Here is a 120,027-nt window from a genome sequence, read left to right on the forward strand (position 1 = left end):
GTCCGCACGAACTTGCACACAATACATGTGAATGACAAATGTGGAGCTACCGGAGCTCTATAGGCCGCAGTTGCAAGTAATACTACGTAATTTCTCAGGGAAGAAGGTTGCGAAAGTACATGAGTTATATGCGAAAGCACAGCGTAGTTGCGAAAGTACAGCGCACTGAAGTTGGCGGAGGCCTTCTGTAACGTATGACTGTTTATCCATTACAACTATCGCGCCTTCTTTACCTGCCCTCTTAATTACGATATCCTTGTCGTTCTCTAATGCCGACAAGCTTTCTTGCTCCTGCTTAGTGAGGTTATACCTGAGTTTGCGTTTGGCGCTGTCGTGATACGCACGGAAGATATCCTTCTGAACTGCTTTAATATACAAATCAAGGGTTTCATCTCGGTTAGGTTCTGGAGTGAACTCTGATTTTATACGAAACGGATTACTGTTCGACTCTGTCTTTTCATGAAAATATTCTGCAAGCCGTAGCCTCTGGGCAAAGTTATCAAGATCTAAATGTAACTGGTATTCATCCACTCCTGCATCATTAGGGCAGAACGATAATCCTTTACCAAGTAGGGAACGATCGGAGTTCGTAAGTTCACGGGAAGAAAGGTTGATAACGTTACGATCTTTTGGTCCCAAGCAGCACAATGTACTGAAAGTCGAGTGCAATAGGGGTGGACGGGTAGGTGGAAGGCCTTGAGCAGGCTCGTCCAACTAAATGACATTGATAAGACATATACCGTCCACTCCTATTGCACTCGACTTTCAGTACACTGTGCTGCTTGGGGTAGTCGGTCGGCATCACGCATTGGAGGGGAATTATTATTTAGATGCGTTTCAGGGGCGTGCAGCAGATTAGGGTTTGAGGCTGTGTTATCGGCGGTACGATGTTGTATGTTATCCCGAGTGAGCTTTTTTTCTTTCTCTAGTTTTAGGCTCACTCGTTTCTTTTGAAAGAACTCGTCTAGTTCTGCTCTATAGGACTCAGATTAGGTGGTTGCGTTTGAGAATGTGTTTCCTCCTCTGACAGGGAATTTATTGTATCTTCACATTGGCATAAGTAGTATTTTGGTTAGGGCTGTGGACGTATTGTGCAGGGGTGATAGCCACTCTTTTTCAAGGTTTTGGTTAAGAGGAAACGTAGATATCTTACGAATTTGCAGTCCTCGCGGGAATTTTCCACTCCTTTCATAAGTAACCATAGTATTAAGGTGAGAGGAGTAGCGCGCAATTTTGTCCGCTATTTTTCTGAGTTGGAAAAACGCCTGAGTGTCACTGCTAGTAGTTTCGCCGGGATAAATTGGTTCAGACTCACCAGTTAGTCAATCCTGCTTCTTAGACGTCTCCTGAACGTGAATTTATTGACCACTTCTGCCGTAGCCTCAAACCCTAGTCTGCTGCACGCCCCTGAAACGCATCTAAATAATAATTCCCTTCCAATGCGTGATGCCGACCAACTACCAAAAGATCGTAACGTTATCAACCTTTCTTCCTGTGAACTTACGAACTCCGATCGTTCCCTACTTGGTAAAGGATTATTGTTCTGCCCTAATGATGCAAGAGTGGATGAATACCAGTTACATTTAGATCTTGATAACATTGCCCAGAGGCTACGGCTTGCAGAATATTTTCATGAAAAGACAGTGTCGAACAGTAATCCGTTTCGTATAAAATCAGAGTTCACTCCAGAACCTAACCGAGATAAAACCCTTGATTTGCATATTAAAGCAGTTCAGAAGTATATCTTCCGTACGTATCAGTACAGCACCAAACGCAAACTCAGGTATAACCTCACTAAGCAGGAGCAAGAAATCTTGTCGGCATTAGAGAACGACAAGTATAACGTAATTAAGAGGGCACATAAAGGAGGCGCGACAGTTGTAATAGATAAACAGTCATACGTTACAGAAGGCCTCCGCCAACTTCAGTGCGCGGAATTTTACAGACCTCTGGAAACTGACCCCACCCCCAAAATTAGTGCCAATGTAACCAAAGTCCTAACAAGGTTAAAAAACGCTAAAAAGATTGACGAGAGCTTGAATACCAGTATTTACTCCCAAAGGACCCTAGGCCTGGTAGATTTTACATGCTCCCCAAGATACATAAGCCGGGTAACCCCGGAAGCGCGATTGTTTCCTGTAATGGTACAGCCACTGAGAATCTTTCATCATTCGTGGATCATCTCCTCAAGCCCATCCCGTCTAAATTCGACTTATACGTTAAGGACACCAACCATTCCGTTCAAGATATACGTAAAATATACCTTCCCCCTAACTGTCTGTTGGCAACCCTAGGTGTCACTTCCCTATATATACTAACATTCCCCACTCAGATGGAATAGCAACAGCAGAGTGTGCACTTAAGAATCCACCCGATCAGGGTTATGATTCATCCGTACTCACTGAACTCCTGAATCTGACTCTAAGATGCAATAACTTCGAATTCGACGACAAACACTACATACAAGTCAATGGTACAGCAATGGGAACAAAAATGGCCTCGAACTATGCAAATATCTTCCTGGCATCCTTGGAAGAACCGTACCTCAGAAATTGTGCACTGAAGCCACTCCTATATAAGCGATTCCTAGATTATATATTCATTATTTGGCCCCACACCGAATGCGACCTTCAGTTGTTTGTTAACGATTTTAACCAAGTGCATCCCCAGTATTAAATTTACATTCAATTACTCCTCCGCAGTTATTAATTTTCTGGATGTGGAAGTTAAACTAGATAATGGAATCATAACCCCCAGTCTGTATCGAAAGCCTACCGACTCCCAACAGTATCTATCGTTCCAGAGTTGCCACCCCAGACACACTAAGCTAGCTATCTCTTATAGTCAAGTGCTGCGTTACCGGATAATATGTTCTAACGATGATGAACTAGACAATCATCTTGAGAGCCTTGAAGGAACATTCGCAAATAGAAAATATCCTAATCAGGTCGTAAGAGCTCAACCGATCGAGAGAACCTACTCCAAAGACAGCCCCGAGCCGATAAGAATTCTTCAGTAAACCTCAATATTAGCTTCAACGGTTATGCCCCGGACGTAAACCACATACTAAAACGGCACTATGCGATCCTCACTCAATCTGATCGTATGAGTCAGGTGTTTCCGGAACCACCCCGCGTTACTTATCGCCGAACATCCAAGATAGACTTGTGAACGCCAAGTTAAACAAGCCGTCGGAACATAACAGTTGTCAACCATGCAACGGACGCAGATGCCAGATCTATAAATTAATGCAAACTGCTACGAGAGTAGAAAGCACAAATTCTAACTATCACACAAAAATTAACGGTCTATTTAACTGTAACTCTTCTAACGTCCTTTATCTCCTTCAATGTAATGAGTGCAAGGCCCAATATATCGGTCAAACAGCTACATCCTTCAGAATCCGATTCAACAACCACAGGTCCGACGTATCAAAGAAACGTAATCTGCCAAGGTCTCGACATTTTAGTAAACCCGGCCACTCAATTAAGGACATAGCCATTTTCGTTCTGCAATCGGGTTTTCCATCCCAACGCCTTAGAGAAGAAAGAGAATCGTTCCTGATTTACAAATTTAAAAGCCACATTAACGGGGACCCCGGCGTCCTCTCAACTGTTCGCAACCTAAATTCATAATTCTCTCAGAATACATACACTCTTTTGTATCTCTTTCAGACTCCTCGGTTGGTCACCCCAGGAAATCATTGCCCTCCTGCGAAGAACATGACTGCCTGTGATTTATTGTACCCATTTACCTTTGTTTGACAAAGCAGGTGTGCTGCCCTCTCCCCTTGTACATATTCCCCTCTCATTCTTTGGAATTGTCTCATGTCACCATAATATCCCATTCCTGTTGAAGACAGCGCTGCTGTCGAAACGTAGAATACCCCCTCTAAGTTTTTAATAAAGTTCCCCTTTTATTCCATGCCCCCTAGAAGCACTGTCTCCACTTCTGATCCTTATTGAATATCTTTATTTTTCGTGGTCAACCGCATTCGTTTATTTCACATATATTTTTTTATGTGCCATGTCATTGACCATTCTTTCACGCGCCGTACGTTGACAGAGGTTTCAATATCGTTCAGCATTTCCCGAAACATCCTGGAGCAGCCAAGACCTGAAGAGATAGTACTATTCTACCACCGTTATATCTCCTCCGCCGAGCCATTGAGCGGAGACGTCGGCTCCGTGCCCATTTCAACACGGGCTCGCCCGCGCGTCCTTGTTTGTTCACCATGACACCAGCCAGCGCTGTCTGTTTGTTTGTTTGTTTGTTTAGGAGGAGGAGAGAGGTTTGCCATGCTGAGCAGGCCTGCTACTGTAGCGCGGTTTTGTTGGGTTCGCTTCTGCTGTAGCGGACGTTTCTCGTCGCCGCATGTAATTCGCACAATTTCGAGCGTTCCACTAAGTCTGTAGCGTATTAGAGGCTTTGTACTGTTGTTCCCACTTGATCTTGTCGTTCTAACAACCCGTCTGACATTGTAACTGTCCGTAAGTGAAAGCGTTTCTTATAACCGCCAGTAGACCAGTCAGTCCCGTTTGAAATGTCAGAGTGAAGACGCGGGCCTGAATCCAGCAACAACAACTTCATTTTGGTTTTGGAGAGTGGGGAGGTTCATCGCCACAGGCGATACTCTACCTCATTGCTGGTGGGAATGTGGTGAATAAAATAACAAGCTCCTTCAAAATAACGATCGAAGTCCGATGGTGGACAGAAATGTCAGAAGAGCTTTGAGCGCAGAGCGTTGCTGGGCTGGATTAGGCCAGGGACCAAGCAATTTCGATAGGGAGAAGGGGCGAGAGTCCAGCTGAGTCCAGTCGCTCTTCGCCTTCAGGATTTTTGCCGTTTCAGGTGTATAATGAATATAACTCAAGCAATATGTTCGATTGCGGTACGCATTCTCATTGTCTGTTTTACTCTATTTGCAGGCGACCTGCACAACGACAGGGAGATAGAACGACAGATGAAACCGTTAGCAACTGTATGATTTGTCCAAACGGTATGTCATATGTCTCTACAATATTCTACATGGGTATCCTGCCATCGTGTTTTCTGGAACGATATTTCGTGCAGGTTGAGCGTATATGAAGCAGCGGCCTCCCGCAAGAGATACACAAGCATCGCGTTCAATGTGGTGGAGGCTCCTGCTTGTCATGACAAGGTTTACATATGCTTTTGCGGAAGAAAGACAAGCTGGACCTGAAACCAGGACATAAATGTGCTCTTTTTTGTTGTTCTTCACCGTTCGATCATTACCAATTTTTGTGCCCGCATGAATTCAACGCTGAGGTGTGTTGATGATAAATGGGTATGCTTTGAAAGGTACGTACTCGTGAGTGGTGAATAAAGTGATTTGATGCTGCTATTTACTTTTTTAGTATGGGTTCTTGGGGGTACTCGTCTACCGCAGACATGATAGGCTTCCTTTCCCTGTATATAGTTTATATAGAATTTATACGTACAGTATGTTTGCATTTTACTGTATGCAGCCAGTTCAGAAGTTTGGGCTAACAGGTATACAGTTTCTAAACAATATGCTTTTGAGTTTGTATTCATTCTGGCTAACGAATCTGTAACCACACCCGCGCCCATTTCTTAGAAGCACCGTATAAAAACTAGATAGGGGATGTAAATATGACTTATCTACCTTTTATCTACCCAACCAAGGATTTTGTATACAGTGCGTATACAATCTGGAAAACTTTTTTCATAAGGGAATGTGTCGTGTGAAATTACTGTATCTGTGGAATGTGCGGAGATGTGCACTGATGCAAGAAGTAACTTGGCTCCTGAAACCAGCGTGCAGATCCAGGTGTAATAATGGTGTAGGTGACGTATGCAAGCAATTCATCATCTTCATATTTTTTTAGTGGACGATTAGTGTGTTGTCGCATGACTGCACTCGACTAGTGAACCAGCCGTAATAAAGTGGGAGGATATCCCCTGTAATTACACTTGCACGGTGTACTTATACTGTGCAATGTACTCTCTATAATTTATTTTTTCCTCCTTTCTTTCTTTTTGTGCTACTCTTAATGTCTCATAAGCCACATGTGCCCTCATGTAAGTATCTTGCTTGCTCTCTCGACAATGTAAAATTGCAGCAAATACGTTCATCACGAATCTGCACTAAAGTTGTAATTCACGCGTAATTCCTACTTACGCACCTAAGGTGTGTATACGATAACATGGCGTTATCAAACACAACTCGTTCACCCGATTATAATGCCTCTAACGGCAATCTCTGTCTCGATACTGCAGATATGATGCCACCAGGTATCCAGATATTCAGGTATTCAGGCGCCAGGAAGTGTGATATTCTCCTTATAACGGCAGACGCCAGGAATTCGAGAGAGAGAAAGGTGTGCGTAAGTGCATGCCTTCGCAAGCAGCAACTGGTGCAGCAGTAACGATAACAGCCGTAACGATAAGAGAGTAAAGTCTTGAATTAAGCAATGAATTGACTTACTTTATCAAAGACACCTACATTGAAAATAAAAATATCTTTCGCATGTAGGCGTAGCGCAGTTCGGTTCGGACAATACGACGTTTTCTGGGTTCTTCGCAAGTTTGCCGCAGGCCGCCAATGCGAAAGTCTAATTGCAAGAATCCCAACTGCACAGGTAGTACGAACAACGTGTTTTGGTATTGGCAGATCATCCCACAAATAAAAAGAAAGCGATGCAATCAAGAAGCCTACGTCAATCGAGAAACGCTCCCTGCCACCATCGCCTATCTATCATTCCCGTATGCTCCAAGAACAGAGAGGGATGTCTTGAAGCACACTGATATCACTTACGTCAGCGGTATGTACCGCCTGAACAGCTGTCATCATAAAAATTGCGGCTCCCATGTCTGTTTCGAAATGGTTAACTTACGACTCTTTAAAATACGATGCTGTATTGTGGAAATGAAGTGTGCTTCAGACATTGTTCGATATGGGCTTCCAGGCTATGGTTACAGTTTCAAGAAGTCAATGTATCCCCGGAGCTGACCTTTAAGGCCAAACTCCATGATGCGTCTCTCCAGTGTTTTATCCAGCGTCCTGCCGCGCCGTTTGGCAGCCAGACCGGCGTCAAACAATAGAAAAGCGACGCTCCCTTCGAAGTCCGAGGCGAATAGATATTAGGCGTTGGTCGATTCTTTCACTTGTGATAAAACTCTTTATCAAGTTACGTGGAGTTTCTTTCCTTAGGAGAGTACAGAAACGCGCACATGGGACGCCGTCCATCCGTCGTTGTAGAAACGCTGCATGCGGTTAAGGCTGGTTTAAGGTATGACGTAGTCTGGGACTACGACGTACCTGTCGCCGGGCGCGTTCGGCGCCGTAAGCCAGCGTCGTTACGCTACGCTTCCTCATCCTACCGGGATCATAATCTGACGCTATTCGACGCAGCGCAAGGAAAACGGTGCCGCAGGTTTTCACATTTCGTTGTGGAAAAGCAATCATACCTGGCAACTGTACCTGCGCACTGGTATTCGACTAAAGACAATCCGTATTCCCACCGTCGGCACTGTTGTGTTTATGCTACTGTAGTATGACTGATACTGCTAAACATGAACACTAATTTAAAGAAGAAAGTCTCGCATCTTCCCAGCAGTTCTCCTTCTTTTGCTTGTCTCAGTAGACCATCCGTTGTGTTTTATATAGGCACGGATGTTCCTTAACAGCTTCTATCAAAAGCTCAATGGGCGACATCATGTTGGGAAATGCGACATCCACCGGAGCCCATGCCAGGCACAGCTCGCTGGCCACCGCCACATGTAGAGCACCCCTGTACAACACCGACTGCGGCTGACGTAGCGGCGCGTTGCCGCCGTGCCGCTCTTCGCCGACTGTCGTCGAACTATGAACTCATCGGCGGCTCGCGATACGCTCCGCTTCGTGTCTCTACGCCCCGCTCCGTCGGCCCTGGCCTTTAGCTTTGGCCGTTTTTGGCCAGCGTCACTTGCCGCTGAGAAAAGCTTGGCGCTCCGCCGCTCAAAATACGCATCATGCAGTTGGGCCTGCGACAGATTACGCTGTATATCATAGGGCGTGGAACGCATTCCTGCAGCCTATGTTCAATGTGACTCTGATGTTATGCGATAAGCCGAGAAACATTGCAGGTTTTGTATTACTCGAACCCCGCTGCTATAAATAAGTCCCATACGACTCTCATCGTAACTACAAAAATGGCCGCAAATTGGGCTCAGAACAAGTTACGGCCAAAGCGACCTGGTCTTCGAGCACAATTACGAATGGCCACGTTGGTAAACAGTCAGTATCTCGAGATCATAGAAGAAGAAGCCTTGTCACCAGCGCGCAACGACAAGGGCAGGCGAGAGAAATTACGGGCCCCTGGGATGAGTGCCGCTAGGGATCCCCTCCTCACGTCTCATGGTGGCTGAAGCCGTTGGGCCCTGGGTCACGCGAGCGCCTGAAGAGCCCGAAGCTCCATCCCCGGCTGCCCTCCCTCTCCCGCCGGCCGTGTACGTGCAAGGGATGATTTACTGTATTTTTTACGAGTCCTGCTGATGTAACTAGCCCGAAACTACCGAAACCATCCGGTACCGCGCGTCTGTTGCCAAAACTGCCGAAACCACCATTGTTTTCGTGCTCTCGTGTCAACTGCTTATGCTATTTCTTGTGCAAGTTGGAACTCCAAGCAATGACAAAAACACAGTGCGCAAATAGAAGAGTCAAGATACAATTTCAGCGCTCAAGGTGAGCCATAATTCGTTGCAATGAACTCAGTTTTTCTTTTTTTTTTTCAGAACCCTCATTTTGGAACGCAAGATTACTTATGTCTCTTGGCGTAGTGGGGCTTTGTAATCATAAATTCCATGCACATCGTCCGGCTTGTCGGTAAATACTCTGTTCGTGTTTTTCGTGCATTTATATGTTTATTTTATAGTATTTAGGATGTCTTGCGCTAATACGGCCATTTTCTTCTTCTTTGTGGCCATCTGTGATGTGTAGGCTAAGATCAATGCCACCCGCATCCCTAATTGAGTTTGAGACACCTGCTGTAGAGGAGTCCACTTGTGGATGAGGAAGGAAATACGGGATTAAGGGGGTCGCGCATTCACACTGCAGCACGCTGGGTGCGTACTCTGTGCGTTCAAGGGTCTACATGCATATGAAAAACACCACTGCCCATGCACTTACCAAGAATTCTTCGGCACCGGGAAACGAGGCAGTTAGTAGCGGTTGCCTCACGTGAGCTAAGTTATAAACTGGCGCGAGGAACGCCGCCGCCTTGACCTGCAGAGTGGTTATGCAAAAGTAGGAAGAAAGAAAGAAATCTATCGTTAGTATATCGCATACAGCATAACTGTGTTCAGAAAAAGCACCACACAACCAACGCAAAAGAGAGAAGAAATGCTTAAAACATAGTACAATAGGAAGTATTTAGAATGTATCACGAGTAACTTTTAGGTGTGTCTTTATCCGCCTTTCCTGTGAAGCGGACTGTGAAGTGAAATATAACCGCCATGTTTTAATGTACCACCATCTAGAGCTCGGCTGTGTGACGACACACACGATTCTTCACCTGTCAGTTCTTTATACTTTTCGTACAAAGTGATTTTGAACACTCCTACAAACTGGGCGGTGTGACCTTTTACCTTCGCCGAGGAAAACAGTGCAAGGCCACCCCGGATTGACGGTTAGGTTTTGACGCATTTGAAACAGGTTAGTATTCACCATTAGACATGTTTCGAAGAATAACAGCAACACCTCCGAAGTTAAAGTTTAAAACTGCTGTAACCTGTGAGAAATGTCTGCGCGATTGTTGACCTTTCTCCCCGAGTCTCCTGTTCTTCGTGTTGCCTGCTGGTCCCATCGTAGAGTAGAGTGAGCAAAAGATGGAAGCTGTGAAGGTATCACCTGCTGTGTGCAGAACCTTGCATCCAGGCGATTTCTACTGATGGCTAGCTTGCGTTCTAGTGTTCCGGGGGGCACCAACCGTGCACCATCGACGACGAATACTTGATTGTAGCTGGCCACGAACTGCCAAATGCCAAGCAATGCCAAGGCAGCGACGAAGGCTGCTGGCAAACAGTGTCCAAATGATATTTAATGACGCTGTGGTAATCCTGTGCAAGATTGGAGGGCTGTAAAGCACAGTCGCCCTCAGCAAAGCCGCGCCGCGTTCATGGCGCAGCTGAGTGCAACACTGTCATCCCGTTACCACCATCCGTCTGCCGCATACACATCTGCCGGCGCTTTTCCTTCGACACACGCCTTTTCATGGAAAACGCTGTCGCAGCCAACACGTTCCTCCACCGCATTGACCCGAAGATGGCCTTCACTGTGTCGCCACGGCTGTCTCGAGAGGAAGGGTCAGCTCCCCATCGTATTCGCCTGAATGTTGCCCGTATTCCATCGTTCCTGTTCACGATCAAGCAGCGTCCCTCTTCGGTGTGCCCCTCCTGCTCCATCGACGCCGACACCCATCATTTACTCTTGACCTGTCCAAGATATGCCGCTCCTCAGACTGCACTCACGCACCGCCTATCTGCCCTGTGACACAGAGACCTGTCTTTGGCCACCCTACTGGGCCCTGTAGGGTAGAAGCAATGGGCTGTTACCAGAGCGCTAATATGCTTCCCAGGTGACTCTGGGCTCCTGGACTGCTCTGAGCGATCGTGCACTCATGCCCCCCTGCTGCCCATGTGCCGCTTGCGTCTTTCTCCTTTTCTGATTCTGCTCTTTTTTCTTTTTTTTTACAAGGAATAGCATGTCGGCTTCTGCCTGGCTGACATTTCCTTTTTGCTGCCTCTTTTTTTCGTAATAAACATATCCCCCCCACCCCCCGCATGAACGGTTAGAAGCGCGCGCTGATCACGGTCCCGTCCTACGTCAGAAAGATGTTGAATGGCGGGAAGGCATCGGTGCACTTTAGTTTCAAGGTGCTTAATGTGGCGAGCCCAGCGCAGGTCCTAGTCCATGACCACACCAAGCAAGCGATGGGAACGTACAGGCACGAGCTTTGTTGGGCCAAACCAAAGAGGGAAAGTTCTCATAGCCTTGCCGGTGAAAGAAAGCTCGACGCACTTTTCGGGCGAACCCGTTTTTCCGTTAACTGCTGCCGCTGTAAAACGCATAAACCGAAACTCAACCGGGCTGAATGAGAAACAGCACAGCGCGGTGCATGCAAGCTACCAATGCAATGATCGCGGATGTGGAGATATGTTCGATATCCGCGGTTGTGCGGATGCGGATACACCTATGCCACATAGCGCCGTTGCGGATGCGGATACTATTTTTATTATTATATTTCATTTTACTTTTAACTTTTCTTTGGGAAAGTCGGAAGCAGGTGCATATGGGGGAAATCTCTGACAAATATACCTGGCCCGGTACAGCAGTCGTAAGGCAGTACTTCCAGATTAGTATGACGGACTACAAATTACAAACAGCATTCTAGGAGCAAGATACCCATACTATGCAAGAAAGAATGATCCAATCTAGTCAACACCTGGTAGCATATTATGAGCAAGTATTGCCTCAATTAGCTTTGCTTTATATCTCACACCTTAGAGATATCACAAAGAAGCAGTGTTGTACGTATCGCCGTAACAGTAATCGATACTTTTTCAGTATCGAAATGCGTATAGCGATACTTTTTTAATTCGGTATCGGAAAAGTATTTCTGTTACAAACTTAGGGTAACGCGATATCTGTATCGTAACCGATACCGATACTTTTTAGTACCCAACCCTTTCTTCACCGACCATATTTCTCACTTTTATTCATTGCCAATGGTCCGCCTAGCCCTCGACAAGAAGCCTGGGGACACACCTACGTGCTCCGTAACCGGAATTATGGAATTATACCAAACGCATGTTCACTGTTTTTCTTTGAAACTGGAGGAAATAACCACGCTGTGTTCAACAAAAGTGTTGAGGTCAACGGACAGAGGTCAAGTCTTTGACAGTGCGCTCTGGATTTCACTGCTAAGCTGCGGTGTCGCACTGAGTCACGCTCTCACTGTGGCATTGTTAACCTCGGATATGATTCCTTGGTCATTGGACTCCACAGTATGTGTGGGCCTGACAATAACGTAATTGTCACACTGGCCTCTCTCAGCTGCCGGAGAGACCACGGCCTGCAAAGACGGCGGAAGACGACTTCGAGAACCAGCTATTGATAAACGTAAAGCACAACGTGCCGGAGCTACATATGAAATATGCTGTCTTTTTACTGCAAAACTTTTCACGTAAGCGATATTTTTATGTTGCATCATCTTCGTATTTCAAAGAAGAGTATCGCGAAAAGCATCGCGTTACTTTTTTTAGTAACGGTAGCGGTACTCCGTTACTTTAAAAAAGAAGTATAGATATTTGTATTTCGATACTTTTTACTCAAGTAACAAGTATCGGTATCGCGATACCATATTTCGGTAACGGGTACGACATTGCAAAGGAGTGAGTAAAGGTATTGGAAAATTGTGGTAGATCGGATAACTTGTGTCTTTTGCGCCATAATTTTTGCAGTGGAATAGATAAAGAAAAAGAAAGATTGTATCTCTAATCATATATGAGGTATTGTATGACTTGAACTGGGTTGGTCCTGAATGGGATCGCTTATAAACAAACAGATCAAGCCTTAAAGTATGTAGTTTGTCCTAGTCGTAGAATGTTTAATTCCTGGAATGTTTGTTGTGGGACTTCCGAATTGTTAATGGTAATACTCGCCTCTGCAGTGCTTTGAACCTGTTGTAATTAGTCGCAGTTTATTTATTTATGCAAATACCTCAAATTACCCCGATGGGGTGTTACATGAGGGAGGGAGTTACAGAGCAAAAGGAAAAGGAACGAGATAAACAACAAACAAGAAAAACCCGCACATATTTGTAGCTAGATACACTCATGAACAACAAGCAAGATAAAACGCGTATATATCACACTGCTAGGCACACTGTTGTGAATCCCCAGGAATCAGTAGTTTAGTGCAGGGGTGTGGGATACAGCACTCTTTGTCAACAAAAATTATTAAATGTTTAAAAGCCGTGTAATGCACCAATTTTCCTTGCAGGTTCAAATTAAATTCCAATAACATGGATATTCCAGAGAAAGGTTTCCTCAAACCAGACACACAGAAATTAAACTCGTCGTACTTGTTTGATTCTGTCTGTTCCTACACGCAGATTTAGAACATTCTGGTTCGCCGCTTTGTTCTTGGAAACAGATATAAGATACTTTTTGACATTTAATGTCGAACTCTTTACCTTGAGCCACATGGAAAGGTCTTTAAAGGTACTGTAAAGCAGTAGACAAGCATGATATGCAGGTGATGTGACTAGAGACTTTGTTGCTTCTAAATACCATATGCGGAACCTTACGACCGACAACGCGGTATAAATATTTTTAATTTGTCATGAAAGATGCGGCGTAGTGGAGCGGTGCGACGCCTGGTGTCAAACAACCCCCTGTACAGCGGGCAACACTGAAAATTGGTATTACATACTATGACATTGGAACTTCGTTATTTTAGTAACTATATTATTAGTTTTCCTGTTTACCTATGTATTCTGAAACCCCTGTTAACAGTTTAACCTGTTAACCCCTGTTTTTGCGAAGTAACCCAGTGCTGGACGCTGTTCGATGGGGGCTTTCCCTACTTCTCTGCTGCGCCTGCGCGCTCCTTTTGTTCACGGCCTCTTTCGAACAAACAAACTCTCTCTGTGAACAAACAAGTCCCGACGCTGTCTGGCTTCTTGAACGTCTGACACATTTTTTTCAACGGCTCAGCATTTCATTTCAGTTCGGTTATCCGTTTATCCTCTGATGTGGGTCGTTGTGTGTGTTGCAGGGGCGGATTTTTTGGTGGATTGTGGTGGATTGTTGTGTTGGGCCCAGTGTTATACGCATGCAATGTGGTTGCCGCCGTATGTGTCAGAAGTACGGATTCATTTCGAATACATAGTACAGCGTTGCCCGTAATCTTTAATTGTAATTTTCTAATTAACTGCACCGTCGATTGGAATGAAGCTTGCACAGTTTTGGTCCTGGTGGCTTGGACTATCGAATAAATGCACTAAATGACATTTGATTGGTGCTGCTTTACAGTACCTTTAAGGGAATTGTTGATTGTGTTATTTAACTGTTGATGATCAATCACAAAAAAAAAACGCCTGTGTAAGCAAGGATAAGCATGAGCATGTTGGTCGTATACATCGTCGAATGCGCCACTGCTGTCAATTGTCAATGTTGTCCACGCTCACTTCTAGGCATTATAACGTGTGTGTTAATTTCATAGAGCTGAAAACATGTACATTGGTGGTGAAAAATGCAAGAGAGACGGCCGTGTGTGCGTCGACCCTGTCTCCCCCAGAAGATAGATTTCTTACCCACATTCTCCATCCTATTTTCCCTGCGGCAAACTAAATCAACGGCGTTTTCTTTCTTCCACCTCATTCTTCTATTTAATCTGTAAAACTGAGCCTAAAGAATGGAAGCTAGGGCAATGTAAGCTTAATCTTAAAGCGACTATAAAATGATTTTTTTCTCGTTTCATCGGAAAGAAACAAAATTTCTGAGTCTAGAACCAAAATTTTACCTTCGTCATGCGAGAAGTATTCTCGGGAGCGAATTTAAACGAAGCGGCGAAGGGAGTAGAGCTGGCGCAGCGCCGTGGCGAGCGGCCACACGGAGACACATCGAACAGCTCCGGTTACACCGATAAGAAGTCTGTTGCCGATTTCCTGGACTGCGTTACCGCCTATCAGACGGGTATGGGAATCTCGGACGAAGTACTAATCCAACACCTGCATCTGCAACATCCTGCAGCCTTTGATCGGAGACGCCGCCCGCTGGCTTCGGTTGCAATTGGAGTTACGTCCCTTCACGACTTCCATCGTCGGTTCAAAAACGAATTTCTTCCCCCGGATTACGGATATCGTGTCCTGGAGGAATTACGTAAGCGAACTCAACATCCTGAAGAAAGGCCATCTGAATTCGTTCGGGCGTGTCACTCCACTTCATCGTCCAGTCCCCCAATCCCGCTCTGCACAGAACACTGTTCGGATCACTGGCTCGGCCACCGTCCGGCAGCACACCGTGACCACCTGGACTGTGGTGTCCGAGGGCCAGCCAGTGTCCTAGGCCTCCCGATCACCAGGACTGCTCAGCCGCAACCTCTCCACGGGGACGACCTCAGCCGCACCCCAACCCTCTTCCGAGGACTAACCCTCTCCAAGAGGCACCCGGCAGGCCCCCTACAGACCCTGACAGCAGAAGAACGTCACCTTCCCGGCCGGTGTACCAGCTCCCGGAGGTGCATCGCACCACCCATCGCCTGGGACCCGTGCATCCGGCCCGTATTGAAGCTGCCCGCCCGGCTACAGAAACCGACACTGCGCTGGTCACACTGAGGCTCATCCTGCCTGAATCTAGCGGAGACCGACCACCTTCAGACACCTCGGGTACCGCAGGCACCACGACCACCCCCAACGCGGATGACATCCTCCTCGATCTTCCTGAAGGCTTAATGTCTGTATAATCTTCTGGGGCAGGAGAGTATGGGATATGTAAGCAGCCGTTAGAGTGCACGCACTGTAGCGGCGACAGCAAGGGGGCGTGGCTGATTACCCGTCTATAAAAGCGGCAGGAGGGGAGGTCTCGATAAACAGGCTCTTGAGAATTGTCTCGACTTCCTGCAAGGGCAGAATAAACCTTGTGTGTTGCTCGTTTGAATTGCTGTTGTGCTGCTTGTTACTTCGGGCGCGGAATGGACGGTCTGATGCCCCGGGTTGTGGGAACTTAGGTTTCCACAAAACAAACAGTTATCAGAAATACATATGATGTGCAGAATACTGATTACTCTTACTCATCCCCATATCATGGTCATCATGTATCTCTCTCTCTCTCTTACAGAATATGCTGGAGTTCAATTTCTGTAGTCATGGTTGTTGTTAATGTTAACTGTTTACGACTTGCTCAACACTGAATACCTCATAAAATACAAAATCTTCCGTGGAACATATTCTTAAGCAAACAATAAGTCCCTTCACGGAAGGAAATACGGCCAGCCTGGCGTCTGTAGACCACGAAAGGCAGAGTAAATCAGAATCGCTTGAAAGCGCGAAGCTGCTTTGAATAATAATAATAACGGCAATGAAGAACGCGAGTTGAAACAAGATAAAACAAAACATTAGACCATCCAGTATTTTACATTGATAATTCGTACAATAAAATCGAGCAACAAAGTGGGACAGCTTCCAAATATCACAGTCGCACTTCAGAACGCACTTGCTTTGTTGTCAGATGCCAACACATCAATATAATTGCAATGCCAGGGGTCTAGCAGATATTTTTCATTGCTGACGGCGATACAACCAATACAACTTCGCGGTGAATCCCTAGAGGCACACATATCTCGTCAGCAAAATCTTCATTGTCACGGAGATGGATGCTTGGGTTCCCTGTTTTGAACGGCCGCCGAGAAGAAGACGATTATATTCGACGAAAAAGTACATCTCATATGTCATACCTGGCAGCGCATGTGTACCAAACGATTCACACAAAAAAAGCTGTTCATTATAGCGTGTTAGGCGAACACCTGCAACGAAGAGAAACGTAATGCTTCAGACCTCAGACGCGACCAGAGACCTTGTGACCTTGTAGGTGCGACTCGCGGGCCCTACTGCGTTCACAGCCGCATAGCTGGAGGCTGGGAGGACCATTGCTTGTCATTGCGCAACCCCGGTGACGTAAAGGGAGCCAGCAGCACAACGTGCATAATTGCTCGATCCACAAGAGAATGCGCACGGGAGAGGAGGAATGCGAAGAGAAACATCAAGCGCGCGCTTCTCACAGAGTTTTTTTCGATTTCGCTCAGAAAAATTTATGTGATTTAGTTTCTCGGCGGGAAGAACCGTTTCGAGAAGAAAAAAAAACATGGGTTCCGGAAATTTCATAGTCCCTTAGATAAACATAGATAAATTATGACTTCTCCTATGACATCTGCTCTTGGGATAAGATGAGAGTGTGTAAGGTTAGATGGCACGAGCACCACCTTGTGATTGCGGGCTGGATCACGTGCAATGGGGCCAGAAAATTACTCTTGCGGCAAATTAAACAATATTATTTAGAAGATTATAATTACAAATTTATTCTTGTAGCGAGTGCGGCCCAACGTTCGCGAGGAGACGCTCTGTCCAGGACACAGTTGAGAAACCAAGTCACCTGCATATTCTGTGACGAACACTTTCGGTTATACAAGCAACAGCTACAAGAAGCTGAAGCTTGTGGCTAGATAGCTCAGGTGGATGCGCGGTTGTTTCCATCCTAACATCCCAGAACGGATCGGGTTCGAGTCCTGGGTCGACTATGTTAGCTAGATTCTAGCCAATGCTGGGCTGTCATGTGCGGGGTAGCTGTAGTGGTGGTGGGGGCCATCACCGACTATGGTAGCGTGGGTAATTGGTGGTTAAATGGCAATAGTACAATGCGACTTCTCGCTCTTACTTTGTCGTTGTACTTTGGGCGTTCTGACAGCATCACCATGAATGTAGCCGGTCCAAGAGAAAGTCCAATGAAGAGGAGCTTCTCGCAGCAAGTCTGCTGGAGGACATAGTCGATCTCTGCCGTCAGGTCATAAATGCCCTGTTCGTGGAATCTGCAAGGAAGATACCTCAATCATTACGGAATTTTTCTTGTCGAGATATTAACTTGAGAGAGGTGATTCAAGATGACACTGGTAAATCTTATTGGCATTTATTGAGAAGGTGTCAACATCAGTACTATATATATACTTAGTGTTCGAAACGATTAGTAAATTACAGGCCATAGTGTAAATTTAATGGTTATTAGTGGTCTGTTATTATTAAAAATAGTATTTAGTTATTATGTTTGCGGATGTATCTGTAAACAAATAATGCGTTAGCTTCAGAAGGCTCATATCAAAGGAAAAACGGCGGTGTCCATCTGCGGACACAAGAAAGAAATCAGATGGAAGGAAGGAGCAGCTTCAACGAAAACAACGAAGACAGCGGGAAACGACACACAAGTTTCAATGCGTTAGCATTAGAAATGCCACAAAGCGACGACGAAGCCACAAGATGCCACAAAACGAAGATGAAGTATATAACAGGTTGCAAACGAAGTACGAGTGCTGGGTCATAGGCGACAAAAGAAAACAGAAAGCGATCGACGGTGCCGGGCTGCCGAGACTGAACATCAACGTAAGCAACGCCTGCCTGCAGACGCCACGTTTCAAGCCCGAAAGCGAGCAAACGAGATCGAGGATCGGCCGTGTCGATCTACGGACAGACGTGAAGACATGGAGGAAGGAAACACAAGTAACGGCTCTTCCTTCCAGACTTGCGTAGCCACCCTATAGGTAGCGGCCGCTCGAATCAAATCGCATCGCTATTACGTCCTGTCCACCATGTGATCCTCTCTAAAGTTTCGGTTTTGCACCGCTTTGTTTCTCGGGCTGCTCGCCGTGTGATTTTGCTTTTCGGAAGTCATTTATCGTAAAAATGTTAGCGACATCATAGAAAGGGCGTATAGTAATGTGTTCTTGCGGCTGGGGCTCCTCGCTCTCCCTGCTGTATCCGGCTGCGGCGCTCGTTGAACGGAAAACAGCTCTGGTCACGGGAACACGTTTTATTCCGCAGTACACGATCAGTTGTTCAGTCGCCTGTGTGTGTTCGAGTCACCTTGAATTGTTCGTTTCGGACATTACACTGTGCTGCAGATTCATTTCGTATCCTGTTGTTGTACGAATCTGATAAATGTTGTTCTGGGCACAGCATTCTACCGCTATTGTTTTTAATCTGTATTAATGATTTAGTTAATACTGTTGATTCACGTATTCGCTTATTTGCAGACAACTGCATAATTTACAGAGCTATATCAACTGACGACGATTGCAGGGTACTTTAGAGCAGACTTGTGCGTAACGCGTTACTAGTAATTGCGTTACTTGTAATCAATTAATTTTTTGAGTAATTTTTCGAGTAATCAGTTACTTTAAAGTCAAAGTAATTTTTCGAGTAATCAGTTACTTTAAAGTCAAAGTAATTTTTCGAGTAATCAATTACTTTTCTGAGTAATCGATTACTCAGTAATTGATTACTTTCCCGGCAGAGACTAACTCATCTTTTAGATGTTCTACCCCAAGTCAAGACCTTCGTGCCGTCACCTTTGTTCTGGAATTTCAGGGTCTCTCCCCCTAATCTGTTCCTACACCAGTGTGGTGACTGGTGGTACCTTTGTGGTAGCTTTGGAGCTTTAGTGAGTCATGGGGAAGTTCCACGCATGATCTTCCACAATCGGGTCAACGTCTTCCCGGGCGATAACTACAGTAGACGTACATATTTTTGGGTTATTTCAGCTGTTCCACCTGTTGAACTTTCCTTTTTTCTTCTTTTTTTTTTTGCTGAGGCACACAAAGACGGGTATAATTTGCGTGAATGCAGAATAACGACCGGAGTAACGCGTTACTTTTCTACCCGTTACTCAATTACATTCCTGTAATTGGTAACGGTAATCAATTACTTTTTCCGTACAAGTAACGGTAACGGTAATCAATTACTTTTTTCGAGTAACGGGCACAAGTCTGCTTTAGAGTGACTTGACCAAAATCGAACTGTGGTGCGAGAATGGGGTATCACTTTAACCACGTCTAAATGTAAATGCGTTCCCTTTTCCTCCAATAATTGCAACCTCTCTTACCAATTAAATAACATGATTCTTGATACCGCAGATGATTACAAATATCTCGGCGTTGCTTTAAGAAAGGACTAAAAATGGGACAAACGTATAAACAAAATTGTAAGCAAAGCTTGTAAAGCATTGGGTTGTATTCAAAGAAATTTCAAAAGGGCTCCAAGAACTGTCTACTACCCATATCCGTCCGTCCTTGTAAAATGTGTGTCCGTGTGTCCGAAATTTGTAGCGCGGTTTAGGACCCCCCTAGAACAAATCTTTGGCGAAAACTAGAAAAAAATACAGAACCAATCGGCTAGATTTGTCTGTAATAATTAGACTCCTCAAGTTAGATCAACATATATGAGATCCATGCTGGGGTGGCCTACACTCGGATGCCGTTGGAAACAATCTCGATTAAAACATTTTTATTTTATGTACCACCGACTTACTGGCATTCCTCGGGGGCGTTATTTTTTTTTCGCCGAGTTGCACTTTAGGACTTAGGAACTATGCCAATAGTGCTGCCAATTGTGATGCCAATCAGGTGAAGGAGAAAAATCCAGCCGAAAACCCTTCACCACCTCAAACAGAAGAAACAAAACGCAAGACAGCACGTGTAAAAAATATACATATTTTATTCGCTATTATATTTCCAGTCATCAGATTCTGAAAGAAAACATAATATCAACATTTCATCACATTGCTTAATAATTTTTCACTTACGGAGCCCTGCACCAACAACCTGAAAGATTTTTTATTATTATATGAAACCACATTCGCATTCAATAATATATACATACAATACTGCGGCCACACTAGATAATCTGAAAAAAAAAACACATTTTAATATCAACGATCATACTTCCATTATCGCAACAATAATCTGAAAAAGAATCTTATTTAATATCATATTCCACATTCAAACACACATTGCGGCGGCGGCGGTGGATCCCAATAATCTGAAAGTGAATCTCGTTTACTATCATAGCCTACTTTCGCTAATACATACAATAGTTCGGCCGCACTGGCTAATCTGAAAAAGACACATTTTAATATCAACAATCATACTTGAATTATAGCAAGAATAATCTGAAAGAGAATCTCATTTAATATCACATTCTACTTTCAATAATACATACAATATTGAGGCCACATTGGATAATCTGAAAAAGACACGTTTTAACGTTGCCACCATCATGGCAACAGTGTACCTTTAATTACAAGCTCTGATAGATAAAACTAATTTCGAGCACAACATGGAAGCTAAGTTTAATATTCCAAAGTGACACAAATTTAATAAATCAGTTTCTTATGAAGTGAATACCGCAGACATAAGGAAATAATTCGAATCAACACGATCAACAGATAGCGTTATTATAGAACCAAACCGACATATCCTCCAACATGTAGGGAAGTATTAGCTAAACTATACCATATCAAAACGAGAAACGGACACCACATTTAAACAAAGAAGATATTCTTAATCAATATGGTTACAATCAAATTACAAGTTCTATTATAAAAAGTCTAATATTCCCGTATGTGACCACCATCATTGCAATAGCAGGATTTTAATACAAGTGCCCCTAGATGTATGTAACTAATTGTGGACAATAGAGACCCTCGAAGACCATGGGACACGAACGACAAGGATACAAGAAAAAATAAAATCTATAACACTACATTTAATCAAAGAAGATATTCTTAATCATTACGATTACAATCAAAATTACAAGTTTTATTATAAAAAGTTCAATTTCCTCTACGTGACCACCATCATTGCAATACCGGGATTATAATTACAACTGCCGATAGAGGTATGTAATTCATTGTGAACCGCAGAGACCATGGAAGACGATGCGACACAAACGACACGACGACACTAACACAAGAGGAAATAAAATCTATAACACTACATTTAATCAAAGGTATTGTTGGTATTCATTGGTATTCTTATCAAAACAACAGAGGAGAATAATCTATCATTTTAAGTACCATTAAATCATCCTCGTGACCTAATCTAATCGAACACTATACAATTTTCATTCTAAAAGGCACTGCAAACCTTACTTTGTTTTATGAATCCAACACAGAAACTAGATAAGTTAAAAATGAACTTCATTGCATAGCCCGCTCCTAGCCAACAACCAGCTCTAATGATATGTGCCCTGATTTGTTAAAGACGGGAGGCGTACGCCTGTTTTGTGACAGTTATGAACATTTCGAGCACAATAAGGATTCCAAGTTTCACATGATTTGTTCCAACGTTACACACCTTTTAATTAATCAAATTTCTTATTAAGTCAATAGCATAGAAGTAAGGAAATAATGAGAAACAACACAATCAACAGGTAGCATTAATAAAGAGCAAAACCTGCACACCATCCAACGCGTAGGGAAATAATAGCCAAACAATATCATATCAAAACAAGAAACATTACAAATTTAATACTGTGACTAGCACTTAACACTCTAAACGGCGCATCATCATCGAACACGTAAACAACAGATGCACGCAGGAAAATAATAGCGAAACATTCCATCAAAACGAGAAACATTACAAATTTAATACTGTGACTAGCACAGACTTAACGCCAAAGAACACTGTAAGCGGCGTCACGTGAACAACAACAGAGGAAAATAATCTTCATTAAACCATCATAAAACCATCTTCGTTACTTAGCCTAGATAGTAGAATATCTGAAACAAAGTCAAAACAATAATGAATTGAGACTGTTGAAGATGAGACAGGACAGAGAGGGATGACGATGTGTTTATTCCGTTAGAAGGAACTAGAATGAGCGCGATGTCTGTCACGCGAGTGTCACAGACAATGAGTCATCATCTTCTTTGTTGACAGTAGAATGTTGACATAACATTCAACAGCTTGCCGCCCGCGAAGAAGCAGAATCGTTTGGCCGTTGTAGCTGTGAAGACTCAATCTTATAGAGATGTTGCACTGGTCTTCTGAGTGTGGTCCGAGAGGATGTCCTCAACAGACATACCCTGATCCTTCCATCGGAGCTCGGGAAAACCTTCTCCACGACCCCCATTCTCCATTGTAGCCTGGTTCGGTTCGGTTCTTCGATGAGAACAACGTCACCGACACTCACATCAGTCCCCTTTAAGAGGCCATACCAGTCGGGCAGCAACTCCGATTCACGATTTTCCCGATTCTAGATGGCGCCACGCTCGTCCTTATCACGCCGTTCGCCACCGACTCACGAAATAATCCCCATTGTGCATGGTTGACCTCGCGAGTTTAAGGCGGCCCGCGCCCTCTGCGCTGTTTGTCGAGTGGTAAAGTGTCGGACTTTGCCACGAAAGGTCCATAGTTCGATTCGAGACATTCACATCTTTTTGCTTGTCTCCTATTGCTACATGAGTACTTTTTTTGTTCTTATATATTCATGCTACAATTATTGTTTTCACGAGTCACTACCGCCTGTACTGACTGACTATGGAATTTTTAGCTGCTCTTCTTATTGTTTTACTAGCGCATACTTACTGTATGCCGACGTACAAGTGTGATCGGATAGTACAGATGCCGGTATCTCGGAGGCTCTCAATTGGATCTACCAGCGGCGGTAAATTAGGCTATAAACATTGCCTACACACAGCGCTTACAATGCCAGTCTGGAAAATCTGCTCGAAACGGTATTCCTTTTTTTTTTCTCTGCACTCGCTTACATAATAATAAGAATAATAATAAATAATAATCATAATAATAATAATTTTACTCAAGAAAGCAAACTACAAATATAATAAAACAGGCCCCTCTAAGCGGAAAAGCTTGTGGCACTGGGCCTGAAGCAGTCAGCGGCATACAGTTTGACAGTACATGAACATATAAAGGTACTACATCCCATGATAAAGTTGCCGTAGCGCTTTTTTTAGTTTGTACTTCGATTCCAAAGAAAAACTGTCGAAGGGGAGCTCATTAAAGATACGAGGTAAATAGCATTGCCTGCGACAAAGTCCATATTTTGTGTGTGAGAAATGCACAACAGGGCAGCATTCGCTAACCGGGGTCCTATATGAGGGGTCCCAAAAATGTTTTTACAACATGCAATTTACCTTGATAATTACTCTATTATTCATGCAAAACTGACATTTTGATATGTATATTTCTGGTCAGTAAGCATTATAAAATATCTGAATTCATTTACAAGGCGTTTGTGCAAAAGACTTTTCAAAATTTCCGTCGTAGAACATACTTCTTATTATTACCCGAAAACTTCAGTAACATATTTGAAAGGCTCCTTTCCTCCATGTTCTCCTTTCTTTTTCTTTCACTTTATACCCGCTCAGAAAAATGATGTCAGTCGACAACCCCAGTGACAGGGGACTCCCTTTCTTCTGGTGTCCGAGTTTGCAAAACCGTACAAAGGGGGTGAAGGGCGATAAAGGCTTGGGGTTGACACACTGAAACCAACCAAAAAAGATATGGGAAGGTCGAGCGGCAAGGCCTTGCAGCGGGAGTCGCGATATTCCCAACACAGTCTTCTTCTCTTTTTCTTTTTTTCCTGAACGCCAAGAGGAACGATTCCACAAAAAATAAAAGGACACAATGTAGAAAAATAACTATGGTCACCTGACAACATAACAGGTTCTTGTTTGAGTGTGGCAGAAAAGTACAGTTCGGCCTCCTTATTATGTGGGACAGAATAATATATGCCTTCTTTTCTTTATCAAGAATAATTTCTGAAGCGTAAATTTTTACTCCAGATTTCGTTGTGTTGGATGCTGAGGTCTCAGTTAATTCAATCTAAACTTGAAAACGTGAAATTCGTTCGTGGAAAAGCTGAAGAACGGGACACCATGAGAGCCAAATTTATGCGTATTTTAGGAATGGGAAATTTTCTATTTCCAAAGTGCTGTCCGTTGACAATACAAAAAAACCATCTGCTGTACACCTAACATTTTATTAATATGCGCGTTGCTCCACACATGCGCATTGCTTAGAACTCAGTTGATGTTGATGTTGACGAAAAAAATAATAGGGAGAAATAGGAAACTCAGTAACATGCCTCATACTCTAACGACCCTCGTTTTGTGGTTGTACCAATATAGAAGCTGTCTATGAACCAATCAATGTCAATCCGTATTACAGGTCACTTCTTTTTATTTAGTTATTTTTTTCCTATTCAAAGAAGTACCCGTGAGGTACCGCGTTAGCATCGTAACAGCTCGTTGTGTATGGTTTTCTGTTGGATGTAACGGCTCGTTGTGTGTACTGACTTATGGATGTATCGGCCAGAAATGGAAGTAAAGTCTCGTTGGATGTAACGGTCGTTCGTGTGTAAGAGCAGGGTGGATGTAACGACTCGTTTTCGGATGTAAGAGCATGATGGACGTAACGGCGCGTTGGATGTAGTGGCACGGAATCGCTCTAACCTAGGTTCCCACCGGGGACGATTTTTCCGTATCCCGGAAATTACAGGAGCGCCGTTGTGAACAGCTGAGGAAACGGATCATAGCCGATCAAGTGCTATCACATTATTTGTTTAAATTGGGAGACGGGATTTTTTAAATTAACATGAATGCTAATGCACAGTAAAACCACTGAACAAGGAAGATAAATGCGGTTACACCCACTGCGCCGCTTGCGTTGCGCCGATTACATCTGTTCTTTCTGTTCCTCTCTCGCAAAGTTTGCTGAGTGCAGACAATGCGGTAAGATTAGGAAGGGATTCTCCAACAACAAATAAATATTGACTATGACACGAGGTGATTGATCACCGGTGATTTTCCAAGGTCCTGCTACCTTCTACTGGGCAGATCTGTAAGCCGCGTTCTTTTATAAAGGGGAGTACTACAGAATACTGAGCGCAATGACACATAACCTTCTGTATTCGTATCAATGAAATAAACGCAAATGCCCACAATCCTGAGGCTCTGACATCACGCTCGTTGAACGTGGATATCGTCGGACGTAGTTCCCAACTCTGGTATTTTCTATATATAGTTTTCTATATATTTTCATTTTGTTGTTGGTGGCGGTCAGACAATGATGTTGTAGTTGTTGTCTCATACTTTCTATGTTGATGAACCGTATTTTCAATGCAATCAAACCGCAATGAAACACCTGAATAAGTGGGTGTAGAGCTTTTATAACCCATAAACATCGGCCCAGAAAAAGATGTAAGGACAACTGTAACACCTGTGTCTGACTGACAGTAAAGAAATACTATAGAATCCAGCGAACGATATCGCTAGCGAACTAATGCAGCAAACTATGTATATCCATTTTATGTTGCTTATTGAATGGAATGTAGATTTAACTACTCATTATAAACACATAAAAAAAAGAAAAAAAAGCACCCTATGTCTCCCAATTTCAACAAATCCGCAAAGCGAACGATAACATTCGGTCGGCTGTGATGTATTTCATCGGCTGTCTCGATTTCAGTTCTTACTTGCATCTATATTCCAGGGGCTTTTAATGCACAATTATCCTCACTTTACCCACCACACACTTTCTTTTCGTAGTAAACATATTGTATTTTTCATATTCGCTGGCTAGTCTATTTGCGAGCACCAAATGCTATGCATTCCAGTTATTTGATTTCTAATACAATAGCCACAAAACTTTTTCATAATCTACACCATCCCATCCAGTGGTCATTCATTGGAGTGCTCACCCGGTGTCTCTTTGGCCTTTCCATTTTCAGCCTTCTGACAGTTCGGCGTTATGATTTTTTGGTCTTTTGGCTGTCGGCCTTCTGATAGTTCGGCGTCATGATTTTCGGCCTTTTGATAGGCTCAATCAGCCTAAATAAATGCATTGCATTTAGCAACACCTATTCAAAAAAAATAAAAGAAATGGAGAAGGAGGAAGCTCCTAAAACCCCTTGGACTCCATTTTTATGTATAAATGAACAAGATAAAATCAAAAGAACTTGACGCGCGACGAGGTCTCGGAGCATGATTTCCGTCTCAATTGCGCTGATTATTACACGGAAACTTCAGTACTATATTTTTAGACACTGCTTGGTTTTCACAGGGTACTTCACATTACATTTACAAGATGAATACTGTCTGGTGTGAGGAGCGGCCGCAGCCTCCTACCCGACGGAGCGGGCCTTTTGCGGAAGACGGCCACCAGGCGCGCTGCTCCACGGATGTATGCTAGTGTCTGAGCGCTCTGGCTAGTCCCCGGGCGGAGTTCTTTCGTGCATGACGTATCGGAGGGTGGGATAACGATGCTGTCGCGTCTTTGAAGTGCTTTATTTTATCGTCGGCTGTGCACAGTTTCGTGGAATAGTGAACCTTGAGAAGATCTAACGCCAGTGTGAAGAAAAAGCAAAGTGCAAAAACGAACAGAGCGCAGACCATCCGTCATCGTATATTAAAGAATTCAACATGGGTGGCCTACGCTACTGTTCAGAAACTCTCTTCAAGCTTGTCTCCAAACTTTCACAAGATACCTTCACAAGGTTCTTTTCATGTCGTAAAGGGCATGCAGACAGCCTATACTAGAAGTCATGGCATGTGCTATGGGCAGTGATGGGCAGTACTTGATGTAAGAAGTACTTAAGAACTACTTTAAGTACATTTCTGTGTACTTGTACTTTACCTTAAGTACATTTTAAACCGTGTACTTTGTACCGTACTTATAGTACTCTTTTCCGAGTACTTTCCCATCAAGTACTCAAGTGCCCAAACTGGACTCCAGACAAAACGTCACAAAAGAGTATCAAAAATGCACCCTACTAAAAGCGCTAAAATGACAACAAGAAGACGAAAGCACACAGATAGTGTTGTGAAGATGATGAGGAGCTACGGAAGATGATGAGCAACGCGCCCCGCGCGCCTGCCCCTTGCCGCAGAATAAACTAGTCACTGACCCGTGAACACGTATCTGCTTCCTTCGCGCTAACATAATTGGTGGAGGTGCGAGAGCTTTCTCCCGCCCCCGGCTTCACACGTTCCTACCTGGAGCTCCGAAGTGGAAGGAAAATACCCCCGATGACACCCCCTGGGCAACAGCAACAGGCACCGGAGGCAGGCAACGGAAGCGGCGTCAACCGACGACGGCTGCGCCGTCTCCGACTCGAGTTTGCCAAATGCGTCAACGGGACCCGCCGCCCTTCAGCGGCGCAGCGGATGACGACGTGAACGACTGGCTTGCCCTGTACAATAGAGTGGGCTCTCATAACAGCTGGGACGAGACCGCCAAACTCGCTAATGTGGTCTTCTTCCTGAAGGGCACGGCCTTACAGTGGTTCGAGAACAACGAGACCAGCCTTACATCTTGGCCCACCTTCGCAGACTCGATTACCAAGGTATTTGGCCGACCGTCCCAGCGGAAGCATTATGCTCTCCAGCGCCTGTCCACTAGAGCGCAACTCCCTGGCGAGACCTGCACCTGCTATGTAGAGGATGTCCTCTTATGTCGTCGCGTCGATCCGGCCATGCCCGAGGTAGATAAAGTCAATCACATTTTGAAGGGCATCGCTGACGATCTCTTCGGCTTCCTCGCGCCCAAGTCGCCAAAAACCGTGTCGGAACTTATCGAGGAGTGCAGCGAGTTCGAAGAAATGCGGAACCGCAGACTTTCTCCTGGGTTCCATCGCCTCCCGGAAACACTTGCAACCTCGACCCCTTGCGACACACGGTCTCTCCTTGACCTTGTCCGTCGTGTTGTCGCCGAAGAGATCAGGTCCGTTATGCTGTCGGCTCCTTTTACTCTACCTGCTTATTCCACACCTTGTGACCCCCACCACGACCAGGTCGCTACCGCCGCGGCCCCTGGCGCCCAACTTGACGACATGGGCTTACCTACTGAGCCAACGTACGCCGCAAGGCCGACATACGCAGACGTGTGTGCTTCCCGCCCGTGGCAACCTCCTGTCCCACATTGGCCCGGAGTTCGCCCATATCGGCCCACGCAGCCGCCTGCGGACTACCAGCCAGCATTCGACCGCTTTTCACGCACCAACACGTGGCGCACGGCCGACGGACGTCCCATCTGCTATTTCTGCCGCTCACCTGGCCATATCCTGCGATACTGTCGTCGCCGCCGACCTGACACTCCCCCGTCTGGCCCGGTTTACTATTCACGCCAACTGCCGCGGGACTCTGCTAACGACGCTGATCACGCAGGTGGCGAACGGCGCTCACGGTCGCCGTCGCCGTACCCCCGTCGTCGGCGGACGTCGTCGCCCATGGTTACATCAGTCCCAAACTAATTCGTGCAGCCTGCGGTACCCTGGAAGCGCAGGCTGCAGCCTAGGTGGTCCTAGACGCCTGCAGCACTGTCCACACTCTTACTACGTCTTACCATCCCCAAACTAATGGCATGACCGAACGATTCAACCGCACTCTCGCCGACATGATCTCCATGTATGTCTCCGCCGACCACACCAACTGGGACGTCGTCCTACCGTACGTGACGTATGCCTATAACACCGTGTGCCAACGCACGACTGGTTACAGCCCGTACTACCTCCTATACTCCCGGGAACCCACCACAGTCCTGGACACTCTGCTACCTTGTCCCCCACCCGAGGGCCAGCCCACTCTGGTCTCCGACGCCGTCGCTGATGCCGAGGAAGCTCGACAGTTGGCACGTCTGAGAACCTTCGCGGCCCAAGAGGACGAGCGTTCTCGTTACGATGACCGCCACCGAGCTGTCGAATACCATGTCGGTGACGAAGTCCTCATCTGGACCCCCACCCGTGTCCCCGGCCGCTCTACGAAACTCCTCAGGAGATACATTGGACCCTACCGGGTAACACGCAGGCTCTCCGCTCTAAATTATGAAGTGTCGCCTCTCGTCCCACCGCCGGACCGCCGCTTCCGGGGAACGGAAGTCGTGCACGTACTCCGCATGAAACCGTTTGTTCGACCACCCACTCCCTTACCCACCCCTTCCGAAGGAGGGGGGTGATGTTGTGAAGGTGATGAGGAGCTACGGAAGATGATGAGCAACGCGCCCCGCGCGCCTGCCCCTTGCCGCAGAATAAACTAGTCACTGACCCGTGAACACGTATCTGCTTCCTTCGCGCTAACAATAGCGCTATCTGTGTGTTTTCGTCCTCTTGCCGTCATTTTAGCGCTGAACAGCCCAGTTGACTGATTACCTCTCTACATGTAACTGCAAATTATGTCTTCTGATTAAGTTCATATTCACAGGTTAGCACTTAAGCTAGGACTTTATGGCATTAGAGCATTTGTTAAGAACGCTCGCTAAAGTTTTGCCCAAGAAAGCAAGGCACATATACTAAACAGTGAAATGCAAAGTGATACAAATTAAATTCACAATGTACTTGATGAATACTTGAAGTACTTTGCCTAGTACTTTGTACTTTGCCCATCACTGGCTAGGGGGAGCCTTATGGAAATGTTGGCCGTCAAGCCCATGGTGAATATTTCACGACGAATATTGTAAAATTCTATGCTGTGATGAGAATGCACTTCCTCGTAAAGAGCATTAACCGTTCTCGCGCAGAGCGGAGCAGAAGCAGAAACTTTCAAAGGAGGCGCGTCTCCAGTGAATACACTTACGTGAGCATTCAGACTCGTGTACAGATGTTCTTTGTTTTCATTGTGTGCATATGTATGTGCATATATATCATGATGAGGGGACGAAACAGGTTATTTCTATTGCTGTGTATAATAAATCTTGTTTTGACATTGCTAGGTTGAAATTTGGAGATGATCGTGTCTTCACTGACTGATAGGAAACTTTATACATCGAGGAACAAAAAGAAAGATCAGCCGGCCTTGTTGTTATGACATTAAAAAAAGAAAACCAAAAGTAAGAATGGACAAAAAAATAACCTGATAAAAGAAAGAGATATAAAAGTTGAAAAGGGAGGTTAGCACTTTGTCACGTCCGAGCTACGCATGGGACATACCAAACTGAGTACCTGATCCTTTGCGTGCTTGGATAAGCGATCTTCAATGTGTTTTAAGCTATTCGTTTTCCATTGATATTTACCCCTCACTATTCCCTTCCTCCGCAAAACTTCTCTGCCACACGGGCGAAAACGGCCCGTTCAGCAGACGCGCTTCGGGAGCGTTCGGGAGAATCTTCGCATACATCCGTGTTGGCGCGCCACCTGACGGCGTCTTCCGCGAACGGGCCGCCTCGGCTGCGGCGTTCCTCACACCAGACAATATTCATCTAGCCACCATACCGGAGCTTTTCCTTATCTTCCTCAGAAGGCCTCCCTTTGTGCGCCGTGCAAAGACAGACGGGTACAGGTTTTGGGTCATCCAACGTGCAACTAGCAAGGATTGTCGAAAGATGGAAAATCCAGGGAACAGGTCTCGAAAAATTGGCCGTATCTCAAAATAACGTGATCGAAGCCCCCGTTGCAAAATAAACTACTGTAAATAAATGTTATCTGGCTGTTTCTGCGCGGAAACTGCCAAAGCCCACTTAGACTAACCTGAACATGAAAATGCAAACACCGAACTTTTACTAACCTAATAATCAACTAACTAACGTGCTGTTCCGTCGCGTCCGTTTCATTTATCTCCTATTTGTTAATTTTATTTATTTATTTATTTATTTTTGTATTTTTGGAATAGCAAGCCGACGTCCCGTTTGGCTGACCTTTAGCCCGTTTTTTTTTTCTTTTCGTCTAATAAATATATCCCCCTCCCCCGTCGCTGTCGTTGGTTGTCGTTGGTTTTCCTTGCTACGCGAACGTGAATTTGGGTTCCGGAAAAGACTGTTGCTCATTGCGTGGGCGGAAATAATTGTGCAGCGGCCGCTTGATCGATTTTTCTTACTGGTTCACGTGGAGCGCTCATGAAAAAAAAAGAAAATAATAAAGATAAAAATAAAAATATATTGATCAATAAAAGAAAAATAGAAACAACAAATAAAGCTGCAGTTCTAAGTACCGTTATCCTAAGAAACATTTATCTGTGTGTAATCCGCTTGCTGGCTGTTTCAACATTACGAACATTACAGGGCAGTCCTGTTGAACGTTACTGGAATGTTTGTGAAGTCGGCCTTCCACTAACCGTAAATACGAGAGATTCTCGTTAGCCTTATGAGACAGTTGACTGAGTAAGCACAAACCCGAAACGGCAAAATCGAGCAAATTGACGTTTCATGTCAAGCTAACAAACTCATCTCACTTCTCTATAAGCGCACCGAAAAAAGAAGAGGTTTATTGGTCTCGGTGGTCTCTTACACGGGCCGAAAAACCAAAGGGGCTGCCAGGCACACGTACACAGAAAGTGAAGAGAGCCGCCTTATCTACCACGTCAACTCGACTCATCCCGGAGGCCTAAATGAAAGACTCATTTTAGGATTCTAGTTTGTCGGCACGTGTTGTAACATACCGCCCTGTGACACGGATCTCGTGTTAGCCCCCTAGCGGGCTGGGCGATATATACAACATGTTTCCCGATATCCCCCTCATTCCTTCCTACTAGTCTGAAGAAGAGCCTTCGCTCGAAACGTCACCCCTCATCCCTTTGCTCCCCCCCTTCGGTACACCAGTCCCCCTTCTTTTCTCTCTTACACGGGCCGCGACAACGCTGGCTCGTCTCCCCAACGTTCCCCCCCCCCCCGACAATGCTGGCTGACGATAATCCCTTTACGAGCAGCTAAGTAAGCTTTTGTCCTGGTCTCGAAGGCCAGGCTCTAAGTCCGCTGTCCATGAAAGTAAAGAGGAGAGAGGGAGCATTACAGTGCGCTTGCACGCCGCATGGTCGGCGGAAGGATACGGTCAAAATGTTCCGCGCGGTTTTTCCTGTGCTACGGCTAGAGGGCGACACAGAATAACGCGGTTTACGGGGCTTTGAGACGGTATTTATCCATACTCACTTTTCATGCTTTTTTATAAAAACGGAAAGTGGTACACATATAAATTTGATGTCTATCGATTCCTGAAATAATTCCAGAGAAAGTAAATGGAAAAGGTTTTTTTTCGAAATGGCTATAGAAGTTTAATAAAACCTGTTCAAAGAGGGAGGAGAAAAATTGTGTATTTTTTTCGCATTCGTGACGTCGCCGTAAAATACATACGACATATATGAGAAATATTGTAGCGTAAATAGTTTCATCTCGTCTTCCTCTTTATGATGAAAGCACCCGCGTCAAAATCTGCGCGGCCGTTACCGAGAGAAAGCATAAAAACTGTTCTATAGGAAAGACATTGGGACGGAGAGCTGGTATGTCCTCTTAAGCCCTTTGAGTGATGTGCAGAACGAAGCTCGCTGAGATATTCTCTCTGCCATCTTTCCCATACCAATGCAAGGCGTTGTTGGCGCATCCTCCACGTGTTCCTCATAAACTCCGTTGACTGGAGGGCATCCTGCAATGCATCTTCGGGAGTGGTTGATGTCGTTGCAGCCTGCGCTAGTAGTCGTCCAGTAATCATGTCTGCCGGTGTCAATGGCGTGGGCTCTGTGTGTTCGTTATAGACGTACGTGATCGGTCTGGAATTAATCATGGCCTCCACTTCGGTGAGTAGTGTTTCCATCTCGGCGAAATCTACAATTGTCCTGGATAGAGTCTTTCGAATTGCGGATTTTACCGAGCGTATCAACCGCTCATAGAATCCACCCCACCACGGAGCCCGCTCTGCTATAAAACGCCACCTGATTGCTCTGATGGCCGTATAGTCTTGAATGATGGGAGCTCTCATTACACTCCATAGCGCGCCAAGCTCTTTAGCTGCTCTCTTGAAAGCCTTTGCGTTATCGCTATAAACTGTATGGCAATTTCCTCTACGAGCTGTGAATCTGCGAAACGCCTGTAGAAACTTGTTCACTGACATGTCCTCACAGAGTTCGATATGTACGGCTCTGGTGACCGTACACGTGAACAGGACAATGTATCCCTTTTGGTACGATTTAGTTCTGCGTTTCAGCGTTAGAGGCCCGGCGAAGTCGACGCCGACGACTTCAAAAGGGTGACACATTGTTATGCGTTCAGCCGGTAGTTGAGCATCCACTTGTGTTAAGTGCCTAGAATCGTTCTTCTTACATGTTGTACAATTCCTTATGACTCGCTTGATTTGTTGCCGTGCCTTCATCATCCAAAATCTTTCCCTGACCTGGACGAGTGTATCTCGTACCCCAGAATGCAGTACCTGACGGTGCGATGCCAATATCAAGAGGTCGCCGTAGTAGGAGTGTGCTGGGATGAGAATGGGGTGACGCCTTGCAAATGACTGCTGACTTGAGCGCAGACGTCCGCCGACTCTCAAAATGTCGCTGTCGTCCACGAATGGCCTGAGATCTCGGTGCTTGGATGACTCGGGAATGGGCCTCCCCCTTTTTAAACAGCTGATCTCGTCTGTGAATGACGAACTCTGTACTATCCTGATCCAATAATTTTGTGCTTTCTCGACTTCTTCCGCCGACAGCGGCCCTACCTGCACATTCGTTCTCCTTGAGTTAGCTAAGAAGCGTAGCACCCATGCTGTCATCCGGTGAAGGAAATTTAAGTTGCTGAATCTTCCCACATCCACTATGGGATTTGCTGTCTCTTGATTCGATTGCAACACTACATGGTGCACTTCTAAGCTCTCGGCTATAGATGAACTGTCCGGTGAGGGCCACGTATGACGTGAAAGTTGTAACCATGACGGTCCTTTCCACCACAGGTCAGAGTTCAGTAATAGTCTCGGCGCTATGCCTCTGGTTAAGAGGTCGGCTGGGTTCGTATTGCTCGCCACATATTGCCAATCTTCCTTCCCAACGCTGTTGCAGTTAGCCGTTCTCACAATATTCATGGCGTAACAAGATCCTTGTAGCGTCCATCCGAGTGTTGTTTCAATGGCCTGTACTCCTTGGCGTAATTTTTGGGACCTTCCAGTCACGAAATCCCAATAATAATCTGCTCCAACCAGAATTTCTAGTGGTGGACTGCCAGGAGAGTCGGATGAGTCAGCGAGAAGTAGACCGCACTCGCGCATGTGATCCTTTATGTCCTGTGTGGGAATTTCCAGAATTTGGGTGCATATTTTCTCCACCACCAGAGCCCGAACGGTTTGGCAGCTGCATGTAGGTTGTTGTCTGATATGTAGTTCAACAAGATCAAGCACCTGCGGTCGTCGTGGATCATCTCCGAAAGCTCCGATGGAGACGTCCTCCGTGCGAATGCGTTTGCAGCCAACTGCGTCAGACATGGCTTTTGTAATAAAGGTGCACTGACTACCACCGTCGAAAATGATGCGGGTGTAGCGCTCGGTTCTGGCGCCCCCAGACCAAGCAGTCGCAGTCTGAAGTAGTATGGTGCTCGGATGATCTGGGTTGGCTACTGTTGCTTTGAGAGTAACGGGACTTGAGGTTTCGGAGGCTTTGTCTTTGATTTGCGGTTTGTATGTGGGATCGCACATAGTTGATGCGTGTCGGCCGGAACACGTACTGCACCTTGGATGGCTCCTACATTGTTTTGCCGAGTGATTTGGTTTTGTGCATCGGAAGCATCGGCGCTGAACCGCGAGTAGCTTCTTCTTTTCCTCGAGAGACTTGGAACTTTTACACTCTGAAGTGGCATGTCTTGTATCACCGCAAAATATGCAGTTATCTCGTTTCCCCGATTGTGTTGTACTTTGTAGCGTTGTGACTGGTGGACCATTAGGTTGTCTTGTGAACGGATGGCTCGTCGTTTTTACCTCTTCTTTCCTGAAACCAGTCTCAAGAAAGCGTACATCCATTTCCTCGTTGCCAATCCAACTTCGTTGCCAATCAACTTTAACAGTAGCTGTAAAGCGTCTCGATAGAAAGCCGTGCCAGTTGGCGTACGTGACTCCGGAGTGGCGAGTTGCGACTTGTCTCCAGTCGTGCGATTAAACTGCAATGCCATGTCCGGAGGAAGAGCTCTGAGTAAAATAGGATACAACATGGAACAATATGAATCCATAGTGACATGTAAGCACTCTAGTCCTCTGATGTGGGCTTGTACAGAGTCATAATTTTCGTAGCAGATATACATGTCGGCTTGATCGTACAGGTTGTATGTCGGCTAGACTTTTCAGATGTTCTTGAATGAGAAGATTTTCGTTTCCAAAACGATCACGCAAAATAGCAATTGCATTGTCGTATGTGCCAGAAGTCAACTGAAGACCTCTTACTGCATTCGCTGCTTCCCCTTTCAGGGCTGCCATCAGGTAGCTCATCTTATCGCTCGACGACAAATTTGCGTTGTCGTGTATGGCAGACTCGAACTGACTCCAAAACAATTGCCATTGCTGCCTTCTTCCGTCAAATTTCATCAAGTCTAATTTAGGAAGCCGAACTGCATTGTGCCGCGCTCTCTCTGGAGCCTGTGGCGGAAGCGTGACATCGTCGTTAGCGGTATTCCTGACAGCTAGCACAGGTGGTACATTGTCACTATTCGTTCTTATGACTGGCAACGAAACATTTCCCTTTGCCAACAGGAACTCTTTTGTCTTGAATGTGGTACCAATACGATTTTGATATTCGATTTGCCTCGTAAATTTATCTTCAAATTCATCTTCAGTAAGAAGAGGTTCGATTTGACTGTCAACGTGAGAACTATACATGCACTGTGGAATTTATTTCATGAAATATGATAAGTTTTCACAAAAGATTAGTGGTCCTCATGTCTCTAAATTTCAATGACCGATCCTTCTCCGGCAATTCTATACTTCGGGTGTTGAAGTTGTACAGAGTGTAGTCGGGTAAAACCTATTTGATGGTTAGCTCTGATTCCATATGAGAATTCTTGCTCATAGTTTGAATATTGGTTTCCTTAGCGATCATTGTTCTCAACCTAACCATGCTAAGTACAAACTGTTTTCATTGTGATGCGTAGAATTCATCATATTGATGACAAAGATTACATTTATTATTTCAGTATACAGTTGTTTATTTTGATAAATTACAATTGTCCTATTCTAAACTCTGAAGTTTTCGTTTGTTGTCTTGATGGATGAATTCACAATTCATTATATAATGATCTCTTATTATTGGTCGCTTGAATTCAGCGTTGCTTATTGCAATCGATACGTTCTCGCCGTATTCGTATTGCTTAGCAACTTGCACTTTGTTGCGAACTTGAATAATCTCTTATTAATGTTTCCTTTCTTTGTATGAAGATTGTTGAATGGTGTACAAGACAGTATTAGATGAAAATCGTCCGGTGGTCTACCGCAGTTGATATGTTCGTTGAGTTTCGATAAGTGATGATACATCAGACCTTGCACAACAATATTGAGCTTCGGCTCATTCGACATCGCTGCAAGAACTGGTACTAGAAAATAATTGCGTGGTCGTGGTAGTGGAGCATATCATGTGATAAGATTTTTATGTACTTTCCATCTCAATAGTTAGGTGTGATTTCAACAAATCCGTATTGAATGGTGCAATATAGACCGCTTGTATATGGTAATTTGATCTCACTGCTTTCTTGATTAATGCAATGCCCATTGCGATGATTACAATTACATCTGGTCTAGTGTATTTCAATTCTTTATTAGCAAACCTGAAAAACTCAGCCATGATTCCCAGTAGTCCTTCCGATGTTGATGTGCAGATATTTTTATAACTATTGTAGATTCGACATACAAATTCTTGCACCTTCAATTCTGTAGTTTGTATGATATCTCCACCACCATGCCTGGGACGTATTGAAATGCGATGATAATGGAATCGTTTCGCGGCTCTTCTTTTTCGAAGTAGTTTTTTATCACGTCTTCCCATGACTTATGGTAACGATACAAAATCCGTCCATCTCTTCAATGTAGAGCAATTGTCTGTTCTGTTTTTGAGTGTGTCTCTACACTTAATTGAAATCATATCTATACTCATTTTATTGTTTAAAAAATATTATCTGGTTTAGAATGTTATGAATATCCACCAATATTGATTTACAAAACGATGTGATGAGTATCAAAAACGTGTGCATTCAATCATTCCATGTACAAGACCGCGCTAGAATCCTGCCTTCGCTAACTTGATGTTGGTGTTGGGATCGTCGGATTTCATCACTCACTTTATCGCTTGAACCCACTAGTTGATACTGTTTATTCATTGAAAATGAGAAGTGTCCGTACAGATTCAGTGGTGTATTCACGCTGCTTGCTTAGAAATGCTTTGTCATAATTCATTATTGTTTTGAGTTTCTTTCAGGTATTCACTCGACTGATATTCTATGAGTTGGAAGGTACGGCCTCAAATAATTATTGTCTTGTATTTGTTTCAATTGTTCACTCGATTGACTTTAGTAAACATAACCTCTGAGATGGGAATGCCTCACATTTCTGAGTTGCATTTCACATTTAATATTTCTGTGTGGTTCATCTATATAGAACTTTCTGTTGCAAGGTATTACAAAACATTGATGTGATTAACTTTGTTTCTCGTTTTGATTGAGTATTGTTGCTATCATTGAATAATTTGGACTTTGTCATATGTTCAATAAAAAATACTGACAAACTCTGTACAAACTTAGCCGACTATGTCATCCACTTTGACGAAAGACTTCCGTTTGAAGGAAAGGATGTGAGAAGATACTGATCCCCACCAAGATCACCGACATCTATTTACGATGCACAATAAAGTATATCGCATTTGTACTATCTTATCTGAACTTGAGCCCTGTTTGCTAAAGGAAGGAATAGTGATAGGAACTCTTTGAATGATAAGGCATGCACAGTTATTTCGCTTTGGTTGTATAGACATAGAGATAATGTCTCTGGACTTTGAAGAAAAACCGAGACCCTCTCACATCGTATCGAGCCCGCGTGTTGGATGCCTTCATCAAAGTAAGGAAGGGAGTTGCCTCAGGACAGAAGCCGCCGATATTTGGAACAAAGGTTTGTAGCATTCTTTAGAATGAAAATTGTATGGTGTTCGATTAGATTAGATAACGAAGATAATTTTATGATGGTTTAATGATAGATTATTTTCCTCTGTTGTTGTTTACGTGACGCTGCTTACAGTGTTCCTCTGTTCTTCGGCGTTAAGTCTGTGCTAGTCACAGTATTAAATTTGTAATGTTTCTCGTTTTGATAGAAGGTTTCGCTATTATTTTCCTGCGTGTATGTGTTGTTTACGTGCTGGTTGATGCGTCGTTTAGAGTGTTAAGTGCTAGTCACAGTATTAAATTTGTAATGTTTCTTGTTTTGATATGATATTGTTTAGCTATTATTTCCCTACGTGTTGGATGGTGCGCAGGCTTGGCTCTCTATTAATGCTAGCTGTTGATTGTGTTGTTTCTCATTATTTCCTTACTTCTATGCTATTCACTTAATAGGAAATTTCATTAATTAAAAGTTGTCTATTGTTGAACAAAACATATGAAACTTAGATTCCCTATTGCACTCGAAATGTTCATAACTGTCACAAAACAGGCGTACGCCTACCGTCTTTAACAAATCAGGCAGATATCCTTAGAGCTGGTTGTTGGCTAGGAGCGTGCTATGCGGTGAAGTTCATTTTTAACATATCTATTTTCTGTGTTGGATTCATAAAACAAAGCAAGGTTTGTAGTGTCTCTTAGAATAAAAATTGTATAGTGTTCGATTAGATTAAGTCACGAGGATGATTTAATGATACTTAAAATGATAGATCATTCTACTCTGTTGTTTTGATTAAGAATATCTTCTTTGATTAAATGTAGTCATATAGATTTAGTTCTTCTTGTGTTCGTGTCGTCGTGTCGTTCGTGTCCCATGGTCTTCTAGGGTCTCTGCTGTTCACAATTAATTACATACCTCTATCGGCACTTGTAATTATAATCCCGTTATTGCAATGATGGTGGTCACACATAGGAATATTACACTTTTTATACTAAAACTTGTAATTTTGATTGTAATCGTAATGATTAAGAATATCTTCTTTGATTAAATGTAGTGTTATAGATTTTATTGCCTCTTGTGTTCTTGTCGTTCGTGTCCCATGGTCTTCGAGGGTCTCTACTGTCCACAATTAATTACATACACCTAGGGGCACTTGTAATTAAAATCCCGCAATTGCAATGATGGTGGTCACATATGGGAATATTAGACTTTTTATAATAGAACTTGTAATTTCATTGTAATCATATTGATTAAGAATATCTTTGATTAAATGTGGTGTCCGTTTCTCGTTTTAATATGGTATAGTTTAGCTATTAATTCCCTACATGTTGGAGGATATGTCGGTTTGGTTCTATATTAATGCTATCTGTTGATCGTGTTGATTCGAATTATTTCCTTATGTCTGCGCTATTCACTTCATAAGAAACTGATTAATTAAGTTTGTGTCGTGTTGGAATATTAAACTTAGCTTCCATGTTGTGCTCGAAATTACTTATATCCATCGGAACTTGTAATTAAAAGTCCACTGTTGGAATGATTGTGCCAACGTTGAAATGTATATTTTTCAGGTTATCCAATGTGGCCTTAGGATTGTATGTATTATTGAAAGTAGAATATGATATCAAATGAGATTCTCTTTCAGATTATTCTTGCTATAATTCAAGTATGATTGTTGATATTAAAATGTGTCTTTTTCAGGTTAGCCAGTGCGGCCGCAGTATTGTATGTATTAGCGAACGTAGGTTATGATAGTAAACGAGATTCACTTTCAGATTATTGGGATCCACCGCCGCCGCCGCAATGTATGTATTATTGAATGTGGAATATGATATTAAATAAGATTCTTTTCAGATTATTGTTGCGATAATGGAGGCATGATTGTTGATATTAAAATGTGTCGTTTCCAGATTATCCAGTGTGACTGCAGTATTGTATGTATTATTGAATGTGAATATGGTTTCATATAATAATAAGAAAGCTTTCAGGTTTTTGGTGCGGGGCTCCGTAAGTGAACTATTGGAAAGGAATGTGATGAAAAACTTTATGTTATCATGTTTATGTTTTCTTTCAGAATCTGATGACTGGAAATATTAATAGCGAATGATATATGTATACTCTTTACACGTACTGTCTTGTGTTTTGTTTCTTCTGTTTCAGGTGGTGAAGGTTTTTTTGGCTGGGTTTTTCTCCTTCACCTGATTGGCATCACAATTGGCAGCACTATTGGCATTACAATTGGCACAATTCCCAGCACTACTGGCTTTAATAAATATATTTCAGCTTATACTTTTTGCGTATGACTCCTCTTTGCATGTATATGCATGTTATAACCGCGTGGACAACACTCCGCACACGCGCCGCCCGCCGATAAGCGGGAAAAAATACGCAAGTGAAGTCGACTCAGGGGTCATGGGTCCATGTCTCTGAGTAATCCCCCCGCTCTCTCGGCCTGCCCTTTTAATTCTTAGACACCCTAACATACAAAAATAAAAGTGCAAGCAGGTGTTCAACATAATACTGCCATCTGAACTGTGACACAACTACAGCTCGCTGTCTCCTTTGGTGGCCACGTCAGTGGAGTGCAGCTGTAGCTTCCACAGTTTCGCCACGAAAACCACCGCCCCCGTCGGTAGCGTGATGATCCGTAGCGAAATCGCAAAGGCGGAGTCAGAGTCTGGCACGAAAAAGCGCGCGCTGACCTGATCGAACTGCGCATGTGCGCTGCATGCCTTCCTGTATACCCTTTTCCTCGATTCTCCCCTCCCGGTTCCCTGCGCTTCGTGGCCCCCTTCCCGAACAATACTCCCATCTCCTTAAATAGCGACCGGTTGTGTAATCCCTCATTCAGTTTGGCTGATGATGTCCGTCTCATGACGGACGAAACGTCTGAGTAAACCTTCTTTTTTTGTTAGGCTAAGTCGGAGTTCTCTACTTTTTGTCCAGTTATGTCGTCTCCCGGCTTTTGGAGTATTTTTGCATCTATCCGATCTAACCACGGTTCAACTGCTTTAGGCAGTGTGAGAGAGTACTGCAACCAGGCCACAAAGATTATTCGCTTGGAGTGCCATCAACGCTTCAACTCGGAGTGCCTCAAGCATAAAGTCATCCCTCAAGCTGTCCGTTGTCGGCAGCTTGTGGATACACCGCACGGCCGAAAGCTGGCCTGGAACTTTGGCATTGACTGTTTCAAAACCCGGGTCCTCGAGAACAAGTCCAAACTCAACGGCTCCCGTCTTCGACTTGACTTAGCAGAGAAAACGTTGTTGCGGACCATTCAACCCGACGAGATGCGCCAGATTTTCAGCGCCCGGAAACAGGCCGAGCTGCTTGAGAGACAGAAACGGACCGATATTCATGACAGGAAGCTGTCCGTGCACCTGCCGAAGAAACCTCTCGTTCGGGACTGCAACAATGTTTTCAACTTGTCATCGAAAACACTTTCCGACGGTCACGTGAGTCTGCTCTCGAAGGGCTTAGATTTCGCTCTCGCGCCCCGCGCTGTCGAAAACGAGCTCCGCCACATCAAGGACTTAACTGGTGTCAATCTGGCACGCAGCCGCATCACGACCGCACTGAACAACGTGAAAGGACTGCCTTACAATCTCTCCAAACAGGAACAGTCGGCATTGCACGATCTACGCTTAGATAAATCCATCATCGTCCTTCCAGCTGACAAAGGTAAAGGTACGGTTGTACTACACAGAGAGCACTACGATGCAAAGATGAAGGAGATCCTTGAAGATGCTACGCATTTTGTCGCCTTGCCGCCCGACCCAACTCCGAAATCAGAACACTCGTTGGTTGACCACCTACGTAATTTAAAGAAGAAGGACCACCTAGATGATGCTACCTATCGTCGCCTTTTCTCCTCGGACGGAGCCACACCCAAGCTCTACGGTCTCTCCAAGATACACAAGCCAGGATGCCCGTTGAGGCCTATTGTCTCGTTCGTCGGGTCACCGACATACAACCTATCCAAATCCTTGGTGGAACTCATAGCTCCGGTCTCCGGTAACAACAGCCTGACGGTTCGCAACTCGAAGGAGTTTGTAGAGTTGGTCCGGACGCAAGTTCTCAACGAAAATGAGGTTATGATATCCTTTGACGTGGTGTCTCTGTTCACCAACGTTCCTAAAAATCTCGCGGTACGGGTGGCAGAGGCACGACTACGAGAGGACAGCAGCCTGCCAGCTCGAACATCGCTCGCAGTTGAAGAGGTGGTTATCCTTTTGAGGTTTTGCCTCAATCAGACGCACTTCAACTTCAACGGCAGGACTTACCACCAGATCGAAGGTTGCCCCATGGGTAGCCCCATGTCAGTCACTTTAGCTAATCTTGTCATGGAGCATATTGAAGAAACTGCCATGGAACGATTTTGCCACCCGATCAAGTTCTATCGCCGCTACATCGACGACACGTTCGTGATTCTCAACAGTGACCACGTTGATGAGTTACACTCGGTTCAACAGCATTGCGCCATCGATCAATTTCTCTTACGAGATGGAATAAACTGGCAATCTTCCCTTCTTGGATGTGTGTGCACGCCGATGTAGCTCGTGAGGCATTCACACATGTGCCTACCGAATGCCTTGTGATACCGGCAGTTTCCTTGCTTTGACTCACCCCACCCCACGGAACACAAACGGAGTGTGGTACGAACGTTATTTCACCGATCTGAACAGTTATCATCTTGCACCGAGTTACGGACTTCTGAGGACGCGACAATCGCCGATTATCTGGACAAACGTGGCTACCCACGCAGGTTTATTGAGGACACTCGCAAACACATGCAAGCATCTGGACCGCGGAACGGGAACCGCACCCGCCAGACACGCATTGTCATTCCCTATATCAAAGGCGTTTCTGAATCTATTCGCCGGGCTTTGCTTCCGTTGGATATCAGGGCTACGTTCAAACCTAATGGTAAACTTCGAAGTCTCATGTCGAAACCGAAGGACCCCGTTCCCCCGGAAGACCAGCCTAGAGTAGTCTACAAAGTACAATGCCAAGACTGTGACACGTGCTACATTGGCGAGGCAGGCAGGAAACGGAACAATCGTTTCAAAGAACATAAGCCGGCTATAAAGAGCGCGACGCACGCCACACGGTCTAAGACGGAGCTTACTGAGCATTGTTGGGGCACGGGACATTATTTTGTCTTTGACAACGCGGTGACGTTGGCTCGAGAACAAAGATGGGGACCCAGAAAGCTTTTAGAGTCTTGGCACATACGTGGTGACCCCTCGGGTTGTAACAAAAACCGTGGCCCCCTTCCCGAACAATACTCCCATCTCCTTAAATAGCGACCGGTTGTGTAATCTCTCATTCAGTTTGGCACTGATGATGTCCGTTGTATGACGGACGAAACGTCTGAGTAATCCTTGTTAATCCTTGTTTTTTGTTAGGTTAAGTTGGAGTTCTCTATTTTTTTGCCTAATATTAACAGGAAGCAGAAAATGAAAATAAAAAATACCAAGGAATGCACATGTACACATCTAATGACACGGTAAACATATAAACAAGAAGCAACATCTAAATGAAAGTAAATCTACACAATGATTACAGGTTACTGCAGAATAAATAAATGAATAATGGACACTGCAGAACAACAAGGTATGAGTATCATATTATAGAATCTTTAAGGGAACCTATTCGATTTGGAGAAATGTTAAAGTAATGTTATTATGCACATGTATAGCACGTAATGAGGCGCAGGAGCCATTCGCTTCATCCTAGCACAACTGTAGAACTTTCACGTGACAGGGCCTACAAGCTTGCGGACCGCAGGGCCTCGAACAGCTCTCGGTGTGCGAACGAAAAGAAAAGAAAAACTGTTTACGATATAGTAAAGCAGAGCATAAGCAACATTAATTGGCTGAACACGCTATTTAAGAGATACTATCTGCCTTATGCCCGTTACGCATGGACATGTCGACTATGGAGAATATGGGTTTTTTTTTTCTTTTTCTTTATGAAAAAGAAAAAGAAAATGTTACCCATATTCTGAATAACCTTTGTACACAGGTTAAAGAGTAACCTGTAGTCACATTCTGTGTTGCTACCCACGTAACTCTTGAACAGAGGTTAAAGTGTAACCTATACCCACTCACCGCGCTGCTACGTTTGTAACCTATATCTTAAGGTTATTCAGCGGAGCCGTCTACACAGGGAGGCGGGAAAGGTGTCCCAGAAAACATCGCAGGGACTCCTGTTAAGAGAAGCACATCGCAGAGAAATGTGTGCTAACGGTATTTGGTACTCATAGGTTTTCGCCACTATGCCTGGTGGATGTGGATATGCCTGCATTCGAAGCAGAGTAAACTCGACATCTTTTGGCAACATAAAAAGTTACAAAAAATTATGGAGCTGAGCTGCATAAAACAACAATTAAACTGCTGAAAACAACTGAAACGCACGTCATGAGCTTCCAAAAATATTGTATTCCTTTCATTTAAACTTTGGCAGGTTTTCGAGGACACCTTGCCTTATAAAACACAGGAAATTCTCAGTGAAAATATGAATGTTTCCTTTACAAACACCATTACTTTATTAGCAAATACTACGCAAGATTTTACACAAAATGTAAAAAAAATAGAGTTGGGTAGTTGTCTGTTGACTACAAACGAAATGGGAAATTCTGTACGATCCTCGTGTGATACATTGAACAACCATTTAAAGGGACTATCCCATCCATCACGGTCGATTCCGAAACTTTACTAGTACCAGAATATTTCTTTGTGATCCCCGACAGGAGCAGCGAAAACCCCAAGCGAAAAACCCCATGTTGCGTATATGCTGAGCAATCTAATGAAATACATCGAAAGAGCAGACGACGGAGTATGAAGTCACTCTCCACCAGCTCTCCTCAAAGTCTAGAAAACGTCGCGCCCAACAGAGCCAATGAGAGCGCGCCTTCTCGCACAGTTGATCGGTGGGGTCGGCGAGCATCTGAAATTCGAGGCGGCGTGCAGACAGCCAGCGTCATGTCGGAATCGTCGTAATACGAAAGTGACGTCACATCGCTTCCAAGTGATCCTGGGGATTACAGCGTTGAAGAAATTGTGTTAGATGACGACCGTTACTGCACAGATCATCTGCCAGTTTACCTTGCCGCAAGCGAAGTTGAAACGTGAAAACGAACCGTCCGATGGCGACGACATTTACAGGTACCTATCATATCCGATCGCTCATGATGACTGTGCACTGCCCGGCATTTTAACATTTGTCCACCTGGAATTGACGGATGCCTCTGCACTCGCTGTACGCCAGTGGGATCTGACGAACATCGGGTGTCGGTTCCTCGGAAATTGCAGGGACAGTTGTATCGCCGATCACCCGCTCCTCAATGGCGTTTCTCTGCGGCGGGAGCTCGCTGGTTGACGCACCCATCTTTTGTCGTGATGACTGCCACGTATTGTTGAGCGACAGTAGGTACAGTGTCAAAACAATTGTCATGCTTCGTAAATGGCGTGATTTCGTTCCCATTTCATTCCGAGCACATGGATAACGCTTTACTAAAACTTTTCTGCTCTTAGTGAAATAAATCATTACTTTTCTTCTTTATTATTGTCTCGCACAGGCGCCCCGATTCACTGCGTATTGCTTCTTCACAAGCTTTTAGCTTCACAAGGATTTATGGGTTCTTCGGCATAAGAAACGGAAGGCAGATAGCAGGATGTCCTGTGCGGAGGATCAGGACGTTGTACCCATCAACTTCATATAGTGGATAATACGAGCAACATAAGTGTGAAGTGCGCCACTGTATGCAGACCAGGCATATCCATTATAGGACTTACCGATATTGTCATTGTTGTTTTTGTATGTTCATAAAAGCTGGTTTGCTATTGAGAAGACGTAGCTGTGTACACTATCAAAACATTATCGATGGTTGCTGCTCTTGATAACCATATGTGGTGAAGAAATGTTGCAGTGTGAAGTCACAAATTATTGAGCGGCTATACTGGTCATATGTGCTGATCATATGTGCATGCACTGACTGTTTCGAAAGTTTTAACCCTTTGTAACTGTTGAAGAAGCATGTCTCACAGCAGTGTAGACTTGTAATCAAATATTGCAAGTACAGTGGAATGTGTAACTAATTTTCATTGCAAATCATTCTGGAGTAGAAACCAAGGTTATCACACGACGAGGACAAATACTTGTACTGGTGTAATACATATTCTGAATACCAGCTTTCAGCTTTACCATAGAGATGTTTCTTTTGTACCACGTTGTTCACCTATGTTGGGGGGAAAAGAAACTGGTGCGTTTTACCCTGGGCATGGATTTATGCTTCATTTCTAAATGAAGGATAGAAGTTAGTGCCTATGTGTGTATTACCACAGCTGATTACGTTATGTCACCAGATTTTATTTCCCTCCTCCTTGCTATCTTTTCAGTTGCTGTGTGGAGAGCTGATATTTAGGTTCATGTTGACAGGGTGGTAACAGGCTCTTTCCCTCCATAAAATATACGAGCACTGCAGATGTGAAGCTTGATGTGCTGAAACAAGAAAAAAATTAAGACTAAGAAAAACAAACTTACTATCATGCACATATCAATGCCCAATACCACCATATTCTTGAACTCTTGGAGTGTCCTCTGTGCACTGCAACTGTAACAGGAATTGTACTAAAAGCCACAGGTGTGCATATAGTTCATTAGACGACGTTCATAGCCAGTTACTAAAATTGCATTTTAAAAAAGTTAATTAGAATCACAAACACAATTCAGAAAAGTGTTTGCAGCTGGACCAAAAACAATAATGCGCATATTGGAGGGTTCATGAAGCAGTGTTTCTCTCTGCATAAAACATGTGGTGGCCATGGAAACAGCCTTTTTTACTTTAGTTTCACTGGCTCGTTCAGTGTGTGACGCAGGTGGAGCCTCACTTCTAGAACCTACAAATAAAAATGCACTATATAACAACATCAAGTATGTGAGTAATATATATCACTAGTAGAGGCTGATACTCCGCGTGAGCTGCCGGTTTCACAACATGAACGTTCACTCAGACTCAGAATTCAATTCATTCACTGTACAACATAGATATTAAACTTTCCTAATAAATAGAAGCTTGTCATACTCACCACCTGAAGCAGATTGCTGCTACCATCAAGCTGCTTCTCTCCACCTGTGATAGAAATTGAGCACTTGATGTTGGACAACATGATGCATAAAAGTGTAATGCCGAATGGGGCTATTCTGTTGCAAAGCCCTTGGCTCTCTCTTGCTCACAGAAATGATGGTGAGTGCATGCTGGGTCACATGAGCAAAAAAGATGGAAGAAACTTTTTCTTAAACTTTAATATCTTTAATTGGTGAATAATATATAATTTGATAAACTTTTGAATATCGCAACCGGAAAAGTTAGAGGGATGCCGTTGAAAATTACGTGAGGTGCTAGTGGGGCCTAAAGGGGTCTGGACCATCATTGCCGGTCGCGGTCAATACATATTCCGATGTACATTCGGAAACAACATCTGGAAACAAATGCTTACCTGCTCATCCGGTACGTCGGTGGTGTCCATTGGAACACTCATGGAACAATGTTGGCACAGCATAGGGCTTTAGCCTCTTGCATTTTGCTGACACTCCCATACGGATTGTAATAGGTCCGCCTCAGGTATGCTTCGTCAGCAAAATGCGAGGAACAAATGTGCCGAACGTGCAATTCTTCTGCCACGACAAGAAGCCTGCCGGCGATTGCTGCTTCCAACTTCCATTTGGCGTCCCTGTCCTTTGGGCCCGTAAACTGTCATTTTTGGGATCGCCCCAGATGATTTTTTTGCCGTCAGGAACACCACGACGCGTTCCCGAACTCAGCGACATGTCGCAATTTCACCACTGAGCGAAATTCACAGCACTTTCGAAGAAATAGGTTGTTTCATACACGTAGCCATGCACGACGCCATCTCCAAAGCAGACGATGTCAGCGAGAGAAAATGGGGGAACGGCGCCGGCAGCGCGCCGCCCTCGCATTGGTCCTGTTTGCTCCTACGTCACAACGATGTCATCGGAGGTTTCGGTTATCGAAGAACCTCGTTTATTTAAAAACCAAAAACATTTTTGAGCTGTGAAAATCGGTGAAATAGAATGTCGAATGATGCCAAGCATTCTCGTAACCATTTCCTACCCATGTCTCCGGATGCGATAGTCGCTCTAAAGAAAGTATTGCAACATGATATATAGCAGTAGTATAAAAGTTCAAGATACAATACACTTTGCACAGAAAGTTCAAATTGAGTCTCGCTAAGCTTCTGTGGAGCCACAGGCGGGACCCGGGTTGCTGCCATCTTCGTGAAGACTGACCAAACGCCGGGAACACACATGTTTATAAAAGCGATAAAAATACACACGGCGTACACAACGAATTAAAATTAACAACAGACGGGGAGACGGGGAGGAACACGGGCACGAGGATGAAGGAACACTACGCTAATATTTACAAGAGCACAGATAAACACACCGAACTGTGTGAACATGCCCACAACACAGGCCACCACGTGGATTTAGACAACCCTGTTATTTTGGCACGTGAAAGTCGATGGGGAGTGCTAAACAACTTGAATCCTGGTTCATCAAAAGAGCTAATAATGTTTTGAACAAGCACCCCAGATCACTACCCGACTGCTACGCCCCCTTGCTACATAAAGAGTACCGGGTAACTGCCTCCTGCTTCATTCCGATGAGGGGGTCTGCATAGGCTCCGAAACGCCAATGTCTGTTGGTAATTTTAATTCGTTATGTACGCCGTGTGCATTTTTATCGCTTTTATAAACATGCTACCTTCATGCTGGACTGGTTTGTATGTACTTGTGTGGCACGAGATGCCTAAATATCAACTCCAAAGTCAAAAGGGGCTGTTTTCATTTTCAGATGTATCCCACTGTTTCCATGCAGTAACTATTACGCACAGTGTTTCCTTATCATCTGACACAATATTGTCGGGAAATTCATGGCTGTGTCCACTGAAGTTGGAACCAGTAGAGCTGCGTTGTGGGGCTCCTGCGATGAATTATCTTTTTCTCAGTGCAATATCACAAAGTGCAAGGCCGTCAAAACATCGGGTGTTTAGTCTATCTACTTGTTGTGTTACTGCACCAAATGTAACTGTAACATAAAAATAATTTATTCTTGACATTTCATATTCACAACGCTCTGCGAAGCGCCACATGTTAACACTTACACGAATATATGTGGTGAAATCGCGTACCACACTTGTCCTCCTTTTCTGGGATTGTGTCATGCAGTGACAGGCAACCAAGTGGTGATAACAAAGAGTTTAGTGCTATGATAGAGCAAAATTTGCATGAAACGACAAATAAGCGACCGTTAAAATAACTTGGTAGTAATTGGTGACAGCGAAACGAACAGATGTGTAATTCAGGATCAGGAAGAAGCAGTCGTAATTATGGTGCGTGTTGGGGATCACTAAAAGCGAATGCACGTAGAAGTTTCCTGATCTAACATCAACACTTTCTGAATGCATGCGTAAAGCTAACTGCTCACACGCTTTCTTGTTGTTACTATCCTATATCAGTCAGTGCTACATGGATGGCTGGGGCGTGGTTACAATAACAACTCTCAATGCATGTACATTTTCGTCAATTTCTCCAATAAATCCATAACAATCACGGTCGGCGTCCGCGCAACGTCCTCGTGTGACGCCTCGTATGTCGGTGTGCGTCGATGACATCATGCACCCGCAAGCTTCACTCATGCAACATTACACTAACATGACGTACAGCAAGCTACGCAGGAAATCAATAGTTAATACGAAAAGTTGCTTACGATGTCATGATTGGGGTGTTATCACATATAATGTGCTGAGTTGAGTTTGAACGTAAAAGAGAAAGTAGTCAGGAAGAAAGGATGTTCTCACATATACATTTCTGGCCTTCCCAGAAACACTTGTCAAGCAAAATCATCCTTCCTTCTTTTCTTTCCTTTCTTCTTCGTTTTTTTTTCTTTTTTCTCCACACGACATCTTTGGCAATTCGATCCCGAGAGGAAGAAAAAGAAACCGAGTGTGTCATGTACATGCTTTATATATAAAGTATGAAAATTATACGGTCGTATAATTTTCATACTTGCTCTTCTTTCTTGGCCTTTTTTCTGGTTCACCTGAGCGGCTGAAAGGCCTTCAAGTAAACGCACGGATTACTTGTTACTTGCACACCCCAACAACCCATTCGGTTGTTTCGTTTGCCTTCATCGCCAGGTCCAGGACTTGGAATTTCCTCATCTGTGCGCACCGTTGACACACATTCGAAGAGAGAAAGAATTTAGAAGAGAACGTCGTACCCATAGTTGGTGATGCTGTACAATTCTGATAACACACAAAAAGAGAGGAGACAACCAGGCCGGTGTGTGTGTCTGTCTCTTTTTGTGTGCCAGCACCCAGTTCAACCCGTAATGGTATGAGAACATTTCGGTACGGGACGTTTCAGTACAGGACGTTCCGGTACGGACATTTCGGTGCGCCGACATTTTGGTACACGGACATTTCGGTACAAGGACGTTTCGCTAGCGCTATCCACACGTTGACGCGCCGCTTACGTGGTAGGAATATATTGCTGATATCCTATCGCCTCTTCGGACGTTTCGGTACGAGTCGCCGGCAGCATTCAGATATACTACGCTTGTAGATGTTATTGATCCGTCGGGAACGTATCTGATATTAGATGAACGAACGTTTTTGTACCACTGTTACAGTTCCCGTTTCCTTGAAGGAATCGCGGCATGCTGTGGTCACGGGCCTGCCGAAGTGTACTAGTTCATGAGGGCAGATCCGCTCCCTGAAGTAGGGTTTCTCGAGCAGCTGGAGCGCCCTCTACCAAGCACGTGTTAACATTTGAGTAGTAACTTCGGGGCGGGTCTCTTTTCCTAGGTTTGACTTGTCTCGCTAAGTGGTATCCACTAAAGCGCAGCTTATTACAATCGCTCAGTAAAGCGCACCTTTATTTAGTGGCTCTAGGTTAGACAAAGTTACACTGCGCGTTCGTAATTTGTTGTAATGAAACAAGTATGAGACGCGACGAGCTTGTCAGGCATGACTCTAGCCAGGCAAACCTCGCCGAATTGAAACAGGAGTCGAATACCACCAATTTCTTCCGTGGGTTTGACATTTTTAGGGTTGCTAGTTTTTACAGATTCATTTTCCTTTTTCTTTTCGCAGTGGGTTTTAGTTTTCCTGGTTTCTGACGGATGGGTTGGTGTTCTTTTTTGGTGCATTCTTTGTGGAATTCGAGGAAGAGGCGAAATTGCGGTGATACACGATCATCCTTATAGGAAGGGTCGTAAATGATAGTAGTGAGTTTTAGCATACCCTGCGCTGTCGCTTTTGCGTACGTAAGAAATAGCGTCTTGGTTTTGCGTAATGCACGCCCTGCTTATGCCTTGCGCGTGCGCGTGCGAAGAACCACCAAAGCTGTCCCTAACGTGCACAAAGGCGACAGCGTACGTTGTACTGAGACTCACTATAAAGTGTGCAGCAAAATACGCGGGAATCCTCCCCTCTCATTACAGGGCTTTCTAAACGGCAACTTAAAAGGACCTTACATAATCCTTATTAAAGGGACTCTGACCAGAAGTTGGGGGAGCTCTTTCGTACTTGCAGTCGATAAAGCACCCAACAAGGACTTTCCATGCGAAAATTCACGCATTGAAACCCCACGGTTTCTCTAAACTCGAATTTTAAACATTCGACTTCATCCGAGTGCAGCACGCCTAGCGTGAAACCGAGAAAACATATCTATATAGAATATCGACCCCTGCCAACGATCAAAATGACTTCAACATGAGGGCCACTGGCAACATTCATAATTGGCTCAAACGGTCCTACACACCATCCATCCCTCCATTGGTTGGCGTTGGAGTTGTTCGCCATATTCTGAACGTTTCACCTATCATTGCGGCGCACTGTCCTTGATCTGCTGCGAAGCAACGAACCGCAACGGCAGTCACTCGCCTCAGCGAAATTCAATCTGCTGCATATCAAAGGAGCATCAGGACCTCATGATGTACTGCAAATGCTGAAGTTGAATTCTTTGAACCTTCATCTAAAGAAACCAAGTGTGATCTCGTGTGGTTCTGACGGAAAAGCAGTTTCAACAAGGTCAGCACATTTATTTTTCAGTTCCAAGTCTACGCACTCAAAACCATGCAAATGCATCCGATCATTCTCGTAGCTGTTCTGTAACACGTATGCTTTCTTACGTATCCCACAGAACCCTCCGCTTCATGAACCCAGTTATACTTTATGCGACCCTTCTGCATTGAGATGTCGAAACGTCGTGAGGGGCTGCACCTCTGCTTTCGAAAGATGAATTAGTCATTCCACACTGTGCACACTGGCTTTGAATCGAGTCTGACAAATCCGACAGACCTGGACTGCCTTTTTCGAGGAAGTTGGAAATGTAAGTACGTGTTATATTGGCTTCACATATCCCACCACATATTGAGCGTTTATATCGCTGTACTTTTGATGCTATAGCATATCTAGCGTACGTACATTATTATTGCACACCTAGTGTGGAAAACTCGACACAAGCCACACAATGCAAACAATTGTTTCTGCCATTTCTTCCACTGATTATTTTTATGATAATATTATTGTAGTATAATCGTCTGATTTTTAAAAGTCACAATTTTTCCATGGTTTTGGCGCACTATAGCCGAGTTGCTTATGCGCCATTAAAATTGAATCATCATCATCATCTTTAACTGCCATTATTCAGTTGAAGTGCCATATTTCAGTTGGATACAATGGCCAGAGATATTTTTTGCTTTCGTTCTGGAGTTGCTCATTTCAGAAGAATAGACACTGTGAAGCTTGTTTTCGGAAACATTAAGAGGACTAAAACCAAACACTTTTCTTTTAGAGCATCCCTTATGCACCTGCATTCCAATTAAGATCTGTGTTACAAGAATGACAGACCACTCAACAGCGATGAACATTTGAAGGTGGATGTGCTGGACCGAAGATGAGTTAATCTTTGTGAAAGGTGCTTTGTATGTGTCTGAGTCGAGGGCATAAGAGCGAAACTGATGTTCTGAGGCTGGAACAACATAGAAGGGACAGATACAAACTACTTCGAAACTACTACTACAACAAACTTTCATCGAGGGCATAGCTCACAAGCTAATTTCTGTCTTCAGAAACGGTGTCAACTATGCTCCTTCTATCTAGAAACCAACTCCACTTATTAGGCTTCCCTGTAAACTAATGAAGCACATCATATACAAGCATGTTGTTAACCATGTTGAGTCTATCAATTTCTTGTTGTTTTTTTTTAAGTTCCAGCTTGGCTCTAGAAAAGGGTATTTAGGCAAAGTTAACAATTCGGTCACAGCATTTTAAACTGTCTTGATTTCTGGGTCCTCGTAGATGCAGTATTTTTTTTTATTTTGTAAGGGCTTTTAACACTGTGCTTTATGCTCGCTTGTTGGCCAAACTAGCCTCATTAAATCTTAATCCTGCTACCATTAACTGGATATGCAGTTTCTTGACTAAGTGCAACCGTGCCAACAATTCATGAGGAGAACCTATCATATCGCCACCATGGAGCGTTTGTCACGTTACATTTGCATCACATTTTAATCCAGTGTGAAGCAAGGCCTTTAGGTGATCGGTCTTGTATAATTACACGCCCCGCCGTCATGTAACACCGCACAGTTCTTCAACCCATGACAGATAAATAAATATATTACCAAGTATATTGTTTACAAGGCTCATTACCCCGTTTCACCACATTACCGCAAGCAATTGTTAGAGTAGTGGCCCAGGGTATGAAGCTTGCCACTAATCATCATTCAAACAAAGTTCATAATGTAGAATCCTTTACTGAAAACACCGACTTAGCACAACGATTGAGAACAAAAAGAGTGAACGTTCCGTGACCTATCCGGGTGGCATCATCGCTACGGGTGTAGCACGATTCACCCGCTCTATTTCGTCCCGTTTCCCCCGTCCCATTTCCCCCGCGCCTTTCCTCCCGTATGTCATTTCCACCTGTGCCGATTCCCCCGTGCCCATTCCCCTGCGGTTATTCCCCTCTGTCTGGTCTGCAGTGCACCGGCTTAGTGCTTGTGTCATCGGTATCAGTAAGGTCAGGTCACGTAATGCACGCATGCTTTGTTGCTTTTGCCAGCATACTTCAGAATTCTATGAGCACCATTTTCTGAGAATCCCTAAGGGAACGACCAATAAGATGAAGCTGTGTGTCAAACATTTCACTTAAAAAGGCGTCGTGGCAATCGTGCCTTAATTTCGCCATGTAGGTTCTTAAGAGCAAGAGGGGAAAAGGTGTTGCCATACGTGATGGTTACAGATACAACCTCCAACGCCGCAACAAGAACGGGACGATTGCATGGCGATGCTACTAGTGCGGCACTAACGGTTGCAAATCCAGTATGCTGACGAAGGCAAACAACATCGTGAAAAGCGCTGGTAAGTGTTTTGTTCAATTTCATTGCGACGGAGGGCATAGGACGAGCACAAGGATGTTTTAATACTATCCATATGTCCATAAAGATACAGATGTGGAGACAGATACATCAGAGGAAGATATCGAATTTGACGCTGACGTAATTATGTCTCGGGCTCCGAGCTGATTAATCGCCGGTTCACCTTAATGGTTCATTTTGGCCATTTGTTACTCATTGACATCTTGACCTCGCAGGGGCCCATTTGCATGCGCCAGATGCGGTGGATGTCCAGAACGTTCGCTTTAAGAATGCTGTGAAAGAGCGTGCACACCTAGAGCCACACGTTCCTGCTCCGGAGATATATAACGGCCAGATCCTCAGCATGGCGGGCGGGGATGTGAGTAACGTTTTAAATGTTGTCTTTGTACTACAACTTTTTGTGGTCGCACTTCCTATTAAGGCCTTGTTCAAACAGCGACGCGTGTCTCAAGCTTGCCCAGGGGCAAGATCTTCAGCTTGCGTGTAGCAAACGTTACCGCATTTTTTTATTTGTTATCGCGCTTGTAACATGTTTGCATATCGTAACCGCCACATAAATGTTTTATGCAGGTGGAGGACGAAGTTCTTGCCCATGTTCCGACATTCGAGAGCCTGAGAAGTACCATAAACCGGGAGAAACGCCGCCAGCAACCGAATCTGCCTCAGGTGGCAGCTGATCTGCAGCTAACTGCCCCATACACTCAAACGTGGAACGGACAGGACTTCCTTTTGTTTGACCTAACGATGAGTGCAGGCCGTATCTTGCGTTTCGCTACGCAAGAAGGTCTCACGGTGTTCTGCGAGGCCGAGGAAGTTTTCGTTGACGGCACGTTCTTTTCGTGCCCTTCAATATTATTTCACGTGCTCACAGTTAGCTCTGCCAAAAACGGATGTAGTGTTAATACTGCCGATTTCCTCCTGCCCGGCAAGTCACGAGAAGTGTATGTCGCCGCCTTCATGCGCTTCCTTGAATGTATTAGCGACCACGAGCTCCGACACAGAGTGACAGTCGTGAGGACGGACTTCAAAGTGGCGCTGATTCAGGCACTCTTGTACACGTTTCCTCGAGCAACTCACAAGGCCTGCCATTTCCATTTCGGCCAAGCGATATAGAGAAAGGTCCAGGTACTTGGACTGAGCACTGCGTACAGCGACGACTCGTCAGTGAAGGCTTTCGTCAGGAAGTCTGTTAGCTTGGCATTTGTTCCGGTGTCACTCGTTCGTGTCGCCTGGAACGAACTGAAGGCCACAGCCCCATTGGTGCCACGGATTCCGGCCTTCATCCTATAACTCGAAGACGTGTGGATGATGGGCTCCTTCGATATAAAACAGTGGAACCATTACAACAACCGCAGTGCTCGAACCAACAACCTAGAGGAGGCCTGGCACCGGTGAGCTATGAATGGCAATGAAATTTGCCTTGCTCTAGCGCAGTTATTCACATCACGCGGTTTGTGCGAAAAACTGAGTCTCACTTTCTTTTTACAGGAAGATTATCCACATGCTGGGAAAGGCCCACCCAAATCTCTACGCGTTCAGCGACATGATCAAAAAAGACGAAGCAACAGGCAGGGGGTAACCCTACTTCAGCTGTCCAGTGGTGGCAGACCACAGAAGAGGATGAAAAAGAGGGACCTGAAGGACGAACAAATACGGAAGCTGGAGGAACGCTGAGCCGCGGTCAGATCAAACTAGTTCAAAGCTCAACATTTTTACGGCATATAGGCATTATAAACATATAAAACACACATAAAGAAGGCATTATTATATGATGAACAAAAGTGTTCAGGTGAAAAATAAAACTGTTATTCACCCTCCAAACCCTTTTTGTCTTGTTCTCCTTTTTCTGGGTCATATTCTTGGACGACGGAGACGCGACTGGCGTAATGGGGGCGGTACTACCCCTTTTGAGACCTTCAATGGACACCTTTTAGAGAAAAATCTGCCACCGAAGCGGGTCATTTGTTGCAGTAATTAATTGGTTTCGGTTTACGTATTTTTGTCGCGGCTGGTCGCGGCGCAGCGCAAAAGGACGCTCTTTCACTCCCTTATCCATCAATAAATTACGTCCTTACATTAATGAATTACACCAATGAATTACACCAATGAAATACGCCCTTTTGCGCTTCGCCGCGACCAGCCGCGACAAAAATACGTAAACCGAAACCAATTAATTACTGCAACAAATGACCTGCTTCGGTGGCAGATTTTTCTCTAAAAGGTGTCCACTGAAGGTACCAAAAGGGGTAGTACCCATTTTAATGCCGACAGCGCCCTGCTTTAGAAGATACGCTTTTTGACGAAACTCATTTGCATTTTTATTTTAATAATGAGCGCCTCCCACTCATTCACACGGTGTGCAGCTTGTAGGTGGTATCGGACAGATACTTGTAAAAAAGAAAGTTCGTGGATTGGTGCACCCGTTCGCGAATTATTTAGCCCGGGGATTTAACTGAAACATCCGGTATATAGACTGTGATGCCACCTACATTGGCGAGACAGACAAAAGACGTGGGACAAGACTAAAAAATGTCGTTCCAATTACTTTGAACTTCTATTATGTGATTTGCTGGTTTTGTGTGTTGTTGCATTTGCTGTGTTACATTTCCTTTGTGGTCTGTCAGCGTGTGCGCGTGTTGCTTCTCGTGTTTCTCCCATTTCCTTTCTGCTCGGGGGTCTGGAATGCTAGGTTGTGCTGGTATTCTCAGAATTGAGTCGTGGTATTCAGCCATGTTTGGCACGTTTGTTTATGAAACTACCTTAATATGCCTATGAATACTTGGGCATAAACAGTATTCTTTGCACAGGAAGTTGAGATATGAATAGGTATGACATGAAAGGCCGAACGGCAGCAAAGCGCTTCCAAAGGACTGGAATGAGATTAAGTATGTGACATAAAGGCTATATGACGGTAAAAACATATCGACTAGAAAAATGTGCACCAGGAAGGTAAATGGCGGTAAAGACATTTCAAAATGACTACGGGTAGAGTGAATATGTCATAAAAAGGTTAAGTAGCAAGGTCTCGTGGTGGAAGCTCCAACACCAAAGTCTCACAAGTCCAGTTGCAAAGGCAAGTTTGAAAGAGTCAACCAGATAAGTCAGCAGAGTGCATTACTGGTTGTTGAATATGATCAGCCTTGACAATTTCTTTCGCAGGTGAGGCCTGGCTGTCACCTTCTCTGTATATGCCTTGGGAAGGTGGTACAGTCTGATCCTGCTGTAGCACTGGGGAACTTCTTTGATCAGACGGATCACATGGTTTTCATTTGGGCTGCATTCAAACATATGTTGTCGCAAACTTAACCAGGAAGAATAAAGACTAGACAATCGTGGTTGAAAAATTATTGATTGTCTCTAAGTAAACATCCTGGAACGCACCAAAAAGACATGTGACTGGTGTGTTTGTATATCCCACAAATATGAGTTTGTAAGGCAAAATTTTCATGCAATACTTGTTTTACTTTATATGCTTTTGCCCATCTTAGTATTGTCCTATGCAATATGGAGTGGTTTTTAACTGCATATGAATGCATATTTCAGGAGTGTTTTCATATATTGAAATAGCTGGCAGCTTTAAGGTGCCCTTCATGCAGTACTGATTCCAATCAGGAACCATCGCTTGAAACTCTTAACTAGGGACATGATTCATAGAGGCCAGATTTTCATGCAAATACATACTTTCAACTCCTTATATGCTTTTTGTACACTGCATAACGTAAGATACTGTTGCCCCAGCGAACTTGTTGCGTGTGTTAAATGCATGCAAGTGCATTCCTAGAGGTGCATATTTTGAGCAAGTTTAATTAAGTTTTCATGCATGTGTGTTCAACCAGCTTTTAGCGCATATTAATCCGGCCTCTACATATGACTCATGCATTATTACTTTCCGGAGGTGCTCTGGGAAGTCGAACTTGGTGGACACAGCATCAGCGCCTCAAACGGTCTGCCCGTTCTGCAGAAGCATCTGTCTTTAAAATGTTTTTCTGCGGACCACTGATGCCTTCGACGGCGTCCAAATCTTTCGCCTTACATTCACCACTCACTTTTTTGAAGTTCTGGCCGGCTGTGAGGGAACCTGCATTGAACAATTTATGCCATGAATTACGGCAGGGATGACAAGGCTGATCCAGGCAAGCAATCGGCGATACCGTGACCAACAAACTCAGGGGTAGATCCCACACCTGACAAGCGTACTTCAACGCCTGCTGCGTACCGAGACCATACCCGTGAACTCCAGGAAGTCTGGACTATGACAATGGCTCTATCCAGATAACGTAATGCTTAAAGTTTAACGTTTAGATCTTGAGATACGAGTCACAAAGTGCCGCGTACATGATTCAACAGCAACGTTTTGTCGCCCCGCTCGTGGACTAATAAATCACATTTATTTGTAAAACTAGGTCACTTACTTGTGAAATGTCGTCGTCGGTGCCTTGCCAGTACGGGCAGCACACCCATAACCACAGCAGGCGGGCATGACACCACAAAAATGCTACGCAAAGGCGCATGCAGAATATGCAGCTGAGTCGCGGACGGCAATATTATGAGCTTCGCAAGAAGGCGGCTGGTGACCGTACGGCTGCACCCTCAGTCCGCTATGCAGCCTATTACCGTAGACATCAGTGGCTGCGCGCGAGAACGGGAGGAGAGAGGACCCGTGGAGCCGCCAGCGTTGCCCTCAAAACGTGAGACTGCGTGAAACGGCTGCTCGCATGCAGTCAAACGCATAGGTTTGCTCTGCTAATGTGCCATGTACAAACAATTATTGTGCACCGCTTGGACAATTAAAAAGTAAAACGAAAAAGTGAAAACATACATATACACGCATAATGCTCCTCCCAACTCATATTTGAGGCTCCAGGATTTGCCGCTCCACATTTTCGCTCGCGTCACTGGATTTGAAACTCGCGAGGGTGCTTGCACATGGTCTTTCTAGTTTTGTAGCTTTTCCAAGGGATGAAACTCGCGAGTTCCTTTGCGGACTAAAGCGAGGCGCTGCGAGCCTTTCGCGTCATCAAACGTCATGAAACGTCAAAATGTTTACGTCGAAGCCGGAGTTCTCTACCGAGAGCATCCCATTGGCTCCTGCGGCCGCTCCCCCGGTATGCGAGCGCTCATTGGTCGGTTTGAAATGGTAACCTTTTCGTGGCGCGCGTATGCCGGCACCGCCGTGTCTGGGGTGCCAGAGCCGTTGCCACATCTACAGATTTGTATGGAAATCTACAGATTTTCGACAATTTCTACAGGTTTACAGATTATTTCTGAAATCTACAGATTTTTGGACATCGCTTATAAAAAGTTGTGACAAAAGTACGATTGACGCCGTGGCGCTCTCGGGTGAAAAACAACGAATTTTTAGTTCATGCTTGCTCGTGGGCGTTAAAAAGTGCATGCGCCGCAATAACTGATAGTAGTTAGTATAGTTAGCCATTATAGTATAATCATCAAGGCACCGAGCGCCGGTGTGAAAACGAAAATTATTATCTCAGTGGAGAGACTGCCATCATCTGAGCACGTGCTCCCCTCGCCACAAGTTGTGCGTAAACTTCATGAGCAATAACCTGGCACGGAGGTCACGGGTCTCAACAAACGGCTGATGCTGGACGAATACCAGCTCGTTACAGACGTCAGAACGAACAGCAGCTTTGTTCATTTCCTATAGAAATGGTCTCATCCTTTCCTGCAGATACATACATATAACCGAGCACACCATGTCCAAATACAAGTATGTTGGGGCGTGAAACGACGTCTGATGCATGGTTGCAGGTCCTAGCACAGATCCACTGAAGCTCGGGTATGTCTTTGACGAGTTACTTGCAGGAACTGAGAGTAGCGCGGGAACCGAATAGTATAATAATAATAAACCCTCTGATACCCGGAGGAACTGAGACTAGCACAGAAACAAAATAGTAAGAATAATTTACTTAACGTGGAGAGGTGGGCTAGTTGAAGACGACATGTCAATAGCGAGACACGAGCGACGGGCTCATCCTGTGCTGTTCGTGTCTTTTTGCTCGCTTTTCGACACGCAGTAATAATAATAAACCCTGTCCACCTCAATTCGTAACATGCTACGCGTGCAGAGTTTGAGGAGGTCCAAGGTCCAAGGTCCAAGGTTTGAGAGGGAGTCCTATTTCGTGTGCATGCGCAATCGCTTTTGAACAAAACGAAACGCTGCTTGCATTGCTTGTACGCAGTTCAGTGGTGTTCGCCGTTCGCGTATCTCCAACGCTTCCTAGCTCTTGTTGTTCGCTCACAAAATGTCGAAGAGGCTAGGTGACACTTCCCAATCGCCACCAAAGAAGAAGCGCTACGAACAGAGATATAATGCAGAATGGGCAAAAGAAGAAAGGTACAGTCGATGGATCTCTTCAAGCAGAAAAGGTGTCAAATTTGAATACTGCAAAGTTTGTGACATGCACCTGTCAGTAAGCGCAGGGAAACTGAATCTTGAACGGCACGCGCGAACAGCGAAACCTGAAGAGAACTGCAAGAAGCTCTCTCAACAGCAAACAATTATCCAGGCAACATCATCTCGGTGTTTCGAGACAGACGATCTGGTAAAGGAAGGGGAGCTACGGATAGCAGCTTTCTTTGCGGAGCACAACTTGGCTATTGCTGTTGCCGACCACTTGCCCCAGTTAATTCGCCAAGTGTGCAAAGACTCAGAAATCGCTAAAAAGCTTGCATGTGCAAGGACGAAGACCACTGGATTAATCAAGAACGTCACAGGCGAGTATAGCCGCCTGAAGCTCTGTGAATCACTTCGGAAGTCGAAGTTTTCGGTTACCATTGACGAATCAACCGATTTGTCAATGGAGAAGCACATGTGCGTTATAATGAGATTTTACGAAGCTGGCGACGTGAACGATGTTTTTTTTCGGACTTCTACCAGTTGAACACGGTACTGCTGCTGGGCTTCACAGCACCCTCGTGAATGCATTCGAAGCCGAAGGAGGGCTTTGCAGCGGACGGAGCGAGTGTCATGATGGGCAGAAATCGTTCTGTGATGGCTTTGCTTAAAAAAGACATTCCCAATCTGTTCGTCCTTACCTGTGTATGTCACTCATTCCACCTATGCGCTTCCTACGCTTGTGCGAAGCTTCCACGCGTAGTTGAAGACCTTGTTCGAGACATTTATAACTACATTTCGTTCAGCCCGAAAAGGATAGATGTTTTTCTAAAATTCCAGCGGATGCTCGAGCTGAAGCCCCACAAGCTACTGCGCCCAACCCAGACAAGGTGGCTGTCGCTGCACGCAGCAGTGGCGCGAGTACTTGAGCAGTACGACGCGTTAACAGCATATTTTGCCGCAGCGGCTTCAACGGAGCGACTCCTAGCTCCTGCTACAATCCATGAGAGACTATCCGATCCAGTCAACAAGCTTTTTCTGGAATTTTTAGATTTCATCCTTCCAGTGTTCAACGATTTGAACCGGTTGATGCAGTCGGAGCAGCCTCAGCTCCACAGCTTTCGGGAAGCTGCAACCAAGAGCGTGCGAACTTTAATGGATTGCTACCTCCCAAGCTCGTACATTCGGAACACACCCGTGGAGGACATCCAATTCAGGGACCCTGTGCACTATGTGCCGCTCGAGCAGATGTATCTGGGAGCCCGCGTAAGCCTCCTCAGCCTCAGGGTGTCTGAGGGACAAGTTAGGTTTTTTAGGCTCCGCTGCCTCGAGTTTCTTGTGGAGAGCGTGAGCCAAGTCATGCGAGGATACCTTTCAAACATCCGGTACTCAGAAACATCGAGATGTTGGCACCAGCGAAAGTACGAGAAGGAACGAACGCTTCAGTAATTCCTTTGGCTGCCTGCTTTCCCCAGCTGTTGGAGGAAGTAGGCGCACAGTCTCTCGATAACGAATGGCGTTGCCTGCGCAATCTGAGTCCGGATGACTTACCGCAGGACGGGACACTTGTCGAATTTTGGACAAAAATATTCCAGTTGAAACGGGGCGATGGACAGCGAGCCTACCCCAGTAAACCACAAACATCTATCGGACGTACCAGAAAAATCCATACGTCTACATCCAAAAGCAACATCTCATCGATGTCCATCGTACGTACAGAAAGTACCCCAGACAACACGCAAAGTCCCTCGGATATCCTGGCGTTCCCATCAGGTCCCAAAAATAAGAATGTCCCGCTGAAACTTTGTGGGGATATCCCACGCATGTTTCAGCAGGACAAGACTCGGAATATCCCGTAGGCGTCTAGCCGGGATAATTTTTGTCCTTCGTCATTTGGCTTCCTGAGCAGGTGAAATTTTGGAACTGTGGTTACCAATAATATCGCATGAGTGTGTATCTGATCGTCTGAAATTACGCTGTGCCTGAAGCAGAAAAAACCGGCATATATATGCAGTTAGACACGTTTACTGAAAAAGTCCACTGTATGTACAGGGCAGTGCCAAAACGTTGTACTGTACTTTATTATCCTTTGATTATACCATTATACCGATCTAGATCCTGGTTTATTAAATTTTTGACAGGCAATATTTTCTGTATCCCTCGCAATGTGGCCTGCGACATAAATTTGAAACGGCGCCTAAATCGCTGCTTTTTACAATGAAAACGCAACTCCGCGACCTCATTTCTTCGACGATTTGCAAATCAACACGATGTGTGAGGATGTGTGCGCATCTGCGTGGTCACAAAGTGGTGTTCACTTGTGTCGCTGACGCCGCTTCCACCACTAAAAAACAAACGCGTATGACTCGCACACACGCATCCGAATCCAGCAATACACTGCCGCCCGCTGGCTCCGTCATAAAAGAAGTAGAAAGTCAGCAACCATGGTCGGTACCCCGAGCGGTCAATGCAGCGGACTAAAGGCCGATCCAATCCAATCCGTTATTTGTTTTGTGGCGTTCGTTGCGGTTACCGTTTATGGTGTTCATGCGTGTCCGTAAATGCAGAAGAATCTGAGTTTCACAATAGGTGATTGAAAAGTATAAGGGAATGAGTCAGGAAGGATTGTTTACGAATGTTTGTATTTGTGTTGTGAAATAGAAAGTTGCGCTGTTTCGTTTGTGCTTCTGTGCATGCGTTCGTGTAGTGCAGATCCCATTGTATTTTGTGTTGACAAAATGACAAGATCGATGGCATTTTCCACTGATGTGTGAAAAGCAGCTGTTCAACGCGCTCCTTCGTCAGCTTGCTCGACATCTCAGACTCGGCCAACACTACTGTGCGAACAGTGAGCAGGGTGAAGATACGGATACATAATATCAAGTTGCGAGTGAGCTCTCAAATATTTCAGAACATACCCAGGACGTACAGGACAGAGTAATTATAGCTTCTTCGCTGCTTCTAACAGTGCGATCAAGAAACATGCTAGCCTGACTAAGTCTGACAAATTTCCACATTGTGTGTTCCTCAAATGACGCACAAACTTTTCGACATCAAGGTATTTAACTGTACTTACAATGCCATTAATTTCGTTATCTCTCAACGCTGATGTTACCGAGGTTTGCTTCTAGGGTAATTTCGTTTAAGAGGCAGGCTGGTTCGGGCGTAGCCTGTTCCATTGCCTAAAGAAGTGACTAGTCTGTTCAGCTTCTCTATACTTATTTGTTGTCGATAAAAGTGTGAGATGGCTGATGGGTTTCTTCACTTTCACCGTAGAATTTTCTGGAGAAGAACCGAAGCTTTTAACATTTGAGGATACCAGAAAGGCAAGTTGGTGTTCCAACTTCGTGATAACAGACTTGAGCGAGGTGCAAATTTGACTTTGAACATTTCTCTAACAGAAGTTCATTCCTCCGGGCAGCGGCGACTGTTGCGAAAAAATTTGCTCTTCGAGGTCCCATATTTACGTGAAGAGATGAGTGACGTGGCCTGCTAATCAGTTTCACCTGAGAAACTGAGAATTTTACGAGCGCTCATGAAGGACAAAGTAGCAACCTCCTCCAGTTGAAGTTCTGCGACCTGTTATGCTGTGATGTAAGTTCTTGTAAGATTCCATAAGTTCCTATGCAATCCTATTCATCTTTGTGAACTCCCTCGTCATGGTTTACTGCGATGTGTCTAAGTTGGACTCGAATAGTGATATGGTAAGTTTTAACTACAGTGCTGGCTACAAGTCCCACTTTGCTATAAAGAATGTATGTGCAGCTATAGTGCTGAACAATTTGTTGTCAGTAATAAGCATTTTCCCACACCCTTGCATTCATGCTCCAGTAAGTATTAAAATACTTGTGTTTACATATTCTGTATATCTGACTTGTCACCTGTGTTTCTGAAGCCAAGTCACGTTTTTAATTATAGGCACTGTAATGTCAAACAGGCTGCTCAGGGACGTGACCCGCAGTAAAGCAGAGCATCACATAAAGTCCTGGCTGAGGCACGCCAAAGAACCTCATGACAGGACGTCAACAAAAGATAAGGGCTCGGAGTACTACACAGAACAGCGGTGACAGCTGGGCCAATCCGTGCGAAACTATTCAGGCGAAGCTTTGACTCTAGATTTCACGAGAGAAAAAAAAGTGCGTTCTCTGAGGGTGTGGTAGATACACATTTCTTTCCTGTGTGTATTTGGCTGCAGACTGAGGGCTATGCAGGTGTTCCTTCAAAATGAAAAGTGTTATGCCATTGCCATCTCCATGCAATACACAGAGACAATGTTAATGGGGGATGTATAATGTTGGACAAAAAAAATCAGCTCATGAAACAGAAGGTGGGATTATGTTAAAGTTTATTCTGTGTAGAGAGCAGACCATAATTGTGACAAACAGTTAATAACTTTTTGGTGAGGGTAATAAGCTTGATTGTGAATAATAATAATACATAAAGACAACTCGAATATTGTTCGAGTTGTCTTTGTGTTCGTGTGTATTGGAAGGTGATGACAATAGAGCCAGATATAACTTTGCAAGGTAGAAGGCCGCACATACAGGGCGTTTCACCTATCGTGATAAATTCTAACCGTAGACGTACACGCCGTATAGGATTGTGGGATTTTTGGCAATTACCCTCTGGCAAATTTTGCCGACACTTAGGAAGGCTTTGGACAATTTTTAATTGATGGAAATTTATGTTTTCAATCAAATTAAGAAAATTGCCAAGCACACCCTATTTTTTAACAGAAATATGAAGTGCCCTCCGGATGACCACAGACCCAACAAAACCTATGCGCAGTATTAACAGAAACGGTCGAAAAAAGTAAAAGTGCTGCTTTAGTCTTGCCGACTTGATTGTTGCAAAAAGCCAGCAGATAAGTTGCAGGGAAGAAGTATCCCCGCCTCTCGCTTTACCTTTCTTTTTCCTGGTTTGACCTTGATGCACAAAGAAATGGAAAAAAATCAAGGTGGGAACACTTCTTCCACTTGCTGCACATTTTGCGCACGCATTTTTGCAACAATAAAGCAGGTGGGGCTATAGCAGCACTTTTAGTAAGACTTTTCAACTATTTCAGTCACTATACTGTGCATAGTTTTCGTTAGGTCTGCGGTTATTCGTAGGATCGCTTGGCAATTTTCAAAGTTTTTCATTGACAAGATCCCCGAATTAAAAATTGTCCAAAGCTTTCCAAAATGGCAGCAAAAGATCCCAGAAGGTAATTGCAGAAAGTGCCACAATCCTCCGGCAGGTACGTTGCCAGTTAGAATTGTTTATCACTTGAGGTGAAGCGCCCTGTATGTATACGTTCATAAAAAAAAAAGAAACACCAGGAATTTTCCTTGCATATGTGACCCCTCGGAGACTGCACTTGTTTTAAACAAACTCCAAAGAGGTCAAATTACACCTCTGCTTATTTTGTGCAACCTGATCACTAGTCATGATGGTGCGTTTATTTCCTTCATGAGCATGTTGTGTAATCCCGAAATGCTCAGAATGTTTGAAATTCCATGCTATATTTTACAGCTGCCATTGCAGCTCTTGTAGTGTTATCTTGAACACCCAAACTGGGCTCCTTACATTTCATCTTGGCCGAGGCCAACTGTAGACTATAGAAGAATGAAGTGTGAAGTGCCGTATAGATGACGTTATTCATTTTATTCATCTATGTATTTTGTAAAGACTGCACTTGGCTCGCATTGTCATATCGGACTCCAGATACATGTTTCTTGTTCGGGTTGTTTGATACGAGACCACGCTGTCCAGAAGGGAGTAAATAAGATTATTTTTGAAGTGATTGGTATTTTTGTGCATATTATTGTAGCCAAATAATGTTCATCGGCTCAGTTAAAGAAGACTCAAATATCTGTATCAGGGATTGTGAAAAATTGTTTTGCTCAGATGACAAAGGTGGAAGGCACTTTTGAAGGCGCGTAGTACAACTTACCTCGACTGAAATGACGAACTTCTACATGAATCTGATGTGTACTGCACGGAAGTGGGTTTGTGGTGTTTGCTCGTTTTTGCTAGGAGGTGCTTCGAACCAATTATGTGATGACGGCGTTTGCTAGGTGCTACAGCCCATTAATGCAATGACATTATTTACTCATTTATGCTGAATGGTGCTTCAGCCCATTGATGTAGTGACGTTAAATAACAGCACCAAGGTGATGATCCTTTAGTTCCATATGTCATGTGTACATTTACAGAGGCTTTTCTAGATAGAGGGATGTCATTTTCGGTCCAAATAAGCATATCGACTATTTGTTTAGCGTTATGAATAGTTCTAACTGCTGGCGCAAGAATCGTTCAGCTTTTCTCTGTATACAAGGCAAAGTGTGGTCTGGCCCTGTAAGCCATCCAGCCACCATTAATTCCAAAGCACCCCTTGTGGGCTTAATGACTGAGAACACAGTTTCTGCTCGTCACTGCTAAATGCAGACTACAAATTGATTTCACCTCTCAGCAGCTTCAGATGTTGCATCACACGATGTAATTTCTAGAGCTTTTATGCGTTCATGCATTGAGCACTTATCTGCTTTGTTATCATCCAAGTCAAATGTCATTTTCTTTTTATGCATATTGTGTAATATTTAACATTGTGTAGCTATACATCACTTGAAGTTCCTTGAAATAAAGAAGCCATGAAAGCTTTGAAACTGCTCTGATCACGTGAAAATTATTTGCTGCAGCTAGTGTTAAAGCATATCGGTACCGTGAAGGCACGGTATGACATATCCGATCAAAGCCTGATCATATCCCAGACTTGTCCCACGGGATGTCCCCAGGAAAGGCCATAGGATGTCTTTTTGCAGACAACGGGATGTCCCATGGATGTCCGCCGGATATGTTTGGACATCCCATGGATATCCTGTATTCCTAAACAGATATCCATAGGACGTCCTATGGACGTCATTGTGTTGTCTGGGACGTTAGAAAAGTTGGATGTCTAAGGAACGTACACTGCACCCTGATTTCAGACGTCTAGTGTGCATCCATTGTTATGTGCATTGAACGTCCTATATATGTTGTACACATATGGCGTCGAGAAGGTGAATGGGAAAGGTTTGTTTCTAGTTTGATCGGCAGTGCGAAAACGAGCGCCCACACTCTATATCCAGTGACGGACACGTGCCGGTTCGAAAAGTTCCCTCAGACAGTACAGCCGGTACCAGTGATGGGCAGTACTTGAAGTACCAAGTACTCAAGTAGTACTTTAAGTACATTTCTGTGTACTTGTACTTTACTTTAAGTACATTTTAAATTGTGTACTTTGTACTGTACTTAAAGTACTTGTTTCCGAGTACTTTTCCATCAAGTACTCAAGTACCCAAACTTGGACTCCAGACAAAAAATCACAAAAGAGTACCAAAAATGCACCCCACTAAAAGCGCTAAAATGACAACAAGAAGACGAAAATAGGGCTATCTCTGAGGTTTCGTCTTCTTGCCGTCATTTTAGCGCTTCTAGTGGGATGCAGTACCAAGATTCCCAGTATGACATTTTACCAAAAGGGATTTTTGGGCTTTTAAAGAGCATATTTGTTGAAGCAAATCTATTGTTGAGAGGCTTGAAATGTTGAAAAAGTATCAACGCTTCTATGATTATGTAACACGAATGGAATGCAAAGACACGCACACATTATGACACTGCAACCGGCAGCACAATGACTTGGTCAATTGTCATTTCAGTTCTCCCAATGCAAGGTTCGATGCTCTTTTTTTTTTGTATTGTTTCCTTCATTGGCAATTAATAATCAATTTATATCACAATGTGTGATTGCATTACACGATGAACACTCTGAAAGACACACATGCTTTCATTTTTACATTTTACGTTTTTGTAATTGGCCACATGGATTACATTGTTGCATATCACAGTCGTATAAAAATGAAGGCTTACATCGTGTTTCGTCCTTTTTAATTTTCTTTATATTCTTTTTTTAAACATGTTGTATTTCAAAAAGCAGCAATGAATGCCCAGAAATGTATAATCTCTGTTGGCTTGTACTTTTTCCCCCTGAAATTATCTAGCCTCTTATACCCGAAGATTAGTACCGGAACACCACACTCAGTCAGGGTATAATACGTACTATTTTGCATAATCACAGCACAGCTGACTGATTACCTCTCTACATGTAACTGCAAATTAGAACATCTGATTAAGTTCATATACACGGGTTGGCACTTAACCTAGGACTTTATGGTTTCAGAGCATTTGTCAAGAATGCTCGCTAAAGTTTTGCCAAAAAAGCAAGACAGATACTAAACAGTGAAATGCAAAGTGATACAAATTAAATTGGCGATGTACTTGATGAGTACTTGAAGTACTTTGCCTAGTACTTTGTACTTTACTTGAAGTACATTTGGAATTGGGTACTTTGTACTGTACTTGAAGTACTAATGACACCAGGTACTTGGTACTTTACTTTAAGTATAATTTTGAGGTACTTTGCCCATCACTGGCCGGTACACATCAGTAACCGTCTGGAAATAGCCGTAACAGTTCTGAAATAACAGCACAAGTCTCCCGATCGACAAATTTGAGCAGGTATACAAAGCCGTCACATCGGCAACAGCTTTGTGTCCGCTGAATAATATGTGTGCCTCATGACTCGTGTGCTTGTTGAATAATCCGTGTGCCGCCTAATTACATGTGGTTTCGTTGCAGCGAACTACGTTCCCCCGCGCGCCGCCGATGAGGAGTGACATGGCATCGCGTATTCGTCCAAACTGCATTGTGCATTCTTTGCTTTGTCGCCTTCCCGCCGTCGTCTGAGCTGCCACCTCTCCGTTGAGACGGATGACAACCGCACTTTTCAGTATAGGTCTAATGTTTGGTGAAGTACAAGAAACGTAGGTCAACCTATTTGAGATGCATCGTACAACACCTGTGTTTTACTTTTAGTATGTTCTGTTGCAGACAGTGGACGCATTACAAATGGCGGCGGGCGAGATAGGCTGCATGGGTGAAGCGACGTTGTACATTACAAGTGAGGCTAATTGTATTGTTTCATTCTAGGTGACCGTGGGACTGTGTCGACTGCAAGAAAGTGAGTTACAAAACGGTCTAGTGTTCCAGCATTAACGTTTGAAGACTGCCAACCTGCTGCTACTCACTTCGGTTTCTTTACAGGTTATTTGTTGTCTCAACGGTCACACATAGCAAAATTGCAACTGCTTCTTACATCGAAGCGTGTCTGGTGGAACTTTTTGCTTGGACTATTGTTCGTCGGCCATCTCGTTTGAGGATTTATCGTGTTCGTCACTAAGGATGACCTTGATTGAGTTTTGCAGTGCCTGGTGCATCGGATGGGTTGTGTGTCCGTGCAATGTGTATGTGTTGGAATCAGTGAACTGTGTATATGGATGCAGTTTAAAGGTACGTACACGACAATAAAATTTAGTGTTTCAAGTTCGATGTCCTTGGAGCAGGGTTTTTTTTTTTTTTACGAAGCCTTAGTCTTTTTTATGTTTTTATTTTTTGCTTACGGTTCTCGAGAGTGTCTCGTGTATTAGGGGGTCCGTTTAACTCTTCAAAACGTTCGGAATGATCGCTAGTGGCCGTGGCCAGTTGATCTGATGGCACATATCCGTCACTAGATTCAGAGTGTAACGTCGAATTTAAAAAAATAGAAGAAAAACGCAGTATTAAACAATATTTTTTTAATCGGTCGTCGTTGTAGTTCTTCCTTAACTGACACAATAATGCCTCTCTCCGTGTGACGAATTGATCAATGCTCATATAATACCCCCTGTTTCTGTTTCTTATTTTTTTTTATTCCAAACGCCACGCGTGGTTCTTCACGCACGTTCGGTTTCCATCACTGACGAGTAGCATTTTCCATCTTCTGCTATTTTGTGTTCAGTGACAAGTGAGTTAATTGGAGCGACGGCGGTAGCGTGGTAAAGTGCGTATACGTTTGGTATTTGCCTTACTCTGTGTTCATTGCATAGTTATGTAAAATGTGACACCTCTGGTGAAGCCTATCAGCATCTCATCCTTATTGAAATGCCGCGCTGCGCGTAGACGCTGTATAATACCAATATTAGCTTTATATAACTTTCAACCACAGCAAAGATAACACGGGCAGCGGAACTACTCACATGCGACTTCAGACAACTGTGTCGCGATTGTAAATTTTAACACGTGTGATACTATAATACTGAAAGTACCAAGGTACAATGGTGTGTACTGCATTACAACAATTTCAGTGAGATTTGTGTTGGAAGTATTTGTTCTCCAGTGTATTAAAAAAATTGTGACTCAGAACTGTGTTGTGTTGAATTACTATTACCTCGCTTCGACCAAGAGGTTGAAAATTTGTGCTGCTGTTCATGTGATATGAAAAATATTTCCTGCATGACGCATGGTGTGTATACAGTGGTGGTCATATAGAACGTCCGATGGATATCCATATGTGCTTCGGATGTATGTCCATTAGAGGGGAGAAACATCCAGCTTGGATATCTCTGCAACGTACCAGCAACGTGATTTCGACAAGCATTCGATCATCTATAGTACGTCTTTTCAACGTAATCTGGATATATCTGGATATCCACTGGACATACTAAATGTCCCAGCTGAACCATCCTCTGGATGTCTAAAGGATATTTGTGGTTTACTGGGACACTTCGCTTGAAAAATTTGTGTCAGCTGTTCTGTGTTTACCACATTCAAGCGCAGCAGCGGAAAGGCTATTCTCCGCCGTGAACAGCATGAAGACAAAACAAAGGAACAGACTCTCCACTGGCACCATCAGCAGTCTGCTGCACACAAAGAGACTGGTGGGCTCGTCAACTTGCTTCGACTTCAAGGTTGAGAAAGAGCTGCTGAAACTTGCAAAAAAATGGCGACCGTCTGAATCCGCATCCGCCGCGGATGACGATTAGCGCCATAGCTATCAACATAGATGGCTCGCGTAGATGGTTTCTGCGTCCTTTTACCATGTCAAGTTGTCAGAAAACAATTTTGACGAAACAGTCCTTGTAAGTTCATGATAAACGAAAGTGTTCCAAACGGGAAGTCGAGATGTATTTCATGTGCACTTTGTACAAAATAATTAAGTTGTCACAAGCTTTCGAAACGCAACAGGAGCTGCACGAACAAGGAGGGAAATTTTGCATTCCGTTGCTCTAAATGACAGCGGAGTTCTTTGCTTTGCTTGGAGCCAGTGATGGTCCGGCTAGCGGAACTGCAAAGCAGGTCGATGATAAATGCATACGGAAATATACATATATACAAACCAGCGTGCGAAGCGCGCATCGATGGTCTGTGCATCCATTTTCGGATCGGAAGCTATCCAAATAATCTTCGCTGAATGCGTCTATCTCTATGTATGTACGTAATACGTAGCATAAGTTTAATCACTCGCTGAATTCTATTTGCTAACCACCATGGTTAGACACCGCTTGTGTATTGATTTCTTTGATTTTCGCTTATTCTTGCTTCCTCAACTGGAAGCAACAAAGTAGACCTCGTGCAGTTGCTGGAACGGTAGCACTACAGTCACTGTAGGTAGCACCAGTGGCACTTGTGCCAACAGCGCAGCGCCAGCTAGAGACAAGCCACGCAAGGGATGAAGTGAGCCTGAACCTCACCTAAACCAACTGCAACTCCCACCATTTTTCCCACCATCACATATTTCCGTTGTTTTGACGAAAAAAAAGCAAAACAGAAAATCTGAAATGACGAAAGACACAAAATATCGCCTTGAAAACGATTTTAATTTAGCAACTATATAGTTTACCGCCATCTACAGATTTTTGCTGAAATCTCCATACTTTTTAATAAGCGATCTCCATACTTTTCCTTCGCTGGGTGTGGCAACACTGGCCAGAGCAGCTCGCCGTAAAGTTTCGAAATATGGTGCAGCAGGGACGCACACAAAGCATCTTTGCCGGTACCGCTTTGGATGGTTTTTAGTGCCCGTCGATACCTACTCTGAAAAACTCGACTCTGAACTTGGCGCGAGCCAAGACCGCCCCCGCGCGTTTCGCGGCCGCGCGAAGAGAGGGGTTTCCTTCTCGCGTTTGAACATGCATGAACATGCAAAATACATCTTATTCCCTTTCCACATCTTTTAATACATCCCCGAGCGGGGAGTTTTAATCGTCATTTACCAACGATCAACTCACCTATCAACTTTCTACACAAAATGGGAGCTGCATGGAAGCTTTTCACTCGATGTTTTGGAAAGGAATATGATGATGAGCGGGAGACGGCGGACGAGAAAAAATGGCGACTTAAACAAGAAATATATGAAGCAAAAGCAGAAGCTGTGAGGAGGTTCCTCGCACACGAGCGTCTTATAGAAATGAAGCGTCGTTCCGCAAAAAGTCAAGACGATCAAATCGATTGGTGAGATGTACAATAAATCCATTTCTCACACCATCACTTATTCATTGTCTCATTTACTTTTGCATCGTGATGTCTGACGCAGGTCGATTTGCTTTTATCCACCCTGCAAGGGTTATTATTTGCGGTCCTTCCATGTCGGGTAAAACCTATCTCGTTCGTAACATTTTAAGAAATCTTACAGTATTCACTGTAGTCCCAGAGCAAATCTTTTACGTTAGCAAATATGATGCGAGCTGGCAAAATGAATTCGCAAATGATGTTACATTCCAGAAAGAGCTACCAAAGACATGGGATGAGAGCGTGCCTACTTTGATTATAGTCGACGATCTCATGACTGAGACGAATGTGATGCAAGAAATGGTTCATCTCTATACATCACATCATAAGAACGCATCCATTGTTTTTCTTTGTCAGTACTTATTTCACAACGACGTCAACTATAGAACATTATCTCACAATAGCACATATATAATATTATTTAATAATTTAAGGTCACGCACGCAGCTGGAACTTTTAGGACGCCAGATCTTCGGCAAAGCTCAATTACCATACTTTATGAGTGCATTTGAGCAGGCAACAGAGAAACCATTTGGTTATCTAGTGATTGACCTACACCCTCTGACGCAGTCTCAATTTCGTCTGCGAACAGGCATTACTGGAAACGTTCGACAGTTTGTTTTCTTGCCAAAATGAAAACTCTGCGTCATCATTTAACTTTCCTAAAAGTCCTTGCAACATGTACACCTAAAGAGCGCGATGAGATTTTAAAGGAGGCGCCACCTCATAGCATAGAAGCTCTTTCTGAAGTCTGTAAGAATATATTGAATGGTAATATTAAGCTACCGCCCAGATTGTTCAAAGAGCTGGAAAAGTATAAACACACCATTCGATACATTGCATATAAAACGCTGCACAAATCACCAAAAAGACTAAGATCCTTCCTCTATCGTCAGAGGGGTGCATTAGTGCCACTAATCCCCTTATTACTCACGGGATTAACCACTGTGCTCGGTGGTGTCGCAGGTCGTGCTCTAGCAATGACGGTAGGTGTCTAAAAAATGGCTACAAAGGTTGAGGTATTGACTCCTATCGAATCAATTCTGGAATCTAACGAAAGCGATGATATTAAAGTAAAACGAATGTTAACTGTTATGTACTACATTATAAAAAATTATCAGAAACCATCTAATGAAACAGAGCCAGCATCCACAGTACAGGAAGAAAAAAATGATGAGTCACTTCCAATGGGACGTTCATTTGATTACAATTCGCTTCCTTCTAATGTCAACATTAAAAAAGTAAGACGTGTAGTCTCAGTGCTACCTAGGAGCTTGACTTGGAATGATAAGGAAGAAATCATTCATAACAACCAAACAATCGCTGGTTCTAATATAAAAGAATTGGTGTTGCATCTGTCCGGACACAAGAAAGGGAAGCCTGCCTGGTACCGAAACGTGGCAAAGTTCTTGCAGCCACACAAAATACGTCAGAAGAGGAAAGCAAGGAAACGTATACTCTGGGAAACGTATAAATCGCCCCAAAGAACAAAGTTGCTTTCATCATCATCATCAGATGAATATATCACAGAAGAAGAATGAATTATAGGGATCCAAACGCTGGTTTGGGGGGGGTTGCCCGATACTGCAGAGGTCGAAACATCTCGAAGAAACAGGCAATCGAAGAACTACAGCGAGATGATGTCTACACACTTTACAAAGAAGGAAGACGCAGATTTAAGAGAAGAAAGACCATCTCACTGCACATCGACGATCTTCATCGAGCAGACCTGATTTCATTCCTGCAGTACAAGAAACAAAATAAAGGATTTTCCTTCATACTCATTGTGATCTACTGCTTATCAAGACGACTCATGGCTACACCCATTAAGACCAAGCGTGGTGAAGATGTGAAGAAAGGATTGATCAAGTTGTATAGGAGCCATAAAGTCTATCCAAGTCCCCTGCAGGTAGATAGAGGGAGAGAGTTCTATAACAAACATGTGAAGGCATGGTGTAAACGTCACTCAATACACATGTATAACTCTTTTTCACCCCTGAAGACTGCGGTCGTTGAACGCGCTATCAAAACTATTAAAGCTAGACTTTATCGTATTTCGCCAGTAAAGGTCATCACAAGTACATTGCTGTTCTCCCAAAGATCATCGCCGACTACAATTCATCATATCACTCGACTATCAAGATGGCCCCGAACGACGTCGATAAAAATAACGAGATTGAACTATTCAATAGACTTCACAGTAAAAATGACAACAAACCAAACAAGATTACATTGAATATCGGTGACCAGGTGCGCGTACTCACAAGTAGATCAATTTTTGACAAGGGGTACATTGGGCACTGGTCCTTAGTTGTCTACACGATCACACGATACAAGAACTCGGATCCACCAGTGTTTTACATAGCTGGACCAGATGGGGTCGAAGACGATGCAACTTACTATGCCAATGAATTGCAATGTGTAGTGAAATCGCAAGACGACCCATACCCGATTGAACGCATAGTAAGTCGAAAGAAAATAAACGGTGTCACACATTATAAAGTGAAATGGCTAGGTTACAATGACTCATTTAATTCCTGGGTTCCAGCCCAAGATGTCGCGAAGTTCTGATTTTTACATGTATCTCCTATCCAATGATTGCATGGATATGCACCCGAACAACAGTCTCAATGACTTTACAATCACTCTGAGTGCACCACTACAAGTGAATGAAGAATATGAAGTCGGCCTGCATGAACTTTCCATCTCTAATGTATTCTACAACGTTCCACGGACTAACGCTGCTACTATACATATTACTTCCAGAAGCATTATTGAGCTGCGTAAGGAAGTTGTTCTGATATCGACTTTGGAACACGCGCTGCAAGATTTTTTAAAAGAATTCAACATCGCATTTGGTTATGTTGATGGAAGGTACACATTCCAACTACCTCAAATAATTTGTTCTATTAAGTTTTTGGATGAAGAACTGCAACAAGCCATGGGTGTGTCCACTATACAGGGTTTGAAAGTTGCAGGTGCTAAAGTTCCACGTCAGAACATGTACATGGGAGACGAAGCTATCTCAAAGATGCTTTTAAAGGAAGAGGTGACTATCATTACACAATATGCTCAAATCATATTCATACCAGGTCGCCCTATCACTGTCACACTAAATCGCTTCTTTAAAAGATATGAAATCGATGGAAAGATACTATTTCAAAACAATACCTATACATTATTGGTCCCACGTCTCTTTGTTATCCCTGAACAACTCAAGAGACTCCTCAAATTAAACTCCAGTAAACTGTTAGAAAATACAACACAATACATTGGAGATCCATTTACATTCAGTTTTGGTGTTGTTCTAGAAAAAGTAATACTTGCAAGGGAAGAAGTCCAAATTCCACCAAATTATTACGAGACACCACGTTCGCTTCTACAAGGTATCAGAGGTGTGATAGGCAGCAATGCTATACTAACGTACACTAAGATACACAGCTGTTTACTTTCACTCCACTTGATGGAGTAACTATAGATCTTTCTGAATATTTAGTAATATGTTGGGTTTCGCACCAATTCAGTCTATTGCAAACACCACCACCGGAACCACACCACTCAATCTTAAACCATTGTTTCATAATTTCATGATTTATTGTGACATTATCGAATCATCTCATATAGGTGCAAAAAAGTTTCCCATTTTGAAACTCGTCCCATATTTACATAAAGATGATCCCCAGATTCATTACAGCTTCCATAACGTGCAATATTTGAAGCTGTTACAGAACGAAATCACGTCAATTTCGATTAAGTTGTATGATGAGACAGGTCGTCCACTTCATTTTAGAGGACCAGGTCGTACAGCTCTAGTTCTACACTTCAAAAATGTATCTTAAAGAAGTGCCAGAGATCCATTATGGATCGGGACTTGGTGATTTAGTGCCATACAAAGGGCCTCTCTTTCAAACTGGGAATGGCTTCTTTAGTTCTTTGCGTAAGCTAGCATTGCCACTATTGCATCGTGCAAAGCCTTACATAGCCCGTACTGCGATGAGCGCAGCGAAAAATTTGGCGAAAAAGTTATCTGAAGGGTAAAACATCAAGCAAGCACTGAGAGCAAGCTCAAATGAATTAGGCACACAGATTTTGAAGGACATTGCAGGCAGCGGACATCGAAGGAAAAAGAGGAAGATAAGAGACATTTTCGATTAATCCTCTGTAACCATGAAATAAAGAAGACACTTTTTTTTCATACATTGATGTTTCTTCTTTATAAAGAAAAAGGTTTTTCTATGGAAAAGGGTCGCACTCCGAAAATGGCGCCCAAGAGGGGTTAGAAGTCGGGACAATGGGTCGCCCCCTTTCACCTGTAGAAAGTGTGGCAGACAATGCTTCGAAGCGGTCATCGCATTCCGAAAAAACAGGTGGCCCAGGTAGGGCTGGCTTGTCAGGGCGATGTCAAAAGGTAAAGGGGGATTGGAGGACAATGATTCCAATCGTGAACGGGATCGCATTCAAAAAAAGTGGTCGGCGGGGGGTTAGAGGAGTGGATCGACTGGCGGTTAGCAAAACGGACCATGGTCGCCTTTTACGATGTGGACAATGCTTCGAATCGTGAACGGGATCCCATTCTGAAAACACTGGGTCAGCGGGGGGTTAGAGGTGTGGAACGGCTGGTGGTTAGCAAAAACGGACCATGCTCGCCAGCGGACAATGTCAAATGGTAAGGGGACTGGAGGACAATGATTCCAATTGTGAACGGGATCGCATTCTGAAAACAGCGGGTCAGCGTGGGGTTAAAAGTGTGCATCAGCATCCAAGCTGGTTAGAAGTCGAGCAATGGGTCGCCTTTCACCTGTAGAAAGTGTGGCAGACAATGCTTCGAATCGGCCATCGCATTCCGAAATACAGGTGGCCCAGGTAGGGTTGGGTTGAGAGGGCGATGTCAAAAGCTAAAGGGGGGATTGGAAGAGTCTTTTTGCTCGGGTAAGATGCTAACAAATAAAGCTATGAGGAAAGCATTGTACCTTTTCATTTGCAAAGACGTCGCAGGTCAACGTTGTACACGCACAGTCCCAGCTGGCTTTGAAGGGGGAGTGTGAGTTATTCAACATACCTCCGACCCAAGTTTCAATAGAATCATGCGAGGCGCAAGTTTATTATCCTGTTTCTACAATCAGCGGAGGAGAATCGACGATCGAATGGAACATAACAAATCTCTCAGACTTGTATCTCGATTTATCATCTATGTATTTTAATATAACTATGCAGATATTGAGGTCGGACGGGAGTAAACCAATTACCCGAAGAGCAGACGGTATCACTGAGGACATTGTATTCCCAGTCAACAACTTGGGTGCCGCTTTATTTAAATATGTAACCATTCACTTGAATCAACGTCTTGCAAGCAGCAACTGTTTGAACTCCTATCGATGTATGATTGATACCCTACTTCATACGAATACTCATCTGCAGAAGACTTTAGATGATTGTGCAATGTATACATATGACACAGGAGAGCATGCAGCAAATGATCCAGTCGCTCGGGATGCAAAGTTGCACATAGCTAGGACAAGTGGGGGAAACTATTTGAAATTGTCATGAAAGTTAACACCGACCTCACAAACCAAGGGAGGCTTTTGTTACCCGGTGTGGGGGTTCGAGTGACTGCTCTACATAATACGGATAGCTTTAGATTGCTAACTGGCACCAATGAAACTCATAAGCATCAATTGAAAATCCACAGCGCGGCACTTGTAGCACGCAAAGTCAAAGTTAGCAACTCAAGTTTTATTGCACACCAGAAAGCCCTTAGATCATCCCCGACATGTTACATCATGCGTGGACTAGAAAGCAAAGTCCGCTCGCTTTTGCCGGGCCTTCATGATGCAATCTTTGAAAACTTATTCCCTGATAGAATTCCTGATCAACTTACTGTATGTCTAGTTCGCACCGAGGCTTATCAGGGTGATTACAAGTCGAGCCCCTTTTGTTTCGAACATTTTAATGTTAGTTCTGTAACACTATCAGTTGATGGACACAGGAAGCAACTATCCTATGACTGGGAAAATGATCTGGGTAGAGCAAGCTACTACGAATTCTTGTATCTACTGAATGAAAAACATGTCGAGTTGAGTTATGAAAAATATAAAAAAAATTCCTTTATCATGCATTGGAACTTGAGTGCTGACGAAAGTTTTGGTTCCTACTTTAATCCATTGCGGAAAGGCAATTGCAGGATTGAAATGAAGTTTGCTAAGCCATTACCTTGCGCAGTGTCGGTTATACTTATTAGAGAAGCGCCCAAGATTTTATCAGTCGATGGTGATCTTGTTGTTCGAGTGGACTAAGCATGAATGTGTTTGATCTGGAATTATTGTTTTCTCTGAACCATGAAACTTTGAATATGTATCGCGGGACCTTCGCAATTGATATGGTACCAAGTTTAACGACAGAAGGGTTTATAGTTATCAATACACACCCACACGACGGTCCCGGAGAACACTGGCTATTGTACATGAGAGATAGGAATGACAAGTACAGCTATGTGGACAGCTTTGGTCTACCACCGATTGAAGAAGAGCTGCTAGATCTACCTGTTGATCAGTATTGCGAGAAATGCATTCAAAGCATTTACAGCTCACACTGTGGACTTTTTGTTTGTTTCTTTGCTTCCCGCCTTTGTAAGAATTACCAACTCAAGAGCATTGTTTCCTTATTTGACAATAACCTTGTACACAATGACCTCAAGATAATAAAAATGATTGAAGAGGAATACCTCATTTAAAGAAAAATGTCTCATTTTATTTCTTCAATGTACAGACCTCTTTCAGATAGTCCTCCAGACTCGACACCTTGCGACAACCATCTTTCTTGCGACGCACGATGTATTCCGAGTGTTGGATGTAAAAGTTTCGAATTATTGGTTGCTTGAGTACAGCATTAAGTATGGTTGGAGAGATATTGTCACCCTGACGATACCGTCGCAACAAGTCACACTTGATGGCGACGAAGCGTTGGAGCCTCCGACTAATCTTTCCTCGTTTCGTCCGCATCGGAAACGGGAGAATTTGCATAATGAGACGAAAATCAGCCTCTGGCCCGTTGCAGTTCAGATAGGAGTTTAATTTCATCAAATCCTTGTACATCAGCCATTGTACTGTCAAAGCAAATCGTTCACTGGGCTTCATGGTTGATCCGAGCTTGGATGGTAACCGAGATAAGGTCGGATGTTATTGTCTAGCCAATGAGATCGATTCGATGACCACAATCCACCACAACGACAGCGTTGCAGATGCTCATCATATTGTATAAAGAAAGTTCTGGGTGGTGGCTTCAATGTCTTCACAAGAGGAAGATCCCCCGTCAGGAGACAATCAGAATCTTAACAAACAATCACATTTTTTAGAGAGGGAAAAACGGGAAAACTTTCTATATGTACAATCGTCCTCGGAGACCGCGTAGCACTTCTGCGCTTCCATCGTTGACTGTGAGGGGGATGTTGAAAAGGAATCCGATGGAGAGGATGTGCATACTATCCCTATTGGTTACGTTTTTCCTTAGTTTGTAATTGGTTGTTTATTACAAAGACTTTTGCTACATGTGGATTTCTCTAGCCCGCCCCCACGTCAACATTTTCACCCTATAAATTCGAGCATGGCGTGCAGTGTTTCTCCAACAAGTTCTGTTGCCCTGGTTGCAGTGCTTGTTTCATTTTGCCTGCCAAATATTGTTTGGTGTGTGCTGCCCTCCTGCTCAAGTTCCAGGCCAAATTTTGTTTGGTGTGCTGCCTCCTGCTCAAGTTCGAGACCAAAGCTTGTTTGTTGTGCTGCCTCCTCCCCAAGTTTCTTACTAGACCTGCTGAGAGTGAGTATTTTTCTTTATTTATCTTCAGATATTATAACTGAGACCTTTCCATTTTCTTTTTTTATTTAGTGCCTCGCTGTGGAATTTGTGGGTATGATGGTATTGAACAATTAATACAACGTATTGAGGAGAGGGAGCAAGCTTTGCAAATTGATGCTGGTGGTGTGGAAGCGAATCATCCGGAGTGGGAATTGGATTTTAATATGTTACTGAATGATGGTCTGTTTGATTCGGATACTCCAATAGATGCCATTCAAAATGACAATTTTGCCGAATTAAACAACCCATTACCACCAGAGCCAAATGTCGATCAGGTACAAGAGCTCTCAGAACATATTCGAGGTGCCCACCCCGGCGTTGAAGTTCCATACCTACCATTCTTTCTAACTCAGAGTGCATTTGGTGGTCATAATAGGTGTTTTGCGCTGTTTGCTTCTCCACATGATGACAGTGTGGAAGATCCGATCGATTATGTTCTTTTGTACCAGCATGATATAGTGCGAATGTTGCAGGATCAGTGTATACCTTTCCGATTTTATATGCGACTAATTTTGCATATGGTGAAAGAAGTAGGTGACAATATCACAACTAACATCGCATACATACCAACAACATCACAAGAGATACATAATCTTTCAGATATAATGGTTGCACTAAATGAGAGCTTTTCTGAACTCTCGCAAAACGTGGAAAACTATCAACGAGTTGGTAGTGGGTTTGTTTCCAGGGATGTTTTGGAACTTGAGGTAACTATCACTAAATTAAAGAAGAAGCGCATTGGGTGTAAAACAGCTATACCCGATGAGTTGAAAAAAAGATGGAAGACAATTACCAATGTGGACTCTCCACCCAACGCCCCTCACGAGTGCTTTAAATATAACACATTGGCTTTGTTGCATCCTCAGAAGAGGCGTAAAAATAATTGGCAAACATATACAAAATACTTGGAAAATTGTGAGTCAGATCCTATTGCTCGTGTGAGGTGGTGGCCTGAGGATCCAGTCTCATATTCTGACATAGATCTCTGGGAAAATCGTAACCAAGTTGGTGTGTTTATTTACAAGTATGAAGATGGGACATTACATGCCTCTCGCATACCAAAAACGGAATTCTGTGATAGTGTTAAGTTGTTGGAAGTGAATGATCACTTTTTTGGTATCAGAAATTTCAATGCTCTGATGAGTCGTAACGGTCGGGTATTCTGCGAGAAATGTACTCGTGGATTTTGTACAAATGATTCGCTAATCAGGCATCGTCGTGTGTGTAGGAACTTGAAGGAAGTCATCTTACAGTTCCCACCACCGGGCAAAAATATAATAAAATTTAATCAATATTTCAATATGTTCGCCTATCCTTATGTGATAGGACTTGACACTGCGTCCATTCTGGACCCTAATACAGCAGTCAAAAATGCCGTACAACGCCACGTAATGAGTTCATTTTGTGCAGTTCTAGTACGAACTTACGACTCGCAGATCATTGCAAAAGATGTATATTTGGGACCTGATGCTGGTTCCAAGTGTGTAGAATATCTCATGCTTCTACACGACATCGCAGCAATGTATAACAGCGAACCAGCACCTATAATTTTGTCAGCTGAGCAAGAGAGTAAACACAATGCAGCCATTCAGTGCGAGTACTGCGGTGTTCTCTTTGATCAAGCTCACCCTAAAACTTGTCATCATGACCACAGTAGGTATGATGGCCCAAACTTTTTGGCCTCTTTGTGCAACCAATGCAACGTTGGTTGTGCAAATAAAGGTAAGATACCAGTGTTGGTACACAATTTGGCCTATGACATCAGTTCTCTGCTTCGTGGTTTCCACGACATGAAATGGAAAACACCACCCAAACTTATTGCAACAAGTAGTGAAAAAATACGGAACTTTGAGTATGGTAATTTCATTTTCTGTGACACTACTCAATATTTGAATCAATCACTGTCCTGTCTTGTTGACAGTTTAATGGGTTCTGAGGGTTTTCAAGCATTCAAGTGTCTGAAGCAGGTATATGGCGAAGATTTTCTTCGTCTGACTCGGAAAGGTGTCTTTCCATATTCCTACATTAAGAGCTTTGATGTGTACAAAGAAGAAAGTCTTCCACCCAAGGAAGCTTTTTTTAATGATCTAACTAGGACACCTGTGAGCGACGATGACTATGCCTATGCACAGGATATATTTAATCACTTTTCTTGCAGGACCCTCACCGCTTACAACAACCTTTATTTGTTATGTGACACACTGTTATTGTTGGATGTAATGCAGCATTTTAGGTTTCTATCCATGAAGACGTATGGGTTGGAAGTGCTTCGCTTTGTGAGTTTCCCAGGTTTCAGCTGGCAAGCTGCTCTGAAGCACACTTCGGCGGAAATAGAGCTCTTCACTGATGAAGAAATGTACCGTACGATTGAGGGCTCCATTCGTGGAGGTATTTGCCAACAATCGAAACGCTATGCTCGAGCTAACAATAAGGATTGCCCTGATTACGATGAAGAAAGACCATCGAGCTATTTGGCCTACTATGATGCCAATTCTTTGTATGGTGGTTGTCTCACAAAGTGCCTTCCAGTTGGAGGGTTCGAATGGGTGCCTGAAGAAAAGTTCTCGAGTATCGATTTTGTTAATCACCCAGAGGATGCAGCTATCGGTTATATATATGTATGCGATCTAGTATACCCTCCAGAGTTGCATGAGAAGACACGGTATTTCTCGCTGGCGCCGCTCAAGCAGAAGGTGGACTCAAGTTGGCTGTCAACGTACCAACATCAACTAATTGAGCAGCTTAATTACAGGATATCCGCTCAAGAGAAGTTGCTTCTCACGTGTATGGACAAAACAGGGTATGTTGTGCGCTATCGCTTGCTGGGGTTGTACTATAGATTGGGTATGAAAGTGAGCAAGATCCATAAAATACTACAATTCAAGCAGAGCAAGATATTTGAACCATATATCATGATGAACATTGAGCGTCGTAGAGCAGCACAAACAGAGTTTGAGAAGAGCTTGATGAAGCTCTCTATAAATAGTATCTTTGGAAGAAGTCTTCTTAATCCCTCTCGTTTCAGGAACATTAAGGTAGCCTTTAGTCTAGAGGAAGCTGAGCGGTACAGCAGTTCAAATGACTGTGTTCACTTCGAAATTCTCTCTGAGAATTGTGTGCTGTACGAATTGAAAAAAAGAACTATCAAATGTAACTTCCCATTGCAGATTGGATTCTGCGTGCTTGAGCACTCGAAGTATGTCATGTATGAGTTCCTCTATTGTACTCTACAGAGCAAGCTCTCCTGTACAGTCATTCCCATGTAAACGGACACTGATAGTTTTATCCTAGAGTTGATGACTGACGATTATGAAGGTGAACTGAAGAAAATTGCAGATGAACATCTGGACCTGTCGTCATATCCTGGAGATCATGCATTGTACAGTGACAAAAATAAGGGTAAGTTGTTTAGATTCAAGTGTGAGACTGGTGGTCGTATAATTGAGGAGGTATTTGCTCTAAAGGCTAAAATGTATTCGATAAAGTTGGTTGGCGATGATCAAATAGCTAGAGCAAAAGGAGTGAAGAAGGATATACTTCGCAAGCATTTGCTTCATGATGTGTACAAAAATGTGTTGTTCAATAGTGAAAAAGTATCTCATGTGCAAAGATCAATATGAAGCAAACGTCAGTGCATGTATACCTTGGAGAATACCAAGCTTGCTCTCATGTCCTATGATGATAAACGTTATCAATTCAATGCCATCGATTCATACCCTTATGGAAGTTGTCAAATCAAGGAAGAAAATGTGTGAGTATGTTTCACTCTCATGTTTTAATTGCCATCCTGTAGCATCTTTGTTGTCTCGTATGTTTCTTCTGTTTCAGGTGTGAAGGTTTTTCCGCTGGGGTTTTCTCCTTCACACAGATTGGCAACACAATTGGCAATCCCCCCCAGCACCATTGGCTTTAATTGGCATTACTAAGCATCATTGGCTTTAATTGGCATTAATCAAATATTTTCACTTGTACAAATGTGTATGTCTATTGCTTGCATGTCTTCAGGAGGAAAGTATGCTATGTTAAGTGCGGTATGAAAACTCCCCGCTCTGGGATGTATTAAAAGATGTGGAAAGGGAATAAGATGTATTTTGCATGTTCATGCATGTTCAAACGCGAGAAGGAAACCCCTCTCTACGCGCGGGGGCGGTCTTGGCTCGCGCTCCTCCTTGGGCGGAAAGTATCCTGCTCCAAATATCCTCCGATATCAGACGATAGCGATGGTCGAAATTATCCACGTCGATTTAATCCTCCTACGTCTACTACTCATGTGCCAACACCCACACGTGGGAGGAGGGAGCCGGGGCCATGGTTTCGTTGCTGTTGAGCTTGGCACCCGCTTTGCAGAACTTAGATGCATATGTAACCCTCACCTCATCACTTTTCTACCCTTGCTGTTCAGATAATTCTTCAGTACACCAGAACCATGCGAATACCTGCTTCTCCCCAGTGGTACACCTTCTGCTGTGGTTATTTATGAACTTGTCTGTTGGTCAGAAAGCAGTGGCTCTCTATTTAAGGTATGGCTCTGCCCAATCTCAATTTGTTGTGTAAATCACAAGTGTGTCACTTCGGAATATTTAGTCGCCATTGTAATTTGCCCATCGCATTAGGTGCCCTGGTCAGTGCTATATTCGCCCTCCTGCCACCACTGCTAAGAGAGAAGTCAGATGGAGTCATCGATAAGTTGGTAAGCAGTGTTCTTGTTGCTGTAGGTCTATTTTGCCGAGAAGGGGTGGGTGGGTCTCCAAGATATGTGGAATATTTATACACCTATCTGAGCCATAGTGCTCCCTCTGTCATAATGAACATGAAGGCGCATACAAAGATTGTGCGCAAACATGCATACATTAGGTTAATACAGAGGGTTTTTACTCAATACAGATATTTATTTGCAGATAAAGATAAAGATCAAATTATTTATTTTACGTAGATTCTATCACTGCCCCTAGGTTACTGGCACTACACCCTACAAGTGGAGCTGTACGATATCGGAGTTAGCCGATTAGGTAAATGTTTGAATTATTCATTTTAGGAGTAGGTAAAGTTTGGCTAGAGTTGGAGCACCCAACTGAGATCACTGCAGTTAATATGCACCTTGGGAGGTCACACTAGAAGTTTGTTTGTGCTACAGTACACATTTACGTTTTAATATGTAGTTCATATACAGGGTGTTTCATGTAAAGTGATAAAAATATTCGAACTGGCGATGTATGCGCTGGAGCGTTGCGAGACTTTCGGTAATTACCAGTTCTGGAAACATTTACCACAATAGAGAAAGGCTTTGGACAATTTTTAATTATGGGAAATTTATTTTCAGTCAATTGAACTTCGAAAATTGCCACGCGAACCTCACTCTCTTTTTACAGCAATACGAAGTCCTCCACGGATAAGCGCCCAAGAGGCCCAACAAAAACTATGCACTGTATTGCAACTCAAAATCGAAACAAAAAGAAGTATAAATTAAGCTTTACCCACGCCTGCTTGATTTTTGCGAAGAAGCGTGCGTGTAATGTTGGTCGCCAGGAGGAACTGTCCCCACCTTCATTTGTTGTGCGTGCTTGGTGATCACGCTGGTTTTGGATTCTTTGTGATAAGACTATTTTTCCCAGCATCAAGGTGGATGCGGGGCAAAGAAAGGTAAAACAAGACGGGGTCACTTACTCCTCTCCTCGCATCTTCCATGCGCTTTTCTTTCCGACAATAGGCGATTTCAGATATTGATCTTGTGCTCCGCACGAGGGCCCTCCGTCGCCCAAGTCACGCGCATCGCGCATGCGTCGTGGGAAATGGTTTGCATTCGTGCTTGCCTGCCTGTTGCTCGAAGGAGGGAGGGAAATCCGAAACCATTTGCGCTCTTCTTCTTCCGCTTGACTCATGAAAACTAAATTCCAAGGTGCAGTGGGGCATTCGCAACACGGCGCTCTCTGGCGGGCCATCCATGCAATTACTGAAATCGTCTATTGAGCAGATGGGGATAAAGCGGTAGTTTTACTACTTTTTTAGCTATTATTATTCTCGTTATTTTATTCCCCCCATTCCACCCAGCACTGGGGTAGAGTGTCGCCTGTGGCGATGAAACTCCCCACTCTGCAAGGTCGAAAATAAAGTTGTTGTTGTTGTTTTGTTGCGACGTTGTTTTTATTTGTACAACTACTGTTGTATAAATAAAAACAGTGTGATTCACTTGGCAATTCTGAAAGTTCCCCTGAAAAATCAGTTTCAGACAATTAAAAATTGTTCAAAGCCCTCCTGAATGGTGGTAGAAGTTTCCAGTAGATAATTTCCTAAATTAGCATAATCATCCGGCGAGTACGTCGCTACAGCGGGCTGCAGTCCAGTGATGTGATTGCTCCGCCAATTGTGTCATACAGCCAATCCTACTACATCCTACTACATTGTCGCAAAATATCAGGAATCCGCGCCAGGCCTGCAAAAACATCGACTTGCCCTGTTGAAAGTGAAGGGAAGCTTCCAGCTGAGGCCGTCTGCTTGTTTAGCCCGTGCCTAGTCACTGGTAGCGCAAGTCATCGCGGAACAGAAGTCGCGTGTCCTATATACGACACGCGACTTCTGTTCCGCGATGACTAATTTGTTCTGTTTCGCTTCTGTGTTGCAGACGTTAGTCCGGTATCCTGCCATTAGGAAACCCTTTCCTGGCACGTGTTGTTTCAAGCGTGAATCTGCGTATGAGTTTGTCTCCTACCTGTTGGGACCAGGCAATAGTAAAGCGATAGATATAAGATCACTATCACCCTTTCTTTCATTTTTGAAGTCGTTGCTGTTTCTGTGCTGCGTTTCCGCTACTTATTGAAGATGTCACATGACGTCTCTAACGCAATTACGCAAAATATTTGTGAGAACGCTCGTAATTGACTATCAAATAATTGGTGTTGTCGTACGAGAAGCTTGCAAGAAATATTAGTAATGTTCAGCCTATGTAATTCTAGCACTACGTGAATGAGTGCGAAAATAGCTAAAGAAGATGACGTGGTGTGTAGAGCACACATTGTACTTTCTCAACAGTAAGCCAGCTTTGGCTTTTTTTTTTTTTGCTATTTCGTTTATATTTCGCATTGTGGGTGCAACATATCGGCAAAAAATGACTAATGGGAAATCATTGGCAGGTATCTATATTCTGCTGTTTACTATGCTTCACCTGGAATTTTCGAATTTTGACACCGCTCTGGTCGAACGCTGGTCTGATTTTTGTCACTACAGGTAACCTACTTCAACTGATTCCAGTACATGACAATCACTACAAGAAGATGGCTTCGGGTTCGATGACCACATGTACGTCCCTCTTTTGAAAGAATATTAAAACTAAAGAATATAGTGTGTACGTGATGATGTAGCATATCTGCTCAAAAGCATCGTGTTTTTTGTGTTTTTGTTTTTTTTTTTTGTTTTTGTTTTTGCTTGAAAATGTTTTTCTTTCTGCTGCATTATGTTCTCGAAAATGGCTTGGGTCAATCACATCACTACAGTGCTGATGAGAAACATCCTCATTTTACCATATTTCATTCGAATACCAACTCAGTTTTAACCCCTGAATAATCGAATAGATTTTCCATGGAAGACATATAACTTATGAAATTATATTATTATCTGATAATGTGGTATTGTTTTTCTGACAATCTTCACAATTTCACTCTTAAAATACCTTACTTACAGAAGCCGGGAGAGGCCCATGTGTATCCTACCATCGTCTATCCAGACTTGTACGTATTTGGAGTATTGCATTTAAAATACTGTATTTTAAATACAATTTGCGGTATTTTGGTACTTTACGCAGCACTTTTGTTTTGTGTATTTGTACTCTATTTAAAATACATTTTATGGTATTTTCTACTCAATACTCTAGTTACATATTTTGGATCTCCCTCTCAAGCTTTCTGTGTCTCGTCTTTCATTATCTTGCTTGTTCAGTAGAAATTCCCTGAGTCCCTCGGACTTGACCCGGACATTGGCCCTTCTTGGAAGTCTCCATTTAGAGAGCTTGCCCCGTGTGTACTAATCCTTTGCCAGTGAGGGTTCCGTTATGTGATCCCTGACGCCGTGACTCCGAATTCTGACCTCGCCGAGCTGGGACCTGCTAGAAGTTTGCTTTGTTCTAGGTCACATATACTTAGTGGAGTTATGTGGTATCTCTTTGTCATCTTTTGGGGACCTGTGTTTAGATGACTCCTGTCACACAGCGGCGGCTTGCGTAGTGCGCGGGGTTTAGGTGATTCATGTCACATAGCGGCGACTTGCGCCGTTGACCAGTGACTGGTGACTTTTTGCGTTCAAGGATAAATAGTAGCTTAATTGTATTTCAAATACTTTTTGAAGTATTTTGTACTCCATCTTAATTACTTTAATTTTCATGTATTTATACTCTACCTTAATTACACTCTAACCTTAGTATTTATTATCTTATCTTAAATACATTTTTGAGTATCTTGTGCATATCTGCCTCAATGTCAGGGCAATCAATGAACACAACAACAACAACAATAAATGAAGAAGTGATGATGGCAATCAATGAAATCAATCACTGAGGCTCAGAAAAGCTGTTTTCTATGGGGATCTGATCCGGGACTGAAACATGAGCAGCCACGAGAAAGCACCAGGGTTTCTTTGAATTTTAGATGCGTCAGCTTTTAATTTCCTCCTTCCCGCCTTTTTTATGGATTACCTGATTACTTTAGCCTTGTACAGCTTTGGAGATTGAGGATGTGGAGATAATGTAAGACGTGGAATTAGGGTTTAGGCACAATGAGGCAAAGTGTGACAACATACCTTCTGAGAATGTTTATGTATCATTCACACAAAGAGAGGATAGGTATTACAATAAATGTCACAACTTTTTCTGATTTTGATATTTACTTATTCATGAATATACCTCAAAGGCCCTGGCGGGTATCACATGAGGGGGGACATCAACATGGGTCACTTAACAAATACAGAAGTTACAAGGAACGTGCGTATTTGAAAGACAGACTCTGCTTTTCATTTGTTTATGAGTCTTGCTCAAGAAATTGTTCAGTGTAGCAACGGTACACAATGTCACGAAAGGAGTGCTCATCTATCGTTCCGCAAGACTCATAAAAAAGGACTAGTGTTGTGTTTCAACACAATATATTGAACTCATGAACCGTGCATCATCCTGAGAGCTATAAGTCATCCTAAATACAGATGATGCCAACGAAACGTCAGCTCAGTATCCATGGCGATTTTAATCGAAATTTATTATCACCTGTATACCGTTTGTGAATACTTTAAGCAAACTCGGTGGCTAACGTTTCTGTGACCTATCTCTCCCCGTGTTTTAACTCTACGTCTCTACCCCCCCCCCCCTGTAACTTTTCTTTTTTTGTTCCGTGTTAGCGTCGCGAAGCAACTGTGGCTATGAACGGCGTACAGACGTGGACAGATGGAGAGAGGACAGCAGGAAGGAGTGGGGACAGGGGGCCCTCCCGTAACCATAACAATACCATAACCGTTGAACCATAACATAACAATTCAATAAACCGACAACTACTGAGATTACATGCGTGAAGAAATAGAATTAATTAGCAAAGCTCAGAGATTTCGGCATGATTCCAAGCCAGCACACATTGCGACAATGCCCTGGGACATCTTCAGCACTAGTCGAACATTCACATGTCCTTGACCCTTTCGCAGCGCTACTTCGTCCAAAAACTTGTCGAGGAAGTTCATGGGCCAAAAACCGTGTCATAACAACAATCTGCGACTTTGGCTATGTCTAAGGCCAAGTAGAGCAGAAATAGCCGCAACGCAGCCAAATGGTGTAGTCAAAGCACGCGTATCGCGCCCTTCGCTACCCAACATTTTGCACAGCGCCGGAAGGGGACACACGACGCTGGCTCCACCTGCGTGGTGCAAGGAGCGGACAAGTTCAATGACAAAAAAGAAAAGAAGAAAGAGCAGGATGAAATATCAGCCACGAGAAACTGCTTTCTGTTGCCAAGGAAAGGAAAGAAGCGAGAGGAAAATGAAGCGAAAGAGGAAAAATACAATTAAGCAGAAAGAAATGCAGCAAGACAGACGACTTCATTCAATAAATACACCACACTTTTTCTGCCATTATACAGCAATTTACTTTGCGAGAACATTCAGCCGCAAAATGTTTTAGTGTGAGAACTCCAAGACAAAGAAAAATTAGCAGGAGAATATACGTGTACCATTCTACCAAGGCAGACAGCTCGTCTGCCCAACGTATAGAGCGGACAGTTCATGAACAAGGGAGATTCAAGTGGACAATCTCATTATTTATCGTCCGCGCTATATCACACGGTTTTAACAAATCTGATTCAAACAAACTTTACAGTTTGTGTATAGTCAAAATCAAAATCGGTAGAATTCAGGAGCTCTATTAGAAACGAATTTATTGCAAAAGGAAAGGGTGAAACACTATTCTGCGGCTCCCCTAGTGGGCCTTATGATAAATAATCTCGAACTATCACGATATATACGCGATATAATAAGTGTAAAGTATACTTATTTGGTGCACACAGTAAAGATGTGCTTGCACACTCATTCGTCCACGTGTTCTCGCTCATGGATAGATACATTCATAGTTTCTGCTAAGTCGGCATTGTCAGCGAAGTTATCATGACTTGGTGCGCAGCAGTTCAGTGATAGTTTCTATCAAAAATCTTGTTTCCTTTTCATGAGGCTGACCTCACAAGATATCCACTCCACGCGCTTGAATGCAGCAAGCAGGGGAAGCTTACAACGAAGCTTCCTATCGTAGCTTCCTAAATATAAGCTCGTCGCAACTTCTCTTCGTGCTTACTATGTTACCGGGTGTCCTATGAAATAAATTCATACTTCTGCAATGTATTTGCTATCAATTGTTTTGCTTGGGCAGTCGCTCGCCTTTTTTAACATGACTGCCTACTTAGGGGAGTTATGTAGCACTCAATTAGTGCTCCCAGCACGAATAACGCGATTTTCGCGCTCGTACGCGGACTATGATGCAACTAGACAGTGCCAGAAACCGTGAATAGAATTCGCTAAGTAAACCCACGTTTGAGCCACAAAAAAAAAAAAGGTAGATTTAAGGGATTTTGATCTTTTTCAAGTATTTCAGTAGACCGACTTGAAATCCAGTGGATGTACTTAGCTTTCAGTAGATCTGGCAACAGGTAGGGTGCTTTGTCTCACAGCTTTCATAACCCATGCCGCGCAAACGCGGACACGTCCTCAACAGCAGACGTCTGCAAAAAAACTTACGAGTGCGATAAATCACCGTATGCACAATCACAATCACCGTAATGAAAGTCTGATGTGATTCCAATAATTTCGACAAGGCACTTGCGATTATCTTAAACAAGGCTGATCCAACATATGGAGGAAGAGGGCAGTTATTACGATATTATGGTGGGCTAGAAAGACTGGTGTGCCGTTCGGCGGTTGTCATATGTACTCGCCGATGTTCCTGCCGAGAGATGGCGCCAAGCGTATTTCGGCGCTATGCGATCTAATCGCCTCTGGTTTCAGTGCTACTCGTCAGGTGATTACACACCTGCCGTTAACCCACGAGCGTGCCTTTTCTTTGCTCTGCATGCAAAACGTCCCTTGAGTGTCACCTGCGCAGCAAACTAATGACACACCTAGATATCAGTGCTGACATTCGTCGGCGCGTCCCTATCAGCCCTCGGGTCTGGGTCGGTGTACTGTGATAACGATAAAGACATGTTCGAGCAGACAGTTTTGCCTTTGTGTAGTGATATTAGTGATATGTGCTCATCCTTCCCTTCATCTGAGCGACCTTTACCTTCTAGGTTGCGAGGTCCGGTGACAGGGAATTGTGATAGAAATGTTTAAGTCGGTGTTGGGCTATAAGCGCGAAATATACGTTAATTGTAGCTAACCAACGGAAGCGATAGGATTGCTGATTACAGTCTGCGTACGGAAAGTCTGTAGAGGGAAGGAATCCCGAAGACAAAAGGGACGACACCAAAATATAACGATTTATTTCAGAATACTGCTGGTCCCTACATTAATTATAATATGTACACGTAATACACTCATATAGTGGCGACAATTCGAAAGAAACCCGCAAAAGAGACGCAGCAAAGGGGTCCCAAGTTACTTTCGCGAACGTGACGATCGGTAACGGTAACACGAGTGTTCTATATACCGTTAGTCTGACCTAAGCAGTAGCATAATAAAGTGTTCTTCTAAGATAGAAGAGGCTTTCTCTTGACTGTAATGGTTATTAAGCGCACGTGAAAATCCATCTAAAATCGGACGGGACGGCGACCCCAATGTATTTCTTCTAAGCTCCCTTGCAAGTACTATAATGTTGGCAAAGCCTTTCTTCTACATGTAACAGCATACATACAGTTTTGCAACTTGATTTGCAATTTGTAACACCACTCGTTGATGTGTTCTAAACTGCTTTGCAAAGGTTCGCAATATGAGGCGAGCAAGGTGAGCCATAAGCAAAGCACAGAGAAAAAAAGAGAGGTCGGCATATTGAGGACGCACGTTCAGATATCCCGATGTTTTTCGGAATATATCGCACGATATATTATGCAGTCATCAGCGAATAAACATGCTTTACAATTAATGTTACTTAACATATTGTGTATATAGACAAGAAACAGCAAGAGTTTCAAGACTGACTCCTGTGGTATAACCCAGATGTGTGGGGTTCGATCACACAGGAGCCAACCCATGATCTTGGTATTAGGAGTCAGCTTTCTATAGGGTACGTACACGGTCAAATGCCTTGGAGACATGCAAAAACAAAATGTGAATTTGTAGGTTATTATCTAAAGCAAAGGCCAAGTCGTGGATGAAATCAGACAGGGCCATGACAGTGGAGCAGACCCCACGAAAGAGATGCTGCAAGGAATGCTGTTAATCGATCATGATGTTACTTCTTTGGAAAAGCTGTGCTCTAGCAATTCACAACAGCTGGAAAGAAGAAAAAATTCGAAACCAAAGACGGGACTCCTGCCTTATGTATCGGTTTTGTACGAGCGCATTTCCATTCGTTCGGGACAGTCCCTTCGTCCAGCGATATCTGGAAAATAATTTTGAGGAATTGCGCAGCTTACTCTGCGTACCTTGTAAGAAATTAAATCATTCGGAATATTGTCTTGCCCAGAAGACCACAATATTGCGTCCTGGAGTAACCAGTTCCGAGACTTTTTTGGCTAGCATATCCACTTTTTTCGTTTGCCAATCAACCCGCAGAAGACTTCTTGATATGTACCTCCCTCAGTGGCATAATAAGAAATACACATACAAGTACTGATTTAAAGTAATGTGATACTAATAATAATTCGGGGTTTAAGTCGGGAGACAACGGTGATAGATCTATGATTAACGGAGTTTGCCACATGTTCTATACAGGGTGTCCGGCGAGAAAGTGTCAAAAAATCACTAAAAAAACGGGGTGATAAAAGCATGGGACTTGCTTTATGAGACTCCTGAAGGATTTGCCACCCACTGTAATAATTTTCGTTAGTGTAATTAATTAAGTAGTGCAATTTCGCTAATTAATTTCTGAAAAATGCCAAGGAAACGTCGTGTTTTTGTGCCGGAACTGGAAAGGCCATGTCTGTAATAACGTATCGCACTCCAAATTAGTTGATTTTGCGCACGTTTTTCAGAGAAAAAACGTTACCCGAAAAGCACCCGCAATCCTATCGCAAGTTGAGCGCTCTTGCTGCCTTTCGCTTCGCTGCGGATACGAGCTCCGCCCAAGGGCCCTCCCTCTGCGAAGAAAGCACGAAGAAAGAAGCAAACAAAATCGGTAAACAGGAAGAGTGAAACAGACCGCAATCCTATTATCAATCACCGATAAACGGAGTCACACGGTTAGATTGCGCTGTGGGCAGTGCCCTTTTATTCTCAATGAAAACAAAAAGGGTGCTCGAAGTGCCTGCCGTCTTCGTCGATACACAACTGACATCTGTAAAATACATTTCTCGCAGCATTCTTTAGCTCTTGTGGCGGGATGGTACGGCAGAAGGCGGTTATTTTTTGCTGCAATTCTTCTGGCGCTGTGGACTCCGTTTGGTACAGATCCCGACAAAAATTTACGGAACACCAGAGAGACGTATTTCTTCACCTCAGCGACACCCTAGCGGCGAACGGGAGTGGACACACTTACTGAGAGGTGCGTCGCGTACCCGGTCACCTGTTTGTAAGTCTATCTGCTCCTGTTTGCAGCAACCGTGTCGCTCAGATGACTATATACACCACTCCAGTGTTCCGTAAACTTTTGTCGGGACCTGTACGTGGCGTCCTTGATTCTACCCCACAAGTAGAAGTCCAGTGGTGTCAGATCTGGGGACCTCGGTGGCCAGGGCAGCGGCCCGCGACGGCCAATTCACATATCCCCGAAGAGATTGTCCAAAAATGTTTTGACACTGCCAGACGAGTGCGGTGGGGAGCCATCATGTTGGAACCGCATCTCTGCGAAGTCGAAGATTGTCTTCATTTCTGAGTATTTCGTGCACATAACGCTGCGCTGTTAGGCCATCGCTGTAGTACACTGGACCGAGTATGGCGCCATTAAATATCCCAATCCAAACACTAAGGGACCATTTATTTCATTTTAAAATAACAAATTAATTAGCAAACGTAATTGTTCCGACGGGGAAAGGGAAGGCAGGAAAACAGTTACCACAATGTACGGATGGCCTGGCTTATCTGCGTCAGCTTTATTGGGAACATACCTCAAGTTACGATAATAGGGACACGGAGGTATTCTTGATAATACCACCACCGAATACCCCTAATGCACTTGTCTTCCGAATGTGCTGCACTGCGGAGATTGGACAGGGACCGACAAGGGCACCACTGCGGGCTCATGAATTTGAAGTTGCTCGTTCTCCTCTCGGCTGGCCAACAAATGTACAGCAACAACAATTTCAGTTTTTCTTGCATGGCGCAATATTTTATGCCGGTAGATGTCTTCCAGAATATAATTAAAAATGTTATCGGAAAGCAGGCACACCTTCTGCAATGGGCTTCAAACAACTCTTTCGTCGCTTCGCAACTCATTAGTTGCTTCATTATTTAGAAAAGGAAGCAGCAGCTGGTGTCCTACTTTAGTCCAGGCCACCTTATGTTGCAAAAGCCTGTATGACTGTCGGAAAGCAACAGTTCACTTCTAGTATGGCCACCTTTTCGAATTTGTTATTTTAAAAAAGAAATAAATGATCCTTTAGTGTTTGGATTGGGATATTTAATGGCGCCATCCTCGGTCCAGTGTATTACAGCGGTGGCCTGACAGCGCAGCATTATGTGCACGAAATACTCATAAAGACAGTCTTCGACTTCGTAGATGAGCTGCCCTTAAGGCGGACTCATGCGATCTAGTTAACGTTCGCTTTCGAAGAGAGTTGGCTGCACAGTGGCAAAATTGTTTTCTTTGTTTTGCGTTCCTCGAGCGCTTTAACGAAGTAATGTAACCGGCGCGAGCGTGCAGAGCATGCTAGAAAACGACAAAGCCATTATTTTCATTCGCAGGGATCTGGAAAACTGCAGTAAGCTTGTCGCAATTAATTGTTGATTGCAATCAACTCCAGAACTGTTACTGTAGGGAATGAAATCATTTTGGCCGAAATATCGCGGGCGGTCGGGCCGAGAAAACCGATTGTGTTGCATCTCCCATAGACTCACATGTATTGAAAATTTGACAAACTTTAATTCACCAAAAATCAATGGATCGCGTTACGCTTTCAACAATATGTCATTCCCTAGGTAAACTAGAGGGGAACATGCGTGTACCTGTTCCGTGTAGAAATTTAGCGAGGTTAACGAGAACCCTGCGAACAAAAATCCCCCGTAGACTTTCTTAAGAAGTGAGTCCGCCTTAAGCAAACGCGCCACGATGTGGTTCCAACATGATGTCGCCCCACCGCACTCGGCAGTGCCAAAAGATTTTTGGACAGTCTCCTCAGGGATAAGTGGATGGACCTGTCATGGGCCTGTCATGGGCCTGTTCCCTGGCCACCGAGGTTCTCAGATCTGACACCACTGGACTTCTACTTGTGGGGCAGAATCAAGGATGCCGCGTACCAGACGGAGTCCACAGCGCCAGAAGAATGGCAGCAAAAAATCTTCTGCCGTACCATCCCACCACAAGAGCTAGAGAATGCTGCGAGAAATGTATTTTACAGATACCAGTTGTGTATCGGCGAAGAGGGAGGCACTTTGAGCACCTTTTTTAATTTTGTTTTCATTGAGAATGAAAGGGCACAAGACTGTGGTTCTGTCCAAAGCGCAATCTAACCGTGTGACTTCGTTTATCGGTGATTGATAACAGGATTGCGGTCTGTTTCACTCTTCCTCTTTACCGATTTTGTTTGCTTCTTTCTCTTGCGTTCTTGGCAGAGGGAGGGCCCTTGGGCGGAGCTTGTATCCGTGGCGAATCGAAAGGCCGCAAGAGCGCTCAACTTGCGATAGGATTTCGACCCGTCTGTCATCGTCCAACGAAGATAAGACATGCGATCACGTGCTTCGCAACATTCGATATTTTTCGCTTGCAGGGATCGTCGGCCAGGCAGACGTGACGGTAGCAAATGTCACGTGGTTTCGTTACAAAGAACTGCGGATGCTAGCAAACAGTCAGTACGCAAACCAACGTAGTGCTGGTCCAAATATATTCACTATAAAAATAGTCAAGCATACATACACCGTCACACACGGGACATGTTGCACTAGTTCAAGGAGAACCCGCTTGGTTCGCAGCGAGCGCATAGCGCCGGAGCTGAGGCGCTTAGCTTCAAAACAGGGGCTTCGTGCATTCCATGTATTGAATATGGCGGTAAGCACACCAGTCCTTCTAGCCCACCCATAGTTGCGCTGAGCCGTCATGTTATCTCTCTGGTCCGAGCAGTGCGATGACACCGTGGCGCACCACGGCGGCACAAAAAAGTAACTGCAATACAACCAGACTACGAAATCGCGTGCTTCGTGTAATGATTTCGTGAGTGCGCCATCACCAGCTGCGGCGCTTTGAAGGCCTGTGGTCTTTGGTTGAAGTTGAAACACCTCGCGCGTGTTCACATTCAGAAAATGTTTCGCGCGGATAGGTTTACTTTTTTGTGGTATGATCGATTCTTTTATCCCGGGATCGCGGGTTCGAACGCGGCCAGGGACGACAGCGTGGCAGGGTACAAGTTGCTTAGAAACGCCGTCTTCCGCGAGGGACGATAAATAAGGGGTGCCGTGTGGTTAGCTTTTATCGCACGTTAAAGAACCCTCAGGTGGGCAAAAGCGATCCACAGGCCAACACCTGTGGCGTCGCTCATGATCTCAGTTGTCTCGCGACGTAAACCCCCTATTACTATTATTATTTTGGTCGTTCCTGTGCCGAAGAATGGAAGCCTGTTTTTATTGTAACTCCTATACATGTGTCAGAATTTACAACCAGTAGACTGTGGCTATTTATGATAACATGCCCCCTCTCCCCCCACAATTAAATAGTTGTTTTCTCTCACAGACCGCTCTGGTATCATATCAGCGATGATACAGCCTCAGCCGCTCACGCTGTGGGGTGGCCGGTGTGTTGTTATCGCTGTCGTATGAGTGCACTAGTAATGCCCCATGATCACGCTTTAAATATCGCGAACGTTTGATGGCAATCACCAGTGTCACTTGAAACAGTGCCCCAAGCAGCACAATGTACTGAAAGTCGAGTGCAATAGGGGTGGACGGGTAGGTGGAAGGCCTTGAACAGACTCGTGAAACTAAAGAACATTGATAAGACACATACCGTCCACGCCTATTGCACTCGACTTTCAGTACACTGTGCTGCTTGGATGTATTTTCCGGCAGCGTGGTAGTCTGTGATAACCAGCGATCCTCGGCTGAGTGAGTACAGTATCGCACGGCGCTGCAAATAGTCTTGCTGTGGGTACAAGGTGAAAGACGCCATAGAAGCCACCGCTGACTACGCGTGCGACTGAAATGGCCGCACACTATGTCAGATGATGAAGGAACGAATAACCGAAAGACACGGGACACGAAGACAAGCACAAGAGCACTGAGAACTCTTGTGCTTGTCTTCGTGTCCCGTGTCTAGCGGTTATTCGTTCCTTCATCATCATGCACCAGTTAGTCTGCGCCCTATCTCTTTTATCTACGTCAGATGATTGTGATCGTGAGTTATCGTGAGTCAAAATGCCGAGCTCTGGTCAAACGCAGCTGAACCAGTCCTGCTCAGGTACCTGTAGACGCAGCTGTAGAGTATGTACCACCCGCCCATACACCATGTTGCAAGCCCACTGGTCGAGACTGCGCGGGCGCTCCGATTGGTCGACAATGTTTAGTCGACAATGTACGCACAATGCACCCACGTATCAGACCTTTGAGTCAGTGCTTTGTGTCAAATAAATGTTTCTTTTATCCAAAAAGCGCTTTAGTTATTTTGAATACCGAATGATGGCGGCAAGCCTGAGATCCAGTAGAAGTCGATGGTATCCAGGACCGGCCAAAAGGCAGCCAAATGTTGAGGCTCCTGGTTGGTCGACTGGTTATGTTTTTCTACCATGTTGCAATTTCATTGGTCGCATACCCAGTGTTGCGTGAATTATCTCAAACTATGGGCTCTATGGGGAGTGGTTGGAGCCTGGCTGCACTGCATGGCACTGCCGATGTGCCCTCTCCTTTCCTCCCTACTCACCGCGCATGCGAGCCGCGCAGTGGCTACAGACAGATCGCGCCGCGATCCTTCCCTAGCGAGGACTCTAACCCATTAAAAATGTGAAATCATGGGTTTGGTGCCCAAAGACTCGTTACACTAATCTGAAATAGTTGGCTGAATCTATCAGTGAAAGATTATCTACATCACCACTCACGTGAAATCCCAGAACTCTGGGCTCTTCTGGAACGTTTCGTTGACGTGTCGCTTCCCGTACAAGGTGGATCCTCGATAATTTCCTATCCACACGTCGTAACATCTATCAGCCAGATAGAAACCTGTTGAAATTCACGCTATCAGGATGAGGCTAATAAGTTGTTTTATCATTGTTATCCAGCACTCTCACGGTAATAGATTCATACCTCCGCATTGGTCTTTGAAGTCAAGAACAAAAGAAGTGGAATCTCCATACAGTCCAGTCAGAAAGAAGACCACAGGTTTCTTCGTCACATTGCAGGCTGTTTTTCCACGCGGTATACGATGAATCTGTACTATGTACCCATCCTCTGTTGTTACGTCGTGCCTCTCAAAGCCGTAACCTTTTCCTTTTATAAACGTTTCCTGCGTGTGAACGTGCAGGTTTTAGGTGTCAGCGCTGACAACTGAGTAACATGAAATATTAATATAATTAGTGGTTTTAGGTCGAGAGACAACTTGAATAACAAATGATCAGCCCACCAAGGTCCCGTGGCCTCATGAACTTACATTGTTCATCGTTAACGTTTCGGAAAACATTTGACTTCAACTATACTGCAAGTGGAACAGCTCTCCTGGTTTTCGAGAGAATCTGATGCAGCCGGTTACGCAGTCACAGGTACCTTTTTTTCATTTGCCTTCGGTATTCTTTTACTGAATGCACATCGCTTGGTGATACCGCATAATCACTCACAGTCACCGTTGTATATTGCAGCATTTAAAATGCTCTTTATTTAAAATCTTCCTGGTAGCCCAGGCACCGCGTTTTCTACTTTTTTGTAGCAGCGGCGTAGCGGTCCCGCTACGGTATAAATTACTAGCGGGGAAAGTGTTTCCGGTTCAAATTTAGATGACGGCGTACTCAGTGGACGAAAAAAAAAAAAAGAAGCAACAAGAAAACTCTTTAAATGCATTTTTCAGCGAATCCTCAATGAGTTTTCGTGAGTCGGAATACGTAGGAGTTTAAGCTCTGCATTCATTGGCTGCTGCTTGGAGGTCACGTCTGCAAACGCGGCTGCAAAACTGCCGTGAAGGTGTGCAGGCCTTGAGACGTCACATCATGTTCGCGACGATACCACGCTGGTGCAAGCAACTGTCGGAAGAGGAACTTCTGCCGGGAACGTTGCCGGAACTTCTCCGGTTCAAACATTTCCCATCAAATCCGCACACTAATCGTTCGCCGGGGAGGGGGATCGCCATATAAGTACCCTGCTTTTCGTATTTAGGGAGAGGGCAGTGTTATGTTTGTAACACGATGTGGCCAAGCATTGTGATGTGTCCAGCATCCAGGTAGCAAAACAAGCGCGAAGCGCAGCGACAACGACGTGCAAGGGAGACGTCCAGGCAACACGAAGCGCGTTTGTGAAAAATGCCGCAAGCTAAGTGGGCGAGATTGTCCCATGCAGATGAAAAGCAGCACCATTTGCACCTCGTTTACGTCGCTCTCTCCAGAGCCACAGCCATGGGGGGGTGGGGGGTGGGGGGACTGTTTCTAACCTAAGCCGACGGTAACTATTCTACCGCACTGTACCCCAACAAAGTTCTACCACGATACCTAGTGCAGTGACTGGTTCTCGAATGGCTGCTTGACGAAGCCCCCAGACTTCTTTCCTTTCTCTCTTTTTTTCTTAATAAACATATCCCCCCCCCCGAGACTTCTAGTGAGAGACATATCAAGTGGTAAATTATAAAGTTTGACGGCATCTTTACTTTGTGCCGTACGTTCTACAGAAAGGTGGTTGCACATAATGATTGTACGTACAGAAACCGCTATACAAATCCCTGGAACGTGGACGGATACTGAGATGGCCTTTTTCTTATTCGTATGACGTAATACGGGGTGCGCGTATCTTCTCTCTACGTGCGAGATTCACAATAGACCCCTTTTTTTCTCGTGTTAAATGCATCACATCGCCCGTCATTCGCCACGAGCTCCCGCGAAATCGCGACGGTCGTTTGAAATCCCCGCTAATCAGTGCTAGACTCACATGCCCTCACGTGACCTTTGGAGCGCACTATCGAAAATAGCGGTACCGCTTGCTATGTGAGAGTTCAACATTAGGGTTCAAGGTTCTATAACCGTTTCTATTCTCATGACGCCACTGACATACCATTCTACTTTCCAGGGTCGCACCCCATGTGTCGGTAAAGTTTAATTCATTTCGTGAGGGTAAGCGCGAGAATATAACAATTACTCTGGAAACGCAAATGAAAAAGTAAATATCCACGTTCGCAACCAAACAAAATAATAAGCAGTATTCAGACAAAGTTCTATATGCAAGGTGCTATTCAAAACTTACTATTTCCGCACATCTGTCAGGGTCTTCTTGTCCCTCTGGACTAAGAGAGATCCGCTCCAGCGTGGATATAAGGTGCCCAATATTATCTACTTGCACAATAGCCCCTGTCGGGAACCGACTAACCAAATATGCTAAAAGCACCAAGACCAGCATTGGTAAAGTGCTGCGCGCTTTGTAGTTTCTGCACTGCATGTGTGGAGTGGCTTATCGCCGACTAAAAAGCAACTGAACCCAGCTGCTCGGACGTGAACGAAATGGTGTCACGCTGGTGCCAGGTAAATGCGCGTGATGTCAATGTGACCTGACAACAATGTCAAACCATGTGATGTCAATGTGACCTCACAACATCTCTTTCTTTTTATTTAAAACTTGGTGAACTGAGTAACGGCTTGGCAGTCACCCTCCCAAGACCCCCAAGAAAGACCAGGTTTCAGGTTTTATCAGGAGGCAGATTTCTATGAAGACTGTGCGTTTTCAGTTCGGAAGCATGTTTGGGTTTTTGAAAGGTCCCACAGAGATGGCTACAACCGAAAAACACTCCATGGCACTTCATTTTGTAATGACCTGTTCAAGTCAGGAAAGTCAGCAGAAGTAAAAGGCTTTTGTGAGACGCACACACACATACACACAGTAATTTTGGGCAGTCTTAATTCTGGTAGGAAGAAAGAAGGGATCCAGAACTACCAACAGGGTTGGTAGTTCTGGATTACCGAACATACTATTGTTTCCGGTTCGGGTTCCGGTAACTGAAAATCTCGGCTTTTCGTTTCCGTTTCTGCTTTCATTTCTGGACGATTTTCAATAGTGGTTTCTGTTTCCGTTTCCTTTTAAGAATTCCGTTTCCGTTTCCGAGGTAATTTTGGTACTGGTTTCAGTTTCTCACCCGGAACTCGAGCTGTCTGGTTTTGGCTTTTCCATGTCAGATATTCTAGCTACATAATGGATGCAAAAGGACGGCCACACCAAGTGGGCTCAACACCAAAGAAAGTCCCGAAAATAAACGAATGAATGAATGAATCAATTATGACTGGAAGAATAGTGTGGATATATATAATTTTCATATTAACACGAAAACACTGAGGGAAACGTCCTGCGAATTTGGTTTCCGTTAAAGTTACCACTCTTGAATTTCGTTTCCGTTTCGGTTTCTGGCAGTGGTAACTAAAACAATTTCGTTTCCGTTTCCATTTTCGTTTCTTGCTGAATTCCTGTAATTACCGTTTCTAGTTTCCGTTTCCGGTAGCCAACCCGCACTATTAACGGCTATTACCACTATTTTTACTACTATTATTATGTTATTACAGTTGTTATTCCTACTTAAGGAGAGACTCCGGGATAGTCTGGAACTATTATATTGGCTCTGCAAATAAGTTGGATACATTCTACCGAAATGAGAAATAACGAGTTGGGTTAGCAGTCGGAGACTCGTTAGTTGCCAAAAAAGCTGGGAAGTTCAAAACGAAACCAGAACTTCTGAAGGTCCCCTCTCCTGCCTCCTGTACCACGCGTGACGTCACCAGTAGTCTCGTGTGGGCCACCGACTGTATTGGGGACACGCGCTTTTAAACTTCTTGGTGCCAGATGGATGAACAGTCATCTGCTTCCTCGATTTCGTTCTACAATATTCCTCAGAACTAAACCCCTACAGAACGCCGTACACATGGAGGAAGGAAACACAGGAGCGGCCCTTCCAATTTTTTGCCATTGGGACGGGCGTGCCAGTTTCGCACTGCATGCTGGGACGCTCTTGTCTACCATGTGACCGCTCAGGTGACCCCAAGAGCATGCGCAGGCCAGCTCCCAAAGCAGACGACGGGAGTCGCGGTTGTCTTGCAGTTCAGATATCTGCATTGTGATGAACGCCGCGCGTCCATCTTTATTTGTGTGTGTTCGGAGATTTACTCTTGGTTTACCCTTTTACTACAAGACCGGCAAGGTTCTGCAGGACAACCACGCAGGACTAGAAACATCATTCGCGGTAGCGATGTTTGTGTGACGACGTGGCAGCGTGTTGTGTGTTGCCGAAGTGGTAAAGCATGCCAGTAATCAAATTTGTACAACGATGGAGGAAAGCAATTGAGTCTGCAGCTGTAGCACAGCGCCAGCTTGCAAAGGAAGGGTTCAAGATGACTCTCTCACAGACAGGGGTACGCCGGAACAGCCGATCAAGTACGGGCTTACAGGAAACGTTATTCCCGTGGCAGAGTTGCTTTCTGTTGAACGACAGCCGCAACCGCGGTTCGAACACGTTAACAAAACGTTGTTCCGCAGTGGTGATCGCATTTTAAGAGTAAATGACTTTGGAAAAGCGTAGAAGCACGAAAAGCAGCGACAGCAACAAAGCGCTGCCAAATCGAAACTTTAGAGAGGATCACGTGGTGGACAGGAAGTAATGGCGGTTTTGACAGCAGCGACCGCCAGAGGGGTCCCACGGAAATCTGCTCGAAACGGCCGCTCCTGTGTTTCCTTCCTCCATGGCCGTACACGAGGAATACCTTGAGGTGAAGCCCAGTGTTGCTGGACTGCTTTTCCATGGAGGAGCTCTAACCATTCAAAGTCAAGTATGCCTTGTCTGATTATCTGTGTCACTTGATGGTGCAAAATTGTAATCACTGAAATATCATACGGTACGGATTGATGTCGCACTGTTACCTCAACACGTCTGTGGTGCGGAGTCTCCGTTTAAAGGGTCATGGAAGGACTCGAAAGAAAATTGTTACGAGAAGTAGAAATTTTTAGTAGCTGGGGCATATGTAGTCAGAGTAGACGGAGCATACCGCTCGTTAGTGTGTCATTCGTGTATCGTACGTGTATCGTACGCTGTCGTATTGCCAACTGTACAAGCGGAATCTTGCCCACATCACATTTATTTGTGTGTATTGTCATCGAGCAGGAGCATTTATCTATTACGCTGTCGCCCTTGCGTACGTTAGGGATCACGTGGTATCTCTGCGCAATGCGCAAAGCTCTGTCTATGTTCAAGACGACGTTCCTGTAAGCCTGGTTGGTTTAGAGTAACGTCGTCTGCTATTTTTCACTCTGAACCTCGCCGCAGCGGTGGAATAAGTTTATTTTTGCCTTTTCTTTGATTTCTCAGATACAGTAAACGAACATTCGTCTACAGACACCGTTCAAGGTTAGGCCATGACATTGTGAAGGCCATCCTCATTGAACCCCCCGAGCAAAGTTAACCAAAAATCGGTCAACCTGTCCCCGCTCGACCTCGCTTTACCCTCCCGCGACCTTCCGAGGTAGCTGGATTATGAAAATAAGCTTCAGGTGCCAGTTGAACGCTGTTCTGTCCATGTCTGTGTTTTGTATGGTGTTCGTTATCGTGGTGACTGTTTCTTGTTCTCTTGTTGGCGGCAATAAGTATAAACACAGTGCAGCACTAAGCACTGCTTCGGTTCACGCTTCAAAGTGATCGCCGCGTCGCTATGATCACCCATTTGCCCGTCACTCCGAGTAGCAACTTTTCTAGCCATACAGTTAATGTCTCATTCATCCGGAGGAGTGTCCTTGGCGATACGTTGTCAGATACAATCCAGTGAAATCTATCGCAATATGCCGTCGCCGGTACGTCGCGGCATCAGGCGTTGAACACCCATTGGCTGGGTTACACACCAACATAGCCTAGCAGTGTCATAAAACCACCACAATTTATGGTGAACGTACCAATCATAGATCTAAACGAGAATTAGCCGATGCTACAAACGTGGACGACACAAACACGCAAGTTTGAGTCCATCCGTGCCCGGCGCCTTTTGTTTTGTCACCACGTAGTAACCGACAACGCCGGTTAAGTTTGCGCCCGCTGGCTTTAGTTCGCTAACAGGACTTGGACACATATCGAAAACCCGTGAATTTGAGTGGTTAAATAATGATGTTATGTTTTTAAGCACGTCATATCATCTTACGAAGCCAGCATTGTCCCTGCTTTTCCTTGTTTCCAGAACATGAATCCATCCCATCCTAAAGTTGGCAGTACGAGAACGGGGATTTCACGACCGGGAGTATCGAGGTCCTCCCTTATTCATTACTTGACAGGGAGAAAGCAGGGCAAAAGAAAAAAGAAAGAAGGAAATGAAAACCGGGCAGCACTGACCCAGATAGAAGCGCTGTCGCCACTTTCCACTATTATGACATCACCGATGACGTTTTTTTTTCCTTCTCCTCCTCGTTTAACCCCGAAGAACGAGTCGAGCGGGAACGCGCGCGGCGATGTTCAAGTGTCTTTTTTTTTCTACGAAAAATATTGCGTACAGAAGAAAAAAAAAAAGTGTTAACCCTCAAGTTAAGTTACCCGCTTCCACAACGCGTTCGGAACGGAAAATTTTTTTAGATGGCTTTCTGAGCTCCTTTAAGTCCTTTTGCAAGAGCAGCCTATTGGGAAGAAATAAGCCGCAAAATCTCAAATTGGGACTCTGACCTTACCGAGCAGTGTTTGTTAGCTGTTGGGGATGTATAATGTACAGCTTGGGACAAAAGTTTACGAAACATCATCACATTTCTCCATCAGAGTGACACCCTAGCATCGAACAAGAGTGGACACATATACTGAGAGATAGACAGTCACCCGTTCCTTCTTCGATCTCTTGCTGGTAGTTGGCAGGGGACTGCTCCGATGAAGAAAAGCACCAGTGCCGTGAACTGTTGTCTCATGCTGTACACGCGGTTGATTTGTAGTCATACAAATTCTGAACTGCATGCCACTTCTTAGAAAATCGTTGGAAATTGGAAAACGTTATGCCTTAATTGTCGGCTCTGACCATGACCGAGATGGTGGGGGGCCCGGAAGCGTATGTCATGTTATGTCCTACAACCTTTCCAGTCTAGAACGTTGCAGACGAATCAGCAATGCAGGTTGCCCCACGCGTGACTGAACCAATTGAGTTGATGGGCCTTTCTCCTTTGATGTTCTTCTCTGTAAGGACACCCGATCAGTTACAAATATGATAACGCTTTAACCTATATTAATATGATAACGCTTTAAACATCCACCTTTCAATATTTTTGCTCCTGTGCCTTTTGTAAAATGGCTCTTGGCTGCCTTCTGCATTTCTTCACTTTATGCATGAAGATCTGAAATCAGCAATAATAAGCAATGTCCTCCGTAGTAACACAATTCTCATGTGTTTTATTTTTTTGCATGGGAATTCTGAGTAAAAACAGAAGTACAAAATAATAGGAATAATTAAGCACACTTAAATATTACTGATAATTGTCGGAACCACGATATTTCTTACTCATTTGCCGGCTCCGGTGTTGATGGAACAAGCGATACAATTAGATAGTCCGAACACGCCACACGAACTAGTCGTACTCGGTAGTATGGGTGTACCTCACACACCAGACTGCCGGTTTGAACGAATGAGGGGCTCTCTGCCACCAACGTCACAGTAGAGTGGATGTGGTCTGCAGTTGGAGCGCTCCGGCCTGTCACCGCGGCAGCGATTTTCCAAATTAATTGCACTGTGGGGAAACAACTTTGAACAGAAATATTTTGTGGGAATGCTTTTCACATATTGCTTACAAGATGACAGCAGTTTTTGGCCATGTTAGATACCACTTTAATGCTCCTTTAATGTTGGCAAAAATTTCCAGAAGGTGAATGCCGAAAGTCCCACAATTCCCCGTCTAGTACGTCGCCAGTTAGAATTTTTTATCACGTTAGGTGAAGCACCCTCTATAACCACAAATAGCGTTGCGCCTTTGACTTAACAACTGCAACTGTACTGCCGTATCCTCCAGCAGACTACTTGCCTCGCATCATGAAATGAGATGTAGAAACATATCTTTTCACCTTCTTGATACACACAGGAGAAAAGGTGTAATATTATGCACACAAAACCATAGGAAGAAATATGTCGTGGCTGCATGACAAAAGTATGACAGCAAATTTATCTCGATGAACTGAAGTAGCAGGAACGCGGATTTATTTACATTGGAAGGCATGATGCAAATAAGACAGCGGTGGATGAAATGACAAGATAACGATATCCTCGGATAATGTATTGTGAGTCTTTTCTTATCGTTGCCGGCAAGTCATCGACGTAAGGTCACGACGGAAACAGCTGCCGTCCCTCAATGTCGCCATCCCGGTTTCAAATAGCGCGCTGAGTAGAGCGACACTGTGCATTTCTTTATACAGGAGTCTTTTCTCTTTTTTATGAAATGAGGTGGAATCTTATAGTGGAATAACTCCTATAACAAAACACGATGAAATCGAGGTGGGCCTAGCTGAGTAAGTAAAGCACAAAATCTGCATTTTTAAAAGACCCCCAAACCCTTATGAAAATGCATTTTGTCTTTCTGCAGACTTCTTGTGGACTTCTTGTTTCCTGTCTTGACAGTGTGTTGACTTCGACTTCTTGTTGATCAAGTCAACAGGAATTGCTGTTGACATCATGTTGACAGTCTTTTGAAATACCTTATGTGGACCTTGTGTGGACAATGTACATAGGTGTCGTTGTTGACGCTTTGTGGACTTTCTATGCACCTGCGTAAGGAGTATTTATTTCGACCGTTTTATTTTATAGATGTATTTTGTATTATTAATTACTGCATTATCGGCCAGTAATGTCCCAGAGGTCGACCTCTGGGGGTACCGAGCATTTCCTAACGGGGTGGGGGGGTGGCGGTATATATGTATAGAGGCATATTTGTGAATCTATTCATTGGGAGACAGGCTGTATGGGTAATATTAGCAATTTCAGGGTGAGTTAAAAAAAAAAACCTCCCGGGAGGTAGACAGATCAGTGTTACCGTCTTTCCACTAAACAAAGCGGTATTTGAATCTGAACTTATGATCAAATGTAGCTTAAATGACACTTTGCCACATTTTAGCTGCACACTAAAGCTCTAAATACATTTTCGTTGGCTTTGGGAAGGCGCTTCCTCGTATTAGTTATATTTCAGTTTATTATGCAATATATTTCCAACTTATACGACCACATGAGGATCATGCGCATGCGACAAGTTTGCTCCACATTTTGACTCTGCGCCGCCGTGCTTCACCCTCGCCCCTCGCCTCGTCACGAAGGAGTCATCGCTATTAGCATCATCGGAATGTCGTTGGAACCGTTGCAAGACGTTTGAACGGTCTCCGCGCTCGCTCGTCCATTTGTGAACAAAGGAGGCCGTGATTTGGCGTCGTATGGGGTAAGCTGTGTGATCGAAGTGTGTGATTAAGCTTCACTTGTATTCACACCATGACTGTTGGCTTTTGTTGTTTGTTTGGAGCAGCGGCTGCAGTGTTGCGTCCCGTCAGGTAAGTGTACAAGTATCAGTTCGTGGCCGGTGTTGCTTCTGCTAATTTCATTCTCGTTGTTGCAGGCCATGAAAGAAGGAAGAAGGATATGATTTTGCGTCGTAATGGGTAAGCTGTGTGATCGGAGTGTGTGATTAAGCTTCGCATGTATTCACACCATGACTGTTGTGCTGTAGGTTTTTGTTGTTTGTTCGGAGCAGCGGCTGCAGTGTTGCGTCCCGTCAGGTAAGTGTACGCTTCGTGGCTGGTGTTGATTCTCCTAATTTCATTTTCCTTCTTGCAGGCTCTACTTTGTTGAACACTAAGCTGGGTGAACCAACTTTGTTGTTGCTATGACCGTATTACTCAGTTTTACTCACTTGTGTTTGAACGTTACTAATTTGCGATTGCACGCCCTATTTCAGACACATATCTCTCCAGCGCTTCAGAGACGTCGCTGGCGCCGAAATTCTAGCTGTTTCACCGTGGGTCGCCAGAAGAACAGCAGATCATTGACTGTCAATTGTGCGACGCGACACTATGTGGCACGAAGGATGTGTACGTGTGAAATACGTAACTACTGTGTGCGCGGGTTGTTTTGTATGATTTTGTCGACACTGGATACCACTTTCAAGGTATGCATTTTCGGAATAAAGTAGATACATATATAATTTTGCAGTACTTCATTTCGTGTATTTTATGCGTGTTGGGAGTAAGTGAACATATGCACTCTTAAAAATGAACTTCACCGCATAGCATGCTCCTAGCCGACCATCAACTCGAATGATATCGCTATGTGACCTGATTTGTTCAAAACGGTAGGCGCACGGCTTTTTTGTGATACTTACGCTGTTCATAATTGTCACAAAAATGGCGTACACCTCCCGTTTTCAGGCAGATAACGATATTCGAGATGATGATTGGCCAGGAGTGTGCTATGCGGTGAAGTTCATTTCTAAGAGAGTGGAGTCACAGGAAGTCTACAAAAAGTCTTCACATCATACGCGGGATGGTGTTACCAGAATTATGTTGACAGTACACAGAAAGAGAACAAAAAATTCCACAGCTATTCTGTAGCCAAATGTCTACAGAAAGTTGAGGGCCATAAGTCAACAAGAAGTAAACATACGATGTAAACATGAAAGCAACATAAACTCTGAAGAATGTTTGTTTTCCATGTTGACCTTGGTCTGTAGAAAGTAAACAGAAACTAAACACCCATTTTCATAAGGGAATGGTCTTAACTACAGTAGAAGGTCACAAGGCATTTCATCCTGACAGAGTGCAGACTCTGCCGGGAAGGTCTATGTGGTAGCACCCCGATTCGTCCAAATGTTTATTTCGTCCAAGTATTCACAACGTCCAAGTACTCAGCACGTCCGAAAAAAATTGGACATAGTGGGCATTGGACGAACTGAACCAAAGGGGGGGGGGAAACTTGACCAACCCGTCCAAATAACCGTATCGGCCAAACGCTTGTTTCGTCCGAAAAGGGAGGGGGATCTCCGAATGCGAGTGAACAATTGCTTCGTTTACGATTGAAGGTAGGGTTTAAACATTCACACCGAAAGATGCCATGCCATACACCAAGTAAAACGAAAAAGAAATGCTCAGCCTGCTCTGTTTATTTATTTTTCTTTCTTTTTTTTCATTCCAACAACTGACTTATTAGTTAGCATGGCCCAGCAAGTGGGACATGCGCGGCAGGTATGCCTTGATGACATGAGCAAACTGCTCTGTTACGTCTGTGAAGGGTGCTTCGTTTCCCAGCATCATTTCCCCTGAGCTGTATTTTCCGTACACCCATGAGAACGCAGAGCGAGCCTCTTATATCATCTCCTGCTTGGCGAAGCCCCGTTCAACAGCAGCCGAATGCGTACCTGCAAATGGCGGTAAGAAGCATGAATACAAAGAGAGCAAGCGAGGAAGTATATATGCTATATTCTATTAATTATCATGATGATGTTCCCTGATTATGCGAATTTGTTGCTTACCTGGTTGTGCTCACATTGTGTATGGTTGACTCAAATTCGACGAGGAACTTCGAAAACGTCATGTGGGGTTGGCTCTTGAATTTCATGCGCAGCGAATTATGCCACCCTTCGGCGTGATTGTTTGTGCGGAGATCGTCCTCATCCGCAAACTAATTCCAGAGATGAACGTTGGTAAGCCACTGCCGCGCGAAGTAGTCTACCTAAAGGCAAAGGGCCGCAAGTTTCCTTTCAGATCCCTAGATGTTTCCAAGAAAGATCACTGACATTGGGAAACGCGGTACTTAGCGAGAACACAGTTATAGAAAACAACACATCGTTAACTGGACGGTCACTGTAGGTCAGCGGTCCTGTGAACGGGTTTGTGTTTTCTGTGATTCCCCATTTGATCGATAATCCATTTGCTTTCATGAATACAGTCACCCGCCATTCACCCAGTGTCAAAATGGCCTGTGCTTTCATGAATGCAGCCAGGCAGTCGCCTGCCGAAAGGAGCAGAGCCTTAGGCAGCCGTCTGCCGAAAGGAGCAGAGCCTTTGGGAATTCCCCCATTTGGACGAAATGGGCTTTTGGACAGTACGGGTATTGGACGCGCTGGGCAAGTTTCTCCTCGCCTGTTCATTTCGTCCAAGTGTCCAGTACGTCCGATTTTTTTCGGACGAATTAAATATTTGGACGTTGTGAGCACTTGGACGAAATAAACGTTTGGACGAAATGGGGCGTAACCGGTCTAGGTAAATAAAACTTGTTCCCTTCGGAAATGTTTCATTCTTTGTGACCTTCTACTGTTGTACACCTCAACTGGACTGCGTCATGGACTTCATCGCTTTCTCCGCCGTCGTATTTTTTTGAGTACCTGTAAAATGCATGATCACCATAGATGAAAGATCAAATTAAGATGCACTGAAACTCGCTTAATGAAATGCCAACAAGGGTCACGTACAACCAGATAGAGTTTGGAGCCGGATGACGCGCAAATGCATGTACGTGCTTCATTTTTGTGAGATTACATCTATGACAAAAGTAAACCGTTCAATTCACGATCCGATTACTATTCCTATTCCAAAATACGTTACCAAAAGACAAAAATACCTAAAAGCAAACAAATACATGTTTATTCGTCCTCGTTCCCCGGGTGAAAGTCCTGCGCAAATCCATGGCGCGGTAAATAAGCAAAGAACAATAAAATTGCGAGTTGTGTTCTGCAACTGGAAAGCACGTGTGCAGAGCGGAAGCACAAGCACATGTTGAACCGCTTCACAAACCATTTCCTATTTGCAAAAAGGACACCGATGTATCAAGGGGGCAAACAGGTGGAAAACGAAATGCACCGGCGGTCTCTAAACACGCATCAGTGTTGGTTGTCCCACAGATGTCCCTCGGAAAGTCAGCACGAACTCACTCGCACTTGAGAGAACTGAGAGTGAAGTCGCTGGGAAGGCGTGTTAGCTTAGCTCAATTGGTAGAGCCCTGGACCGGCAATCCAGAAGATGTGGGTTCGACTCCTGCAGCTGGCTAACCTTTTCAGTGACTTTCATCTCCCATCACTCGCACTGTTCACGTATTCCGCTCGATGTGCGCGTTAGCCAAGCGGGGGGGGGGGGGATTTATTGGCAGAAAAAAGAAAAAGAAGAAATGAAAGGGTTAAGGTCAGCCATGCAGCACACCGGTTTGCTATTCCCTAAACAAGCGGGGTGGCTACGGTAGCAAAGGAAAATTCAAAGCATTACATCAGGGAAATTCTGGTGTGAACGTGTGGCTGGTTTATGAAAGCCCCAGGACATAGACCTCCACTTTTCGGTGGCAAGGTCAAGGTTAGTGAAGCTGCAGTGTGGCCCACACGTAAACATATCAAACCTAAAATTTGTTGCTAGAAGGTGTCTGTGTGTGATAGATAGATAGATATTTTTTTTATTCAAGTTCTCATTTACACTGTGCCGAAATTTTACATGGGATATGATCAAGAGCAATATCAATAGGCGCTAACATACAAGGATCAAACGCTGGTTGCGTGCAATTGATACTGATTGAAGAAGTGGAAAATGAAATTACGCGGGCGACTGTCATCTTCATTGAGGGGGGGGGGGGAGATAATCGGTTTCAAGGTTACGCGGGCGTTTGAGGTCCCCTTGTACTGGTAATGAGTACAATGCGCTTTCACTATTTCCGCATTCTTCTTCCAATCTTCTCTTGCTACTTTCCCACGCAACGTGCCAGTCCGAAAAGCGCCAAGATGTTTATTGGGGGAAAAGACGCGACGTTGGACATTCCACCGCAAGGGGCGACGCGAATATAGAAATGGTCCATTTATCAACGGGTCGTTCCGAGGCCAACAGAAACCTTCGAAGGGACTATTCGTGGTCTTATGAATGGCGCCTGAACAGACAAAACGTTTTCCAGGTATTGCACCTCCCGGTTCTTATCCCCTCGAAGTAGGGTTGCCACCAGGCCGGTATTATACCGGCACGGCCGGTTATTTGCGCGCTCTGCCGGTTGCCGGTAGGAAGGTGATACCGGCAGCCTTTTGCCGGTATTTGTGGCTCAAGACCTTTCGTAGGGGCCTCTGCGGGCTTTCAGTTCAACATTCCACTACAGCTTGAATAAATCTGGAACACAGACCCAGCTCCGCAGTCACCAGGTCGTTTTCTTAGTTATTCATTCTTATTATCATGATACAGCCACACACAGGAACACATGTTTCCTCGTATTATCTTGAGCGAGCACGCTCTCTCTCTCTCCATGTGTGTGCTTGTTCACCCCTCACCCACTTTCCCTTTTCCACGAGCCTCTCCATCTATTCCACCTCCTCTCCCTCAGCCGGTATTTTTCACTACGAAAGGTGGCAACCCTACCTCGAAGTCCCAACAACAAATGGTTTTTGCAGAAGTGTTCCTGACCTCAATTGATGAATAAGGTTGTCCGCTCTCACCCGGAGATTAATAAATGTAGGTTAAAAATCCCAGAGGAAATCCGAGACCCGTTGAGTGCGAATGCGCTGACATCTCTTCTTTCCAAGATTGACACAGCGGAAGGCGTGGTCCAAAGCAAAATTAAACAATATTTATTTTTTATTTATTTAAAGTACCGCAAATGCTCATAAGAGCGCTACATGAGGGAGTAGGATGATACAAGCATGTCAACAACACAAAGACGATGAAAACAAATATCAGTATGTAGAAAACACTGAACCAGTCACATTGCCTGGCTGTCACGAAAGGCAAAGCATATAATAGAAAAAAACATAATAGTACATTATGAAAAGAGTACAGACATCAAACGGAAAGTTGGCCACGGAAATTATCGTAGTCAACGAGCCCAGCTAGGTCAGAGGGAAGGTCGTTCCAGTTAATTGCGGGTCGACCAAAAAATGATTTCGCAAAGGGGTCTGTTCGACATTCAAAACGATTTACTTTGCATTGATGGTCGAAACGTGGGAATATACTGTAGAGAGGGTAAGCGGGGAGAGGTTAGGTGGGATACTGTGGACGAATCTGTGAAAAAGTTATTACCTGGCGACGGTTCGGCGACTGTCCAGGCTAGGGAGCTCAAGTAGCTGTTTAATTGCCGTTATCCAAGAACTTCGCGAGTAGTCGCTGACAATGAAACGAGCTGCTCTGTTCTGGACAGCCTCTAAAGCAGAGCACAAGTAGCGCTGAGGGGGATCCCAGATAGCTGAAGCATACTCCAATTTGGATCTAACTAGTGAAACGTATGCTAATTTTCGGATACCTTGTGGGGCCGACTTAAGGTGACGTCTAATGTACCCCAGGGAGCGATTAGCATTCTTAATTATTGATTCGATGTGCCTGTTCCAAGTCAAATCCTGGGAAAGATGAATACCGAGATATTTGTAATAGTCGACCCTGACAAGAACGTAGCTGTCAAACGAATAAGGAAATGAAAACATTTGGTTAGGACTGCGACGAAGAAAAGAAATGAGGTTACATTTGTCAAGATGTTCCAAGTCAGGCACCAGGAGCGAATTAGAGAGAGGTCATATTGTAATGCAATCTGGTCAGCAGGTGATGAGATTTTCTTATAGATTACACAGTCATCGGCGAAAAGACGTATAGTGCAGGAAATGTTCTTAGGGAGATCATTGATGAAGATTAAGAAAAGAAGAGGACCAAGTACCGAACCCTGGTGGATATCAGACGTCACAGCAAAGGAGGAAGAAGGACAGTCGTTGCACATTACAAATGAGGAATGGTTAGTGGGAAACTCGCGGATCCAGTTGTAAGGCTTAGGGTCAATATGTGTCGCGCGGAGCTTTTCGAGAAGGTAATGATGAGGTACCGTGTCGAACGTCTTGCGAAAATCTAAAAGAATGGCAGTTTGTGAGCAGGTATCCGCATTCATGAAGAGGTCGTGAAGAAAGCATGCAAACTGGGTCTCGCAAGACCGTTGTCTGCGGAAGCCATGTTGTAGCGGGTAAAAAAAAGTTGCTCTCCTCTAAAAACTGCGCAACGTGAGAGAAAATAATGCGCTCCAATAATTTACAACAGACACTGGTCAGCGGGGTCGGCCGGTAGTTACTGGCAACTAGCAACTGGCATATTTTGCATTATAAACACAATCCCATCTCGGAAATACTGTTCCATTTGCTCGATAGTACTCACTGAACGGAATTTTCGATTTATGAAAACGAATACGAAATACTGAAATGAAAAGTACCCGTAATTAGTTCTTATTCTGGGTAAACTTAGTGAATACAACCCATGGCTCCTAAGTGGGACAGCACAATTTCTATTTGTTAGTGTCACGAACGGTATAGAACAGAGACCACACCTTAACTTGTAAACAACCGTACGTAACCTTCGCATAAGCAGCGCTCTCAGTTGAGGAATATTCAATAAACTAAAAGCGAAGGTAATACTGTCACGACTTCTTACTGACAACAAGGCCCGCAACGCTTTCTTCTGTGCGAGACGGACAGGACTAATCGTAGAATTATATGTTAAGGCACAGCATTCAATTCCATAACAAATGTGGCTTGGAACAAATGACATATAAACCGTTCTGAGAACGGGTGTACCCTGTTACCCACTCTTAATAATAAAACTTTTGAAATCCATGCTAAGAAATCCACCCTTCAAATTCCAATCCTTTGAAATTCAAGCTGTCAAAATAAATCACAATGGGTCTATGCAGTCCAGTGTTAAGCATGTAGGAAGGGAGTTGCCTCAGGACAAAAGCCGCCGATATTTCGAACAGAGACTGTTCTTCTTCTGGGCCTCTGGGCGTCTCTGTTCGAAATATCGGCGGCTTCTGTCCTGAGGCACACTGTAAAAAAACTACCGTAAAATTTACGTATATTTTAATGGCAGCTATGTTGCCGGACTTTTCCCGTTAAAATTACGGCCACTTCGGAAGAAGTACTGCCGTTAAATTTACAGTAATTTTGATGTAACCAGAATGCTGTTTTTTTTCCCGTGAAAATTACGGTGTCTTACAAAAAACGCAGCCGTAAAATTTACAGGGATTTTAATGGCAGCTATGTTGCCGGCTCTTTCCCGTAATTTTCTCGGCCACCTGAGAGAGTCCATTTTTGTGGAGTGCATTAATTCCCACAAATTTGGGAACAGCACCGAAGGATGTGTAATTGTGTTTGTCTTCCTTTTATGGAATTGCAAGTCATGCAGTAATGTGTGACACAAGTCATAGAGTACAACACCGAGCATTTATTGTAAGAAATGGTGAGAAATCTGTGACATCTGTTGAATCTGCAGCGATCAAAAGAACATCTTAGAGTTGCAAAGTATATTAAATGTATCTGGTTACCAAGTAAAACGTTCCCTTACACTTGTGCTGTTTTCGACACAATCCCCAGAACTTCTTCATAGGTTCTGGCTTCGTTCTTCAGCTTGCTGCCCCTGCAGGGCTGATCCACAGTATACACCAGAATCCCCAAGAATGTCAGCGCGCCGCCATGATTTTTGCGATAGTCGCGCCGCGGCGCGGGCAATTGCACTGAACTGCGGTTTTGCGCGAGAGTTAAATGGGGGAAGCTAGCGTGTCAGCTGCAGCCGGTTCTTCCGGCGCCTCGCTATCCTTGAAAATAGGTAAGTGCGCATTTCCCGATTGCTTTTATTAAGAGTGAGCATAAAACTTAGTAAAAACCTTGTATTGTGCAGCTGGGCTGTAAAACGATCTTCATGCTCCGGGCACTTCGCCGCAGGAAACTCGCCAATCGTATCTGCACCTCTGCACTGCGCGATCTTCACGCTGCAGGATCTTGTAATCTGTGTGGGGTGACGACTAGGCGTAAAACAAACAAACAAAAAGAAACAGCGTTGCAATGTTTGGAGGCATTTCACGCCACACACGTGCATTCGCTACTATCCATGATCAACTGTTCTTTTGTTTCGTCGTCTAGGTTCCCGTTTTCTGCCGCATCCCAGTACAATCAAAACGTCAGACTGGGTGGATGACATGAAGCTCTGGCCCCCACTGCAGGAGCATCACATCACATATTACTTGCTTAAATCTAAAGCTTGCGACCTCGAAGATGTACAAGCACTAAAAAGTCTGGACTCGTACAATTATTTAATTAGTGGCAAGGTGGGGAGACTGCTTGTTTACCAAGTAGACAGCGACGTCTGCTTCATCAAAGGGACGGTCGCACCCTCTCAGGCAGATTCAGATCGTCCGTACCAAACATGGGTGTGTCTAACAAGTAGCTGTCATGTTTTGTCTGGTTTGTGCACGTGCAAAGTTGGTCTAACAAGAGTATGCAGCCACATAGGTAAGTGGAATGTTTGTAGGTAATGTGGGTTTGTAGGTACCATCATAAAGTACATATTCTTCAATCATGCATGAACATGCATGTGCACTGTGTGAAACAACACATCATCACTGTGACTGAGGGCGTCATAAAAAGAAGGTATGTCCAAAAGTGATGTAGAGCGGTCAGCTGAAGTACTTTAAATGACTGAGGCTATCCGTCATCTCGTATCAAAAACTGTTCTTGGTCATGAACGTAGCTAAAAAAACGGTATGGAAATGAAGTATATCTGGCACGAGTGCACAACTGTCTGTAAATGAATTCTAAAGCATTTTCTGAAGCTATATAGGTAAAAGTTATAACCCTAAAGCATAATAACTAAACGTGTAACTAAAAACATTGTCAAAGTCACACTTAAAGTCACGGCACTATCGATGCACAACACCCATAGGTTCCAAAATGCCACACCGGGCTTCACTCTATGAACAAATTGAACCTCTGTATGCAATAAGGGGATAAGTTGAAAAATCCCAAACCGAGAAAAGGGGCAATGATTTGATTGTCCGTCTCATTGACACACATGCATTTTCCGTTTTTCACCATGCTGTAGCGGGCCAACAAATCAAAATAAGGTCCTAAATTTTCATTGGCAGGTGCATACTGGTATGTAGATGTCGTTGCAGCAAAAACAGTGAAAGGGGGATACGTCGACTTATCCCCTTATTGCATACAGAGGTTCAATTGTCCTACACAAAGTCAGTATCAAGCAGCAAGCCCAGTACAACAACACAGACAGATCGTTATCCTTCACCAGCGCAGAATGAAATTTTACTTCGAAGTAGAAGCACAATTTGTTGCCATAACGTTGTGGTAGTGTTTAACATTGTGACAGCACTAGAACCATGTTTCCCCAACACAAATACAATATTGAGGAAACATTAGCAATAGCAGTGGGGCAGCATTCTGCTCAGTGGGTGGTAGTCACCCCATGTCATTGTCGTCATGTATCCCTCTCTCTGCGTCTTTGAGGCAACATTTTTGTCATGTTTCCACAATATTGCGATGGCGTAACAGCAGTATTCTTAAGGCGCACACAATATTGTGGCAACACTTAGGTAACGTTGAGGTAATTAGGTAATGTTTTCACTACATTATGGCAGTGCTACAGCCATACTTCTTTAACACAACATTTAGGTAACAGTTTTGTAACATTGCTACAACATTGTAAAGAGTTACATCCATAGTTATTGAACACACCCCAGGTAGCACCGAGTGGTATGGCAACTTTTGATCAGTGTCATACTGCAATGTTGCCCAAACGTCGCTAATGTCCACAACTTCATTTGCAACACTTCAGCAGTGTGTACACAACACTCCGGCACCGTATGTACACATTTTTCAATGCATGACTACGGA

At 44.1% G+C, this 120,027-nt stretch overlaps 1 protein-coding gene and 1 long non-coding RNA gene across 3 annotated transcripts; one reads left to right on the forward strand and one right to left on the reverse strand.

Moving 5' to 3' along the window:
- Window positions 1–15,575: 15,575 nt before the first annotated feature.
- LOC135382953 (lipase 3-like) lies at window positions 15,576–100,867 on the reverse strand. Its single transcript, XM_064612620.1, has 5 exons — window positions 100,859–100,867; window positions 100,516–100,714; window positions 100,311–100,431; window positions 17,437–17,608; window positions 15,576–15,644 (listed from the first exon to the last, which is right to left on the reverse strand). Exons 1-5 carry the CDS (start codon window positions 100,865–100,867, stop codon window positions 15,576–15,578), a joined length of 570 nt encoding a protein of 189 aa, XP_064468690.1.
- An 8,937-nt stretch (window positions 100,868–109,804) lies between these two features.
- Window positions 109,805–110,525, forward strand: LOC135382984 (uncharacterized). Of its 2 annotated transcripts, XR_010419585.1 has the most exons (4): window positions 109,805–110,026; window positions 110,095–110,143; window positions 110,202–110,228; window positions 110,323–110,525. It is a non-coding gene; the product is annotated as an uncharacterized LOC135382984 (long non-coding RNA). The 2 variants fall into 2 exon arrangements; XR_010419584.1 differs by having other exon boundaries at window positions 110,202–110,525.
- Window positions 110,526–120,027: the final 9,502 nt, after the last annotated feature.

This window comes from Ornithodoros turicata, chromosome 2 (assembly GCF_037126465.1).
Source record: "Ornithodoros turicata isolate Travis chromosome 2, ASM3712646v1, whole genome shotgun sequence".
Classification (NCBI taxonomy): domain Eukaryota; kingdom Metazoa; phylum Arthropoda; class Arachnida; order Ixodida; family Argasidae; genus Ornithodoros; species Ornithodoros turicata.

What these genes read in the sequence shown, in the direction of transcription:
- LOC135382953 (XM_064612620.1), bottom strand. An exon ending in CCAGAGTTCTGGGATTTCAC is followed by an intron (nt 17,609 to 100,310) that starts GTGAGTGGTGAT and finishes TCTTCCTTGCAG; the next exon opens with ATTCCACGAACAGGGCATTT. An exon ending in TAAGAGCGAGAAGTCGCATT is followed by an intron (nt 15,645 to 17,436) that starts GTACTATTGCCA and finishes CTGCCCTTGCAG; the next exon opens with GAAGTCGAGACAATTCTCAA.